Below are 144,179 nucleotides of genomic sequence, written 5' to 3' on the forward strand. Positions count from 1 at the left end.
CAGGGCTGGGAACATCTCCTGCCTTGAAACCAGAGACAGCAGCTCCCAGTCAGTGTAGACTGACTTTGATAGACCAGTATTCTGGCATGGTACATAAGGCAGCTGTCTATGTGAAAATGCAGGTGTTTGTGCACAGTTCTTCCTCATCGACAGAGAGGACAACATGGGCGTAGCCAGGGGATGCACCAAATCAAGTAAATAAATAAAAAATACTTAACTAAAAGCAGAAATTGTAGAAAGGTTTTGACAGGTTTTTCTGAACACTTGGTGTCAAAAGAAAGTAATTTAAAGCAACTGTTGTTGAGACATTTCATTCTGAATCTGCTAGACAGAGGACGTTGACAGGTGGGTGTCCAGCCCTCCTAACACAAATCCTGGCTATGCCCATGGAGGACAAAATCTAGCATCATAAGGATGCCAAGGGGTCCCTTTGGTCCCCCCCCCATATTTTTTTGGAGGGGGCCAGTCTCCCCAAAGTTAGTGGGTATTGCCATTCAAATAGTGTGCATGCACAGCATCAAGTGATCATTTATGTGAGGAATGGGGAAAATTAACTGTAAACAGTTTAAATCGTTAAAAGGATTGGAATAGCACTTGTCGTTTAAGGTTGATTATGGACATAATGGAAGAAGTAAAGGGTTTGGATTATCGTAAAAGATGCGGGAGGAGCTGATTGATAATAGGACCTACATAGGGGAGGATGGAAGTCCCGGAGATTCCTTAGAATCTTGTTTTTATGATTTATGTTTGCTATATTTATGTTCAGCTACTTGAAGCTGAAAAATCAAATAAATAAATTTAATTAAGTTGTTAATTATGCGGGGCGGGGCTTACCTGCCCCTCCCTCCATATTTTATTCAATTTTTTTTATTAATTTTCACAAAATTATAAACAAACAAAACACACACACAAACATAAATCATAACCTTCTTAAAATTACACTTATTAACATCGTTAAGTGACTTCCTCGCTTCCCCTTGGTTGAATTTCCATGCAGATCCTTATAACGGCTTTCCAAGTCCATCTTTTATTCAAGTTAGCGCCCCTGCTCAGCGTGCATTTTGCGTTTGCGCAACCAGCAGACCACCTCCGAGGCGCCCCTTTCCCTCGCCCGCGTTTCTTTTACGCGCAGCCCAGAGTTCCTTTAAGGACTGCCGCTCTGCTTGCTCTGCCCTGGAGCCAACGCTCCGCACGATCGGGTAAATCTTCGCTGCCAGCTTTGCAAATCCGACGGAAGGAAGAGGGAGAGCGAGGAATGACTAAGCGACCTCCCGGCGCCTCCGCTCCGCTCGCTCGTACCGTATAAAGGGCATCTCCACCAGCAAGGGGGTCGCAATGGACCGCCGCCGCCGCCCGCGTCCAAGTCGGCAGGAGCAGCAGCATGTGGCCCGCGCAAGACGCCGCCAAGGAAGGTAAGAGGCGGGCACTGGGCGGGCGGGCCGAGCTGCGATTGGTGCGTCTCCGGCGGCGGCGCTGCGCGATTGGCCCGCCCACGCTCTCCGCTCTGCTCCCTCCAGGTGTCGCTTGGCCGGTGCTGCTTTTGCTGTGGGCGCTCGAAAAGCCGCTGGGGGGAGGCTGCTCCGTGGCCGAGTGTGCCGGGGAAGACGCCGACTGCCGCTTCTTAGCTGTGGCTGATCTCTTCGACCGGGTCATCCTGCACTCCAGCAGGATCTACAGGCTCTCCACAGCCCTCCACTTAGATCTGGTGGTGAGTTTCTGGGCTTGTCCCAACTTCCCCCTTACTTCCATTCTCGAGCTGCGGTGGGTTGATTTTAAAATATGTGGCGGAAGGAGGGGAAAAATTATGGCGTTGTTCTTGTTTTTATTTTTTTTTCGTTATGTCTTATGTGTTTTTATATTGTAATTTTATGGTGTGAAACACCCTGAGACCTGCAGCTATAGGGTTGCCATATTTCAAGAAGTAAAAAAATCCAGACACCCCCAAAGTTGTTGAGGTGCTTTTTTTCAGGAAAACTCCAAAATTCCGCCTTCCAGGAATTCCTCCCCGGACGTCGCTTCTGCCTTTGAAATCCCGGTAACGTCCAGAAAATCCCGGACTTATGGCAGCACTGGGTATAAAAATACAATAGTCAAACACAGAAGACTAACTGCCCAATTGTGTGCATATTTATGGTATTCAAATGTTCTTTCCCACCCCATATATTGTTGTTGTTGTTGTTGTTGTTGTTGTGTGTGTGTGTACACACACACATATACACAAATAGACACCTACTCATATCTTCCTTTCAGAAGTTTAAAAGCCATTGTGATGTAGTGGTTAGAGACCTGGGGAAGAACCAGCTTCAAATTGCCACTCTTACTTGAAGCGCATTGCTGTGGTTTAGGGGGGAGGTCATTTTTCCCCAGCCTAACCCACCTTGCAGGGCTGTTGTGAGAGTTAAAGTGAGGGCAGGGGAGAACTATGTAGACTGCCTTGAGCTCCTTAGAGGACAGGTGGGATTAAAATGTAAAGATGGATGGGTGGATAATGCTAGGATAGCAGTCTTTATTTCATAACCCCATCTTCCTGAACATGAAGCCTACGTGTGCATCGCTTGCAAACCTGTGAGTTCAATAGCTATTTCCTCATATGTATTTTGGGAGCCGTAGCTGTTAGGTGCAATACGGTACCTTTGGATGCACATGGTACCAGACAACATCTGGTTTTGTTGCGCCATCAGGGAAGTATTAGGTGCTGTCCTATCCATGCAGCCTCCTCAAGTTGTTGACTGTGGAAAAGATCTATGCTCTGACAAATTAACTCCTGAGATCTTCTTCTTTCATTTGCAGGGAAAATATTTTCTACCTGGTGGGAACGAGCTGACCAAATCTGTTGGCAAATGCCACACCTCCTGGTTGTTGACTCCCAATGCCAAAGAATATGTTCAGAAAATGCCAGTAAGTACAACATGGCATGATCTACATTGCTGATGTAGCCAGTTACCCAGTTTGGGGGCAAGGGACTTGGCCACTAGACAACCAGTGGATCCTTCCAGCATAATCTCTCTGACAAACATCACTTCCATACAACTTTTTCGTGATTATTCAACTTGATTTGTTTGCCCAATTTTGGGGGGAGGTTCTATGATGCCCACGTTTTATTGGCGACCCATTTGGATTTGCTTACAGAAAGCTTTTGTGGAGGTGACACTATGTCTAACATTTGGTGGGGAGGTTCTACAACATTGTGTCAATCAAATGCCCCACTCTATCCAGTGCACTTTCATTATCGCAAAATGTGGTTGTTGGTTGTTTTTTAAGTAAGTGAATTCATTGCACTAGAATGCCAAAAACCGCTCATGTTCTGGAGGAAGAGTTGGCTGCCTGCATCCACATTAAATTTATGCTCCCTCTTCCTTCTCCTCTGCCATTAACTTGGTCAAGTTGTATTACAACATGCACCTCTCTGATCTTCACCAACCTTTGGGAATCCTCAGTGGCTCTCCTCCACCTTTGCTGCTCTGCTGATACCTGGCCCACCACCTCTCTCCTCTTTGCACTCTGCCCATGTCTTTGCTTCTTTCCGCAGAGCCATATGGTCTAATCTCATATTCTTCCTCTCCCTACTTCCCCTTCTCTACCACTTGTCTCTCCTCCTGCAGCTCTCTGTAATTTTTCATCATTTCTCACCTGTCTAGCTTGAAGAGTTCAAGGCTGTGCTAGTCCCCTTCTAACCTCCCTTCCTCTTCATCTCATCCCTTCCTCTTTCCTGTTTACCATCTCCCTTGCCCTCTTCCTCCTTTCAGTCACAAAAACGGTCTCTTTTTCTCTCCCACTAGAGTCAGTCAGCATGGTGCCCTCCAGATATTGCCGGACTGCAACTCCCATCATCTCTGACCATTGGTAATGCTGGCTATGGCTGATGGGAATTGCAGTCCAACATCTGGAAGCCACCATGTTGGCCATGCTTGCACCAGAGGAAGAAGGAAGCAGTTTTCACTGACCACCATCCCTGTGCCCTCACCCCCAAAAAAGCTGCCATGAAAGATCAGTGCACCCTTTGGAACAGCATGGGAGGTGGCGTTGGGTGATGCAAGGTGAAGGAGGAATTGGGGCGTGGAGGGAGACTCACCTCCTCTGCTTCCTTCAGCAGAGCATCCCATGAGCAGAATTTTCACTCATGGGGAGTCTTGACCCAACTCACAATGCTGAATATTCTGGAAGGGAACAGGGATGGAAAGGACAGCCAAGGCAAATTGATATTTGTCTTCTTTTATCTGTTTCTCTTGTACACTCAGAGAGAAGAGCTAACGCAATTGATCCTAAGGCTTTTGCAAGCCTGGAAAGAGCCTCTGTCCCACTTTGACCAGAGCAGAGTCCATCGTCCTAAATTGTCGGATGGGAACCTGCACAAAGCCAAGGAAATCAGCAACATGGTGCAGGAGCTGGAGACGGGAGTGGAAAAAATCACGGAGAAGGCTAGTTTGGTTAAATTCAGGCAGAACCGAACTTTGCTTGTGACTTGTATGTTGTGCCCTGTGGGAAACAAGCCTTACAACAGGGCTTAGGGATCTTTTTCAGCCTTTTCCCAGCCCTCATTCCCTTCTAAGCAGCCTTTTAAGAACCACATGCCCTTACCAGAGTTCAAGGACAAATTCCAGGCAGGCAAACAGCAGTCAAGGAGAGTATGAAGCAGGCTGGAGAGGGGTGTGGCCTGGGAAGAGGAGGTGTGGCTAAGGAGGGGGTGAAGCCTCAGGAGACTCTCAAGAGCTCAACAGACAAGCAAAGGGTGCTTAGTGAAGAGATCCCATTGGTATAAGTTTTCTAAAGTATCCCTGTGAGATAGAATGCTCTTTGTCCATAGCTGTAAGCCTGACATCACTTACCTAGGAACAAGCCCCATTGAGTTCAATAGCCCTTACTGCTGAGGCTTTCAGCCCAAGTTAGCATCCTATAAACCTGGCTTTCTCCACCTTGAAATTTCCAGTGAACGCCCCAAGTGGCAGAAGTATAGTATCAAAAAGTCAGCTATGAATGGATTTTTACATGGGATTCAAGGAATATTTATTCTTCTTCCGTGATCACTAGAAGAGGCAAAGAACTATGCTGCAATCCTGGCTTCCTAACTATTGGAAATCCTTCTCAGTTCTCCCTGCCCAATCCACCATTTCTATAATCTGTAAGGACTAGAAACTTGTGCTGTTTTAAATGAATGCTGAGATTACCACGGTATTTCTTTTAATAAAAAATAAAATTCTGTGCTTCTGCAGTTAAGTCACAGCCTATGTAAATCTCTGGTACTACTTCCACATTTCTAGTTTAATGCTAAAATGCTAGTCTTGGAAGTTTAGAATAATGCCATGTCAGTTATTTCTGAGCACATTGGTTAAAACTATTCATTACTGAATATTTCACAAACTCTGATTTTGATATTTTTAACTCTAGTCCTATCATTTTTTTCAGGAATGTAGGTTTGGTTTTGTGTACATCCTGTCTTCATTTCATGTCATTTTTCTTTATTCAGATGCAATCAATGGGGATTTTCAGCAATTCGCTCAGCGGCGTGGGATCATCCGAAGCAGCTGGTTTATCCATTAATAATGAAGGCAATTTAATGAGTGACTATGAGTTTATCCATTGCTTCAGGAGAGACTCCAACAAAGTACAAAACTACTTAAAAGTTCTCAAATGTAGAATTGTGCCAGCAAATAGTTGCTGAATTTTTAAAATCTGCAATGGCAAGGCAGTTTCCAGGACTAGCATTGTCTATTGTCTGTGGACGGTGAGCAAAATAATTTATAAAGGTCTTTATCATGCCTGCGGTCTCATTGAATTATTAACTGAAAAGCTGGATTCAGATAGCTTTGCCCCCGATTTCTTTTCCATTGTAATCGGCTGAAAAATTAAAGAGGACAAATTATGACTATGTGGCTTAACACAGCAGACAAAATGCACTTTGGTGATAGCTCACAAATCAAATGCTGGCTGAAATTGCATTTTAAATAGTTCATTTTTTAATGTGAGCATGGAACTAGTAAAACGATCACTAGCCGGAAAAGCACACCTGGTTCTTCGATAATGATTATTATAAGTTTGTGGGGACAAGGATCCCTTAAACTCGTGGGTGCTAGATCTTCCCCTTATAGTAAATGTTAGAATTAATCAAGGTTTGAGTAAGCTGTGCCAAACACTTGTGCCAGCCTTGAAAGACCAGCAATAACATAACAAAATATGAGCCATCAAGACATTCAGTACCAGACACCAAGGGCAGAGACAAAAAGGTTTGAAAAAGGTTTAGGATTTTCGTTGGGCCTGATGTAAGCTAGCAGGAAGGTCAGTTTGCAAGCTGGATCAGAACTCCTTATAGGCTGACTATGACAGGCTGTAACAGCGAAAGAGAGCGCATGGCTGATATCTGTGTTTTGCAGCCAAATGCTGTTGCAACTATGGGAGAAGCAGGACAATCTCTTGGAAGTGTGATGCTGGGAATTCCCTCCAGCTAGACGCAGGTTGTATATATGTGTAAATAAACTATAGATCATAAAGTCACCACATTTCTCCATGGTACCTCATTGCCCAGAATGGAAAAGAAAATAATAAACCCTGGCAAGCACACCTAGTACCCCCGGAATCTCACACCGCACATAGATTGGGATGGTGTGTAATAGTATTATTTCTCTCTCTCTCGTATTTCTTTCCCATAACATCAGGTGGACTAGCTCCTTACTTTGATTTCAAGGTTTTAAAATGGTTTTGCTTCAGTACACTCCTGGCCTAGAGTGGAACACACACAGAGATGTGGTGGAGCGAAGGCTGCTCATTCACTTCAATGGAAGAGGCAGCTCTCCTTGGTTTTTCTTGGCTTCTGCCTCATTTCTTGTTTGGGCACAATTCCACCACAGATATGCCACCATCCGATGTTCATTTACTTGCAAGTAAGCTCTGTGTCACTCAATGGAACATGCTGCCGGGTGAGCTTACTTGGGGCTGGAGCCTAAAATTGGCTTAAAAGTGACATTTCTTCATCCCAAAAAGCTGGTTTTATAAAAGGTTAGGTAAACCTCCAAAATGTACTTCGTATAGTTATGTTTTTACCTCTATCTTCAGTACATTTTATTTTATTGCTATGTCTAGTGGCTGATGCAAATAAAGATTCTTCTGATCAAAAGGGTTAGGAATCTCTTTATAGAGGATTCTCTGTGTATCCACCAAACCACAGTTTCCAGGGTTCTTTGGGGAAGACAGGACAGGAAATTGGTACAAAACTGATATAAAATTGTAGCATAAATAGGCTCTCAGGTTCTTTTTTTGTTGTTGTTTTGTCTCATCTACCATTGCTTGGCTCTCTGGTATCTTCTTAGCCATGACTGAGTTTACTGCCAGAACTTAGATTCTACCACCATATCTCACCTTAGCCCCACAACATCTACCACATTATCTATGACAAGTAAAGACGATAAGCTGATATCATCATGCATTATAGGTTTTATCGCTTCCCTAATGACCTTTAGACGAGGTATGGGGTATGGAACACTTCGTCACATGGCAGCTTCTACTTCTAAGATGGTCATATTGCACTTATAAAATTGACCTCCTCATACGGCAGTGCAGTAAGGCATTCTTAAAACAGGCAGCCACAACATGGCTGACTTTTTCAACATGCAGAGAATGCCAGGGCCATACCTCCTGCCACTCTGTGGTCTAAACCTCTTGGGCTTGCTGATTGGGTCGGCAGTTTGAATCCCCACGACGGGGTAAGCTCCTGTTGCTCTGTCCCAGCTCCTGCCAACCTAGCAGTTCGAAAGCATGCCAGTGCAAGTCGATAACTAGGTACTATTGCGTCAGGAAGGTAAACTGTGTTTTTGTGTGCTCTGGTTTCCGTCACAGTGTCTGTTGCGCCAGATACTGTTTAGTCATGCTGGCTACATGACCCAAAAAGCTGTCTGTGGACAAATGCCGGCTCCCATGGCCTGAAAAGTGAGATGAGCGCTGCAACCCCATAGTCGCCTTTGACTGGACTTAACCGTCCAGGGGTCCTTTACCTTTACTTTTCACCTGCTTTATAAATGATTTGATCCTCTGTCACAGGAATGGGGAACCTGTGGCTGTCCTGATGATGTTGGGACTACAGATCCCCTCATCCCTAACCATTGGCCATGCTGACAGGCGCTGATGGGAGTTTGAGTCCAACAACACATGGAAGGAAGGCCTCAGATCCCAGCATCCCAGCTTTAGAGAAGACATTAGCGTTGTGAAATGTTGAATTAATTGGTCTGGAGAGAATGACCACAAACACTCCAGTTGCATGTTGTGTGTACCACCATGTATTCTGAACTTCACATTCAACTTTTAAAGTTCACTTACCATCAGTTCCTTCCTACTTCACTTACAAGTACTGTTCAAGGCCAGAAGGCACATATGAGGGAAGACAACTGACTAGGGAATCTTTCTTATAGCATTAGTTTTTGTCAGCATGTTACATTTTTGTTTTAGCAAATGGCGGAGTATAGAAACTAATTCAGTGTCCATATAAAATACAGTTAGTCTTGTGGGAGGAATCATCCTCAATCAATGGTCAGTTATCATTTTGCTCCATCAGTTTCCCCCACCCCATATGATACAACGTCCTTCTCTGTGCTGTCTTGTTCTCGATACAAATGTAATGTATCAGGAGAGGAGTTTGCTCTTGTAGGTATCTGCAAGCTGCTTCTGCCATTCTGTCTCTCTGAATGTTCCGGGAGGCTCTGCCATCTTGTACCTGACTGCTGTTGAGCTATTTCCCAAACAGGACATGGCGAGGAGGTAAAATTCAAAGATTTGGAAAGGTAGGTCTCTTGAAGACCTTCCTCTGGCAGGCACCTGTTTGACAGCACTTCTTTTTCTTTGGAGTTTCGCCATTTCATCCTTCGATTTTGAAACCAGATCTTGACCTGTTGGTGGGGTAATTCGACACTATTATTGTTGGTTTCTTAAGATAATTCCACCTACCATATGCACCTTAATAATATAATAACAACTCTGGGCAGCTTCCAACAAAATATTAAAATACCGTAATACATCAAACATTAAAAGCTTCCCTAAAAAGGGCTGTCTTCAGATGTCTTCTAAAAGTCTGGTAGTTGTTGTTCTCTTTGACATCTGGTGGGAAGGAGTTCCACAGGGCGGCTGCCACTACCAAGAAGGCCCTCTGCCTAGTTCCCTGTAACTTGGCTTCTCGCAGTGAGGGAACCGCCAGAAGGCCCTCGGCGCTGGACCTCAGTGTCCAGGCAGAATGATGGGGTGGAGACACGCCTTGAGATATACTGGACCGAGGCCTTAAGTTTTTCATTCCCCTCTCTGAGCCTAACCAAAAGCCACCCTTACGTACCAAGATGAACTCCACTTTAGGAGGTTAACAAAACCCTGTTATACTTCTGCTCAAACAAGGAACAGAGCAGAGGCACTGGCGGAGGAACAGGAGTGCAGAGGGAGCAGACTGCCCCCCAGCACCACTATTCCAGTAGGCCATTGTGGTGCCCCCCCCCAGACACACACTGTGCACCTCCCCGTGCGCGCACCAGGTGCCATGCCCCTCGGGCACGCTACGCCCTTGCAGACGGATGCCACGCCCCCGGGGACGCCAGCCACGCCCCCACCTGCTCTCCACCCCTGGTAGCAGAGCAATGCAGCTTCGCCACTGAGCAGAGGTTCAGAACACAGCTGACGAGGTACCAAACCTCTCTGTTACCTGTGACTCTTTGAGACCCAGATTGAGGGCCAGTTTCTTCCTGTCTGTTTTGCTGATGTATTTCTGCTTCTGGAACATTTTCTCCAAAGCTTTTCTTTGATCTTCAGAAAAAACAGCTCTTCTTAAAATGCCTCTCCGGGATCGGGAATCCTGGGTTAGAAGAGGCAGAACACTTTCCTGTCCTGCAGCAAGAAAAACGGAGCAGCGCACATTAGTGTCATTAATCCAATTAGCCAGATTTTGGGGGTGGGGGGGAATCCTGCATATAACTTGGCAGGCTAATTTCAAAGAGTTCCCATACTGCTATGTTTCAGAGATGCTGTTGCAGCACAATAAACTGCTGCAGATAAAGCCCATGCGACATATCTGTCCTTAAATATTACACCTCATTCTACAGCAATTGAACCCAGATGTTCTATGTGAAAAGGACATGCTCTGCCATTCAGTTACATCCCTTTCCTAAGTGTGCGTGATCAGAATGCTGGCCAAGTAAAGTTATTTGAATTAGGCCACAGTCTTCTAGAAAACTCTGGATAACTCACAAGATTCCTATAATCTCTGATTGGTTCAGATTAGTTCAGACAAACAGAACATCTAACCTGTTTTAACAGGAGTTATAGAGCTAACCACTACAAAAAATAAAATAAAACCACAAGTTTAAATCAGATCTTACATTCTGAGCAATGTTCTCATTGTGATAAAGAACTTTACGGATTCCCACCCCTCATCCCCGATCTACTGTAGGCAGAAGAATAAGCTCACCTATAGATCACAATGGTTTTGTCAGGACAAATCAGCTGCAACAAGCCTGCAGGCCTGTGCAGCTGAACTCCACCCTTGAAGGATGTAATACCATGTTGACACAAACGCTAATATGGTACCAAATACTTTTTTGGGGGGAAAGCCTCTCCTTTGCATTCTAGTATATGGTGATAAATGTCTCCTTAATCTGTGGAACAATCTTCATTTGCCTTTGTGGCAGAGACCACCTTGAAGGAGCGAGTAAAGGCTTTCGTCATGGTTTCCATTTTTTCCATTGCAATTCAATACGCTCTAGTTAAATGGACAATTAATAGGTCACTTCCAAAATAGTAGTGTATCAGTCCTGGTTAATAAACAATTGCCGCAGTTGATAATGGGCCCAGTGTATTCAGTGGGTGCCTGTATGCGCTCGGCTCAGCTCACTAAATCCCTTTTCAGGTAGACAGGGTTATATGGGAAGATGAGCTAGAATGAGTCTATAAAAGTCAGTTTCATTCACTGCTTTATTTTTCAGTCAAGTGCTTTAAATGGTGTCCAGAAATCCTCGCGGAATGTGAGACAGGAGAAAAGATCTGCGCACAGAACCCCGCTTTATGGCCACACAAAAGGGCAAGTGACCCCTGGCCCGGCCCTTTCAGCCCAAAATGGTTCCTAAAGTTCATCGGCACAGTGAAAAATGGTGGTGAGGTCGCGTGTGGATGAGTAAAGTGAAAGTGGCAATTGGTCACGGCGCTGTTGCCCATTGTGAGGTAGCTGGGCCCATGTAAAACGCTCTGTGGGAAAGTGTCAGCTCCCTAAAGAGCGGCTCTGAAACTTGCAGCTCATTAAACTGGCAGCATTTACTGCCTCACTTGTCAAGAATCATTCGACTTAGCAACTGGCCTCCTGAAACATTCATAAAGAAGCCTCTTCTACCATCGCCCCCCCCCCAACCACCTAGGCAGCCGCCTCCTAGAAATCTGTCACTAGCACAAGGAGATCCTTCCAGCAGCCATATCTTCCAGCGTGGATTTAGATTATTGCTTGGGGTCTTCCCGTAGGCATCGGGATGTTGAACTGGATTTATCTGGCTTATTTGATTTATTTTCAATATTCAAGGGCAGCTTTGCACCATAGGTGGTGACAAAGCAGTTTACAGAGCGATCAGTAAAACAATCCATCAATCAAAACAGAGAAGTGTTCAAAACAAACAGAAAGCTCGTACCTAAATCTACTGTACTAGCCTACCTAAATCTACTGGACTAGCGTAGGTGGCACTGTCATCTAAACCACTGAGCCTCTTGGGCTTGCCGATCAGAAGGTTGGTGGTTCGAATCCCCGCGATGGGGTTAGCTCCCATTGCTCTGTCCCAGCTTCTGCCAACATAGCAGTTCAAAACTGCACCAGTGCAAGCAGATAACTGACAAACTGGAACGTGTCCAGAGGAGGGCAACCAAAATGGTCAAAGGCCTGGAAACGATGCCTTATGAGGAACGGCTAAGGGAGCTGGGCATGTTTAGCCTGGAGAAGAGGAGGTAAAGAGGTGATATGATAGCCATGTTCAAATATATAAAAGGATGTCACATAGAGGAGGGAGAAAGGTTGTTTTCTGCTGCTCCAGAGAAGCGGACACGGAGCAATGGATCCAAACTACAAGAAAGAAGATTCCACCTAAACATTAGGAAGAACTTCCTGACAGTAAGAGCTGTTCGACAGTGGAATTTGCTGCCAAGGAGTGTAGTGGAGTCTCCTTCTTTGGAGGTCTTTAAGCAGAGGCTTGACAACCATATGTCAGGAGTGCTCTGATGGTGTTTCCTGCTTGGCAGGGGGTTGGACTCGATGGCCCTTGTGGTCTCTTCCAACTCTATGATTCTATGATTCTATGAAATAGGTACTGCTGCAGCGGGAAAGTAAACAATGTTTCTGTGTGCTCTGGTTTCCGTCACAGGGTTCCATTGCACCAGAAGCGGTTTAGTCATGCTGGCCACATGACCTGGAAAGCTGCCTGTGGATAAACGGCAGCTCCCTCGGCCTGAAAGCGAGATGAGCACCACAACCCCATAGTCGCCTTTGACTGAACTTAACCATCCAGGGGTCCTTTACCTTTTTATCTTGTTGGATCTAAATCTACTGGACTAGCCTGAAAATTATGTCATCAAAGTGGTATAAAATGAATTAAACTCATAGAAAGTTCCTCTTCAGATAAAAGACTTGGGCGGGACGGAATAGTACAATCAAGTTAGTTTGCAGTTACTATGTGGGAATAATTTCAGAAAAACCATGGGCTGTGTTCACACCATACATTTGAAGCGCTATGATACCACTTCAAATAGTCATGGTGTTCCTCAAATAATTTTGGGAGTTGTAGTTTTCTAAAGGTGCTTGGAGTTTTAGGAGACCCCCCTCCTCCGCCCACCTATTCCCAAGGTGGTTTAATGATTAACCCCTTTCACAGGGAACTCTAGAAACACTAAGAGCCAGTGTGGTGTAGTGGTTAAGAGCAGTAGACTCGTAATCTGGTGAACCGGGTTCAATTCCCCGCTCCTCCACATGCAGCTGCTGGGTGACCTTGGGCTAGTCACACTTCTCTGAAGTCTCTCAGCCCCACTCACCTCACAGAGTGTTTGTTGTGGGGGAGGAAGGGAAAGGAGAATGTTAGCCGCTTTGAGACTCCTTAGGGTAGTGATAAAGTGGGATATCAAATCCAAACTCTTCTTCTTCTTCTTCTACCTACCTAGAAGCACATATCTAAAGCACTGGAAATGCTTAACAAAAACAGCAAAATCTGAATAGCTTTGAAATAGGGATGGGATTCAATCAAATGAGTGAAACAAACTCTTATACTGAGCAAATGACCATTTACTCCACCTCCACCCTATTATCTGCTGATACATGCTGTTTCAGGAATCCTAACAGTACAAGCAGTCGTGGTAATGATGACAACTTTAATTTGGTGTGAAATTTCTTCTAAATTTCTCTGCTGCCTTTGTGAGCTGTAATTTGTAATTTTGTATACACACCTATTTGTGTGTTTTCATATTTGACCAAACAGAAAGAAAACTTTTTAAAAAGGTATTATGCATACATTTTCAACTCCTACCGACTTTAATAAGGAGATTTTTCCATATGTAGAACTCTTCCACTGATAACTGGGACTTAAAAATCTTTGGCGCTATAATACCCCAAGTTTAAAATGTGGAAAAGATGTCTCTTTTCAAAAACAGAATCCTTATGTTTCCTAAGAGTTAGGTTTTGGCTTGTTTGTTTGTTTTTTTAATAAAAAAAAAAGACTGGCATTTTGTTTTTGCATTTCCCATTTACGAACGACCATTGATTCAGGCCTTGGAAGCAAATTGTGGATCTTTTCCCAATTCTCTGAAAGCCAGATGCCTCCCTTGCTTGGCACTTTCTCTCAATGGGGTTTAAAATCTCTCACAATTACTCAGTGTACTGAAGTCTGATAAATCTTTGGAACCCTTCTGAATGGAATTGCTGTGATTTTTACAGAGGCATGAGCTCTTTGCCATTGCATCACCAATTAGGTTTTTTTTCTCCCCTCTTCCCAGCGCACATTAAATCCTGCTGCTTTGGTTTACAGAATAACTCAAGCATTACTGATGAAGCATAAAAACTTACTTGGAAAAGCAGTGGGAGATGCAGGGTGTTGACAGGACCCACCGCAGCACGTCGAATAAACTGGCGGGGCTCTCAAGAAAAAGGGCTTCAGAAGAGCTGCAAACACAGGGTTGAGTCCAATGAATGTTGCTGGCATTCACAACACTTTTAAGTATAGATAATGCTACAATAGAAATCTATTAAAGCCAATTAGCGTTTCGCCATTGCTTTCTCGGTAAAAAGTGGATTCTGTCAGGCATCCACTGTGACGGGAGCCGCGTTTTTTTCTGCCTAAATGCAAACACTGAGAAATGATAAGCCATCTCCTTGTGCAAGAAACTTTATCAAAATCTGTTTCATCTCATTAATTGCTTAAAAATATAACCAGTTGAACCCTCCATGCACATTTATTTGCTGGCAGTTATTTGGTCAATCGTACACTTGCTTAGGTTAAGTTCCATGATTCATTAATGCTTCTAAGAAGCATTGGCTGACGTTATCTCCAGTTTGATAACTAATTTTACAGAATAGCCAAGCAGTGGCTGTTTTAAGCCACCGTGCTATTTACTCTGTATAATTTTAGTGGCTCTAAAATGCCATCGTTGTGGGTTAGCAAATGTGTTGCTCCAACCACACACAGGTTGTTTGAATACCCACCGATCGCATTTTAAATCTCAGCCCTAATATAGAATGCCTAGAAACAATGGTTCGCTCCAATGAAAGGGGCTATTTGCATGCCAGTCGTTTGTGCAGTGTGACTTGCCACGTGGATCAGGAAATGTTCTCCATGGCACTGCGAAGTGCAACCCTTTCTTGGACGATTGCCCTACCTGCACGGCAAGCCGTTGCATGCTAATGGCTCGCTGCAGACAGATTGAAGGGTCTCCGCTCAGCTGCTTCACAGGCACCAGCCCAGAAATCTCACTGTGCTTCCCTTCATCCGACTCCCAAAATAAGGATGCTTTAGGATGAGGCACCAAATTGTTGGAACTGATTGCAGGAGCACAAGTGGTGCTTCCTTGCCTCTTCCAAATACCCTCCCCCACTGTATTCACCACATTTCAAAAGCAGTTTGAGCTCCAGTGTGGGAAGGCAGCTGACAAGATATTTGCCAAGAGTGACTTCTCTGAGTTGTGCTGATTTGAGTTTCCATTTTGGTCCTCTTCCCTTTGCCACGCATGTAGAAGCCACTCAGGAAGATGCCTGTTACCAACGTGATGATCAGCATAATGGAATTATGGCTGACTGTGTCTGCAGTACAGTGGTACCTCGGGTTAAGTACTTAATTCGTTCCAGAGGTCTGTTCTTAACCTGAAACTGTTCTTAACCTGAATCACCACTGTAGCTAATGGGGCCTCCTGCTGCTGCCGTACCGCCAGAGCACGATTTTTGCTCTCATCCTGAAGCAAAGTTCTTAACCCGAGGTACTATTTCTGGGTTAGCCAAGTCTGTAATCTGAAGCGTATGTAACCCGAGGTACCACTGTAAATAAATACTCCAGCAGTTGTTTAAAGCTAAATTTCCATAGAAGAAATAACATTGGCGCGTGCACCTGGAATAAAAAGTTAGGGCACATAGTGAAGGTAAACCAGGGCAGATAACTTTATTAGCCATTATCAGCGAAAGATCTTCAGTGTGAATTATCAGCAAGCAGGAACCATCTTGTGATATCCTTTGGGAATCCTTAAGACAAACTTGGCCCTGCCTGCTTCTGCCACACCTTTCAGATGTTGAAGGAGGAAATCCCGAATCAATACTTGTCCCATCCACCCCAAGTGTTAAGACTCAGGACATTGAGGGCTCGTGGACACTTGAATTCGTCCCATGATTTCTACGTATGGGAATGAGTTGATTTTATTTAATCCCACTGCTGCCCCTAGGACAAGTGTCAATCCGCAGAAAACCCGACTGATGTCTGTTCCAGTTCAACACTAAATGGCAGGTTTTCCCAGGGAAAGAAAAACCTCTCAGACCTGTTTCTAGAAATCGTGAGACAAATGGAAATGCAGATTGTGAGAATGTTCAGGGTGGCAGGAGAGGATATATTGTTTATTAATATCCTTCCTAACTTGTGCTAGCAAGTTCCTTCATGTAGCAGAGTTACACTCCCCCTTCTTACATGCACAGCAGATAGCTGGTTGCAGGCTTGTGTAAGCCTCTCTCTATTATACAATTCAGTCTGTCTATGATTGAATTGTGCGTTTCTGGTAAGTTCCCTTTAATCCCTCTTAAAAGAATAAAGATACAACAATCTTATTTAAAGTCAATAAAATAAGTTTACTCACATCAGTTCACAGTTGGATTCCTGAAGGCAGACTTAGTTACAAAGATATACATGTGGATCTACCCTATATGGGGAATAGTCCCAGTGCTTCTGCTAGCTGAGAGCTAGCAGAGCACTCCTAGCTAAAAAGCTGGTCCAACGAAGAAGGACGTGAAAAAGAGAGAGTGCGCTGCGTGACTCGTCCTTTTATTACCTGGACAGGTAAGGTCACACCCACTTCTAGTCACATGCAAGGAAGGATGTTCCAGCCCAGGAGGAACAGGAAGTTTCAAATGGCTGGACCAACATCCCCTTGCATGTCCACTCTAGGAAAACAAGAAATGTTGTATTGACTGCTCCCAGTGGATTACATCCCACATAGATGAGCCTTGAGCATAGGATAGCAAAGCTATTCACCACATGGTTCCTGGAACCTAGCCTGTGGCAGAAAAAAGGAAGAGGACTTGTTGCCCTTTTGCCCTTTTTGCAAGGGTGACTCATGCTGTGCCAGGGGAAGTGGCGAAAAGACTTCTCAAAGTGCTCACATTCTGACAATCCCCAGTCACAAACTACGCCTGGCACCTGGCTAATTTTGAAAGCTGGCCCTTAGTGCATACTTCCAGCAATCCGCAGAGTGGTTCCTTTCCCTGACCCAGGCCCTAAGATCTGATTGGCAAGCCTAAGGACCCCTCCCCCTTTCATAATGATACTTCTGAGCATGATCTACATGCACTGCTGTGATGCTGTGACCAATCTACTTCACTATGTGATGCCACCTTGTCTCAAACTCCCCTTCCGATAGGATCAGTGTAGAGCTAAAAGAAGAAGAAGAGCAAGTCACTCTCCATCAATTTGTTCTGCAGGCAAAACCTTCCTCCTTGCAGATGAAACATCCCTTAAGCAATTGGTTGCTCCTGTACCACAGCCCTGTATTGGGCAAGTGCCTGTCAAGCCAATCCAGGGAGGGCTGGCAAAATGGCAGTGCAGACTTCCATGTAGCCCTTTCTGGCCTTGCCCCCTGCCAGTGTGCGCATGGATGCAACACACCTCTGTGTGCTCAGCCTGATGTCCTGACTTCTTTTGGTGCAGATGAAATGCCATCCCTGACTTCATGCGTCTCACATTAGCTTTAAGATGGTGGGAAGCCTGTAGCCTCAGAGGCATTCTTGGACTCTTATAATCAAATGGCCACATGTTTCCAAACAGATTCCAAAAGAGTAGACCTGGCATTTTTGACCTAGATCCTAATCTCTTCGGCGGGGAGAGTTGTGGAAATCCTTTATGGAGTGAAGCTCCTTCATGGGGTGAAGAGTTAGAATGGATGGATTTAAACCCATTGGAGATGCTTGAGAGTCCCATGGACTGCAAGAAGATCAAACCTATCCATTCTGAAGGAAATCAGCCCTGAATGCTCACTGGAAGGACAGATCCTGAAGCTGAGGCTCCAATACTTTGGCCACCTCATGAGAAGAGAAGACTCCCTGGAAAAGACCCTGATGCTGGGAAAGATGGAGGGCACAAGGAGAAGGGGATGACAGAGGACGAGATGGTTGGACAGTGTTCTTGAAGCTACCAGCATGAGTTTGACCAAACTGCGGGAGGCAGTGGAAGACAGAAGTGCCTGGCGTGCTCTGGTCCATGGGGTCACAAAGAGTCAGACACGACTAAACGACTAAAGAACAACAAGCAGGAGTTGGAGAACCTGTGGCCCTCCATATGTTGGAGCTGGTCCACTGGAGCAAGTGGGACACTATCTGAACCAACCACAGTCTGCCCTCCTCCAGCCCCTGCCTGCCTGCCTTCTTACGGTACTTACAATGAGTCTAGGCCCTGGCAATCTGTGTCCTCCTCAGTCTCAGCTCTTACCTGGTAAAACTCAAAGGGGGGGGGGAGCATTAACAAAACTAGAAGTAGTTGGCTCCACCCGTCGTTGACTCTGGCGCCATCTACTGTTGGCCTCCCTGCTTTCTTTGCTACTTGCCTCCAGATATTGCTGAACTAGTCCCATGATTCCTGACCACTGCCCATGCTGGCTGGTGTTGATGGGGATTCAACAGCCTGGAGGGCACTGTGTTCCCTACTCCTGATGCACTGAGTAAAGAAGTCCACGGCCATTGAAAAGTACTGTATGCTATGCCCAGTAGAAAACCCAGGGTAAGACTTGGCAATGTTTAAAATAACGTTCCCCCAAACTGCACCCACAAAGAGCCCATTCTGCTCTCATCTAATTGGCAGTCGGGCTCTCATGGAAGCCAATTGCTTGCAGGCTTGAGAACAGAAATAGATGAGAATCAACAACTAAGACAGGCTGCAAGTCCCATGACATTTATTATACAGCAGATCTGCCAAAAGCCATTTCACAGTTCCAAGTGACTAAACCTGAAGTAGAGCATGCATTTCCACAGATGCTTCTGACAGGGCCTTTCGGCTTTCGCAAGCTTGAGAGTCTGTTCTTATTTAAACACACACACCAGTTCTCCAAGCGCCTCTACCAAAGGATTCTAAGGATTCAGTTGTTATCTATCACCACAACAGCCTCCAAGTCTTTCTGGTGGGCACTTCTGAAAAGTTAAGCTCAGGAACAGGCAGAAGAAATTACGTTGGAACTGTCCCAGATAGACAGGTTTGTACTCGGACAGCTGCTTCCTGACATATCAGCTCTCAAAGTGGGCCTCTGAATACGTTTATGAAATGTGGCCTGCCATGGAATGAGCTACCTCTGGATTCCTTTCAGTGGAGGATAACTTCCACAGCAGAGTTCCAGAGTCTCAGGTCTAAGTGAAGCCCTTCAGGCCCTCTATGTTGCCATTATAACGGTGGCAGAGGGTCCCGCCGTACCTCCCAGCGGCGGTGGAGGGTGTGCTGCCTTTCCCTGCAGCAGCGGATGGTATGGTGATTTATTGCACAGCCCTGCAACCCCCTCATCTCCATGGCTAGGGTGAGCTAGGTGGCAAAACATCATGCCTGGTCTGGTCCCAAGAAACACAAACCAGCTGACTAGGGTGACATGCCTGGTGCAAGCACTTCCATAGAGATACATTCATCCTGAATGAATAACCAGAGTCCTGGATACAGTGGTACCTCAGGTTAAGAACTTAATTCATTCTGGAGGTCCATTCTTAACCTGAAACTGTTCTTAACCTGAAGCACCACTTTAGCTAATGGGGCCTCCTGCTGCTACTGCGCCGCCGCCGTGTGATTTATGTTCTCATCCTGAAGCAAAGTTCTTAACCTGAGGTACTATTTCTGGATTAACGGAGTCTGTAACCTGAAGCGTCTGTAACCTGAGGTACCACTGTAGTAGCTAGAGCAAGAGGAAACTGGAAGGGTTCATAAACTGGTAGATCCGCAGGGGAAATTGCTGCTTACTGGTGGAAAGCAGGTGGCTCACACAGGCCTGCTGCTCCCAAGTTGCATGGCATCCCAAAGAGATCACCCCACAAATACTACGCATAATACACATTTAAACCCCAGTGCTCACCACCAACGCATATGGAACAGCTACCACCCCGTATTACTTACTCACGTTCGCTAATATTACTGAGTTTTTAAATATATTTGGGGGAGGGGGTATGGGTACTGGCATAGTTATTTTATTGAAGCTACCTGAAATCGTTGGATTAAATAGCCCAAGGAAATACACTGCTTTTTTAAAAAAATACTTTTATTCTATCAAGCGGTGTATAAATTTTATGAAACCAATAAAACAGAAATCGATCGATAGAGATCCATCTTCTAAGACGGAAGGGGGGGGAGAGACGATAAAGGCGGTGCGTTTCCGCGTTGTTTCAGAGCGCAGACTTAACAAGTGCGAAGTCGAGAACCGGATCCGGTTCGGATCCAGGGAGCGGCTTTTCGCTCTTGCGCAGCTGACACCGAGCGGGCGGCGGGGTTCGAGAGCGGGAAAGCCTTTTGCACTTCGCGGAGAGCGAGCAAGCGGGACTCCGGGTTCTGCGCCAGCAAGACGCGAAAGTTCGAGTCCCGGGTTTGCGCTCCCGCGCGCCGCTTCCAGCCGCAGAACCCGAAATGATCGAGGGAGGAGGAAGCGCGTGGATCTGCCGCTAGCCCAAGATCGAGCAAGGGGATCCTGAGCAGCCGGGATCGCTTTAGGCGGAGAGCGGGTTGGGGACCGGGGAAGCCTGCCTGACTGCCTGCTGGCTTGGCTCACCTGTGGCTGAGGACGCAAAGCTGCTTTCTCTGTCCGCCGTCGAGGCGCCCGGAGCGGGGAAGGGCCAGGGGCTGCTGATCTGGGCGGCGGCTGCCGGGCACAGCTTGAGCGGGACGGGCGCGGCGGGCAGGTCGGCAGGACCCTGCTGCGGAGCCGCCCCGCCGCCGGCACGCAGCAAGTTCTCGATCAGGAAACTTTTGCCGAAGTTGCCGAAGCCCGGCGGGGCGGGCAGGCTGAGCAGGCCAGCCGAGCTGCCGCAGGGCCAAGCCAGGGCGCCGGGAAGCATCGCCGGGGACGGGAGGCGGCAGGAGGGGGAGCCTGACCCGGATCCGACGCCTTGGCACACACACACACACACCCCCGACGATCAGCCTCCTGCCGGCACCTCAGACGGGATCCGTAGAGGGAACCGCGCGTGTCCCCATTCCACGCACCCACTTTCTAGTCCTTGGAGAGGGGTGGGGTCCGAGAGGGGGGTGCTCCTTCCGTGCGCGATCGACGTGTCCCTCTCGCGCTCTGCGGAAATCCGACGCGGCGGACGAGAAGGTGTGTCCGGCCTCATTAATTACGTCCAGGAGACTTAAGGAGTGATGGACAAGGGCGACAAAGCAAGCGCGGATGGGGGCGAAGAGCTGGGCGGGGGCGCCCTCCGCCATTGGATGGGCATGGAGCCTCCTCGAAACCATTGGATCGCCGGGTCCCCCTTCTTGGCCGGCGCTGAAGGGGCTTCCCGGTTCCTTATGCGTGCCCCTCCAATGCTCACCCCTGGCAGAGAGGCTGTGTCCCCTTCCAGATATTGCCCAGATTGAGCCGGTGAGGGAAAGGGAGCTGTGACTACTCCCTGATTGCTCTCACCCACTCTGCGCCCATCCACACCTTGGCTTAATGTGGATTGTGAACCCCATAGGCATGGGCGTAGCCAGGATTTATCATGTAAGGGGGGCGAGAGCCAGGACACCCACCTGTCATCATTCTCAGATTCAGCATGAAATAACTCAACAACAGTTGTTTTAAATTACGCTCAGAAAAACCTGTCCAAATCTTTCTACAATTTCTACTTTTAGTTAAGTGTTTTTATTTACTTGTTTAATTTAGGGGGTGCAGCTGCTTCCCCCTTGGCTGAACCCATGCCTTTAGGGCTCCTTTAATGCCCCCTTCCGTTTGCCACTGCCCCCCACTTTCTCTTCCCTGTACAGTGGTACCTCTGGTTACATACTTAATTCGTTCCGGAGGTCCGTTCTTAACCTGAAACTGTTCTTAACCTGAAGCACCACTTTAGCTAATGGGGCCTCCTGCTGCTACCGCGCCGCCGCCGCGTGATTTCTGTTCTCATCCTGAAGCAAAGTTCTTAACCCGAGGTACTATTTCTGGGTTAGTGGAGTCTGTAACCTGAAGCGTCTGTAACCCGAGGTACCACTGTATTCGGATTGTCTATGCAATCAGTGTAGCTCTCCCGGACAGATTGTCAAAGGGATCTCCGGATTTAGGGAGGGGAAAGTGGGGGACAGCCGGGGATGGGGGGCAAATGCCCTGTGGCTGAGCTGGGGTGTCTCGCAGAAGTGTAAGTGTATGCTCCAAGCTTATTGTGGGATGCACAATGGAGTCATCACATGTAAAAAGGTGTTGCGAAAAAACAATACCTTTTATTGGGGAGAATTCTAGCAAATCTCTAAAGGGACAGTTCCATGGTCATTAAAACAAAAAACAAAAAACCCCATCTGTTTATTAGTTCCTTCAGTTCCTTATTGAGTCTGTTTGTGGGGAAGCGATAACCAAATTCTGACTGTCTTCCAGGTTCCTCAGACCACTTTCAAGCCCTTTATCCAACATGGGCCATCACTGGCTCCCATTTTTGAAGCTGATTAGAATTGCCGTTGGCATCTGTGCCAACTATTGCGCATTCTGCGCTATTTGCCAACACCAATGCATTAAAAAAATCAAACCTGATCTATTGGGAAGGATAACATTAACCATGGTTGTGTTACAACAAAAGTTGTTAAATTGCTCTGAAAATATCAGACATAATTATCATTATGCTGCACTAGGTAAAACTTTTTGAAAGCGCTTCTGTTGAGAAAACTATTTAGGAGATGTTGCAGTTATTTTTTTAAAGCTATATGTGTGGTATATATTTTTTCATCTCACTGCTCCTTAAAAGTGCAAGTATTTTATGGTTTGGGCTCTGGTACCAAAGTAAGATACCGTATAATCTCCTAATCATGCTTTTGTAAGAGAACTAGGTGGTGTTTTGTTTTGTTTTTAATACATTTGCTTGTTATTAAACAGTGGCGTAGCGTGGGTTGTCAGCACCCGGGGCAAGGCAAGTAATTTGCGCCCCCTAACCCGTGGATTTGCGCCCCCTAACCCTACAGATCTATGCCTATGAATGATGGTGTCTCTCTCTCTCTCTTTCTCATATTCCAATTGATTCCCATTTCCGCCGATCGATCCCCGAAGCTCTCACCCAGCGAAATTCGTGCGTAATTACGCTTCGCCATCCCTAATCCTGCCGCTTCCACCGGGAAATGACGGTGCATTTCTCCTCTCCAAACTTTCCCCGGCTCTTTGCCGGCCGGCGCAGCCCTTTTGGCTACGAGCTCCCCTCCTTCTCTGCCCGCTTCCGACCCCACCTCCCCATCCAGCCTCCCTACCTCCTGAAAAAAGGCGCCGGCGCCAAGCAGGACACCCCCCGTGGCCATCAGAGAGAGGCGGGGCCGAGGGATGCGAGCCAATGGGCGAGGCGGGGCGGGGTAGGTGGCCACGGGGGCGGGCGCTGCCGCAGTCCTCAGGTGGGCAAGGTAGGAGCAGGCGGAGGCTGGCCGGCCGCTCTGACAATAGGGGTGGGCCGAGGGCACGACGCGGCTGGGCCCTCTGGACTCGCGCCCCCCCGATGTTGCGCCCGGTGCGGCCGGCACCCCTGGCACCCCCCACTCTATGCCACTGTTATTAAATAACATGTTAGAAAATATGATTTTAAAAAAGAAGCTAGTCACAGCCAAAGCCTGTATCTGTGGAATATTTGTGGAGGGGTTGAGGGAAAGGAATAACTTTTTTTATTTTATTGCATTGCATTTATTGCTTTTATATCCTCCCTTTTCTCCAAGGAGTTCAATGTGGTGTACATGGTTTGCCCCCTCCTCATCGATTCCCTACAACAACCCTGTGAGGTAGATTAGGCTGAGAGGCAGCAGCTGAAGCAAAGTCACTCAGTGAGTGTCATGACTGAGAGGGGATTTGAACCCGTGTCTTTCAGGTCCGAGTCTGACACTCTAACCACCACATGACTCTCGTTTCATCTATTTTTTCAGCTCTTTACTGAAGGTAGTTTTCGGCGTTAAGTCCAGATTGAAATTCTGATTGCATCATAACACACAGCAATTCCACTTTTTTATAGCTCAGTTCCCTCAGTCAAATTCTGTGGCATTTTGCTAATGCGGCACGTCATCCAAATCTGCAAAGCCCGTCAAGAGGAATTTGCCAGAGAAGGTCTTTTTTTGATATTTTGTTTTTCACAAAGAGCTTGTTGAGTTATATCAAACTGAGAAGGGAGCTAGGGCATGACCATGCCATCTATTCAATCTTTTTTAATTGTTGTTTAAATAAAAGTTCAGCCTTTACACACAGAGCCAACTAAATCAGGGTTCCCCTGCATGCCTAAGATTGGACAGCACCCTTTATAACAGGATCCCAATTGGAATAAAGCAATGTAGCTGTGAATGTGCATTCACAAAGCACCACAGGATGCTGTTAGAACAAGCTAACAAGCCACTCAGTGGGCCATTGCAGCATCACCCACTCACAGACAGACAGACACAAGAGTAAGAGACTGATCAGGCATTTCCTTTCCAAGTAATCATAAAGGTAAAGGTAAAGGGACCCCTGACCATTAGGTCCAGCCGTGGCCAACTCTGGGGTTGTGGTGCTCATCTCGCTTTATTGGCCAAGGGAGCCGGCGTACAGCTTCCGAGTCATGTGGCCAGCATGACTAAGCCGCTTCTGGCGAACCAGAGCAGCGCACAGAAATGGCGTTTACCTTCCCGCCGGAGCGGTACCTATTTATATTCTTGCACTTTGACGTGCTTTCGAACTGCTAGGTTGGCAGGAGCAGGGACCGAGCAACAGGAGCTCACCCAGTCGCGTGGATTCGAACCGCTGACCTTCTGATCGGCAAGTCCTAGGCTCTGTGGTTTAACCCACAGCGCCACCCCGTCCCACAGCACCACCCGCATCCCCCAAGTAATCATACCACATGCTAAACCCATACACCTTCTCCTCTTTCCTGTTCAGCATTAAAGTTTAAGGGACACTAATTTGAAACAGTGTACTCTGCATTACAATTCCTTCCAATTTGTCACAGTTTCTGTCCCCTTCAGAAACCCCATCCCACTGTTTTTGCAAAGTCTGCTACCAAACAGCCCTTTCCTACTGTTTATTTCTTCTCTAATCCTTCATTTTGACTGCAGTGCTAAACATGCTTGCCTTGGTGTAAGCCCCATTCAACACAATGGGACTGGCCTGCATCACTGAGACCTGGGTGGGTGAGCAGGTTGGTCTCAACCCAGCCATGCCCACCTGGGTACTCGGGGCAGCATCAGGGCAGACCTGAAGGTCGGGGAGAGTGAGTTTCTGTGGTCTATAGAAATTCCCTTTCTCCTGGATCTCTGTCTATAATTCCATGATTCTGTGATGAAGATTACCTCAACTTTCTAAGCATCTGAGTAGCCTTGTCTAAACAAGAATGTTTTTTGCAGGCACCGAAAAGTATACAATGAAGGCACCAGCTTGATCGCAATAGGTAGGGAGTTCCAAAATTGTGGTTGCTGCCACACTAAACAACTTGAATTCTTACAAATGTGGAACGGGTATTATGTGACACTTGTTAGCAGTCGGCTGAAGCATATATTTTTATTCTGGCTTTCAAATTTAAATATTTCTGCTTTCAAATACAGACCTGAGAACTGTGTGCCATTAAATTTACTATTCGCTTCTGGAATGGTCCTGTGAATCACTTTGCATCACTCACTTGTCCTTGGCTTCCTCTCACTCTTTACTTAATGCTCCACCGATATACCTGTAGCTGCTTGTCTACAGAGACAGCCTTGCAAACACTCGCCAGGCAGGAACTAGGTCATCTCTTTCAGCCCGTTGAAGAGACTCGAAGTTCCAGGAGTTAATGGTAGGTTCCAGTGCCGGATTTATGTATAGGCTAAGTAGGATGAAGCCTAGGGCCTCTAAATCTAAGGGGGCTCACCAGCCCTCCTGCAGTCTCCCCTCTCCCAAAATTGTAAACCCAAACTTCATGCAAGGGCAGGGCATCTCAGACCCAGCAACTATGAGACTCAGGGCTAGCCAGTGGGGCCCAATTTGAAGCATTGGGGCACAACTTGAATTAATTTTACTTGTAGGGCCCCAGTTCACAGCCAAAGTCTGCAAAATCTTATAGATATAAATAAAATCCATCTAGCTTGCCCTGGTGTGGGGGCCCCCTTAGGAGCAGCACGCGGGGCCCAATTTGGCCAAATTGCTCCAATTGCCTTAAGGTCAGCCCTGATGAGACTGTGCAGGGGTTGGACTGACAAGCCCTGCACCTTCTAGGTCCCTGGTGTCACTATTCAGAGTACAGACTCAAGGACTTGTTGTGGAAATAAGGGGGGCACTTATTGGAAATCTGTTTTGTCACCTCCCCCCCAAAAAAAACCCCGAGACAATGAGCCCAGCTACCTTTTATTCACAGTTGCATAAGCATTACACTACAGCATGGCCATAAAATTCTATGTTCAACTGCTGAAATATACACCCAATATGTAGCAATGGAGATTTATGTTACTGCTTTATGAATGAATACTGTGTTTTATGAATAGACTCTGTATTTTATGAATTACCTAAGAGCCACCAATAGGGAGCTCTAGAATCTGACAGCTAACTAATTGGGTACTACAAAACAGTGACCCTTATTGCTGAAAGCAGGTAACCAGCAGGGAATGCTTCAGCTCAGCCTTTGCACTGTTGACTGAATACTCCCTGCTGTGCAGATAATGGAGAAAGCTCGTAAATTGTATCCCTTCTGGCATCCTGGCCAACTCTATTACACTGGTGTAAACCCTGGTGCACCAGAAGCCCAGAATAGCAGCAAATAAAATCTGCTCATATGTCAGTGACTGATAAGACATGTCAACCAGTTCATCCAAAGTCTTCCTAAATTATAAAACTCCAAAATACAGGCCAAAAGAGAGCAGGTCTGGGAAGAGTGAGCCATACAATGGGCATCACCAGTGAAAAGGCCCTGCTCCATATAACTCCTGCCCTGTCATTTGATAGAGTGCCCACTTGCCCTCCTTCTTGACATGGAATGCTCTCTGCTGGAGTCTTCAGGTCCAGTACAAAGACCATAAGAAGGGAGAGCAGGGACCTTGAAGTTCCCAACAGCTGTTAAGCAAGCACACAGGTCACCTTTGTCACAGTCAGGACACCTATGTCCTGGCCAGGCCTGCACCCAACCTTGTTTTTATATGATCTTGTTTGTCCTCAGTAACCAAAATTATATTATCAACATATACAAGCAGAAAAGTTGTTTTCCTTCATTTGCAAGGAATTATACAAAACAAAGTGGCACTAGTAAAGAAAAGTTCCAGGGTGGCAACAGAAAGCAAACTAAAAATGCTTTTGCAGTTCATCAAAACTACCCAGCAATATCAAGTTATAGGAAAACTGGTGCTATTAACAGTAATCCTTCTAGTTGGTTAATTGGTCCGGCAACTTCCATGCACATGACGTGTGATGCTAATTATTTCCCCCAAGAGTTACAGTAAATGATAACTAATCAGAGGCAGCTACAGGAGAGCTATGAGATTCAGGTGAGGGTCAGATACCTTGTTAATCCCAGCAGGTATATAAGAGGACGACCCAGCATTCTCCTAAAGAGGAGAAGCCTAGCATAGAAGACTTGTGTATAGTATGCAGATCTGAAAGGGCCACAAAGGGTAAACCACCCTAAAGGTATGCTGAAGAGTTTGCTAAAACAGTCAAAGCAGATACAGCTGTTGTTAGTAACTCAGAGAAGGTTTGGGAACCTTAAGGTGTCCAAGAGTTCCAAAGTTTAACCTCAGAGGATGCTGAGCCATGGTAAAATGCTAGGCCACAAAAGGTTTACAAAGTTCAGTTATTGCAAAAGTTTTCAGTGTTAATTTTATGCATTTTTTAAAAATCACCATGGTATTTAACAATAATATCTTATGTCCTTTAGAGGAGAAATTGTGAATTGTAAAATTTTAAATACCTGTCATCATCCTTGGCTTCACTCAATTTTGTTCATAACACTCTTCCATTTTCTTCTAGTTGTGAGGGTGGGGAGTGGGGAGGGGCCTCACAAGTGGAGTAGCCTAGGGCCTCTCTTCATCTAAATCTAGCCCTGGTAGGTTCCCATTGTGAAATCATCCTTGCAAGGACTGAATTTAAAGTCCGATCCCTGCAGCTTAAGAAAAAGCCACTGGAAGAAAATGTGGGAGGGGATGGCATTAAAAAGCCATGCACCTAATGATCATTTCATTGACTCCATCAACCTTTGATTTTTATTTTCATATCCACCAAGCCCCAAAAGCACTAAACACTGGGAATGCAAGAAAGGAGCTGGGGAGGGTGAAAGCAAGAAACTGAGCACAACAGTTCTTGCTTTGGAACATCCACTTGGAAGTGATTTATTAAGCCTTGCTGAATAAGCCTGATTAAAATGCATAAACAGTTCTGAACAGTAAACAACCATGTCTAAGGATGAAAAAATGGGACCCGCATGCTGTGCATGGAAATTGCCCTTAACACCAGGGCCTATTGTTCAACAGATAGGAAGCCAAAGGTTGCTTGTAATCAAATTTGAAGTTTCCCATCACTTCCAAAAGAGCTGCTTCCTTGTGTAAATGTTTCAATTTGTTGTTGCTCAAAAGTGTTTCCTGACTTCTCCTCGCAGAAGCCCAGATTCCTTTTGATTGTCAGGTGGAAAGACAATTACGGACTAGCAGAGAGTTCGCTGGGCTTTTCTCTCTCTTCCCTAAAAGGTGAAGCAAATGTGCTGAAGACAAAGGTTCCCACAGGAATAAAAGACAAATAGCTGTGAAAGAAGAAGAAAGCAGACACTTGGAAAAGTTTAGCCTTTTCTTACTGTTTAAAAACCTAAAATGTAGGGAGAATACAATCTGCTTCTATATTATAAAGCCTCACGATTAAATTCTTACACTTAGATGCGTGGAGCAAAGAAAGACTTTGGAGGGGGAGGTAATAAACCTAAGCCAGAAACCATGTAGACAGGAATGCCTTTGTAGATAACCGGCTGGTAGAATATTTAAGGCTGGATAATTAAATAGCAATATGTATGTAAAAATATCTGTTTATGGCCCCTTGGAAATTATTTTAACATTTGTGTGGAATTTGGAGAGTAAGCCAAAAATTGAGACTCGTTAACACTGTGATCCTAAGCATGTTTACTCAGAAGTAAGTCCCACTGCATTTAGTGGATCTTACTCCAAAGTAACTGCGCATAGGAAATGGAGCATGTGCTGGAACCCTAGCCGTTCTCACTTTTGCATTCCAAGTTCTGTGTTACCTTTGGCAAAACAGGAACCACAGGCCTCCCTTGCCAGGATTATAATTTCCGCCTGTTCCCCATTTAAGATTACTACATTTTGATACTCAACAAGCAAGCGTTCCTTGAAATAGGGAACAGGTTGCAAGCCTAAGCAGGGCCCAACCCACTGAACTTCACAGGGCACAAGACCATATGCTCTCATCTTCAGGTTGGTCCAAGCAATGTCAACACTTGCTAGGCTAACAGGCCTTTGGTGGGAAAGCATGTAGACATGGACCCTTTCATCAGGTCTCTGGTCTGAGCAGGCAAAAGTCAAGTCCTTGGTACTATTGGGTCAGGATTTGGGTCAGAATTCCAGTTTCCCATGTAGCAGAAGGAACAAGAGAGAAATGCAGCAGATCTGATTTAGCACATTCTGAGTTAGTACACATTCCCATCTAATGCACATTCCCACCCCACAATAATACCATTACGTCTAGAATGTCAAATTACCAAAGTGGCAGCTGGGTGTAAACCAGCTCCCTTTATCCGTTTTATGTACCATATAAATTTTGGCTTAAATCAGTGACTTAAATATATCAAGTTACTGCTTTTGCCCCTTTGAAGGTCCTATTTCTGTGTCTTGCACAGCAGCAGCAATTAATTAGCACCAAGGCACTCTGATTAGTACAAACAAAATTGCAGGGAGAAATGAAGAGTACCTACGAGAAACCAAAGTTCTCATAAGCCCAGTCTACTTTTGAGGTAAAGAGCTTACTTTCAGATTAGATTATTCTTTCTGTTTTTTAATGTTATCTAGTTTATTTGGCTGAAGTTTACAAGTACAGAATGCAAGCTTTCTAAGGCATGTATTATATTAAATATGTATTGATAAGCATATTGCTGACAGGGATGCGGGTGGAGCTGTGGGTTAAACCACAGAGCCTAGGGCTTGCCGATCAGAAGGTCGGCGGTTCGAATCCCCACGATGGTGTGAGCTCCTGTTGCTCAGTCCCTGCTCCTGCCAACCTAGCAGTTCGAAAGCACGTCAAAGTGCAAGTAGATAAATAGGTACCGCTCCGGCGGGAAGGTAAACGGTGTTTCTGTGCGCTGCTCTGGTTTGCCAGAAGTGGCTTAGTCCTGCTGGCCACATGACCCGGAAACTGTATGCCAGCTCCCTCGGCTAGCAAAGCGAGATGAGCGCTGCAATCCCAGAGCCGGTCACGACTGGACCTAATGGTCAGGGGTCCCTTTACCTTTTTACAATGTGACTCTAGATGGCAATGGGAAGCCTTATGAAAAATTCAATGTATTTTTAAAAACGCTTTTTAAAAAAAGTATTTTCAGAACGGTTTTTATATCTGTGTAGATTCCACCCTGTAAAAAGGAAGAGAAGCAAAGGTGGCTAGTGGGGGAAAGAATGATTCTCACGAGGGGTTGAGCCTCAGAACTGCTCCCTTTAGAAATAAGCCAATGACTTGTTACATTATCTTGAGAAACTAAGGAGACCTGGTGGGTGGAACTGTGAATGAGTGCCTCTTTCTTTCCTCTTTACTAAAGCTGGAGTGAATGGTTTGGTAGTATTTAATAACCACATTGCTTTCATCTACAGTTACTACTTTATCCTAATTTAGTCAACTACAACTCGGCTGAAATGAGAGGAAGAAGAAGCATATTTTTGGCCCTAAATCTACCGTATTTTTCGCACCATAGGACGCACTTTTTCCCTCCTAAAAAGCAAGGGAAAATGTGTGTGCGTCCTATGGAGCGAATGCAGGCTTTCGCTGAAGCCTGGAAAGTGAGAGTGGTCGGTGCGCACCGACCCCTCTCGCTCTCCAGGCTTCAGGAAGCTATCCGCTAGCCGTGGGAGACCCAGCTCTCCCACGGCTAGCGGAGCGCTGCATTAATCCCGAAGCTTGGGGCGTGCGGAGCTCAGCACGCCCCAAGCTTCTGGGTGCCGGCAAGGTCTTCGCTAGCCGTCTAGACCTTGCCGGCACCCAGAAGCTTGGGGCGCGCTGAGCTCCGCACGCCCCAAGCTTTGGGATTAGCGCTCCGCTAGCCGTGTCTAGGCTGCGGATAGCAGCCTGCTTCCCGGAGCGTCGGGCGCCCTGAAAGCAGAGAGCCCGGCGCTTCGGGAACACACCCGCAGCCTAGGCAACCCTGCAGGAGGTACCGCAGGGATGTCTAGGCTGCGGATAGCAGCCTGCTTCCCGGAGCGTCGGGCACCCTGAAAGCAGAGCGCCCGGCGCTTCGGGAACACATCCGCAGCCTAGGCAACCCTGCGGGAGGTCCCGCAGGGATGTCTAGGCTGCGGATAGCAGCCTGCTTCCCGGAGCGTCGGGCGCCCTGAAAGCAGAGCGCCCGGTGCTTCGGGAACACATCCGCAGCCTAGGCAACCCTGCGGGAGATCCCGCAGGGATGTCTAGGCTGCGGATAGCAGCCTGCTTCCCGGAGCGTCGGGCGCCCTGAAAGCAGAGCGCCCGGCGCTTCAGGAACACATCCGCAGGGTGGGGAGCCCTGCAGGAGTTCCCCGCAAGGCTCCCCACGCTGCGGATAGCAGCCTGCCGAGGGCGCCCTGAAGCAAAGCGCCCCTCACGCCGGGCATACATCCGCAGCGTGGGGAGCCCTGCAGGAGTTCCCCGCAAGGCTCCCCAAGCTGCGGATAGCAGCCTGCCGCCCGGCGGGCGGGGCGCCCTGAATCAGAGCGCCCTTCGCGCCGGGCAGACATCCGCAGTGTGGGGAGCCCTGCAGGAGTTCCCCGCAAGGCTCCCCAAGCTGCGGATAGCAGCCTGCCGCCCGGCGGGCGGGGCTCCCTGAAGCAGAGCGCTCCGCGCGCCAGGCAAACATCAGCCAGCCCCACAAGCTCGGGGGACAGCAGGGAGGCGCAGCGCCACTATCCCGCTGTTCCTCGACCTGGTTCGGTTTCCCTGACCTGCTTTTGGGGGGAAAATAAAGGGAAATTTTTTCCCTTTATTTCCCCCCAAAAAAACTAGGTGCGCCCTATGGTGCGGTGCGTCCAATCGTGCGAAAAATACGGTAATTCTGTATTTGGTATATTTGCATCATTCAATAAAAGCACAAAGTGCTAAGATAAAATGATTTCAAATATGCAGTGTTTAGAAGTGTGTGTTTATAACATCTCCATTTGAAAAGTAAAATTACAGATGGTTCCATGATTACTTTCAATTAATGAATCAAAATAAAGTCTAATGTGCACAGAGAAGAGGAAGAAATATCTTATTCTGTCAGGGGACAGAACACGCTTAGGGCACAATCCGCTGGGAAGTTCCCCTACCCAAGAACAACTGAAATGTATTTTGTTTGGGTTTGCACAGATGGTCACAACTTAGCTCTCAGTCTGTAAACAAACTTTCAGAGCCTACCCAAATGCAGTGTTGTAGGAAAGAAAGAAAGAAAGAAAGAAAGAAAGAAAGAAAGAAAGAAAAAGATTCCAAACACCATCATTGGAAAAGGCCAGGTGTGATTCCCTCTTAAGCCCGTTTGATTCCTGAATGAAGCGGGAATTTCAGGAAGCTGAACTTCAGGACCAATGGAGATGCTGGTAAATGAATCTGGGTGACAAAGGATGAAATGGTGGATTACAAATGAGCACTCCCTTTAGTTAGCTTGCTAAATTGGTGTGCAGCGCTGGAAAAAGGAGAACAATGGCTGCCTCCTGACACCAGGCTGTTTGTCTGGTGAGTGCTCCTCATTGCAAATGTTGGTACTATGCGAGTATTTTTTTTTTATTTTTTTTGTCTTTCTATAAAGTCCTAATGAGCTCCTTGGGTGAGACTGAAACCCGTTGCCTTTTCACACTGTGCTCAAGACCCCTAAACTTCACGGGGTCAGGCCTAAAGAAAGGTTAATGGACCATGAGGTGCTGCTTAATAGACCCGATATTAACACAGCAGCAAGAATGTCACCAAATGCAAAGTTTAGGGCATCCTATGAATGAGGTATTTGTTACACTCGATAATATACACAGATGATAACAGAGTAGCAGCACTACATCAATGTCATCGCAGCAGGACTTTTGAAATCTCCCAGGTATGAAATAACGTTGGCAAATTTGCCCTCCCCACAAAGAACAAGGGCCTTCGTTTGCTTCCAAGCACGGCATCATAAGCGATATCCATCTCTGTACGTATCAGGCCAATAATAAGTAATGTTGTTGTGTCCCCCCCTTTCAAATTGGTTGTGTGTGTGTATGTGGAATTTCTTTGTTAAAAACAAAACAAAACAAAAAACCTCCACTGGGGTGGACTCAAACAATAGAATATTTGCATATGAGAGGAATGAGAGCATGGCTGGGCCTGCTATGCTAGGAAGCTTAAATAAAAAAATCAAAAGAATCAGAGCTAACTGTTTAGACCTATTCCACAGAACACTAGGCCTGTGTCAAAACGCACACTCTGGAAAGGATCTTTCTTTATAGGATTTTGCCCTGGGTCTTTTCTTTGCATTATTCCAGAGAAAAATATAGTTTGCACACTAATCTCATTCAGCCATAACATAAACAGCCGTGTTGTGGGTGTGTTATAAGGACCCTCATTGAGTTCTTTTTTTAAAAAAAGTAATTGTCTTTGTTATTAAACGTCTTCTCCCAACCCTCCAATTGTGCATATTTAACAGGTGCAGTGCCTTTTTTAAAGAAAGAACCTCCCCCCAAAAAATCTAGGGCTGCACAGTGCATCTCACTTAACCTTTCAGATCCCTTGCAGTGATCATGTTCCATATAACTGGCTCCCTCCTGTGCTTTGACATTTAATGTGCTCCCCCACCATGCTTCCGTATTTATTTATTACTTGTAAGGTGTTTATAGAATTTCTTTTTATTTAAATATTTATAGGCCGCGAGGCGGCATACAAGATACAAAATTGCAATAAGACGATAAAAGTGAGGGCTGCGTACACACCATACGTTTGAAGTACATTTTTTTGCCTGCCCACAAAGAATCCTGGGAACTTTAGTTTAAGGGTGTTGGGAATTGTAGCTCTGTGTGTTCACAGCCAAAGATTATGGCCGACAGTCCCCATGCACAGACAAAAGGCTGCTTATCTTTCACCTTATCAGTTTCAGATGATAAGAGGAGAGGAAACTTCAAAGGTGTACAGGAATCAAGGGTTATACATACTAAAGTCCTCTGAAATTCAGTGGGGCTTATTATCAAATAGATCATAGAACTGTAAAGTTGGAAGGGACCTCGGGGGTCATTTAGTCCAACCCCCTGCAAATGCTGGAATCTTTTGCCTAATGTGGGGCAAAAGACCCTGAGATTAAGAGTCTCATGCTCTACCAACTGGTGTGTAGGATTGCACCATTAATAAACTGATTTCTGCACACTGTTGATGTGTGTGTGTGTGTGTGTGTGTGTGTGTACAGTCATACCTCATGTTACGTCCGCTTCATGTTACGTTCTTTCAAGTTACGTCCCCGGCAACCCAGAAGTACTGGAAAGGGTTACTTCCAGGTTTCGCCACTCGCGCATGCGCAGAAGCGCAAAATGACGTCACGCACATGCGCAGAAGCGGCAAATCAAAACCCGCGCATGCGCAGACACACCGCTGCGGGTTGCGCTCTTTTCATGTTGTGATCGGGCGTCCGGAACAGATCCCATTCGCAACCAGAGGTACCACTGTATATTCATGTTGTTGTTTATGAAACAAGATCATACAATTAGCACAGTGACTCTTTGCAGTGACATTTCCCAGCAAGCACTTAATGAGCAATAGGTTTCACCCAAGGTGCACCATGGCAAACAAAGATTAATCACTGCCATCTGGCTTTTTTCGCCTAGTGGCTGTAAAACTATGTTATGTAACTGTTTCATCCAAGTGAATGAAAGGAAGGCATATGTGAGTTCTGCATTTGTCTGACTTTCTGCGCATTTACATCTCACCCCTTTTGACACTGATAGCTAGCTCATGTGCCAGACTAATATCAAAAGGAAACAAGCGCTTGCTGTCGATTGACCTTTCCCTCGTCTTTTAAAAACATGTTAAATCCAATTACTGCTGAAGACTTTTAATGTGGAAACAGTGCAAGTGTGAAAAATGTTGGGCGAGACATCCTGGAGTGGATAAGAGTCAGAAAATTCTTGCCCAAGAGCGCATGGTTTCTTGCCTTTGAATTGTTACTAGATAAATTTTCCAAATAAAAATATGTATGCATTTGTTTTTTGAAAATATTTCTAACTTTCTAACCAACTGACATAAGAAAGTTAAAAGAATAAAAGATACAAATAACTCAAACTGTATCGAAACTTATTCCTGTGTGCAACTACAGCGGCAAGAATGTTACTTGCCGAAAAATAGAGAGAAGTCGTCCCAACAAAGGAAGAATGGATACAAAAACTTATGGAACATGCAGATATGGCAAAACTTACCGGAAGAATAAGAAATCAAGATAACAAACTTTTAAAAAAAGAATGGAATTGGTTTATTCGATATTTACAGATAAAAGCCTGCAGTTTCATAAGAGTATATATTTAAAGAAGATGAACAAATGAGCAAATTAAGTTAATTAGGATATGCAGATGATATTAAAAACAAATTTAAAGAACCACAGAAAGAGGGGGAAGGAAGTCAAGTTTTGAAATGTCCAAAAAATGTATAAACCTGAAAAGTATAAATAAAATTTTTAAAAAGGGGGGGGGGGGAGATACAAACAACTCAAAGGTAAAAAAAGAAAGCACAATTTCAACAATAGCAGTAAAATGATCATATTTCATCCTCTTCCTTCTCCAAATTCTTATCTAAATCATATAGATCAAGTGTGGGGAAACTTTGGCACTCCAGATGTTGAACTAAGGCTTTCCATCAATCCTGGTCATTGGCCATCCTTGCTGGGCCTGATGGGAGTTATTTCGCTTTGCTGTTATTTTGAAGCCAATTAATCCTGAGAACTGTGGTTTGTTAAAGGAGCTAAGAGTTGTTAGGAGACACCCCTGTTTCCTCCACAGAACTACAATTCTCAGAGTAGTTTCACAGTCAATGTCTCTTCCCAGGAAACTTTGGGAATTATAGCTTTGTGAAGAAAATAGGGGTTTCCTAACAATTCTCAGCACCTTCAGTTACCAAGATTTACTGGGGAAGCCATAATTGTATGTTCCTATGTTAAATGTATTGTGCAAATGAGCCACACATACACACACACAAACCCTATTGGATAGTCTGGCATGGAGGCCTTCCATACCTGGACTACTTGGATTTTCTGAAGTCTGGATCATAGCCATTGATTTCTGTTTAATTGAATGTCTCTTCATTGAATTTGTGTGTCCTGATGCTGAACTGTCTGTCTTTTTTAATATCTGCTATAAAATCAGGGCAAAAGCTTTTAAAAAGAAAGTAAGAATTTATATAAGCATAAAGGTAAAGGTAAAGGGACCCCTGACCATTATGTCCAGTCGTGGCTGACTCTGTGGTTGTGGCGCTCATCTCGCTTTATTGGCCGAGGGAGCCGGCGTACAGCTTCCGGGTCATGTGGCCAGCATGACTAAGCCGCTTCTGGCGAACCAGAGCAGCACACAAAAACGCTGTTTACCTTCCCGCCGGAGCGGTACCTATTTATCTACTTGCACTTTGGCGTGCTTTCAAACTGCTAGGTTGGCAGGAACAGGGACTGAGCAATGGGAGCTCACCCTGTCATGGGGATTCGAACCACCAACCTTCTGATCGGCAAGTCCTAGGCTCTGTGGTTTAACCCACAGCGCCACCCACATCCCTTATATAAGCCTAGACAGTTGCATAAGATTTGGCCCACATAAGGCCTCTTCCAACACCTGAAACATAAATTCAGGTAGGAGTGGACAATCCGATTGCAATTTAAAGCTTTAGTGCTGAAATATTTGACTGTACAGAATCACAGAATTGTATAGTTGGAAGGGACCACAAGAGTTGTCTAGTCCATCTTCCTGCAATATAGGAATAAATAGGCTTTGGTTGCCATCTTGCTTTGTGAAGAAAACAGCTGTATACATACAGCTGTACAAATATTCCAGTTTCTGATCTCATCACCATCCGCAAAGCTTGGTAGATAATCAAATACCTGGGATTTTCTACATCTGTTTGTTTGGTGTTACTGTGTATATGTCAGTTCTAGTAAGAGCGAAATGAAACCTTCCAAGCTAGGAGTTGTACAAATTTGCATTAGGATCACAGCATTGCTTCTTAAATCAAACCAAGCTTGTTCCTAGAACATAGGGTTTTTAGTCCTTTGCAGATGCAGCTTAGGTGGTAGCAGCTGCTGTTTCAGGCCACAAACCAAAACATGACTGCCTCCAGGAGGCCGTGGTGAACAACGTGACCTGAAGTTTGTAGCTGAGCTACAAAAATTGTTGGGCCATTTGACAAAGCCCCAGGAGGAAATATAACAATGGAGGGTAGTTAGCTAGCCTGCATAGTTGTTGTTGTTTAGTCGTTTAGTCATGTCCGACTCTTCGTGACCCCATGGACCAGAGAACGCCAGGCACTCCTGTCTTCCACTGCTTCCCGCAGTTTGGTCAAACTCATGCTGGTAGCTTCGAGAACACTGTCCAACCATCTCATCCTCTGTCGTCCCCTTCTCCTTGTGCCCTCCATCTTTCCCAACATCGGGGTCTTTTCCAAGGAGTCTTCTCTTCTCATGAGGTGGCCAAAGTATTGGAGCCTCAGCTTCACGATCTGTCCTTCCAGTGAGCACTCAGGGCTGATTTCCTTCAGAATGGATAGGTTTGATCTTCTTGCAGTCCATGGGACTCTCAAGAGTCTCCTCCAGCACCTTAATTCAAAAGCATCCATTCTTTGGCAATCAGCCTTCTTTATGGTCCAGCTTTCATTTCCATACATCACTACTGGGAAAACCATAGCTTTAACTATACGGACCTTTGTTGGCAAGGTGATGTCTAGGCATCATCACCTAGCCTGTATAGTACTGATAGCCAAAAAGTTTGCATTGGTCAAGTGATTGTTAGCATGTACCTTGGGCATGGATGGCAGAAGATCTTTTTAATTGGGGTGACATGGTTTCCACATAGCTGCCAAGGAAGAGGTGGTGCTGTTTGGTTGCTAAGAAACTGCTGCTCCCTGGAAGTCCCTGGTTCAAATCTTTCCTCTGACACAAAATCGCTAGCTGCCTTAGGCAAAGCACAGTCTCTCAGCCTCATTCCCTGGGGAAATAATCCCAAATCTGCCTTGTAGAGCTGTTGTAAGAATCACACCTAGATAATGCATGCGAAGTGCTTGAAAGTGCTATACAAAAGCCGAGCGTTAAACCAAATGAGGGTTCACTGGGAATCAACCCTGGAATCTGCAGTAAATGGTGGAACTCTGTTCTATAATATGTGAATTAACGAAAGGGCAGAAAATGGCTTGCTTTCATCACTGAATAGTAACTAAGTGCAATCCTATTCCAAAATGTCAGGTTTTAAAGGCAGGGATTTTAGACTAGAAGTCGTTATTTCCACCAATGTTTGACCTGGCACCCTGCTCCCATCAGATGGATAATTGGTGCAATTTTTCTAGCTTCTATAGGGAATGATTTTCTGTCTGGTGAAGTATTCTATTTAGTGGGGGCTTTTGTTGTCAGGGCCAACACTCTGGGGAAAATGTAAATTGAAACTTTAAGACACACTTCAAATAATATATTGACATTTCTACAGAAAATGCATCAAGCATTTTATAAATGTGTTTTATGATTGTAGTACTCTTAGAGAAATGGTTTTTGAGGGGTTGTTTTCTGTTTATGTAGTGTTTCCCCCCATTTTTTACTTGGGAAAAAGTCATAAAAGAAACACAAAGGCTGGGTTTTACTCATCTCGTCTCCTCATGTGAGGAATTTTGATTTCTTTCATTTGGAGGAATTAGACATTGATGAAACATGCTGGCAAACCAATGGAGCATGTCTGGAAAAAAAAATCCAGCCTGGGAAAATGTTCCTTAATATGACCTCAATATTTTGTAAGGCCCATTTCTGAAAAGCAAAGGTTAAGGTTTTTTATTTATGGTGAGAAAAATGTTTCCTTAGTTAAAGGTTGTATAAATATGCCCTCCTGTGGCCAAATGATGGATTGCAAGTACTGAAAAATGCTCAGATGTTGCAGTTAAGGGGGAAACACACTGGTCAGATGGAACAACAGGGTTTACATGCTCTCAGCACTAAGAACGGGAAGAAATGGCACTGCCTAAAAACAGAAGTTAAAATTTGCCTCCAAACACATGCATCACCTTGCCCTATTTCTTATAACCTTCAGCAGGATCAAAATACAGCTTCACAGTACAGAAAGGCAGACTTGCTTACATAGGCCTTGTCTGTACTACTAGCTGTGTAATCATCAGTATGTAGAAAGGAACAGGATTTCACAGTTTTTCTCTCGTTGGCTCACTGTTAGCGGTTTGTACTGAACTATGGGCAGCGCCTCATCTAGTTATGTAAGGTCAAAACATTCCTAGAACTCCGTTGTCGCAGCACAAGAAGTTCTATGGCGTACGTGTTTGTTGTGTGACGCTGACGCTGCCAGTTTTGCAGAAAGTTGAGTGAGCTAAATGAGGACAAGACCTATCCTTTCAGTACCACGATCCTTTGGAAAAACCCTCCTTCCCCTCCTGTGCTGATGTGCTGTGCAAGGAAGGGAACAGATGCTTAGCAGAGTGCCCATGGCAACCAGTCCTTGGGTTTCCTAGGTGATTCACTGGCTGATAGCCAAAGGGAAGAATGGTGACAAAAGTTAAACGCAAGGCAGAGGAAACACATTTGCACTCAGGTGAAGCAGGGCTGCAGCAAACACCCAAAAGTTGAAATGTTCAGGTCAACGTCCTGGCAGGATGGTTTTATTGATTCACAATATTTATATCCCAGCTTTTCACATTTCTGTCTACTACAGGTTGATGACAAAGTTGCTGGGGGCACAGTTTCTTTAAGTGACCCTCCATTTTTTACATTTAATACTACTAATAATAATTGTATTATTTATATCCTACTCATCTGACTGGGTTGCATTTAGACATGGACATACTGTATTACTTTCCCCGTTATGCTGCTAGTACTGCTGCCCCATTTTCTAATAGGTACATGGGTGGTGCTGTGGTTTAAATCACTGAGCCTCTTGGGCTTGCCAATCAGAAGGTCAGTAGTTCGAATCCCCATGACGGAGTGAGCTCCTGTTGCTCTGTCTCAGCTCCTGCCAACCTAGTAGTTCGAAAGCAGGCCAGTGCAAGTACTGTAGATAAATAGGTACTGCTGTGGCAGGAAGGTAAACGGTGTTTCCATGCGCTCTGGTTTCCGTCACAGTGTTCCATTGCACCAGAAGTGGTTTAGTCATGCTAGCCGCATGACCCGGAAAGCTGTCTGTGGACAAACACTGGCTCCCTCAACCTGAAAGCGAGATGAGCGTCACCACCCCATAGTCACCTTTGACTGGACTTAACTGTTCAGGGGTCCTTTACCTTTACCTTTTAAAAGGGTAAAGGGACCCCTGACAGTTAAGTCCAGTCGTGAACGATTCTGGGGTTACGGCGCTCATCTCACTTTACAGGCCGAGGGAGCTGGCATTTGTTGTTCGCTTCTGCAGAGAGTTTCTGGGTCATGTGGCCAGCATGACTAAACCGCTTCTGGTGAAGCCAGAGCAGTGCATGGAAACGCCATTTACCTTCCTGCCAGAGCGGTACCTATTTATCTACTTGCACTGCATGCTTTCAAACTGCTAGGTTGGCAGAAGCTGGGACCGAACAACGGTAGCTCACCCCGTCGCAGGGCCTTGAACCGCCAACCTTCCGACTGGCAAGTCCAAGCGGCACAGTGGTTTAAACCACAGAGCCACCCACGTCCCTCACCTTTACCTTTACCTTACCCATTTTCTAATGTTCCTTTCACATTGTGCAGTACCTGTTGTGTCAGGGGGCCTGCGTGGCTTTGACTGGCATACCGGCATGTCAAGCTACATGAAGATACTTGTGAAGGAACACACACTTTGGCCCTCGGGATTCAGTTCTGCAGGGTGCTGCTTCCCAAGCACCTTTCCTTGCTAAGCAGCACCCCACAGGATTGAAACTCTGCTGGTGGTGATCATCTGCCCACATCACCTCCTCCTTCTCCTGCCTGAATATATGTTTAATTAGTTAAAAAACAACAACCAACCCCTAAATAAACATTATTTCTGACCCTAGTTTATTTCAGGGCCGGGTCTGGGTTAGGTGCTCCCTGGGTTAAATGGGTGTGACTCTGCAAGGCCTATTATCTATAAAAATGATTGCATTTATTTAGAAGGTCAGTGTTTTAAGTGGATGTCGGGTGCTTGTTGGGTTTGAGGACATTGCTCCCGTGCAGTGTCAGAAAAGGTTCTTAGTTGGCTGCACAGGGCCGGCTCTGCTGCTAGGCACGGTGAGACAGCTGCTTCAGGCTGAAGATGCTGGGAGGCAGGCAGAGGCAGGAAGGTGGTAGAGGGCAGAGCTGTGTGTGCCTTGCAACCCCTTGCTAACTTTAGGTGCAGTAAGGTTGCTGTCCTGCCACCAGTGCTGAACTAAGATTCAGCTGCCAGTTTAGTCTGTTTCTGTTGATGGGCTTGCAGGGTGTGGTCTTGTCCTTCACCTCAGGCAACAAAATACGTTGGGTTGGCCCTGTGGCTGTGTTAGCATACAATTGGAAGTATAGGATGTACACACACACACACCATGATGAAAGCATGAATCCTGCAATGCACCTTTACAGTACACGTTGGTTCAGCATTCTCCCTATATGATCAGCAGCAAATTTTATTGTCAGTTGTTATTACCAGTTCAGTTCAGTAGAGGGCAAAAGAGACTGTCATCATTTCATACTGGAACTTGCACAGAGGCATGAAAATTAACAAGTCCTTGGAGGGTTATACACAACTGGAAACAATGCTAAATTGGGTTATGGCTGCTTCGCACCGTTTTTCTATACACAGTCATTTTAATTTCCTCTAATACGTTGATGCAGTGCCAATGAAAATACTGGGAATCAGTTTCTGACACTGGGCAATGTGGCCCAGTCACAGGAATGTTTTTTTTCCCATCAGTCTCTTGGAAATCATGCTTTATCCACTGGAAAACGATTAACAAAAATGCTCTTTTGATTTTCCATGAACTCAGCAGAATTCACAATCAGTCCTTATGTCCCTTTGTTGCTTAATTTTTGCTATCTTGACTTGCTGAAGTCGCCATTCCCCGGGGTTCAGCTGTTCTGCTCTAGAGACTCTCTAGAATCTAATGTTACATTTTCAGGGTGGAGACTGGACACATTTTGCCTCCAGCAATGTCTACCCCCTGCCAAAGCAGCCACCATGTAACACACAGCATGGTATTCATATGTTTATTAGATACATAGTTTTTATACCCTCCAGGACAGATTGCGATATCAAATATGTAATAGAAATAAGACACAAACACAGAGGGACAGTAAAAGCAACCTAACACCCAAAGCTTCAAAAATCAGCAGCGGTAAAGAATCAGCACCAACCGCTCCAGAGTCAGCATCAACTTCTGTGTACATACCATACATTTTAAAACATTGCAGGGGGTTGGACTAGATGACCCTTGGGAACTGTAGTTTGTGGAGGGTGCTGGGAACTGCAGCTTTGTTAGGTGCAAACCTCAGCTACTAGGATTCTTGGGAAAATAATAACGTGCATTAAAGGCATGTGTGCAGCTATCATGTGCCTGTTTTTTGTAGACAACTCTGTGCACTTCTAGTTTCCCCCGCACAGAGAATTTCTTCAGAAATGGCTCTTCTTTAGAAGGCAGCTGGTTGGGAGCAAAGCAGAACAGCGCGTTTTGTGTAACAGTAGGGCGGAAGTTCAAATAGTGATCCTGAGATATACTTATATTTGGGGGGGCTGCCTTTTCCTGCATTGTAGTGAGTTGGACGAGAATCCAGGGGTTTCCCGACCTTGGGTCTCCATCTGCTGTTGGACTACAACTCCCATCATCCCTAGCTAGCGGGGACCCACTGTCAGGGTGATGGGAATTGTAGTCCCCAAAAAACAGCTGGTGACCCAAGCTTGGGGAACCCTGACTCTGATCCTCAGGGTCCCTTCCAAGCCGACAGTTCTGCGAAAGGTCCTATTGGACTATAAAGGATATAGAGAATTTGATGGATTATGGAAGATTCTAAGGGATCTAAGGGACGCGGGTGGCGCTGTGGGTAAAACCTCAGCGCCTAGGACTTGCCGATCGCATGGTCGGCAGTTCGAATCCCCGCGGCGGGGTGAGCTCCCGTCGTTCGGTCCCAGCTCCTGCCCACCTCGCAGTTCGAAAGCACCCCTAAGTGCAAGTAGATAAATAGGTACCGCTTTATAGCGGGAAGGTAAATGGCGTTTCCGTGTGCTGCGCTGGTGCTGGCTCGCCAGAGCAGCTTCGTCACGCTGGCCACATGACCCGGAAGTGTCTGCGGACAGCGCTGGCTCCCGGCCTCTTAAGTGAGATGAGCGCGCAACCCTAGAGTCGGACACGACTGGCCCGTACGGGCAGGGGTACCTTTACCTTTACCTTTAAGGGATCTAAAGGGATGGAAGTGAAGAACAGAGGTATAGGAGAATTAAATAACAAAAGAAGTGTGGTTTAGGCGGTGGAAGTCTTTTGAGATATTTTAATTAAGATTTGTATTTTACAATGTGTGCAAGTGTAATTTTGGAATTACTGTTTATGGAAAACAGCATTTTCTTTCTTTTCCTTTTCTTTCCTTTTTTTCTTTTTTCGTTTCTTCTTACTCTCTATCTTCTTTCACAGTTTATGTGTGGCAAATATGTAAACAATTGTGTTTTTGCAGATATGTCTGGAAATTTGATTGTATTATTTAATAAAGTTATATTTTAATTTTTTTTTTTTAAAAAAAAGGTCCTATTGGGAAGAGCGCGAGAGCCACCCCTTTGGAGCGGGCTGCTGGCTGCTGCTTCGGGCTCGACCAGCCCCCTGGCTGAGGTAACTTGAGGGGAACCACGCGCACCTGAAGGAAAAAGAGGGACGTGGGGGGAAGCCCCGTCACCCCAGCCCCGTCTCTATGGCAACGGGAGGAAACTCCCCTCTCGCTTTCCCGCCTCTTTCTCTCAGTCCGGGCGGGCTGCCAAGAGGGCGGCGCCTTCAGCCCAGCCCGCTGCTCTGGCTCAGGCCGCCCCGCCTTTCTCCTTTCCCCGCGGCGCTCAGAGAGGGGAAGGCGGGCTCTCTGGTCGCGGGAGCCCCGGGGCTGCTTGCCTCCTCCTGGAGATTATTCCATATTATCTGCAGGAAAGGAGGAATGCAGCAGCAGCAGCAGCGACGGACTTCTGGGGAGATGAATGCGGAGAAGGAGGGTGTGTTGCTGGAGCTGGAGGAAGATGACGAGGAAGAAGAGGGGGAGGAAGAAGAAGATGGGGAGATGGGTGAGTAAGGAGGATTTTGTGTGTGTGTGTGTACACGTGTACATTCCGTGCATTTAAAGCGCCCCCCTCGGGGGAAAAGAATGTTGGGAACTGTAGTTTCCCCCCACGCCCAGCTACAATTCCCAGCAAGCTACAGATCCCAGGGGAGAGGCGTGCTTTAAATATGCTGGAAATGAGGTGGTGGAGGAAGCGCGTCTCAACTACAGCACTTTCGAGCTAAGGCGACAGAGCTTGCTTTGCAACAGGGAGAGTTGAATCAGGTCTTAAAAGTCTCTCCCCAAAGAGAGAGAGAGGAAAGGGTGGGTTCCCGTTTCATTGGCTGCCCTTTGATTCACCCTTTTTTTTGGTTTTTAAAGCGGCGTGTCAACAGCTTGGACAGTGGCGCAGGCATCACAAAGTTAACTCGGAAAGTTTGGCTTCGGTATTCTTTCCAGCTCCTTTGCAGGCCGTTCCGCGGAGTTATTTGGCTTGCACCATTCAGCTGGGTCTGATAGTGTCCCGTGCCTGGGGGGGGAAAGTCTTCTTTCTAATCCTGAATTGAAAGACCTCGCCGTTATTCTCTCCCCAAAGCTAGTCTCGCTCCCCTCTCTGCTTCCAAAATGCTGATCTGAGATTTGAACGGAACATCCGCAAAGAAAACTGACGGCCATGGGCGTTTTGATGGGCTTGGGAAAGAATGCAGGGTTGTTCCGGAATCATTGGTTGTTGCTTTTATTATTTTTGTCTGGGAGTTGAAAGTTCAGTGATCATTTGTCACTTTTCCAGATAAATGTGAGTCAGAAAAGACGGAAGAATAAGCTGGGAGGATAAATGAGACCTAAAGGCATGGTTGTGTTTGTTTGTTTTTTGCAACAGATGATCTGGAAATACTCAATAGCGCCACCTTTCTCCCCGTGAGAAAGCCAATTCTTTAAAATACTGCTACGATATATAAATTGAGGGTAACAATCCAGCAAAAGTCTCGACCAAGGCTGTAGTTCTCCTAACCCCACCTCCCTGGGAGTAAGCCCTACTGAATCCAACGGGACTTACTTCTGAGTAGATGGGCTGCAGACCTGACTATGGCTCCATTTAAAGCACACCTCCCATCCCCTAGAATTGAGGAAACTGTAGTTTACCCCTCACGGAACTATAATTCCCAGCACCCTTGGCTACAATTTCCAGGATTCTTGGAGGAAAACGTGCTCTAAATGTATGGTGTATGCACAGGCTGCAAGTCCCACTGAAATAAAGAAGAGTTAGGTTAGTCACAAACCCTCTTCTGCTCTTTTAAATAACTGTATCAGTAAATAAAGCAATAAAATGTGTACTTTATTAAATCTAAGCTGTCCTGTTTGGAAAAGGACATGGAAGTAAGTTTAACAAAGAAGTAACATACAGGAACTGACAGTAGGAGAAAGATGCAGTTTGCTGTAGTGAGGAAGCGGTTCTGCTTTCCCAGTTTTGCCATGCCTTAATTTGACTGCCAAAGCATGAGAGAAAAGGCATGATGAGTAAGAAAAAAAATGTATTCTCTGTCTGTAAGGGGGAAAGTAGTTAACTGTCTCTCACAGATAAAACATAAGAGAGCTGTTTGCTTATTTATTAAGTTACATTTTTTTAAATCAACTGTTTTTTCAAACAACCTGGGAGTTGGATTGCAGCCTAAGTCATGCTTAAGAGTGAACCCATTGAAACCAAAGGGACTAATTTAGGCTCCACTGATTTCAAAGGGACTGGTTTAAGGATTACCAAGTGTGAAGTCCATTTCAATGGGCTTGTTCTAAGCATGACTTAGGCTGCAGTCCAAACCCTTATATGCCAAGCTAATGCCATTTGGCATTGGGTCTGATCTGGGCCCGGTCACTGTGCCAGCCTGGCACTGCCTCCCCTCCCCACATTCCCTGCATTCCCTTCCCACTTTCCTTTGCTGTCAACCATGAGGGACAAGACTGCTGGAGCTAGGATTGCTCTGCCGGTGTGGATTCAACCCTTGCTGCTGCAGGTGACATATGATTAATGAAGAGCAAATGAACAGAACAATGACAAAACAGTCTAGTAAAGCTGCGTCAAAACTATGACTCACCAAAGAGACAAAACAGTACCAACTGAAGGTCGCATCGATCAACCGTAACCAATTATACTCCATGTTAAAATGCCACTTGCTGCCATCAAAAGTGATACAAAGAGGGACTCATCCAGCTGCCACAAAAGAGAAACTAGCAGAGTACCACTCCAAAACAACCTCTGAGGCACATTCAGCATACCCTCATAAATAGGCAGAGGCCGCATTCAGATGGACGGCTAAATCCTTGTTTAACATTACGTAAATGAGCCTAGCCTCTTCCTGTGCTTCCAAGCTGTTCCTTCTCCTCTTTGGCTTCCCACATGCCTAAGAAAAGGAATTTGGAAGCTTTTGCTTTCCCTTAACTGTGGTTTATAACTTTCCAGCCTTAGTTACAAATGTTTCTTTCCCCATAAAATTTTCACAAAAATTGCTTTTTGTAATTTAGCACACACAAAAATGTTACTCCAATCTTCTCCTTCTACTTTGTAAAATGAACCTGGCATTTAACTCTTCTAAATTATAGTGCAGGTCTGTCTACGTAATTGACATGAGTCTTCCTTGCAATCATGAAACCGTTTACTTCTGCCTAAGTTGTCAACGGAAATAAAACGAAGCAAAGACAACAAACAACTGATGTGTGTGATATTTGCTAGTGATGCATGGAATTAGAAGAGACTGGGTATTAGGAGCTGTTCAGATTTATCAAAGGGATAGTGTGTGAATTATTTATCATCTTTGTTTCAAATTCTAACAACGCAAAAGTCAATAGACATGTGATTGTATCTATTGCCATTTGTATTATGCTTAGGTCAAGTACCGTTATTTGTTGAAATGTAGCAAAATTATATAGGCAACTATCATTGGTGTTCAGGAAGTCTTGTAGTTTATCTGTGTCAAACCTAAGTCTTGGTAAATGTCAACACAATTTTTTTAAGTGAGGTTGAATGTGCAAGCAATCAACCTGGTTTTAAAAAGACTTCAGGTACTTGGAAGTTCACATGAGCAAGTTCATTTTCCATAGCCTCTGAAATAAATTTATTGCCTTTGTATGTTCATTACATTTCTGCTCATTCTGATCATTGACCCTAATCAAACTGAAGTTGATTAATAGGGTGGGAGTTAGGTTTTAGTATGTGTTCAGTTCAGGCTCTACAGAGCATGGGTAGGCAAACTAAGGCCCGGGGGCCGAATCTGGCCCAATCGCTTTCTAAATCCGGCCCGCGGACGGTTCAGGAATCAGCGTGGTTTTACATGAGTAGAATGTGTCCTTTTATTTAAAATGCATCTCTGGGTTATTTGTGGGACCTGCCTGGTGTTTTTACATGAGTAGAATGTGTGTTTTTATTTAAAATGCATCTCTGGGTTATTTGTGGGGCACAGGAATCCGTTCACTATTTTTAAAAAAAATATAGTCCAGCCCCCCACAAGGTCTGAGGCCCCCTGCTGAAAAAGTTTGCTGACCCCTGCTATAGAGAGAAATGTAAAAATGAAACAGAGCTACAGTATGTTTCAGGAACTAAGTTGGCATGGCATCACTTCCTTCTTTGTGGGTTGAGTCAGTCTTCTGGTTTTATAATCGAATCAAGCTGTCTTCTTAAAAACTGTCCATAGAGAGAAAGTGAACTCATGGACATTTTGTTACTTGTTTATTTCTAAAATGTCTATGCTACCCTTCTGCATTGCTGCATTGCTTTCTCAATTGCTGTTGTTGTTGAATCTATAACATCAACCTGTGCTGGAGGTTGTACTCCAGGATGTAATCCAGAAAGAAAGTGTCCCATTAAAATCAGTGTCTTTGAATGCATGGTTTGCAACCAGGCAAACTGATACTTTCTTTCCCTCAAATTGTCATGGGCTGGTTGGACACAAAGGAATGGTGGGAGGAACCAGCTGTGGAACCACCAAGGCAAGAAAGCTCAGAGCCCAGGGAGTGATGGTGGGACAGTGATGAGAGGTCAGAGGGAGAAGACTGGAAAGAGGATATGTCAGAAGCAGAAGCAGAAGCAGGGCTTAGTGAGCAGGGAGAGTCTGTGGCAGAGAGGTCAAGAATTGGAAGCTGAAGTTAGTGAGGTCAAATTGAAATTAGAGGCAGAGATAAGTCAGGCTGGTGAAAAGTCATGGTTGTTTCCTCCTGCTGCTGTGACAAGCTCCCTCCCAGAACCAGGAGAGGCATGAAAAGGTCAAGGAGAGTTTGGCTGTACACAGACATACAGTCTCCAATTGCTTGGGCAAAGCCCTGAGAGGAGGAGACATAGACAGCTGTGGGAAGGTGGGGACCTTTAGTCTTGGCAACTGATTTCCTGGAAGAAGACCCACTGGGAATATTAGGCCTGACACTCAGAAAAGTATGTGGAGATTGTGTTTTTGCTCATCAAGTGTTAACTCCAACTTTGGACCGTGTGATTACTGACCACCACACCCTGTGACATAACTGTAGCTGTTGTTGCTCAAGAAAAGTTTTGTGCCTTGTCATGGAAGGTTAATGCACATACCAGAAAGAAGAAAAACTAGGCAAGTTTTGTCTCCCTCCAAAAAGAACGGCAACAGAAAACTTCTGGCTGTCGTGTGTGTGTGTGTGTGTGTGTGTGTGTGTGTGTGTGTGTACAGTTGCCACCTGGTGGCTAAATCATATAATGACACTATCCACCTGTACTGCAGTAACAATGGAATACCATGCAAAGCGAGTAGGGCCTAGATTAAGCTAGATCTCTAGCTTTCATCTCCTGCCAACCTAGCAGTTCGAAAGCACGTCAGAGTGCAAGTAGATAAATAGGTACCGCTCTAGCAGGAAGGAAAAGGGCGTTTCCGTGCGCTGCTCTGGTTCGCCAGAAGCAGCTTAGTCATGCTGGCCACATGACTGGCTGTACGCCGGCTCCCTTGGCCAATAAAGCGAGATGAGCGCCGCAACCCCAGAGTCATTTGCGCCTGACCTTTTTCTAGCTTTCATGTAGTTTACTGTAAGGGGAACCCCCCTCACTACTGTTCTTGGCACAAGGCTGCCTGGCATTAAAAACTCAGAGCCACAAAACTGCATGACAGGTACTTCATTAGATGGAACCTTGCCCCATTCTCCACGCCTCCTATTCCCTAATATAGCCATTGAGCCATGTCTCTATGATGCTATTGTGCAATGCTGATCGGTATTCCTGCTTGCCAAAGGCACAGGGACTGCTGAAATGAGTGGAATGGTAGAATTATTCCTTTATTCCCAAGGAAGAATGTCAAATATTTGTGGCTCATGTGGAAAGGAACATGGAAAAGTTATGGAACAACAGCAAAAAAATCAATAATGAATTCTGTTGTGATGTCTATCGTTCTGAAATTTGTGTAAAAATGTATATAAGACTTACCCCTTACCATCTTAGGGCCCAACCAGATGAGATGATGGAGATCAGTGGTACTGATGCTTTCTTCAAAGCTTCAAAGCAGCCATTGGTTGGGGAAGCGATTGAATCAGGCCTGTGGTGCTAGTTAATTGAAGTTGCTGTTAGTTCTGCAGGGCAGGAGTAGGAGATAGAGATACCTCTAATAGGGGATGTTATGAGCATTTGAGCAGGACTAAAGTGAGTACAAGTGACTTTCTCTCTCCCTGCCCCAAGGCTCAAAATTTATCTTGCTGATCATATTTTTAAAATTCTTACTATAGTTTAACAAGTACCTGGTTGTACAGTATTTTTTTCCTAGACAAGTTCCAGTGAAATAGATAGTTCCTAGATAGTTCTAGTGAAATAAAAATCTTCACTTGCTGACCTGAGTTGAGGTTCTGGTTGAATGAGGAATGCCACATTTTTAACAAGTAGGAAAAGATTTATGTCTGAACACTTATTTTAATTTCCCAAGCTTCTAGGCCCCAGAATTCTGGGTTACTTGGCAAAATACATTCTAGCTTCTCTGGGATAGAAATCTAATAATTTGCCACCCTCCTAAATTATTTATTCAGCAACTGTACAGGTGCAATAAAAAAATGATCCATTATCTGTAACATAAATTTATTTTACAAGCAATTGCTAACTTCTTTAGTATACTCCTAGGAGTTTTTGTGTGTGAAATATGACACCCATAACATTAGGATGCAGCAGAGCATCTTCTTCAGTTACCTAGGATAGTTTAAGTCATGTTGTTTTCCTGGTTTTGCTCTATCTCTTAGATATTTTTATGTACATGGCCTTCTTCAAGAAAACACCCATTTAGAATTCCTTTCTCCGTGACTTTTCTGAAACTACTCAGTGTGTTGTTGTACATGCTAAAACTAAACCAGTCCAAACTGTATTCCCTTCCAGTTATTTGTTTTCTTCATGTTCATACTAAAGAAAGTTACCGTATTTTTCGCTCTATAACACGCACCCGACCATAACACGCATGTAGTTTTTAGAGAAGAAAAATCCGTAGGCATGCCACCCGTAGGCATTTCCTCCATAACACGCACAGACATTTCCCCTTACTTTCTAGGAGGAAAAAAGTGAGTGTTATGGTGCAAAAAATACGGTATTTCTTCTACTATCTAACTGTCAAGGAGGTGGATATGCAACTAGTCAGCTAGAGAGTAAAGATAAGATATTTCTAGAATTGTTGCCTTCCTTACAAGCAGAAAGTGGGACATCAAACTTTCCACACACAAAAAGGCAAAAAGTGCCACATTTTGAAGAACTGCACATGTTATCCTATAGGATTGCACTTCCTACCTTTCTTCCAAAGAGTTCAGGGTAATGTACATGGTTCTTACCCTTTACAACCCTGTGAGGTAAGTTAGGATGAGACAGAAATAGCCAACATATGCCCTCCAGATATTGTCAGATTAAATTCCCATCAGCCCCAACCATTGGTTATCCTGGCTGGAGCTTGATAACATCTGGAGGAACAATACTAGCTACCTTTGGACTGAGACATAGTGACTGGCCCAAGTTCTCCCAGCAAGCAGCAGCCTCAGGACCAATTCATGTCTGGAACTGCTTTTCTGCATGGTTTGGTCCATTCTAATACTTGAATCCAAGAAGTAGTGCTATGCCAAAACTTATGCCACCCCCAGCATGCTTTAGAATTGCTTTAGTATATAGGTGAGTGCAAAATCGAGCTTACTATATCATTGCAAGGTGGCCAAGGGTGTTGCGTGTGTCTCCCACCATCCCATTAAATATTTCTCCAGCACTCTGCAACTTTCCTGCCTCTCCAAACTCCCTGGTATGAAAAAAAGCCTCATGGTAGGCTTTATCTAGTGATGGGCTTTAACTAAAGTGCAGAAAACTTGGTAGGCTGTCAGGGTACATTCCAGACAGGAAGCCAAGGATTTGGGAAGGCTGCAGATTGAAGACCATCAAAGAGATGATTTATGGAATGAGAGAGAGGATACTCACAACCTCGAAATCTGTGTCGAAAGTAAAGTAAATGTGGATGACAAATCCACAAGTTTTCCCTCCCCTTTGATAATTTTCAAATGTAATTTCTTTTCTCAATAATTGATGGAGAATAGTCACAAAAAATATTGGAAGAAATATTTGGCACACTACTATTGGGCTGCACCCCAACAACAGCTGGAAGGCCACAGGTTAGCCTTTTCTGGTCTACACCTAAACTTCCTATTCTTACTAGTGTTCAGATAATTGAGGTCCAGGCTATATTTGAGTTGATGTAATCTAAATCAAGAGAGAAGTTATCTAGGGCTAGTCAGCTTCTGTGGCCAATTCTCCATTCTTCATCTGCATTTGCTCTCTGCCTTAATTCTTTTGTTTAATCAAATCCAACATTTCTCCAGAAGCAGCACAGGGATATTTTGAAGATAAATACATTAAAGGCTCTGGTTACTATAGCAATTGTGGGGGGCAAGAAGAAATAAATTGTACTAATGATCCAAATTGTCTTTATTACCCATCTCCCTCCATAAGACCAGACCTTCCTTATATGCCCCACTGGCAAAATCTAATATGTATTTTGGCAAGCAGCCTTGTCTGCTTTAGTTCTCCAGCAACTTATCTCATACTAATTAAGATTCTGATTAGAAGATTCATCTTTTTCCTCTAGCCTATAGTTTTATGATAATATATTTATATCCTGCACATAGGCCTGCATGATAGCTTACAGTAATGCTAAATACTAATAAAATAATTAATAATACAATAAAATAAAATATTAGTGTCACAATAAAACAGGGAAGCAGTATAGAGAAAGCAAAATGGGAAAGAAAAACAGAACCATAACTAATATTAAACTTCCTGTTCTCACCCAAGGCATAGTGGACCAGGAAAGTTTTAATTTGTTTTCCAAAGACAGATAAAGAGTCCTGCGGCCTTTCTGATAAAAGAAACTCTGAAGTGAAAGTGCCACTAGAAAGAATATTTCACACCTAATTGCTGACAAACTAATTTCTGATAAAGATGGCATTGGGAGTAGGCTCTAACCAAATAACTTAATGTTCAGGAAAAAAAATCATGGGGAAATCAGCCCCTGGTATATCCTAGCCAGGCTGGATGGGAAGGTCTATGGCAGCAGTTTGAAGATTGTATCTAAACTCACCGTTAATCAGTGGAACTCCTTCAGCACTGGTGTAATGTGTTCTAAGGGGCCAACACTCGTTAACAGCAGTCCTGCTACATTATGCATTTTCCAAAGGGTGTTTGGAGAAGTCATTTTGTAAAAAAATGTACTTACCCAAGCAGGATTTGATTTAGTTAAAATGTATGTGTATGTAGGGTCATTTAATGTAGGGTCATCCGATGCCCTGTTAAAAGTGTTGTGGGAGGCGGGAATTATTGGCTTCTTGTTTGTTTTTAATATGTATTTTGTGGTTTTATATTATGGTTTTATTTTGTGAACCATCCTGAGATCTGTGGATGAAGGGCATTATACAAATTCAATAAATAATACTAAAAATAATAATAATGCAATGGTTGATTTTGAAAATACTAAGTACATGTTAATGGCTGGTCATTGGCTGTTATGTCAGTACCTGAGACTGGTCTGAAAGCAAAGAGTAAGGTTACCATAACTTCCATCACAGAGCTTCAGTATGCTGATGACAATGTAGTGTGTGCACACTCAGAGGATGACTTCCAAGTCATCCTAAATATCTTCGCAATAGCTTATGAAAAGCTTGGCCTATCGCTCAATATCCAAAAAACCAAAGTGCTGCACCAACAAGGACAAAACAATCCCTCTGCAGTGCCACAAATCCAATTCAATGGTGTAATGTTGGAAAGTGTTGCTCACTTCTCCTGCCTAGGCTGTTATCTTTCCACAAGAGCTGACATTGATGCCGAAATCCAGCATCACCTGAGCTCTGCAAGTGCAGCTTTCTCCTGATTGAAGTGCAGAGTGTTTGAGGACTGAGACATTTGCAGGGAAACCAAAATGCTTGTTTACAAAGCTATTGTACTACCAAACTTACTGTATGTTTGTGTAACAGGAACCACTTATAAACACCATCTCCAACTCCTTGAAAGATTCCATCAGTGGTGTCTCCAAAATTTTTTACATGTCACTTAGGAAGACAGGCGAACTAATGTCAAAGCAACGATTCTTCAACATCAACTTTGTTGGACTGGTTATGTTGCTCGGATACCTGATTATCGTATTCCAAAGCAACTACTCTATTCAGAACTTAAAAATGGAAAGCATAATGCCGGTGGTCAACGAAAGAGGTTCAAAGACTCTCTCAAGGCAAATCTTTAAAAATGTAGTATAAACACCGACAATTGGGAAACACTGGCCTGCAAGCGCTCCAATTGGAGAACAGCCTTTACCAAAGGTGTCATGGGCTTTGAAGATGCTCAAACTCAGGACAAAAAGGAGAAACGTGCTAAGAGGAAGGCACATTTGGCAAACCATCACCATGATTAACTCCCACTCAGAAACCTATGTCCCCACTATGGAAGGATGTGTGGATGCAGAATTCTTAAGACCATGTTCATGGAAGACTATCTTACTCGGCTACAAGTGATAGTAGTAGTAGTAGTAGTAGTAGTAGTAGTAGTAGAAGAAGAAGAAGAAGAAGAAGAAGAAGAAGAAGAAGGGCTACTATGTAAGTACCTGAAACTCGTCTGTTGGAAAGTGGTTGGTTGGTTGGTTTTGCAATATTGAGAGTACAGTGGTACCTCTAGTTATGAACTTAATTCGTTAATTCTTAACGGAGGTCCATTTTTAACCTGAAACTGTTCTTAACTAGAGGCGTGCTTTCACTAATGGGGCCTCTTGCTGCCGCTGCACCACCGGCACACAATTTCTGTTCTCATCCTGGGGCAAAGTTCTCAACTCGAGGTAACTCTTCCAGGTTAGCAGAGTTTGTAACCTGAAGTGTTTGCAACCTGAGGCGTTTGTAACTCGATTTACCACTGTATTGTAAATTACACTTCTGATTGGCTTATTGGGCAGAAATTATTAATTATGCATTGGACAGGAAAAGTGGCCTGATTGGTGGGGAGGACTCTATGCCTCTCAAATCTGATTAGCTGGTGGACAGACAGGCTGGGACATAAATAGGACTAATCTACTCATACTGATAGAGACTGCTGACCAGATATGAAGAAGACAGAGGGTGAGACTGGCTGAGAAGAAGCAGCTGGAGGCTAAAGGTGAAGCAGAAGCAGATGGGAAAGAGACTATTCAGGCTGAAAATAATAGTCTGCCTTAAAAGAGCAAAATCATTAACCTTAAGCTGAAGATGGGCAGTGAGGTCGTATAAGACAGTAAGAAGAATTCTGCAAGGAGCTGACCAGAACTGCCTGTAAGCCTGGCTCAAGGGAATCCACCTGTGGTCCACAGTAGCTAGTGGCAAGACTGACTGGGGAAGAGGGTAATGGCTATTATGTTAAAAAGTGTTAGGAACTAAAGTGTATCAGCCAGGTTCATGGAAACATCTGTAACCCAGTCAGTTTTTAGATACAGCAGCTTTATTACCGCATACGTAAGTAACCCTTAAAGAAGCAGCAACAAATTGAAGCATGGCATTCACCTTATCATATCAGAACTTCTATTACGCCGTACTTCTATCAGAAAGGGTTAATAGAAAAGTAAGCTATATGCAGCTCAAGAAAGATATCTTAAATGCAATTTCTTGCCCTTAGGAAATATATTGCCCCCCTCCCAAAGACATAACTGAGGAAACATAGTCTTATCTGTGCTAAGTTTAGATCTTGGACATGATGAGTTAATACTGCATCTGGCCTTTAAACTATGTTGGCATCTTCTTCTGTTTTATTTCCATGCTGAGATATTTTCCATCTGTGTTTTATGGACACGTGCAGGACTCAGGTTCCCCAAAACTGCCAGTTTTATCTCAGTAATGTCACTGTTTTTCTTCATTTCTGTCTGTATGTTTAGTAACCAGCTACGTATTAATTAAGGAACATTTCAGTCAACCCTTGTCTTCAGCAGTGAATGCAAAATGAATGTCTGTTGAAGAGTAATTGCAGATGGGCAAGAGCGCGATTCAATTGCAGTTCAAGCAAAACATATTAAGCTACAGCATATGCACAGGAGAAGGGTTAATATGCAACTTCCTCTGCCACACTATTAAAGTACCGGGCTCATGCTAGAATACTAATTGAAGTGACTTGCTGGCACAAAAAGCAAAGGCAAGAGCCAAAAAAGCAAACAAAAGGAAATCCTTCTGTACTACACTTGTTCCTTTTTTATTATTCAGTGCAGCTCTGATTTATATTGAACATTATCTGGGCCATTTCACACCCGCAAATGCCACTAATATTCTGCATGTGATATGAAAGACCATAGGAAGGAGTGCTTGTGTGAATCAGCAAGAGCACAGAATAACTTCTGGCGGCACCATTTCCGTCTGGTTTTGATCATAAAAATAGCTATGCACTGCTCTTTGTGATCTAGCTCTTAATACCCAGCATTTATAATTCAGCTTTTGAGAGTGTAACAATTGCCTTGCATGGTCAGACTAAAGGTCCATTCATTCAGTCTCCTGTAGTATGAGATGCCCATAGCAAGCCTCCATGCCATAATGGTGGTAGCCTTCCTTTGTTGTTTGTTCTCAGCATCTTATGCTACTTCAATTATTGTAATTGACACTTATTCCTCCATAAGGGACGTGGGTGGCACTGTGATCTAAACCACTGAGCCTATTGGGCTTGCCGATCAGAAGGTCAGCGATTTGAACCCTTGTGATGGAGTGAGCTCCCATTGCTCTGTCCCAGCTCCTGCCAACCTAGCAGTTTGAAAGCACGTCCGTGCAAGTAGATAAATAGGTACTGCTGCGGCGGGAAGGTAAACGGCATTTCCGTGTGCTCTGGTTTCTGTCACGGTGTTCCATTGTGCCAAAAGTGGTTTAGTCATGCTGGCTGCATGACCCGGAAATCTGTCTGTGGACAAACACCAGCTCCCCCAGCCTGAAAGCGAGATGAGCACCACAACCCCATAGTCACTTTTGGCTGGACTTAACCTTCCAGGGGTCCTTTACCTTTATCCCTTTAAAGCCACCTGAGTCCCATTTCAGATGTGGCTATTTCCAGTGTGGCTAAAATTGCCACCTTCAGGTGATAATTTTTAAGGGGCCATCTGGATGTCATTCCACAGCACTCCCACAGAAGGGCATCTTCATGCAGTGCTGGCTTCAGGATTTGTGGGGTCCAACATTGACAGTAAGGAGTACTTAGGGGTGCTGTAAGGAAACCTGAGTTACTTCTTAGGATAGCAAATGCTCATCAGGTTTCTATAGCATTCTAGCGAAACACTTTCAAAAGAGTGATAACATATACCAAGGAAGGGCAAGAGAAGGAGATCTGTACACATAGCCTTTCCCTTAACATACAATAACTGTGAGATAATTTTTAGAAACCTTAATTCCAGCATCATTATGTTTGGTCCGGGAACTTGCCCTTTCATGAGAACTGATGGTATGGGATTGTTTAGCCAACCTGCCTTGCGAACAGAGATTTTGCAAGAAAAAACATGAGAAAGGAATAAGATGAAATGAAGTTTCCACTGCCATAGAATCATAGATTGTATGTAGAGTTGGAAGGGACCCTGATGATCATCTACTTCAACCCCCTGCAATGCAAGAATATTTGCTATCTCATATGGGGATCAAACCTGCAACCTTGGTGTTATTGGCACCACACTTTAACCAACTGGGCTATGCACATCATGAGCATGTTTAAAACACAGAAAGTGGAAGCTCAGCTGTTTGTAGCCACCAACATTAAACTTGTCTCATACAAAAATTGGACGCAATCCACCGTTCATAATTTTACTAGCTTCCCTCACCACTTTTTAAAACAAAAATCAAAATCAGGACCTTCAGGTGAATGTCTGAGACATTCTCCCATAAAGGCCAAGCGTGCCCTTTGCCAGTGCTGCTGGATTCAAACCAAGTGGTGTTTCAGTGGCCAGCAGTGCTTTCCACCATCTTTAGCTGGTACACAAACTGCAGCCCTATCTGGAGAGAACTGACCTTGCCACAGTGTGATGCACAACACAAGGGCCTGTCTTTAAAAACATTTCAGAAACTCAGAATTTGCCAGAATCCTTGGAAGCTAGGCAGTCAACGCCTGAAGCACCCTTGTCATATTAGTGTGCTATGTACTGGTGTGTTTCTGGGCTCAATTTAAAGTGCTGCTTTTTACTTTGAAAGCCCTCAGTTTGACACTGAGTTCCTTTTTGGACTACCTGCACTATCCTGCCCACACTTTAGGATCTGATTCAGAGGCTCCCTGACATATTCACCTTTTAGGTTGCGTAGGTGGAAGTCGACAGGAAAGAGAGGTTCTTCTCTACGGTGCCTGCATGACTTTGGAATTCCATTCCATCAGATCTGTGCAAGGTTACTATGCTGCAGGGTTTTTGGAAGACATTGAAGCATCTCTTTTTCATTTGTTGTTCTAGGAGTGATGTTTTACTGGCTGGGTGATGGCTTTGGGTGTATTTTTTAAGAAGAGTTTTCCCTAAGAACCTTAAGCTTTTTAAAGCTTAAACTTTTTGTATTATTGTTTGCTTTTCATGCTGTTTTGTGTTTGTAAACCACTCTGGCTGGAAATTGCCTCCAAAAGTGGCCTAAAGTGTTGTTGTTTTCAAATAAACAACACAGCGCAACAGGGTATATCCCATTTTATTGTGAGAAAATGTCATTAAGTATAAACAATGTACTTGGATGCTGTAAGGTTGCCATGGGTTTGCAGAATAGATTTAGTAACATGTGAATCCCAAGCAGAATGTGTAAAGGGTTTGTATTGGGGGTTTTGATTATTGATTCTGTTGTATCTTATATCAGGCATACACAGGACTTGAGCAGAGGGAAGCTGTCCGTCAAGATCAGCTGCTAATCCCAAGCTCTGTAGCACAGCAGAAAGAAAAGCTGTTTCATCTTATTTGTGCTGCAGTGGTTTCCTCTGTGTATATATCTGTTGGCAGGTTAGCATCTAAGTGTAGATCTGTTTTACAGATACATTATTCAACAGTTTCCTGACCCATAACCATTTAAATGGATCTAAAATGTGAGATAGTTCCCATAGCAATGCCCCTGAGTTTGCTTGCAGCTGTAATCATTATTTTTGGCAGGTTTACTTTTCCAAATACAATGCTACCTATAAAAAATGATGCATGTAGCATATGAGAAATATGATGAATTGTTCCATCTAAGCAGCCTGTCTAGTGGGACACGGAGGTGTCATTCATCAAAATATTCTCCTCAAATCATGGCAATTCCCCCCAGGTCAACTGTACAAACTCACAGTCAGCTTCAAATAGCCCCAAATGCCCCCATTCAGAGTGCAGAGCCTGTTATGTAGCTTATCTCAGAGTGTTTCATTATTTCTGGTTGCAACTGAGGAAGAAGAACATCACTATTTCTAGAACTCAGGATGTGTTTATACATTAGCCATGCAACTGTCTGACCTGTGCTCGTCTATATAGTCAAATGTATATTAGAACAAGGACCATGGTTAAAAATTAACAGCATTGAAAGTGCACTAACAAGAACAATGTGGAGTTGTCACCATTAAATAATTCTTGCCACCATATGTAATTTTACAATCTCCATAGTTGGTTTGGAAGAGAGAAGAAGGGAAAGAGAATGGAGCCCCCACAAACCTAGCAGAGTTTTTTGAGTGGGGGGAAAAACTGAATCTGTAATCCATATACTAAAAAACAACTTATTCTCTAATTCTTCACAAATATGAGAAATTTAGGTAAGATTCCCATGTTACAGGTAAGAAATTGTGGTTGAGACACAATGGCTTATACATAATAGGTCAGTGGATAAAGTGGGATTTGAATCCTGGTCTCCTGTAGGGGAAATAACAGCCTATCAAAATATTTCTGCCCGGAAATAAAAACACTACAGGACATAACCACAATGTAAGCCTCAAAAAGACATCTTCAATGTTACATTGTCAGAAGAAGAAAGTAGCTTACTTGTTTGGCTATATGGTATAACTGTGTTACTAATATTTGCAAGTCATGTTTGTAAAGTGGTACCAACCCAGCCATGTTTGTTACAGTTTTTTTGTGCAGAAAAATTTTGCAAGTCTTAAATTGTTTGGAGAGAGGGCCTCTTCTTCATGCTACAAATATAATCTGTTGATTGTTTTATGTCCAAATTGGCGGGGGGGGGGGACAATCCCAACATGCATAAAACCTTAAATCAAAAGAGAATAAGTGTTCTTTTACACATGCTAGCAAAAAACCACACAAAAAAACCACTGGTCTTTGAGTATGCTGTGTCCACTGTTAATCGATTTCATGTGGATTAGATGGTGCAAATTAGAGCACTGTCATTTAGAGTTTACATTGTATACTTTCCCATCTTATGTCTTGTCATCATAATTCTGAGCTCTGTAACTGAAAAGGAAGAATTTGGGAACACTTCTCCCCGCCCCCAGTTTCTTGTAGAGCGGTATATTCCCATGTTAATCCAGTCAGTCAGGTTTTTCAAGATGTTGGGACACCTTGCTCACTAAGAAAGAATTTGTACAAAGCTTCTTGAGACAGAATAAACACCTTGCTATTTCCATTTAGGAAATTTGCTTCATTCTCCCCTCCTGCATTCCCACCGTTGATAGGGCAAACGAACACCAGTTGTTTTCAAGGTGAAATTGTTGTCCTTGTACAAGTGTAGGAAAAAGCAGCCGTAGCTTGTGTAGGACTCTGCTTCTTAATTGGCAAAAGTGAATCACATCACCAGCCACCCAGTGCTGCCAAAAGAGCTTAATTCTGGAGCCACATGGAAGAACAGCAGCCAGGTAAGAAAAACAGCTAATGGAACTGTAAGGAACGGAAGGCTCAAGAAGAAAGTGCATGCTTGATTGAGAGGCAGCAAACCTTTTTATGTTATATGCAGGAGTTTCAAAGGGGATGGAGTGGTGGGATTTTTCCAGAGAACAATATGGAAGGAAGCGGTTTTTGAAGGGACTCAATCCAGAATCCACAAAACTTGCTGCACAGATGCAGAATTAACAGTAGTAAGTTAAGCAGCAGAAAGGTCATAATGTGAGCTGTAATTGACAAATTGCTCATGTGTGTTTGTTAATCACACATTTAAGCATGCAATATTTAAACTGCTTACCACTGGGGCCGAACTGAGGAAAACAGCCTGGGAAAGAAAGATGCAGAAGGGAAGGACTAGTCATGTAGAGAAATGCAGAGTTCTTAATTCATATCACATAGCATCTGAATAATAAATAAATAGAAACATTCAATTAAATATCAGATTGCATTTGGAAGATTTTTCTGTAACGCAAGAAGAGATATTTCCCTTCCAACATGGTTTAGAGCAGACCTTCTTCCTCAATGACATGTTCAATGTTTCATGAAAAAGAAGGGATGCCTGAAAGAGAAGCAATTTTTGTCTTTTCTACATGTTTTTTTTCCCTTGAAGTATGCCTTAATGCTAATCTAGGGAGGTTTTTACGTAGCTTTTCATTGTTTTCAATCTTTGTTGAACTTCAAGGGTGGAGCTTAATAGTACATACATCCTTTCCAAGCATGTTCTTGGCACGTTTGATATAATTAAAGTAGCAGTTTCTGTGATCTAATAGCGGTAGGAACTCTCAGAGTCATGTTCAGAGAGTAGCTTCTGGTATGAGGCAGGCTCAGGCATGTATGTTTAACATTCTTGTCAAGTGCAAACTTACAGCCGAACCAAACGTTATGCCATAACATAAATAACAAAATCCCAAGGGCCACTTTAATGTGGTGGGGATGGTGGAGATGACATATTTCTGTTTTGCCCTGACTCACCTTGAATGGTCTGCTATTTTAATCTGCCACCCCCCCATCTTCTCCCACCTTTTTCCCAGGGTACCTTGGTGTTACTTTAAGATACATATCTCTGCACTACTTAAGCTTTCCCTCCTGCTATTTGGCACATGGTATGATTAAATGCATGAGATCCAGTAGGTGGGCTCCCACAAGGCAAGACACAGTAATAACAGCAAGAACCTTTATTGAACTACATAACTGGGAAACAGAGGCAAAGCAACTGCTTATATACACTTCTGAAAGCCTGGGCCACTCCCACTCCCAGCAGGGCCATAGCTAGGGGGTGGTGAGGTGGGCCCCTGCCAGGGGCGCAGGCGAGGGCCCCCTCAAAATCGGCTTTAAAATATGTCCACAAATATGTCTGTAAATAAAAATATTCATTATTGCCTCATAAGAAAAGGGTTTAAATAGAGGGTGAATTGAATAAATGGAATAAATTTTGAATAAATTTTGAAATTTAATGTTGGCGGAAAATTGCTTGAAATATTTTCTTGTTTCCCTCCCTGGAGCAAATACGACACCACTCCCACAACAGCGGGCGGGAAATGGAATTATCCACTTCTGGAAGAAACGTTAAGAAGCTTAAACAATATGAAGAGTAGGTTGCCACAACCTGCTTCTGTAATCCTAGATATGTTTTGTAAGTTATACTAGGCTATAGTTTCTGCCCAGTTCACATGGCAAGTTTTTATTATACAAATCCCTTTGTGCAAAGTAAGGTTAAGGTAAAGGGACCCCTGACCATTAGGTCCAGTCTTGACCGACTCTGGGGTTGCGGCGCTCATCTCGCTTTATTGGCCGAGGGAGCTGGCGTACAGCTTCCGGGTCATGTGGCCAGCATGACTAAGCCGCTTCTGGCGAACCAGAGCAGAACACGGAAACACCGTTTACCTTCCCTCCGGAGCGGTACCTATTTATCTACTTGCACTTTTTTGGGGTGCTTTTGAACTGCTAGGTTGGCAGAAGCAGGGACCGAGCAATGGGAGCTCACCCCGTCACGGGGATTGAAACCGCCGACCTTCTGATCGGCAAGTCCTAGGTTCTGTGGTTTAACCCGCAGCGCCACCCGCGTCCCTTGTGCAAAGTAGTTTCTACACAATTTCAAGCAATTTTATCTAGGCCAGGAAAAAGCCATATCAATTAAAACATGATTTGAAATGTCTGCAAACTTTGGCGGAATCTTCCCCTCTCCACAGCTCATTTTGGTACACAGGGTGTCCACTGGGATGTTTTTAGGTTGTTATCTAGAGGACCTGAACCCTGAATCTTCTGCCCTTTCCTCCTCCTCCTTTTTAATTACAATAAAAAAAAAACATACAGGGAGGCTGGGCAGGCTGCAAAGGGCAAGGCAATCACAACCATAATTTCTTCAAAAATCTAAATTTACACAAATATATTAGCATATGCAAATTTATGTCTTAAGTCAATGCTTTGAGCCTTTTAAGTACCTGGCGCCCCTATGTGGGATACTAAAAGTGATATCAAACCAGCTGCACTATTTCATAGAATCATAGAGTTGGAAGGGACCATAAGGCTCACCTAGTTCAACCTACTGAAATTCAGGAATATGCAGCTGTCGCATACAGGGATCAAACCTGAAACCTTGGTGTTATCAGAACCTTGTCTAACCAACTGAACTATTCATATCTCCACAACAGAGGTATTCCCTTTGGGCATTTGAAACTCTCCCAGCAAGTGCATAACAACTCCCATGTATTGCATGTGAAGTCCCTCCGTCTGAATTTTTTGTGGACAATTACATTTCTTTCCTTTAAAACAAAGTGTGACTTATGGCTCAGTCTTTCAAATGCTGTGACAGCAATTGCATAGTGTTATCAAGAACTATGACTGTGAAAAATTACATAATGTTACACCAGTGCTGCAGGTAAATATACACAAACACAAGTGTTTAACAATGCACACCTGTGCACCAGCAGTAGGAAACTGGAAACAGAAGACTGTTTTGAAGTTTAGTGGTGGTGGTATATTTTCAGGAGAAGATCACAGCTGTGTATGGACTTTCATTCCCTGCCACAGTTTGAGCATCTTCCCCTACCAAAAATGGTGCTGCAAATGGATTTGAAAACAGACGTCTACGGGTGCCAGTGGTAGGCTGTTTTTTTTGAAGCCTGATTGTTTCACAGATGTGATCTTCCTTCCCTACCTGCAGTCTCTGTGAAGATCACACACACACACACACACTTCCCTCTGGCAAGTAGGGTTGAAAAACGCTGAAATGCTTTTGTCCACCCCTAATTGCTGGGGTGGGGAAAAGTGAGACTCTTACATGCCTGGTATGTGTGTCCATGTGGGGGAGGGTATGTGTTGTGTGTGCGCACACTTTGTGTATGTGTGAGAGAAAGTATGGGGTGTGCCTCATGTTCTGATTACATGTACCACAGAGATGTGACCTCTGGAGGGTTGGCCAAGAGGGAATGCAAAATTGCTGCTTATCCTTGCTACACATGTTTTCTCAGATGCCCTAATATGTGCAGTGGGGCTTACTCCATCATAAGGGTGTTTATAACTGCAGCCTAAGACTAACACACTGATCTGTTGCAAAGGGCATGTATTTTTGAAAGCAAGTTCAATTGCTCATGCTTGATATGAACCTTGAGTTGAATCAGAGTGGATTGTAGTGTTTGGGGGGTTTACCCAAGATGAGATAGGATCTCTGCAAGTTCCCTATCCCACAAAATCCCCTAAGCCTTGTGGCACTTTGTCTCCTTGCTTGCAAAAAACCCAAAACACCACAGACCTTTTCTTTCTTTCTTTTGCAAAAAAGCAAAACCATTTTAATAGGAAATGTCCTTGGTCAAGCTGGGGCCGGGGGAGAGGGGTGAGGAGAAGGATAGCCCACTGTGAAGGACACAGGGCATTTAATCAGAGGGAACTATTCCACTGTGGCTGTCTAATCACAGTGGTTTGTGGGAAGGATGTTGATGGGAATAAGCACATTGGACTCACATGCTTGTTGCTCTTTTCTCAGTTTTGTCTCTCTTGAGTAGGATACATAGAATAGTTTTGTGGTGGATTAGGAGGCACCCCTCCCCTTACCAAATATGGACCCAAACCAAATCTTGATGCCAGTGCATACTCCTAATAATTGCCTGTTTAAACCCTTACCTTGCCATCTTCTGTGGGTGTTTTGTTCAATAATGATCTGCATATTTTCTTGTTTATCCTTCGTTTGTCTCCATGGGATATGAAGATATAAATAAATAAGTGGAAGTTTAAGAGTAAATTGAAATTTTCTCCAGTGCAATGCAGAGCTAATAGTAATTAACCAAAACTCTGATGAGTCATATTGCCCTGTGATTTACTCACGAAGGAAGGAGGAATTCACAAAAGAGAGAGCAGGGAAGGGAAAGAAGGAAGTGAACTGTGATCCATGAAAGCTTATGGCGCAATAAGTATTTAAAGTACTGCTGGACTCTCAGTTGTTTTTGCTGGAAAAGACTAGCCGTCTGGAAATAATTACAGCTCAGAAAAAACAGCAGCATTACTTTTACTCTTGCCCAGAGTTATGAGAATCTGTTTCTCAAGCAAGATACCAAGTGACAATTAAACTGAACACATGCTTAAATTCAGTGCTTTTCCATATATATATATATATATATATATATATATATATATATACTCTCATTTTCCTACTCATATTGAAATACTGCCCCTCAATGAGGCCAAACTTAGATTCAAAAAATGTTTAGGGGTATGCGTACCCCCAGAAAAAAAGCACTGCTTAAAATATAGCCTTTATTTTACCACAAACTTTCACCATGAAGCACTAGCGTGCTCACTGAATTCTGCAGCCAAACTAAAAATTCATCCTGTTAGAAACAACTATATTACTGGTTTCACATCAATCTTATTGTAAGATAAATATGCTTTATCTACCTTTACATCACTTTTTATGGTACAATAATGTTTCCAGAAGGTACACCTATGTTCAAAAACATCTCCTGGGGATGACTGCCCATCTGTGTTCTTAAAACTACATTTACTGGATAACCAACATTGTCCTGTCCGTGTGTTTTGAACTACAGCTCCCTTATCATTGGCCATGCAGGCTTAAAGCAAAATTGGGCTTTATATATTTATAGGGAACTGAGACTGATGTGGGAACATAAGCTGGGTTCATGAACATAATGTAGCATATTATGTTCTTAACTTCAATGGTAGGTATGAAAGGGCAAAGCTGAGAATTTCACCCCAAAATGAAGAAGATGTCACAAAATTGAAGGCTGTAACTAAACCGTCTCTTCTGTATTGTTTTAGTCTTGGAAGAAGTGGAACAAGATGTCTTTCAGAGCTATGGAACAATGCCCGGCCAGCAACCACTGCATAAGCCAGAATGGGTAGGTGCTACTTCAACAAATGTTGTTATCTTTGCTTTCTTCTCCAAAGCTTTTTCTGTGGTGGCCCCATCACCACCACTATTTGTGGAATATTGTCCCCTTTCATGGGAGGAATGTTGGAGGGTATGGAGTTATATGAACCCCGAGCTAAGACGATTAGTAACTATGCAACCTTCAGAAGACATCTGAAGGCAGCCCTGTGTAAAGAAGGGTTTTTTTAAAAAAATGTTTAATGTTTTATTACATTTTTATATATGTTGGAATCCATCTAGGGTGACTGGGGCAACCCAGTCAGATGGGTGGGGTAATAATAATAATAATAATAATAATAGGACATCTCTATATTCATCAGAGAAATAGTGTGCTTGTGTTCTGGCAAGGGGAACAATAATTAGTATTATTATTGTGGCAGCAATTTTGGCAGTGGTGGCAGAAGAAAGGAAAACATAGTCACACAGGGGTTTGCAAGGACACTGGAGACGCTGTGCCAAGACCCCTCAGAAGCCTGAAGAGAAGGAGAATTTGCAGAAGCCTGAAGAGAAGGAGATTTTGCAGGGCCATTCTCACATGACACTTTGCTTTGTTCTATGATCTCCCTTTACTGAAGAATATAGTGAGACTTCAGAATCTTCATTTCTGAAGGATGTGCTAGCAGGCTTAGGGAATTAGATGTGGAAGCAATGGACTGAAGATGAACCCAATTGTATTTGACCCTTTACCTCTGAGTCTTAGTTAACATCCCAGAAATACTGATAACCGTGGCACTAAGAGGAATATAAATGAGAATAGAGACACTCACAAGCAAGAATTACGTAAAGAAAAATAAATTAATTGTACTGTATGATCAATTACTGCCTTGCTTTCACAGGGTTCAGCTATGTTGATGTATCGCATTAAAACCAACTGCCTCATTGCCCAATAAAGCTTATGCCACAATAAACCACTTAGTCTTTAAAGTGCCACAACAGGCTTTGTTGTTTTATCTTATTTTGCTTATGCCGCACAATATCAACCCTATAAGGCCCCCATGGGCTACATAGGAAAGTACACAATAACATTTGTGCTAATTCTACGTTCTTAGGATAATTAATAGCTGGTTAATTATTCAGGAATAACTATGTCAATAACATGCAGTGCTTTAGTTTTAGGACAGATTATGTGGTCTCTTTTCATTCAGTAACATTACCAATTAACTGTTGTAAGACTGTATTCATATAATACATGAGTAATTAGCAAGTGCTGCACATTATAAGCCCAAATTGGAAATGGAAGTGAAAGGTGGAAGGAGGCCTTAGGGTTTTGGTTGAGTTTAAAGTAACTTGATATTATTATTATTATTATTATTATTATTATTATTATTATTATTATTCCTATACCACCCAAGGATCACAGGGCAGTTTACAATATAAAACCACAAAAATGCATACCATAGTAACAAGTGAAAACAATAACACACACACCCAATTGTTTAAAAGGCCATAGATAGTTTCATTAGCCAAAGGCCTGAGAGAAGAGGAATGTTTTTGCCTGTCACCTAAAGAAATGTAACAAAGGCACCAGGTGAGCCTCCCTAGGGAGAGCCTTCCACAAATGGAGAGCCACCACAGAAGAGGCCCGCTCTCGTGTTGCCACCCTCCAGACCTTTCATAGGGGAAGCACAGGAACAAGGGCCTCAGATGATGATTGCAGGGTCAAGGTCAGTTCCTATAAGGTGTCAGTAACATGGCTTACCCAAGTGAAGGAAGAGGCAGACTCAGAAACTGAGCTAAGAGAGAGAGAGAGAGAGACTCTGCAGATGAGAACTGGCTGACAGAGCCAAGAAGGGGTAGTTCGACCCCCCCCCTTCCTGAAGAAGATACTGTCAACTCTTAAAAAGTGGGAGAGTTAGGAGGCAGCCAGAGCATTGCTAGGCAATCAGCAGATAAGCAGACGACTGAGAGTGTGTCAAGTGGAAGTGTGGAGGGGGAAGGCCAGCTTCTCAATCCCCGTTCTAGGAGACTGGATAAGGTCAGAGGACAACGGAAGGGCAAGAGGGGAAGGGCGTGAATTTGGTGTCCTTCCTGCTGTGAAAGGGATGGAGATTCAGACTGACCAACTATCATCAATGCAAGCAGGCAAGAAGCCATGCTCTGGATGTGTTTTTTGTAAATAACCGTAACACAAAACTGCCAGAGAGTCATTACTTCTTATTGGGGCTTGCTTGCCTGCCTGAGATCATTACATAAGAGAGAGATGGTCCTTAAGGTATAGCGGTCCTGAGTATGTAAGAGAGTTTGGACATCTTAAATCACTATACAGCATCCTTCACTAAATGCATTTTATGGATTTAGTCCATCCTTTCGCACATCTGACTGGATTTCTAACAGTACAAAATTATTTCAGTTCTTGGTATCTTCTTAGTATCTTTTTAACCAGAAACAAGAAGTATGGATCTCTGCCTACAAAGAAGTCCCACTTAATGCAATTACACAGATGGAATTGTTTTATTTTTAGTGCTACATAGATACTTTGAACATTGAACATTTACTCTGTCTAGTAAATAATATTGTACTGACTCAAGTGTTTATCGGTATCAGGTTTTGAAGCTGCTTAGAAAGCATGAGATGTGCAACCATTTCTCTTTATAGGGCAATAATAGGAAGGGTAAATCCTGTAAGATTCTAAGAAGAGCTCTGTTGGATCCTACCAAAGACCTACCCCATTCAGAGGGTTCATATTGCTTGTTAGTCACTGCACACCCATAATACCTCTTCTGTGGGAGCTAAGGACCCACATTACTGAACAACTCACTAGACCAATTCCCAGCTTCAGACCATGAGGTTAGAATCATAGAATCACAGAATCTTAGAGTTGGAAGGTACTCAAGGTTCATCTGCAATGCAGGAATCTCAACTAAAGCATCTATGACAGATGGCCAGCCAACCTCTGCTTAAAAGAAGGAGAGTCCCCAGCCTCCCAAGGGAGACTGTTCCACTGTCAAACAGCTCTTGCTGTCAGAGTGTTTCTCCATATGTCTAGGCAGAATCTCCTTTCCTGCAACTTGAAGTCCTACCTTCCAGAGCAGGAGAAAACAAGCTTGATCCATCCTCCATGTGACAGCCCTTCAGATATTTGAAGATGGCTATCATATCTCTCCTCAGCCTCCTCTTTTCCAGGTTCCTCATTTAAGCCGTGGATGGATTCCTTGGCTCCAGCTGCAGATTTACTCACTTTTTCAAGCCACGACTTCCAGTCTCATTTCCCCACCTGTAAGGGTAAAACAACAGCACATAATAAATCAGAGCCAGCCCTACCCTTAGGAATGGGTAAAGTAGCCTCTTCAGTTGGTGGATTTCTGGGATAAAATAGCAATGATGGCATCAAGAAGCCACCATTCAAAGCAGTGTTGTTTTGAACATTGGATCCACATTTCTACGAGGACAAAAGGATAAGACAACTATTGCTATTTCAAAACTGAATTATGACATGCTTTTAGAAGTACACGCTGTAAAAGATGTGGTACTTAACATTAAGTGGTAAAACCATTGTGCAGGTGAGAACCACTAGTGCACACCTCTCTGTAAAGAGTTGCTTGCCCACTTGTCTAGGATGTGTAGCAATTCTTTCCCGCGAAATAGCGTGACCCTTTTGCTCAAGCCATCCAATGGCACATTAGCAAACAGAGACACACACAAGCTGGTATGCATATTCGAGACAGCTAGGCGAAGCTTTAGTGCACGTTTGAGATAAATATTCAGATCAATGTTTGCTTCCAAGATCTGCAGCGACAAGCTTATGCATTCCATTGGCTTTTGCTTTGGTAGACTATTCATTCCATTATAAAAAAAACACAATTTCTTCAGCATGTATTGGATTAAAATTCAATCTTTACACCTTGTGGGGCAGCACATAGGTTTTGTGTATGTTGCGATGTTATCCAAACGTTTTCCTACAGAGCTCTGCTGAGCCAATTGACCATGCACGTGCACTTTCTTGAACTTAGAATCATAGAATTGTAGAGTTGAAAGGGACCCCCGCCCCAGGGTCATCTAGTCCAACCCCCTGCAATGCAGGAATCTCAGCTAAAGCATCCATGCCAGATGGCCATCCAACCTCTGCTTAAAACCCTCCAAGGAAGGAGAGTCCACAGTCTCTTATCAAAGCTGTGCTGGGTATGTTCTGTATGATAGTATGTTGGAATTTTCACTCTAGTATGTAAAGATGGCTGGAGTATTCACTGTAATGTTAAAGGTATGATATGTTGCTTACAGGCAGAGTTTAATCTGAAACCTGACTCCCTCTACTTTAATGATGGCCAAAGAAGAATCGACTTTCTCTTAGTATATGAAGATGAGAGCAAAAAGCAACATAAGAGGAGCTTTCAGAAGAAGCAAATGGTATGGCTTGCCTTCTTGCTTTATGCTGCTGTTTTTGGGGGCTCCACTTTTATGGGCAATTTGAAGCATCTGTTTTTAGTGATTGCAGCTTCCAAAGGTGTACCTTCCCTTCTTTGCTTTTGTCTTTTCCCACAAAGCTGATTCATAGAATCTCAAACAAAGAGAGGATTTGCTGTTCTTCCCCTTGGCCTTTTTTTTTTTTTTGTCTTGATCTTTCCAGTTGGGTTTTATTTCTCGTAGTTGAAAGCTATATTATCCCTTGAATTCAAATGTACTTAGTGCTGGCATGCTCGGTTACTTTTCTGAGCGCTTGCCACAAAGAGAGGACTGAGGCCAAGAATGAGAAAAGGAAGCTTTTAAAAGTTATGCATTCCGTACAGTTCTGTACAGGGACGCGGGTGGCGCTGTGGGTTAAACCACAAAGCCTAGGACTTGCCTATCAGAAGGTCGGCAGTTTGAATCCCTGCGACCGGGTGAACTCCCGTTGCTCAGTCCCTGCTCCTGCCAACCTAGCAATTCGAAAGCACATCAAAGTGCAAGTAGATAAATAGGTACTGCTCTGGCGGGAAGGTAAACGGTGTTTCCATGCGCTGCTCTGGTTCACCAGAAGCGGCTTAGTCATGCTGGCCACATGACCCAGAAGCTGTACACCGACTCCCTCGGCCAATAAAGCGAGATGAGCACCGCAACCCCAGAGTCTGTCACGACTGGACCTAATGGTCAGGGGTCCCTGTACCTTTACAGTTCAATTTTTAGCTTGGTATTGCGCTTTTGGGATAGTACCCCTTCAGAATGAATCTTTGAATGCAACCCAGATTAAAACAAAAACAAAAACACCCTCCCCTGCACTTGCGTGTCGAGGTCCCCAAGCCACCCCCCAAATAACTCACAACGCACACTTAATTTTTGTTTAAGGTTTTTGGCATAATTTTGGCCACAACTTTATTTAAATACAAAACCGTGAGTGGTTGTTTAGGCATTGGTTAAGACTATCTGTCCCCCCACTTGGGGACAGAACTGACTTCCGGGCACCACCGAAAGACAGTGCGGGGGAAAGCAAGTCGGGGAGAAATGGAGCTGAGTCACAGACCCTCAATTCTCATCCGCATGCTGCCCGAAGGCTTGCCGGCCCTAGTCCCATTCCAGGGATTGGACGAAAAGATGGCAAGCCCCAGGATTCCTTTAACGGAATTCCCTTTCTGCAGCAACCATGGAGGGGCAGGCCCAGCCTATCCTAACCCCTCCTCCACCAATTTATAACCAATGCCTAACCGCAACCTTACAAGTTGTGACGATTTGCTACGCAGTAGGCAAAAACCAAATGGCCCAGCCAATCAGCCAGATGGACAAAATTCCTACCAAGCCCCTGCCCCAACGGCAGACGACCCCATGACAGGCATAGCAAGGTCAATGCAACAACCCCTTACTCAAGGGCGGGTGGGCGGGTGATCCGTTGCACACAGCAAAGAGAAAGCTCCAGGCTGCGTGCACAGTATTTAAACATTTTACCCCTCCCACCAAAATTGCAACATAACTTTTACCCCAGCAACCCAGTGAACCAATCACTGCCCCAGGCCATCTTTAGAGACCCTGCCTGGTAACAGAAGGGTGGCTCAGCAGACCCCATCGCAACACGTGCTCTCCATGAAGGAGAACACGCTTTAGAAAACCAGCTCATCAGAGAGACAGGAAAGCTATCTTCTGTACTTGCTAGCTTTCTATAGGAAGGCGTCTTTAGAATGGGTGGAAGGGTTGTTCAACCATCCAATTTCCTTATCCAAATTTAGGTAGTAGCAGGAAGGCTATACTATATAATATAATAAGGTATAATCCTTATTAAACCAAAAAAGAGGAAATAATGAACAAACGGAGACATAAATAGCATAAATGTGCCTTGGGGACCAACAAATGGCGCCAGCTGCATCAACATCCTATTTTTCATAGGTCTCTTGTGGTCAATCTAGTGAACCCTGGTTGCCTCATTGTTTCCTAATAGGTGCCACTGCATGATAAGCAGGAATTCAATAGCGGCAGTTTACTCCAAGTCTACACTGGAAGGAATTTCCCCTGCTAGATGTGAATATGTCACATAGCTGTTAAAGGCACAAGAGCAGTTAAGGACCTACTGACCTCAAAATACTACCTAAAATGTGTAACTATGCTATTTACCTTTGAGTGACCTATAATTTATATTTTCCTCCTAGGTGACAGGAATGCAAATTCTTTCTTTCCTTCTTTTTGAATTGCACTGACTCTTAACAACCATGTTTAACTATTCCTCAATTAAACTAAAATTACACTGTGAAGTTCCCATGTTCTTGCTAGCTTTCCATGCATGCCGGCTTGTGGTTTTGTTTTGTTTTAGTACTTATCTGTTTGGTTCCCAGCATAATCTGCTGACATGTCTTAGTCTTACCATATTGTATTTTTTTTGTGTTCAGTCAGTCCATCAATCAATCAATCATTTTATTTGTATGCCACCTTTCCAAAGTTAAAACTATGCTCAAGGCTGTTTTCAACATATAAAATACTACATAAGTACAATTATAACAGTAGTCCTAAACAATTTTTAAAAATCAAAAAATACATAACCAAATAGAACAATTAAAAGAATATGCCTGAGTTTTCTATCTAAAAGTTCCCAGTAAGTTTTAAAAAACAGAAGTTGGTTCACTTTTTGCCTGCATTACAAAACCATTATATCCTGTCACATGCTTTGTATTCCATGACTAGTTCTGGGTTTTGAACTTGCAAAATATATGCAGCCACATGGAAATGAAGCCATTGGCCACCCATATGCAAGCAAGTAGGGTGATGTATAACCCACATGACTACGCAATCTCACACTGCCCTCCTAAGCCAGGCCAGCTATGGTGTTAGCAGCCCCAAAGTGCAATGAAAATAAAAATGGCAATGACACCAATTTTCTTTAGATTGAGTAAACATGATCCTGACCTGACCTTTCTAACCTCAATCGAGCCATTTTCACATTTCCAGTTTGTAGCGCAGGGCTTAGCTACATCATATTTGTAGCTATGTTAATAAGAGTTTTAGATTAATGAACGAGTAACCCTTCATAACTTCAAAGGCTCCATTCAAAAGTAACACTGAAACACAGTTTGGGACTAGAGGAATAAGTCCTGTACTCATGTGCATCTCCTCTTCCTCTCTCTCTCCTTCCCTTAAATACCTGGTTTTGATTAAGTACTTTCTCTTTAGACAAACTGTTATGTTTCCAAGGGGTTGCTCGTGAGCAAGCAGTCAAATATCTCCCTGGCTGGCTGCGAATACCTGGCTTGGCTGCCAAAGTAAACTTTATCTGTCCGGAGCGCCACTCCCCCGTGGCTGACTCAATCGCTGGCAGAATCCGTGAGTGGGTGTTTCTTAAACTTCCCCCAGCAAAGAAGCTCCTTTACGCCCAGTCTGCGCCTCCCCTCTCTGCGCGAATGCCTTCTGCGCAAAGAGGGCGTGGGCAGCGGAGGACCCCTTCCCTCCTCGCTTCTCCCAGGCAAGGAGTCCTGGGACCGCATCGCCACTTCCAGCTCCTGCACCTCCTCTCCGCTGGAGCTGCGTTTATTCTCTTCCCCAGAAGATGAGCTACTAATCCCGATCCCTGGAGGCTCTCTATAATCCATCTGGCTTTTGCTCTCTCCCTCCGGCACTGATGGCAGTTCCCTGACACAAACCATAGTTTTCTCTTACGTTTAAACCAGCAAACTATGATCTGCATTTGTCCTCCAAAATATGCAACCCCAGTTCTTGTACAAATCCTTTAATTACTACCGTTACTCACTTTTGATAGTCCGGGATAGGGAGTTAAGGCACCACTTATCTGGAGCATGTGTATGTATCGGACAGAGAAAACTTTCTTTTGTTCTGCTGATGACTGCAGGGAGATTTACACCTCCATCTTCTGCCTGGAGAGGTCCGCCTTTGATGGCTGTAGGGAATTTGTCTCAGCACTAAAAGCAGCAGAAAGGCTACAATGATCAGCGTAAAATAATCTCCTCCTCACTGCTCTGTGTAAACATTGCTGCTAAATCTTAAAATTTTCTATTGGCTATTGTTTCAGTCTCTGCCCCTAGACTGCAACAACTGTAGTCATTGCCCCATTAACACTGGATTCTCTTAAGATGCTATAATTCTGATTCTGATTCTAATTCTGGGAGCTAAATTAGATTTAATAGCAATTGCCAACAGGGAAGTAAGAACACATATAATGCTAGTGGAGCCATCCCAATAAAATGAAAAGATAAAACCAAAGGGTTGGATCCCATGTAACACCAAGCTAAACCATGGTTTGGCATTACATGACCAAGCCTCAGGCTTGTGCTTCCTCTCTCACTCCTATCTCTCTTTCCTCTTACATGGCAAGCCTAATTAGCTACAGTATTTTCTTCTTGGCATATACCATTGGCATATACCATCATTATCTCTGAACTGGCAACCTATGGTTTACACTTGTCCTCGCTCCAAAGCAGGATGGTTGGTTGGATATATCACTTGCCAGATTTGGATGACACTGCAAACCATGGCTTGCCTCAAACCAAAATGCAGCTAATGAAACTGCATGAAGGACAGAAGAACTGCATGAGCCAAACCACTCTACAAAGTGGCTCAGTATATTGTAGATTTATCATGAGATACAGATCAGAGAACATCCAGTTAACCAGGATCTGAAGAGCCTGATTTCATAAGTAAATAGTCTTTTACTGACTCACTTGTACCATTCAAATACAGTAATTCAAATTTAGTTTGGCTGCTTGACAAATTGAGAAGTTGTTTGAACAGTTTTCTTTAACGCAAAGAGAAAAATTTCTTTTCCGGTCCTATAAAACAATAGCATGAATCGGTATGACTAATTTGACCCAACAACCCCCACCCTCTTGCACACATGAAAAAACCTCACTGCAGTCAACCAAATGCAACCAGCCATGCTCTGGGCACTCCAGTGTCTCACACTGCCAATGAAAACAAACAAATAAATAAAGAACCTTCCCATGTGAGACTGATGCAAAAACTCCACACATACACTATGCAAAAGAATGAAAGATCATGACCCTCTTTCTTTCTCCCACCTCTCTCGCGCCACCTCTTTCTCCCCCAAACTCAAAATTCCTATGATAGCAGTGTCTCACACTGAATGTAACAGACCTGTAGAACAAACTCTATGAGTTGAAAACGTGGTCTGTGTTATTTATGGAATTATCTCTTAAAATTCAGTATTGTTATATATTTACTTTTGTTCTGTTTTATGAACAATGTCTGTTTGTAAGAAAAACGCCTGCTTTGCACTCAGTGGCAAACCCATACTTGCCACCTTGCACATTCACAGAACCATGGCCAACGCCAGCTCCCTGACTTGTGTGCTTGTAGAATGCACACATGTTCAAACTTATACATGTGTTTGCTGTATGGATTCATTGCATCGTGTGTGCAGCTTAATATTTTGATGTGCGAAACAGATGCAAAGAAAGCCAGATTCTAAAGCTCCTTGATGATAAGTTAAACGCAGTGATTTGTTCTTTTTGCACAAAGACCTTGTTGCATTTCTGTTGGGAATATGAATTGTTATGCTCTTCGTGGGAAAAAATAAAATCTTGAACTATTTTTCAATCGATTTCAACAGAGGAAGAGGCTAGCATATGAATCTAACTTGATAAACTGCGGTTTGCAGCTAGAAGCAACAAGTTCGGTGAGTGCAGCTTCCTTTGTACTTTTGGCAAAGTGTGAATTTTTACATCAAAAGGGGGGGGGGATGAATTTGTATGGAAGTGGCATTGAAATCTATCCAGGTGCTTGCATTTTTTCACACCATTCTCTCTTTAATCTGGCAATAGTGGGAGGGGGGACTCAACTCCCTCTTTGTTATATATATTCTATTTCTCAGGTGTGTGTGACAAATCAATACATTCAGAACACTTGGTTTGAAGTGGGTTTAGTTGCACAAAAGAATGTCTCAAATGTTACAGCAAACAGAGGTGCCTGCACTTTCACCATGGGAGAACCATGCATTTTCTGTTATGTTTTAATGGTACTGTCCCTTCCACCGAAATGAAAAGGAAAAGCAGCTTACACAAGAGCTCTGTCTGCACACTGCAACACATTCAGTGCTCTGGTTCATAGTGTACCGTCTCCACTGCAAGTTAATCTGCTTTTATCTGAAATAGTGTAGATTTGTAATGCTTGCAGAGTATTTCTGTCTCGTCAACTGCTCCTTCTAGTGTTTCTGCATAACTATTAGAAGTTCATTCTGTTTCTGCACTTGCTGGGCTATTATGGGATGACTCTACGATTGCTAGAAATGAAGTGATATGGTTCAGCTTCTCTAACGCCCTATGTTATTCCACCTTTTAAAAAAAGATCAGAAAAAAATTGCAAAATTTCTCACTTATGCACAACAATCATGCCTTCTTTCAGATTTCCATCCACCCATATTGCTGAAATATAGTAAGCTGAAGAGAGAGAAATTGCCCCTCTTCAAACCGGCACAATTTACAGTGCCTCTACCAATTCACAGATATTTTATATTGTGGACAATGAAGGTCAGCTGCATATATTACATGTGGCAAGTGATAAAAATCAAGAGCAAATCAAGCTTTAGAGCCAACTTGGTCATATTTATGACCGTATGTCATTTTTATGCTAGTGTCATCAACTGGCATTGTTCATCAATCAAAACATTTAGAAACAGCAACCTTGCTCTCAGAGGTAAATTTTGTAATCACAACTAGTAATAGAATTTCTTTATACAACTTTGTTTATAACATGCTCGATGGATTTATTGACTTAAAACAAGACAGTTATTTGGCCCTTTAATAGACACTTTTCTCCAGTGAAAACCTATATCTCCTTTTCCATGGAGCTTAGTTTGTGCCAGGGCTTAAACTCACAAATCTACTTTCAATGCCAGGTCTCAGCCTCAAAACAATGAAACAACGATAAAGCCAAAAAGTGCCTCTGGGTATCTTTACCATACCTTCTGATCATCTTTGAATCATCAGAAGGAGTGATGGGTAAAGTCCTCATGACTTACCTTACACTTAATACATGCATACCTGCAAACTCCTAGACCTCTTTGCATCTTCTTCCTTTCCCTCCACTCAGGCCTACTTGGAGGGATGAGGGATGCAGAAGGAGAAGCAATATTGGAGGCTGCATGGTCTCTTTCTCTTTCCCTCTCCATCCATCTCTCTGTGTGTGCATGGATGCCTAGCAGACAGCAACCCAAGCTCAAGGATAGAAGTATTATAAGAAAGACCAGCAGCCATGTTGAAATTGAAATTTCCTGGCTCTCCCTTAGGAAATAGCTACTTCTTCATTGAACACCAATCTTTCCTATTCACACTTTAATTCCTGAAGAACCAATAGTGTGCCAGGTTAGAGGAGGACGATGACTTCCAGCAGGCCTTGCACTCTTAAAAAATAAGCACCACCTTTCCAGTTGTAATCTTATGATGCTCCTACTGTTATTGGTGTGTCAAGTGCAGGAGAACTTCTCAGCTGAGTTTGTCCAGAAATGTCCCTGGGTAGTCCTTTGCTGGTAATGGCTTAAAAGAGTGATGAAATTTATATATGAATCTCCATTCACTGCAGGTCGTGGATGAAAAGCTTATATTTGTAAAAGTGCACGCACCTTGGGAACTGCTGTGCAGCTTCGCTGAAATTATGCACATCAAATTGCCCCTGCAACCCAATGACCTGAAAACCCGTGACTCACCATTTAAGTGGATTAGCAGATTCTTCAGTGTGGATGAAAATATCATCAAACCAGAGCAGGAGTTTTTCACTGCGCCATTTGAAATCGACCGTTTGTCAGACTTTTACATACAGGACAAGGAAACTTTCTTCAATCCAGCAACCAGGAGCCGGATAGTAGGTTCCCAACATTTACATAAGGATGAATTTACTTTCTGTTGGTGTAGATATCTAGACCGATTTTTTTTCTAGCTGTTTTGAGCATCAGACCAGCCAAACAATGCACGAACAATGTTTTGCACCATACAATCAATCTCTGGGGATGGGTTGTAGCTTGGAGAAGGTTCATTACTTGGAGAATGGCATAGGGAAACTTGGCCTTCCAGATGTTTTGGGACTACAGCTACCATCATTCCTGACCACTGGTCCTGTTAACTAGGGATGATAGGAGTTGTAGTCCCAAAACATCTGGAGGACGCTCCCTTGCAGCCACAACCACCGTCTTGTGGGACAAGCACCACCTCATCTTCCTCCCCAAGCTCAGCAGCGGTAGAACTGGTGGGGAAAATAGGGATATTCCAAGATAAAACCAGAATCCAGGATGGCTTTCGTAATTCCAGGATTGTCCCTGGAAAATCGGGACCCTTGTGGTGGGTAGCTCAGTTCTGCAAGTGACAACAGGAGTTTGGCTGCAGAATGTGAGAGTTAGAAGGAGCAGGGGTGCCCCATCACCCTTACTTCACTAACTGCAACCTGAAATAGGACTGAGTCAGGGGGAAAGTTCCTTGCTGGGCAAGTTCCAAATGCCTAAACTCATCCTGCTTCCATTTCCTTTCTCCCTGATTCACAGCGTAAACCTACCTCCCATTTCAGAATATCTGTTCAGGCTACCTGACCACTTCAGTGGTTTTCATTTAGTAGTAATACTTAAGGAACACTATGTATATTGCTCCATGAACTGCCATTTTAGGATTAATAATGTGCCTGATTAGCACTATTAAGTATAGATCAGAAGCGAATTTGTAAAAGTCAGTCCCCTTTTGCAGGTTGGGAGTCGGTGGTGGGTCTTTGGTCTGGACCAGTTGGAGACCACTGATCAAGACAATACATAATTTTAGACACTCCTACCACATGATAGATGTCCCCCGAGCTTATTCTGGTCTTAATTCTTCATTAATAAAGAACTTTGGGGGTTTTCAGGTTCATTTTATTCTTTGCCGTGGGGAATATGCTATAAGAGACAACGTGAGAAAGTTTGGAATCAATAAGCTACTGGACTCTGGGATATACAAAGCAGCTTTTCCACTCCATGATGTAAGTCCAATATTTTTTAAAAGTACCTTTCTGAAAAGCCAAAGAAACAACTCTGCAATCCTATAAATAATCCTAGAAACAATGATACAAAAGGTTCTATAGAAGCCAATAAGAAAATACTAGCTGGCCTTTTAGCTGTTTGTTGAACATTCATCCTGATTTGCTTGCGCAAAAATTGCAGGGAGGCTAAAAAAAACATTAACTACGTATTGAGAATTCATTCTGATTTGTTTGTGGGCAGGTAATATTGGTGTTTCATCAAGGAATTATTATCATACACTTTCCAGTGCATTTCGCTTATCACAAAAAGCCTGATTTGGGGGCTGGGGAGTGAATTTGTTGCACAACATCACCAAAGCAATTATAATTGCTCCACCTGAATATGTCAGTATGTGGTTGACACCCAAAATCACACCCAAAAATCATAGCAATCTGGAAGCACCCTGTATGCCAAATTGTGGCCTGTCTCTTTTGCAGCTTCTTCAGTGGACAAACAGTACAATTTCTGGAATATTGCAAAATGGACAAACACTAAGTGACATATACCATATTTTTCCATGTATAAGATGCCCCCATGTATAAGACGGCCCCTATTTTTGAGCCCAAAATTAAGAATATTTAATTGCAACATTCCGTGTATAAGACGACCCCCATTTTTAAACTTAAAAAAATGTGGGCAAAACACAGTCTTATACATGGAAAAATACAGTATATATTTTATACACCGTTTTAACAAAGTCACTATCTGGCTTTTGCCCTCAGTGTCTTTACAAGAATTATGTATATTTAGAGCAGTCGGTGCAAAATACCATCTCTTATTGGGGGATATATTGGCCCATGGACCAAATAACAAAACTAATTATGCTTAGCGTCATATGAAGGAAGATTCTGAACCTTTTAAAAGTACTCAGATAGAGTAAAATGGTTATTTTAAACCTCAGTGAATGAGACAAAGAAACAATAGGATTATTTCTTTAAACGTTTTCTTATTTTCAAGCTGCAACAAAAGATGAAAACCCAGGCTTTATTTTCAGCATTTTTTTTAATATCTTCCATGTTGGTTTTGAAATAGAATTCCTGAGCTCTGAGTTGGTTTTATTCTTTAGCCGTGTGCATTTCCCCTCCTTTCTTTTAACTCAGAGATACCAATTTGACCCATGCTTGTGGCAGGTAGCTTTTGCCCCTTAGACTCACAGCAGAGCTTTCTCCCTTGACTAGTGCAATCACCTTTCCCAAGGCTGTCAACTATTCTTTGAGCTGAAATAAAACTGGTGTTATGAAACCTTTATTTTCAGTAATGATGGCTCACTCAAAGGTGAAGAAAACTCTTAATTTTATATATCTTTATTATTTGTAAACAGAATCTTTTTGTGAGGTAATGCTTTATCATCCGTCTTTGTGCTTTTGCCCTTCTAGACTGTGGCGTTTTGTGATTCACATGTTTTGTTCTTCGCTTTCCTTCTTTTTTTGGTTACGTTTGCACTTTTTGAAAATAAATAAATATAATATAAAAAATAAAATGCAACTAGTGTAATCACCATCATCATATATATTTTTTATGCCCCGCCCTCCCCGGCCAGAGTCAGGCTCAGGGTGGCTAACACCAATAAAATTACAATAAAACATAATGGGGGGAGAGACAAAAAAGATCCCCAGTTTATTAAAATACGGGTTAAAATATAATTTAAAATGCAGCCTCATTTTAATGTTGTTGTTTAGTCGTTTAGTCGTGTCCGACTCTTTGTGACCCCATGGACCAGAGCACGCCAGGCACCTCTGTCCTCCACTACCTCCCGCAGTTTGGTCAGACTCATGTTTGTGGCTTCGAGAACACTATCCAACCATCTCATCCTCTGTCGCCCCTTTCTCCTTGTGCCCTCCATCTTTCCCAGCATCAGTGTCTTCTCCAGGGAGTCTTCTCTTCTCATGAGGTGGCCAAAGTACTGGAGCCTCAGCTTCACGATCTGTCCTTCCAGTGAGCACTCAGGGCTGATTTCATTAAGAATGGATGCGTTTGATCTTCTTGCAGTCCATGGGACTCTCAAGAGTCTTCTCCAGCACCATAATTCAAAAGCATCAATTCTTCGGCGATCAGCCTTCTTGATGGTCCAGCTCTCACTTCCATACATCACTACTGGGAAAACCATGGCTTTAACTATACGGACCTTTGTTGGCAAGGTGACATCTCTACTTCTCAAGATGCTGTCTAGGCCTGTCATTGCCCTTCTCCCAAGAAGCAGGCGTCTTTTAATTTCGTGGCTGCTGTCACCATCTGCAGTGATCATGGAGCCCAAGAAAGTAAAATCTCTCACTGCCTCCATTTCTTCCCCTTCTATTTGCCAGGAGGTGATAGGACCAGTGGCCATGATCTTCGTTTTTTTGATAGTAATTTATCAAATTACTCATTTTAATAGTAACCCATAACCCCATAACCCATAACCTCATTTTAATAGTAACCCATAAATCAAAACCACAAGGAGAGGGAAACATAAGGGTCAGACTGAGTCCAAACCAAAGGCCAGGCGGAACAGCTCTGTCTTGCAGGCCCTGCAGAAAGATGTCAAGTCCCTCAGGGCCCTAGTCTCCTTTGACAGAGCATTCCACTAAGTCGGGGCCAGTACTGAAAAGGCCCTGGCCCTAGTTGAGGCCAATCTAACCACCTTGCGGCTTGGAACCTCCAAAGTGTTGTTATTTGTGGACCTTAAGGTCCTCCGCGGGGCATATCAGGAGAGGCGGTCCCGTAGGTACGACAGCATCTTCTCCTCAAGAGAGGAGGCTGGCAGTAGCAGCCAGGGAAAGACTATGGAGAGGCAACGAGATGCTCCCTTGCCACCACTGCTTGAGTGCAGGCTCAATCTCCTCCCTGAGCTCAGCAGCAACAGCACTGGAGGGGGAAATAGGGACATTCCAGCATCAAATCAGAAGCCAGGATGGCTTTCGTAATTCCTGGGCTGTCCATGGAAAATCAGGCCACTTGGAGGGTATGCCATCATCCCTGAAAGTTTGCCATGCTGAGTGGGACTGATGGGAGCTCAAGAGTCCAACAGCTCCTGGGGGGCACCAGGTTGAAGAAGATTATTTTACTTAATATCTCTTATCATTCGAAGGAAGCTAGAAATAGCCTCAGACATTCACATGTCAAAACGGGCAGCATTAACCGTCTCTGTGGTTTTTTTCTGCATAGTGTGGGAAGCTTCTGTGTCAATTGCAGCAGCTACCAGGAAATCATTTATGACTGCTGCGGCACATTACAGCAGCAGCATTACAAAAATAATGATGATGATAAAACATCAGATTGTAGTTTCCTCTAAATGAAAAATGGTGTAATTTGACCCTCAGGCATTTCCTGGTAGGCACCGCAAACGCTACAAGAGAAGCCATTCCTTTTTTGAGCAGGGGTCTGAGCAACAGTTGACGTTAAAAAAGCATGACATGAACTGTGCCTTCAAGGAGGTGGGAATTCTTTAATTATCCACACAATACTCTGTTTCACAGTCAAGATTCAACTACCAGTCAGAGGATCCCAACTGTCCAAATGAACGGTATCTGCTGTACAGAGAATGGGCTCACCCTCGAAATATTTTCAAGTTACAGCCCTTAGATCTTGTCAGGTAGGTATGGACAAGCATGAGAGAGGCTGAAAGTCCTCTTCTAATGTGATCCCTCCCTGCTCCATATATTATTTATAGAGAAAACATGCAGAGTGCAGGTAGCTTAGTCAAGTCACCTTAATTTGTTTCTCTTGATGTTCCTTGGAGACAGTTTGATTTTGTATAATCAGCTACTTGTTACATATTTGTGAGAATGTTCAAGATGCCTAAATATATTTGTGTAATGAATAAGAAAACCAAGGTCCCACATGGAAGTTATCTCAAAGCCATGTAATTTGCAGCACAATTCTATGCATGTCTATCCAATTTATACCCCTTCTCATTCAGTGGGACTTACTCCCAAGTCATTGTCTAAGTCTGCATAGGACTGCAGTTTTCATGCAACTAAATTATTTGTTTCTTGATATTTATAATTGTCCTTATCCCTAACACTGTAGCATAAATGGAAATCTTTGAAACTTGGTTTCTAAAAAATGAAATAAATATGTTAACCCCCCCCAAAAAAAATGTTAAGCAAAAGCTATAAAAACTTAGCCCTAAACCAAAAATTACCAGGCTTACACTTCAGCAAAATTACAAAATAAGGAGGTTTCACATTAGTAGAGAATCCAACTGTGGATATTATACAAATTTTAACACAAGTGAAATTGTTATTGTGGTGCTTTGATAGAGTTCCTTTGGGACAAGGTTCCCAAGGTTTCTTAACATCTGTGTGACAAGCAGAAATTTAAAAGACAAAAAGTATTTTATATTTCTGTACCTCTGTGCCAGGAAGTGTGTTGTTAAACTTGCTAGGGCAAAAGAAAAGAAAAGATAGCATCGCTGCTTCTGAATGCTCTTGGAGATCATTCATAAACACAGAAAATGAGGCCTCAAGGTTCAATTCCTTTAAGGCAGGCTTCCTCAACCTCATCCCTCCAGATGTTTTTGGCCTACAACTCCCATGATCCCTAGCTAGCAGGACCAGTGGTTGGGGATGCTGGGAATTGTAGTCTCAAAACATCTGGAGGGCCGAGGTTGAGGAAGCCTGCTTTAAGGAATCTGGAAGCACAAAACTGATGGCACTACACAATGATCCATGCATGTCAGCATTAAGTATAAGGAGTTTCTCGCTCCCCCAAATTATTGGATTGAGAGGAAATGTATATTTGTCCATAGTTTCTAAATATGTGTTTTTATCTGCAGGAAATATTATGGGGAGAAAATTGGAATCTATTTTGCCTGGCTAGGATTCTATACTCAGATGTTACTCCTGGCAGCAGTTGTTGGACTCGGGTGCTTTTTATATGGCTATTTTATGAAGGACAACTGCACTTGGAGGTAACCTGCACCAGTTCATGTCATTCTCGTTGGATATGATCCAGCATGCATATGATCCAGCATAAAGATCCAAATGTCATTAAGTGGACCATTCCCAAATAATAATTTGTTGTTCCAGAGTTCAGCAGAACTCAATAGATTTTCAGTGCAATCTCAAACATATCGACACAGAATTCAATGAGGATTATTTTTGAGCCAGTGGGGTTGAGGCCGCAGCCTATATTATGTGCATGCATGTATAGGATTGCACTGTTTGTTGTTTTATAATAACATATGAATGGTCAAGTTATTGTTTAAGTGTTCAAACATATTTTGCCACCCCTTTTGCTACTGAGTAACCACATTCACAGACTTTCCAAGTGTCCCTATTTTCCAGGGACATCCCTGATTTAGAGAAGCCGTCCTGGTTTCTGATTTGATCTCAGAATGTCCTGTTTTCCCTTAGGATGTCCCTATTTTCATTGGTTAAATGTTGGAGGGCATGGCGTTATCTGAACCCCTGAGCTGTCTGAAGGCAATCCTGTATAGGAAAGTTTTTTTTAAAAAAAAAGTTTAATGTTTTATTTTGTTTTTATATATGCTGAAAGCTGCTCAGTGTGGCTGGGGCAATCCAGTAAGTTGTGTGGGGTATAAGTAGTAAAATTATCATTATGGAATGGGACATCTGTCATCAGAGAAATGTTGAAGGGTATGCATTCAATGTGAAAAGGTTAAAGTATGCTAAGGCCAGTACTGTATTGCCCCACAAATCTGCTGTCATCTATGACCAATTTCCCAAACTTCTTTTTTGCCTCTGCTCTTATTCCTTTGTTTCATCGTTCTCTAGAGTAATATATTTTGCAAATCTTTAACGATCCTCTCTTCTGGACATGCCATAGGCATAGAGGGAAATCTCAGCAGTTATTTTTATAGAACTCTCAGCTGAAATCAGTTGAAAAAAATCTGCTGTTGAAACTCACAAACCCGTATAAATATTAGTTTGATTTATGAATTTTAAAAATCGTGATGCTAACGATAATAAAATAAAACACAAAATAGCGATGGGGACAATAAAGGCGGAAATCAACAGGGCTATGCTATACAAGGGGTATTAGGATTGTAGCCGAAGAACAATGAAAGATAAGTTACTGCAGTCTACATACAGAAGATGTGTTTGGAACTCAGTTGCAAGAAGTCACATGGAGGGGTGGCATTTTGGAAAGAGAAACAGAAGATGGGAGAAGATTAAGCAGTTCCTCCACTCAATCGTTTTCCTGGAGAATGGAGTTATGGAGAAGTTATCACTTCTCCATAACTTGTTTTTTTCTGTACAAATGGGTCACTATGGTAAAAAGCACTATTGTATGTAAAGTCTACTTTGGCCTTATTGAAGTAACTGCAAAGTGGAAACTTAAGGGAATATAGCATGCAGGGAGAACTATGAAAGCAGTGAATTAAGCAATTTGTTCACTGAATTACTCAACATCTCAGATGGATCCTTTCAATTTTAGCCAAGAAGTCTGTGACCCGAACATAGGAGGTAAAATCATCATGTGCCCCCAATGTGATCAAGAATGTACATACTGGAACCTCACAATCACCTGTGAATCGTCCAAGGTAACAACAACATTTACTCTTGCGGAATATGGAAAGACTTTGTTTTCTGGGGCATGAAATTTTATTTTGAAGCGAAGTTAGAAATACATGCAAAAGAAAAAAGAAAAGAAAAGAGGATGGATACTACATAATAATACGAGACCACTAATGAAAAGGGGAGAATGCAACTTACTGATTACAATCATTGAACTTGTGTGAAGGTTAAGTTAAAAGACAACCTCAGGAAAAAGCTCCTTAGATAAATGTGTCTATTTTTATTTGACTGGGATGTGAAACTTGAAGGCAAATTCCTATATTGTCTTTCAGTATCCCATCTGTTTGCTCAGGTAAATGAGTTTTGGCTTTATGAAGTATCCTTAGGAAAATGGATAGTCCAGAAAAAATTTAAGGACTATTTACAGAAATATTGCAAAATTAAGGAAAGCTGAATGGTGTTGGATTGAAATTGAGTGGTTTCTAGCTGTAATGATATAAAGGATCATAGATGGGGGGGGGGAAAGGGTTTGGAAAATAAGGTGATATTATAAGCTGTAATGCTTTAAGTGAAGGATTTGCTGAACAAATAATTTTAAATGGAATACAAGAAGGGGAGGTATGAGGAGGTCTGAGAAATTTGTTATTGAAAAGTATGTTTTATTAACTATATGGTTTTTTTCTTAAATTTTTTTGTTTGTTCTTTTTTGTTTGTTTAAAAAATTGGAAAATTTAATAAATATCTTATTTTTTTAAAAAAAGGAAAATGGATAGTCCATTAACTTGAATTGCTCCTGTCTACATGTGGTTTGTCCTGCACATCTGTGTTTGAATGAGGAAGAGTGATAGTCTGGTGCTTCTAATCGCAAGGCTGACCTGGCCACAAACTGGCTCCTTCATAAATAGAGTGACCCAAGCCTCACTTCAGAAGAGTAATATAAGGGATATGATAGAGATGAAAGTGAAATAAATTGAATATACAGAGCAAAGATATGAAATCATTGTGTGTGTGTGTGTGTGTGTGTGTGTGTGTGTTTTAATAGACCTAGACTTAGCATGCTTTTCATGTGATAAGCTTATCACATTATAGTTTGCCTTCCACTGGTAGATCTTTTGTTTATATGATGATAAGAATGCAACAGCTGGAGCTGCTAATCTGTGATATTAGTTTTACACAACCATATTATCATCTGATGGTTGCTGCCATCACATTGGGAATATATAATTTTTGACATTTCATTTGTTTTCAGTTTGCTCAGGTTTTTATGTATGTGTTTAATATTCCCAACACTGAAACATATTTTGCCTCTCTTTTCAGGATAAGTAGATGTTATAAAATGATTTGCCTTTAAAAACAAAAGGAAAAAAACCTTATGTATCACATATTTTGCCATTTTCCATAATGTGGGACTAGATTGGCATTACAGTTCTGTTTTCTAAAACTTGGCAGAACACTAAAAAAAGGAAACTTTATTTAACTATAAAATGCAGGCTGTTATCAAGGCGACTTCTCAAACAGTAGCAAGCTGTGTGCCATGGCCATTGCTTCCAGTTGGCAAACGCTTCCTCCCCTCTAGCAAGCAGATGGTCAATGTCTTCAGCTGATTAGCTGTGGGGCAAGAAAGCAGCAAGGAGGTGTCTGAGTTCAGCCCTTCCCCATAAATGATAAGGAATGCTTTTCTTGAGGCATTGTATGCATACTGCAGGAATGCCAAATGTCTATGTAGGGCTTTCATTTCCATGGCAGAAGAGATGGTCTGCCATGTGAAAATCTGTTTCCATGCATAGGTAGCCCCTCTTATGAAATTAGGTGTTGTGTAACAGCCTATGTTCTTCAGCTGTGCCAAAAAACAATGCAAAATTGTATGCTAACCCCTATTTTTCTGAATGCTTTCCAGAAGCTGTGTATCTTCGATAGCTTCGGAACACTTGTGTTTGCAGTATTTATGGGAGTATGGGGTAAGCTAATTTCAAATACATTATTTGAGGCAGTAGGTTGGGGGGCTGGGGGGGTTAAATCCAAACCAAAGCCAAAATACAGTGGTACCTCGGGTTAAGAACTTAATTTGTTCCAGAGGGCCATTCTTAACCTGAAACTTTTCTTAAACTGAGGTACCACTTTAGCTAATGGGGCCTCCCACGATTTCTGTTTTCATCCTGAAGCAAAGTTCTTAGCCCAAGGTACTATTTCTGGGTTAGCGGAGTCTGTAACCTGAAGTGTCTGTAACCCGAGGTACCACTGTATGGCTTTGTTGCTGTGGGTAGACTTCTGGCGGGTCCCATTTCAGACTGCAGGTAAGGGTTTCATATTTTTGTGTGCTCCCCCTTTAAAAAGAACCCTGCATGTGATAAACTATTACATCAGGAAAGAGGCACTTGTGTGGGTGAGAATACGTTTGCTTCTTTCCTCATTTTATTAGTTCATGTACTACCGTACACCTGGATAGCTCAGTCGGTAGAGCATGAGACTCTTAATCTCAGGGTCATGCGTTTGTGCCCCATGTTGGGTAAAAGAGTCCCGCAGTGTAGGGGGTTGGACTAGATGACCCTCGTGGTCCCTTACAACTATTCTATTCTATTCTATTCTATTATGACTATATACACACAACAGTTGTTAGCAACTAAGGTATTAAATGGTCATGGTAAAGTTTTGGGTTGTTGTTTTTTACCCAGAAAGCATCTTGTTTCACTGAATAGATGCTTTTTACAAGGTCACAATAACTAGCATTAATCCACCCTGTTTAATCACCATGCTTGCTTGCTGGTGATTAAAATTAGTGCTATATTGAAATCTAATTGCACAGTATGTCAAGTAACATTTAGGCCACCATTAGCACTCTGTAAAGGTGAATATACAGAAAGGTGCCGCTGTAACATTTTAGGCAAATATTACAAATTGACAACAACAGGCTTTCAGTGTTAAGTATGTTGCAACTTAGTCCTCTGACACTTAACATTAAAATAGACCAAAACTACCTATTTTCTACAATATTTAAATTGAATATAAAAGAGTTGCCAGTAATGCACAATTCTTAAATATTTATTAACAATAGTAATTACAGTAATGGAAGAACAACTTACTGAAGTACCCATGGGTCATGTCACCCAACAGCCAACTTCTTCACCATGCGAAGTGGCTTTCTGGTGCTATTATAATTTAATACAGGGATTTCCAATGATGCAACACATTATTTTAGTGCATTATATTAACATGCACACTTCCCACAGCGGTGTCATAACAGCATAGCTTCTGCAAGATTCAAATCCTTGTTAACTGAAAACTCTACTTAGGGTAGGCACCAATCATGGTTAAGGTGAGCAGGGGCAATGTATACCAAAGACAGGTGGGGGTAAGTCCCAGGCCCTTGTTCTTGTCTTAACCATGGCTGAGTTAAAACCCCACACATACACTAAGTAGAAGAATAGGAGCATTACCACCTACCACCTCCCCCTCTTTTCTTCCCAACCTAATACTGCATGCAACACTAATGTCTCACCACAAATGAAACTGATCTGTAGAAAACACAACTTAGAAAAAGAGACAATGCACGTATTTTTGTAAACTAAGAAATCTTTAATAAAAAACACCATGGTTGAGTTAGCATTGCATCAGGAGAGGGAGGGAGAGAGAGAGAGAGAGAGAGAGAGAGAGAGAGAGAGAGAGAGCGAGCACATTACCTACAGCTTTCCTAACAAGTTTCTAAAAAGAGCTGTGGGTTACAAAAAAGTATATTGAGGCAACATGTAGCTAGAAGAAAGCACATTATCCAGCACAGTTATTGAGTTGTTTGTTGTATGTGACATATGCTGCTGTTGCAGTCATGTCCTGCTTTGTGGCTTTCTATAGGCATCCAATTGGCCACTGTGAGGATATAGGGCTAGACTGGCTGGGCCTTTGGTCCAGTCCAGAGAAGCTCAGCTCTCCTTAAGTCCTTCAGCTTCCATATGTGCTCAAAAGGCACAGTTTTTGCAACATTAGTGAAGCATTCCTCTTTTCTCCATTGTAATCAATGTAGGCCCAATTCCTACATTGTGCAGAAAGGACCTCCTGGCTTCTGGCAAAGGCCCTCATCTGCACAGTACTTTGATCATTTGGGTATATAAGGTTTGAGACAATCTTTAGGATATCCTGGTCCCAAACTGTATAGGGCTTTATACACCAAAGCCAGCACCTTGAAATTTACCAGGGGACGCGGGAGGTGCTGTGGGTTAAACCACAGAGCCTAGGGCTTGCCGATCAGAAGGTTGGTGGTTCGAATCCCCGCGATGAGGTGACCTCCCGTTGTTCTGTCCTAGCTCCTGCCAACCTAGCAGTTCAAAAGCACGTCAAAGTGCAAGTAGATAAATAGGTACCACTCCGGCAGGAAGGTAAATGGCATTTCCGTGTGCTGCTCTGGTTCGCCAGAAGCGGCTTAGTCATGCTGGCCACATGACCCGGAAGCTGTATGCCGGCTCCCTCGGCCAATAAAGCATGATGAGCACCGCAACCCCAGAGTCAGTCATCCACGACTGGAGCTAATGATCAGAGGTCCCTTTACCTTTACCTTTTCTCAATGAAAAGAACAGTAACAGCAGAGAAGGGTCCCTGAAAAACAGTGTAACTTTCCCCTGCAATCTGTATCTATAAACGAGAGTTGAGTATGTTTTAGATCAGGATTGGGGAACCTGTGGCCTTCCAGATGTTACTGAAGTACAGTGGTACCTCTGGTTGCGAATGGGATCCATTCCGGATGCCCGTTTGCCACCTGAAAAGCCCGCAACCTGAAGCTCCGTATCTGTGCAGGTGTGCGGCGCGATTTGGCGCTTGTGCGCATGTGCAAGTGGTGAAACCCAGAAGTAACCCTTTCTGGTACTTCCGGGTCGCCGCAGGACGCAACCTGAAAAAACGTAACATGAAGCAAATGTAACATGAGGTATGACAGTACAGCTCCCATAATTTCTGACCATTGGCCACAAAAAGAAGACGATCTAAGTAAAAACAACAACAAAAAATAGTTCCCACTGTTTTCCTTATAAACACCTGGTTGCCATTCCATGAACCAGCAAGATTTGACTCCATTTCTTCACAGATTGGCAAAGAAATCTAATAAACCTTGGATTTGTAATCCTCAACAGCTAAAATTATCCTTGCTTAATCCTTCTTTCATCAGTTACTTTGTTTCTGGAGTTTTGGAAAAGACGGCAGGCTGAGCTGGAATACGAATGGGACACTGTTGAGTTCTTGGAGCAAGAAGAACAAGTACGTCCCGAATATGAAGCAAGATGCCATCGCGTCGTAGTGAATGAAATAACACAGGTCTGGATAGGTTTGTTTTTTAAAAAATGTGCTTGGAAATATGATAAGAAAAGTTCTTTGGACTCTATCAAGTCCAGTATTTTTGTCAGGAGCCAGATCTATTTGTAGAAGTGTATATCAGCTAAGCTGAATATAATGTAATATGGACAAAAAAATCACTTTTCATTACTATCCCATTGTTTGCTGGTTTTTTTAAGAATGTTGTTGTTGATTACTGGTAGCTTTAACTTGCATTTTTTATGTTGTACCCTGCCTTGGTATTAATACCTTAAGCAAATCATATATAAAATAAAATATTACACAGATAAAACTCCAACCTCAGGAATTTTGGGTGGAAAGGCTTGGAAAAGCATCTTCAGGAAACCTGGGGTTGTTTTCACTGTTAGTAATTCTTGGCATAAATGAACAAACATGACTAACATAGACTGGTTAATTTCAGTGGTTCTTCTCTGAGTATAACTTAGTTAGAACCGAGTTGACAGACCCTCCAAGTGTCGCTATTTTCCAGGGACAGTCCCGGATTTACAGAAGTTGTCCTGGTTTCTGACTTGATCCTGGAAGGTCCCACTTTTCCTTAGGACATCCCTATTTCCATTGGAGAAATGTTGGAGGGTATGGAATAGGATGTCCCTATTTTCATCAGAGAAATGTTGGAAGGATGAATTTGAAGTCCACATCACTGTTGGCAGTACTAGGAGAGAGCAGACACTAGTTTTGAGATATAGCGGCTTTTTACAGTCTTATTCCAGTTCCTGTTATTCAGTCTTGATTTTCAGCACTATTAATGCTTAAAGATGCTCAGAATATAAAGATATTTTTTTAAAACCTAGAAATTCTGACAGGGTTGTTTTAAAAGTCAGACCAGACATTTAGGTGAAGTGAATTAGTGTGATGATCTTTGTCTTTGCTAACAGTTACATCGATTCTCACCACTTCAGAGGCTGTCAGCTTTTCGTAACGAAAATTGGCAAATGTGTTGCCAATTGAAATCCTACAAGAATTACTCAAAATTAAGAGGACAAAATAATCTTTGATTAACCAAGAGATTTTGCTAACAGAGCAGGCTTCCTCATCCTCAGCCCTCCAGCTGTTTTTGGCCTGCAACTCCCATGATCCCTAGCTAGCAGGGCCAGTGGTCAGGGATGATGGGAATTGTAGTCTCAAAACATCTGGAGGGCCGAGGTTGAGGAAGCCTGGAATAGAGTGACAGTAAAGAAGCTTCACATAGGAGCATAGGAGGTTCCATATACTTGTGGGGTCGTCCACACTTCTACTTGTCCAACTGCTTCCCCAAGGAAAGCCACTCTTTACCACGGAATCAGAGCAAAGATTAGTTGGGTTTCCCAAGGATTGATGGTTGCTCCAATTCAGCAGTGAAGAGAAGGATTCCCCAGGGAAAGTGGTGGGGCATACCAGTGGCGTAGTAGAGGTGGGCACGGGACAGTTACCCTGGGTGCAAAATTGTTAGGAGCACAAAATTTCAGTACCCAATGCTGCCTTAATACAACTGCACGTTTCTTTTGCTGAGCTCCATTGGAAACAGCTTCTCCATGTGAACCAGGAAGTGACCTCTCCAGACCAGGCATAGGCAAACTCTGACCCTCCAGATGTTTGGGGCTACAATTCCCATCGTCCCTGACCACTGGTCCTGTTAGCTTATGGCTACCAGATTTTCTTCAATGAATCCAGGGACACTTTTTTTTTGAAGCTGAGTAGCAACAGGGAGTCAGTAGTGGGGATGGTGAGGCAAAAGACCCTGGGCCCAAGCACACATGCATATTGTACAAAGGTACAAAGCCCTTCTTTCGCACCCTGTGAAACATAAATGCACATAATTTTTTTTTTAAACTGGGCAATGGTGCGCCACGCGCCCGTGACTCCTGAGCCTTCCCCAATCTCCTTCCCCCTTCCCCCTTTGTTTTGACAGATCAGGGGAGGCTCGGGAGTCACAGGCGGGCGGCCATCATTGCCCAGGAGGGACCAGCCTGGTAGTGCAGTTAGCTCTGGCTGGCTTCAGGAGCTGCTTGCTGCTGTGGTGCAGGAAAAATGATGGGCGCCACAGCAGTGAGCAGCTCCTGAAGCCAGCCAGAGCCAACTGCACTAACAGGCTGGCTCCAGGCTGCTAAGGCTGCCGCTGCCACATTTCCCGGGGACAGATTTGCAAATCTGGGGACTGTCCCCGGGACATCTGGTAACCCTATGTTAGCTAGGGATGATGGGAATTGTAGTCCCAAACATCTGGAGGGCTGGAGTTTGCCTGTGCCTGCTCCAGAAAATAGAATGGCTCTTCTTTTCTTATCTCAGTGGCTGAGATCTCCTGGGTGATGTGGACATCATTAGGCAGTTGAATGCAGAAGTGTGCTCTGTTCATTTCCTTCCTTCCTTCCCTCCCACACCTCCGCATGGCCCCGGGCTCTGGCAACCTAAGCTACACCCCGGGGGCAAATGGAAAGCTGTTCAGACCCGTGCCTAAGAAAGCATGGATCAAGCAGAAAACCATTCAGACCCATGCATTCTAGTGTGGAAGGGTGGACGAGCTTTAAAGCAGACCGCTAACCCATCTGTTCACACAGACTGGCAGCTGCTCTCCTGGGTTTCAGGCAGGAGTTTTCCTAGCCTGGGAATTCATCCCAAGAGCCTCACACATTTAAAGGATATGCTCCACTATTGAGCTCTGGCCCTCATTCTGTTATATTTCAATTACGTATTCAATTATATAAGAAGTTTGTCACTGCCTGAGTACTGCACATTTTAAATTCATAGTTCGGCTCTGGGGGGAAAGACCCAAACTTATTCTAATGACTTAGTAAAGTTCTCATATTAGAACTTTATTTCATCCTGGAAAGGAGGCTGTTCTGAGGGCAAGTCTCGCCGTCAATAAATAAGGCTCATGTCATCAGCCATAACTAGGACTCAAAGGATATATATCATAGCAGATTGTAATTTACATGGAGGATTATGGAGTAAAGGGGGATAGTTTACAATGCCTTCCCATAACCTCCATCTGAAATGAGTTGATTTATATTTTCTAAAGCAGGGGAACTATTTAATATGATGTTGGGTATGAGGCAGGTGCTTGCATAATATACTACAACACACATCTAAAGCTATATGATGAAAAAGAAAATCACTCTATGACTGCAATGGGTGCCATGTGAACAGAAGTTTATTTATTTATTGTAATATTGATGCACCAACTTTTTCCCCTTTTTTTAGTGTTCACAGGTGGTTTCCAAAAAAACCAAACATACACATGAAAATAAATCCATTTTTTTACAGTATAAAGCAATTTAAAGCTAGCCCCCCCCCTCTCTCTATATATATATAAAGTAAGAAACCTCCAACTAATTTTGAATAAGAATGCTTTCACCAGCAATATTCAACATTCACATGGCTTTTCTGCTCAGAGATACCTGAGAGGGACCTCTTTGCTTTGAGCTATACTTTTGGATAAGGACTGGCTGAGTGGTTCAGAGATGTGGTTGGCTAGAGAATGGTAGATTGACAGAAATGTCTGCAGAGCCTCTCTTGAATTCAAATGGAAGGATTAAATGTGTGTGCAACAGTATGTGGTTTTGATTTCATTTTATTTTTTTGTAATCACTTGCCATTGTCCTTGGTAGGGCTGTGCCCCATTAGCTCTAGTGGAAAAACCTCCCACTGCAGAAGTCTCTGAGCAGAGACTACTGCTGGAACTTCCCAGGGGACAGAATTCCTGATGCCTGGAATCCTTATCTTCTCAAGGATAAACTCTAGAGCAGAACTTATTGGCAGTACTTGAAACACTATGCAAGTTGTATGGGAGAAAGAAGCTCCCTGAGATACTCAGGGCTTTACTGGTTAAACAAAAACAATAGCTGCAGTACTTTGAGTTGTCTGAAAGAGTCTGGAATTTGTTGCAAACAGTCGCAAATAGTTTCATTACCAAGAAATGGTGTGATGACTTTGTCCTTACTCTGAAAGAATGGTCAACAACAAATTGGAAGGTGGCTAAAATGTCAAGCTTAACGATATATATATTTGGCTGAGGAATGGCAAGAAACTATTTTAATTTTCATTTTATGAAGACCGAATATAGTTTACGTATTAAGAGTTTTTGTGACACATGGCTGGTATTGATGTTTATACACCTATGCATTAAATTCAATTTGCTAAATTGACCTAAATAAATATCTCACCTGAGCTTTATCTCTTTCATTCTGTAGTCCAATACAGCAAGAATATTGATACTCATGAAGGCATGCCAGCTAATTTGCACCTAATATCATCTTCCCAAACATGGAGAATTCCAGATTAGCATTTATGAATATGTGGCATTTTTCCTACAATATTTTTATTCTAACATTATTATCCTCCAGTATTGAAATCTATCTTCAGCCCTTTGAAGAAAAATCTTTTGTTCTCTATTTTTGGTGCTGAAAAGCAATGAAATTGTTTTTCTCACTGTTTTGTGCTTTGTTGCCAATTCTTTAATGTTTTGTAATAGCATCACCTACCACTCTCACTTAGGGGGAAACTGCTTTCAGGTTATGCTATGGTGATCAGATACCTATTTGTTATTGCACAGCGAGTATAATTTACTTTTACTTTTAAGCCAGTTGATTATTGACCTGAATGGGTCTAAACTGCATGCATCTTGTGTTAAACAATAGCTAATATTAGTAGTGAGATTTTTGAAACTGCATTATTTTGAGCATTATTTCAAGGAAATCTCAGTGCTGTCTCTCTGCTTTCAGCAAAGGGAATTTTCTATAATCCTTTCAAATTGTAAGCTTTTCCTTTGACAGAAACTTAAAAGCACATTTTGCTTTTTACTTTTACTTAAAATCAAAAAGGTAGCAGAGCAACTTTTAAACTGATGCCAGGGAAGGAGAAGAGGCATGTCTGCCTTGGAACAAATCATTGTCCATGGATAAAGCAGAAAATATTTGTGATCATTCAAGTGCAGGAGAGGTAGAACCAGACTCTGAGAGGGCAGTGTCACATGACAGCAATTCAAAGAACTCAATATATTTTTCACAATATGTTTTTCATACATTTGGAAATGATCCACAGAATTACTTTAGGCATGGCCAAGGGCTTTGGAACCTTTTCTCCTTTGAAGAGAATATCCCCAACGTATATCTCAGGCTAGCCCAAGACATTTTTGCCGCCTGAGGCAAAACAGCAAATGGACCCACCACTGCCATCACCCACACACTGACACAAATGTCATGGTGCCAAGTACCCAGTGCTGGTTGGTTTATTTTCACCTTCAAAGTGAAGATAGAGTGATCATAAATTAGATAAGTTAACCATTTGCTGCCCTTCCATGACACCCAAAACCTGTCACCTGAGGTAACAACCTCACTCTATCTAACAGCAGGGCCAGTGTTGGGGGATATTGTGCACTGCTTTTGAAATTCCTTGCAATTCCAAAAGCCTTTTCCTAAATAATATTGGGAGAGCTGTTGTTCTGAGAAACCCAAAGCTCCTTTAGATGCATGGAACTAGTTGCATAGTGTTTGGGGGGGGGAGCCCATGTTTTTTGGGGAGTATGTAATTTTAGCATGATAACCTTCTAAAGCCTCTCAAAACTAGATTCAGCCATGCTCTGACAGGTTGAGGATGATATGTGAAGCAAAGTATTTTAATCTGGAAACATAAAAAACACAAACGAACTGTTTTCCTGAAACACTGGGCTACGTGAAAAAGAAATATGCATATTAACAAAGGGAATTCTTTCTCGATCCCCTTTCTTCACAGCAAGAAGAGCATATCCCCTACACAGCTTGTGGAAAGTGCGTGAGGATGACCTTCTGCACCAGCGCTGTCTTATTCTGGGTAAATTTTCCACAACTGCCGCTTGTCATTTATTTAGCTTCGTCAGCATGATAGATTCTGTAAAGCTTAAATGGTTATGGCCCCTTCCTGAAGGACGGCTGTTCATGTGGTGGACTCATTTCTCATGGCTGTACTGCTTCAGAATTGCACAGGACTTTTCTTAAAAACAGGGGGGGGGGGGACAACTTGCTACATTAATACATTTCTGTACATGGAACTCTAATATCGGAGAAAGTTCCGGCCTGACATTTTAAAGCTTTTCATGGGTTATTTTTGTCTTAAGAACACTTTGAAAAACAGCTCTCCTTTCAAAGGAGACAGTGCAAGGCACTGTGAGAATTGAGCCATGCGAGCAACTGTGCCTTTAAACTGGATCTCAGAATGGCAAGGATTCCTCACTTTGTTCTCCCTCACCTCCAAGAAAGCATCTTTCTTCCTTATGCCAGGCTTGATCCCTTACCTTGTCCCATTTCCCCTCTTTTTATGCTATCCTGCATTGAATTTCAGGTGTTTTTGCCTAGCTGGACTTCTCCCCTGATGGCTCCATTTCGGGATTTCTGTCTCCTTACTCCCATCTCGATCCCCCATCTCTTCTGAAACCCCTTCTTACCTCTTGTGCATCAGCTTGAGTTCTTGGATACTTTGGCTCATTTCCTTCACAGGTTATAGTTCAAAGGTACGTTTTAAAACATCTACAAATGATACGTATGTGCACAGCAGAACATGATACCAGCACCTTCTATAATAGGACTCATGTTCTAGGGAACTGAGATAGACAACGGCTGGCCTGGCACTTGGGAGAAAACATTACGGTTTTTTTGCCATGAAGTGATGGTCAGTCCAAACCTTGTTACCTTTCCTGCCACTTTTTTCAGACGTGTTGTTCCAGGTATCTGGTTCAATAGTGTGTTACAGATTACAGTGGTGCCTCGGGTTGCATACGCTTCAAGTTACATACACTTCAGGTTACAGACTCCGCTAACCCAGAAATATTACCTTGGGTTAAGAACTTTGCTTCAGGGTGAGAACAGAAATCGCGTGGCTGCGGCGCAGCGGCAGCATGAGACCCCATTAGCTAACATGGTGCTTCAGGTTAAGAACAGTTTCAGGTTAAGAACGGACCTCCAGAATGAATTAAGTACATAACCAGAGATACCACTGTAATGGGTCTTTTCCTACCCGTTTCATCTGATTAAGAGAGCAAAGCTGGGTGTCCTTTGCTTCCCCCCCCATCCCAATTCCAGCTTACCGTATTTTTCACTCTATAAGACGCACCAGACCACAAGACGCACCTAGTTTTTGGAGGAGGAAAACAAGGGAAAAAATATTCTGAATCTCAGAAGCCAGAACAGCAAGAGGGATCGCTGCGCAGTGAAAGCAGCAATCCCTCTTGCTGTTCTGGCTTCTGTGATAGCTGCACAGCCTGCATTCGCTCCATAAGACGCACACACATTTCCCCTTACTTTTTAGGAGGGAAAAAGTGAGTCTTATAGAGCAAAAAATACGGTAATTCAAAGGAGAAACTAAAAGAAGTCTATACAGCCATGGGGGGAAATGTGTGGCATCGTGGAAGAGTTTCAGAAATAGTTCCAATGTGCACTAGCCAATGCCAGTGGTAGGATTGTCATTAGCACGGCTGTAGATACTACCATGGAAGTGCTACTGTAATCTTCCTCTTAAGGAACATACCACAGGGCTACGAGAAGGAAGGACATTGCAACGAGCAGAGGCAACTGGCAAAAGGAGGAAGCTAAAATTATATTCAGGGCTGGAGGGGTGAAATTTATTACAGAGTGCTGCACTGCATGCTATTCTTGTGTTCCTGTCTATCTCCCTTTCTCCACTTTTCCTTTCACCCTCCATTTCCAGTTCCCAGTGCTTACCTATGTGTTTTCTCCCGCACAAATAGATATTGTGGATGCTGTTGTAGGAAATGTTTTCTGTACCAGAAATGAAGTAGAAAATTCATAGGTTGCCAGCTTTCAAGAAGTAAAATCCAGGACAACAAGTTGTTGAGCTTTTTTTTAAGGAAGACCCAAGCTTTTTTCTGAGATAAGCCCCCAAAATACAATTTTTCAATTGACTTGCGTAAGATCCAGGACAATTTCCACCCAGAAATTCCCCCCAGACATCAATGCCAGCTTGGAAATCCCGGTACTGTCCAGGAAAATCTTATTATATGGCAGCCCTAAGATTCAGCGAACCCATATTTACTGTTGGGGGAAATTTAATGTCTTAAAAAATGAGTTACGATTTGGGAGTTTAATTATGTTCAGGAAGTTTTATTATGAGAGGAACGAAATGCATTGTAGGTATAGGCATCAGAATAATAGTATATTGATTGCTATATACAATCAATCAGTGGCATAAAGGAAAGTCGGTGTTAATGATTGCATAGACACTTACTGATACATTTAATCACACTTTTGAATAATGTATAAATCTAATATATTTGTATTTATAGTTTCATTTACTTTTTCTGTAATTATATATGTTACTGTGTTTATATAATAAATTCATCAATTAAATATCTGTGTGTGCACTCTATATATGTGTATATATGTGACACATAAAATATATCATGCATATTACATAGCAGTTATGTTGTTATTTGATTTCAGATCCTGCTCATTATCGCCTCAGTTATTGGCATAATTGTTTACAGGCTGTCTGTTTTCCTGGTGTTTTCCGCAACGCTCCCAAGGCATATCAATGGCACTGAAGCCATCCAGAAGTACTTGACTCCGCAAGCAGCAACTTCAGTTTCTGCTTCCATCATAAGCTTCATCATCATTATGATTCTGAACATGATCTATGAGAAAGTAGCAATCATGATTACGGACTTTGGTAAGATGATCTCTTGCCCCAGCTACAAAGCCTTTCGGAGTAAATGGAGAAAAACGTTGTGTTCTTAAGGGGTAACTCAGCAAAACAGGATGCCTCAGCCATGTATTTGAGAACTTTCCCCACCATTGCTTGCAATGACTTCTAAAGATTTTAAAGTTCAGGCTTTCTCAGTTAACAAAGAAATGACATTCAGCTCCTTGCCTAAGGAATCCTTCTATAGCCAGCATGAAAGATCAATTGTTTACAGCTGTATATTTATGAAACTGACAAAGCACGGAAGATTACTGTAATAATTCCAGCCTTATGAAAATGGATCAGCACTGCATAATGCATTCAATTACATTCGGTATTGTTTATAGATAGCGTAGTCATTTTCTTGTAAATAAAAAGGGAAAGAATCACTGTTTGAAACCCTTCATGCCTTAGTAAATAGCGAAAACAGAGCAAACACTGCTGGTTTCCTTCCCATCCAGGTCATTTACATTAAAGGAGCTGTCCTATTTTGGCGCATCTAAAGTAGCTTCATTTTAATATTCTTTCATTTGCATCACATCAAAATGTTATGTTCATTATGCATTGAATCTGCTGGAGGCTTTTTGCATTGAGAATTGCTGCTTGTTCTTGTGTGGAAGAGCACATATTTCCCCCCTTTTTATAACACGTTGTCATGAAATTAACATAATGGCTACAGTATATTAGAGAACTCCAAATAATCTAAATTATAAAGATGTAAATTGTATTCAAGTCTACAACATACATATCTCGAAAGCTCTTCTCGAGTTAACCATTTCTCTCTCCCTCACCCCTTAAACTACAGAACTACCAAGGACGCAGACCGATTATGAAAACAGCCTCACCATGAAGATGTTCTTGTTCCAATTTGTCAACTATTATTCTTCCTGTTTCTACATTGCATTCTTTAAGGGTAAATTTGTAGGTTACCCTGGCGACCCTGTTTATTGGCTGGGGAAATACAGAAATGAAGAGGTATGAATGAACTACCTGCAGTGGGTTTTCCTCTCTTCATTTTTAAATTTTTTTCAGCTAGAAGTGTTAGGGTCAAACCAGATGTTACACATAGTTGGAAGTAACATTAGCCAAATATCATTTTTAAAGAATTTTTGTGCAGAAGGGAAAGCAGATGCTTAACCCTTTCCTGACTGTTTTTCATGAACTTCAAGGTAGGAAAACAGACAGAAGATGAACACTGCTGCTGCTGCGCTTTTCCCAGTTCCCCCTTCAAAAGCTTAATTTGACTTTTGAAAAGCCCATAGTGGTAATATTATACATGTATGCATGTAACATCTAGTTTGGACCTGAATCTTGGCCACTTCATCAGTTTCAAGAGATACATGGGAAGCAGCAATGGTGTTAAAGTTTGGTGGGATTGGGCTATCGCAATGGTAAACTGAAGATCTCAGCTTCACAGCTACCGCCATTTTGAGCTGAGTCTGAAGTCCTCCAAGCTCATATTCCACCAAACCTCAGGTGCCATAGCTTCTTGCAGCCACAGCTGATTCCCCCCTCCAAAAAAAATAAATTATCTTAACTGCAATGATTTATGGAAGCTTTTAATGTTTGAAGTTTTATTCTGTTTTTAATGTTCTGTTGAAAGCCTCCCAGAGTGGCTGGAGAAACCCAGCCAGATGAGCGGGGTAGAAATAATAACTGATGGTGGTGATGATATGGTGATGGAGAGGCCTCACAAAATGGTCAACGTTGCTTGAAATAGCAGATGATTTGCTTACTTCCCTTAATGGTTGTGAACACTGCAAATGGCAATACCACTGTAGACAACATGGCGCTGTTACTATTCCACACCTGTAAAAAGAATCTTTGGGGCTGCTTCATCCCCTCCACTCTCCTCACCGCAACCCCACATAACTAAATTGTGAGAAATGTAAGTGCCCTGAATCAGATCAGGCCACTGACAGAAGCAGATAGGGCCAGCCCAAGACATCTTGCTGCCCAGGACAAAGGCAATATGGCGCCTTTCACTCTGTGATTCTTCTTTCAACACTGACAATAGGACACAAACCTGCACCATATCCGAGGACAGCAAGCTAACTTTTAGACCCAAGGCAGGCAACTGCAAGGCACTCAGAGCCCTCCAACTTCTTGCTTCACTGCCTAAAAGCAGTAGGCTTCTGAGCGAGTGTCCTTGACTATGCTATCCCCACACTGGTAATCAATTATTTTGGAGGGCACAGATTATGGTTAAAGGTAAATGTAGTTCTGCTGCAGACATTACACAAGTTTAACCTCTAAACTCTGTGGGCTGAAGACTACAGGAGCCATATGTAAGCTATTATTTGCTTTTCGGAGAAAAAGTCTGGTATAAATGAAGCAAATTTATTAAAAATGAACGTGTTACATTTTTTAGTAATAATCACCAATGTTAGATGGTTTGTGCATTTTTCTGGATAGTTATCTGAATAGAATGATGCTAAACAAAACATTATGCTAGTCTTTTTGAAGCAACAGAATATATTTTAATATGTTTTCATTAATTGAAAGTTCGTTCCCTGCAGCTAATGAGCTGGAAAAATTCATGTCCACCCTCCCCCTTCTTCTTCCAATCCTAGTGTGATCCAGGTGGATGTCTCCTTGAACTTACAACACAACTGACAATAATAATGGGAGGCAAAGCAATCTGGAATAATATACAAGAAGTGCTTCTTCCGTAAGTAAATAGTGTTGATAGCTAGGAGTCAAAACCAAGCCTGAATTTGAATACAGGGTGGTTGTTTTTAGTGAACCTGAATTTAAACCTCTTGGTTGCTCTGAGCTCATAGCAGAAGGCAGCCCCTAAAACACAAAAAGCTGCAACTGATGTTTCTTTTAAAAAGTGGTTTAATGATCAGAAATTCATGAGGACTCCATAGGAGGTGAGAAACGGCCTCATCCAGTCCTACAGATTTGGGAAATAATAATGAACAATGAGATAGTTGTGCCTTATTTTACTTTCTGAAATGTAGGACTGGTTCAAACTATGACACTGAGTTACTTCTCGGAATGTTGGAAATTTTAAGAAACAAGTGGCAGTGGATTAAAGCAAGGTCCAGAAACATTAGTCTCCATCAATGGAAAACACAGCAACATATGCTTTTGACCATGAAGAGTTCATGAATGGAATCCCTATTCTCAATTGTTTTGTCTCCATTTTTTTAAAAAAGGTAGAAAAATGAGGATCCAAACAGGCCAAATCCATCAGAGCCTATACAGATGAAATAATGAATGGATCTCCCAGTGAACATGTAGCTTGACCTTGCCTGTATCTGCCAGAAAAGGCAAAACTGAGCCCATTATTATCAAAGCAAAGAGGCAGACTTAGCTATTCCATATTGGACAAAAAAGTGCATGATTTCTACCATAAAGAATAAATCTAGCTGGTGATCTCCATTCATAGGTGGCTTAAGAACCTGATTGGAAGATTTTGTTCAGCTTCACGGTCTGAGAAAGTTGTCCCTCGCTGGGAACAGGACTACCACCTGCAACCCATTGGCAAACTTGGATTGTTTTATGAGTATCTTGAAATGGGTAAGCTGGCTGCTATAATTCTCTTTAATAATTAACCTTCTATTAAATAATTACAAACCCGTAAAAGCGGGGTAGGTGGATTTTGCTAGATTGGATGGATGTGCTATTCCTTTCTAATAAAAAATAAAAAAATCTGAACACAGATTATTTAATCTGTGGTTGTACACAAGACATTAGGGTTACAGTTCTATATATACCTGCCTGAGAGTAAACACCTCTGAATACAGTGGGGCTTTACTACAGAGTGAACAACCACATTATTGTTCTCTAACTGTACTATTTAATGTTGCTCTCTTGCAAATATATATATTTTTTTAATCAAAAAGATTTCCACACACCCCATGTCCTGATTGGCATTATAAATTCCTTTTTTACAATGCCGTTGGTTTCTTGCTGGCTACAGAGTGCAGATAATGAATGAAATGAACTAAGTATTACTCAAAGTAATTTACTCAGAGTGAATTAATGAAGGTGACTAAGATGGGTCCATTAGTTTCAATGGATCTAGTCTGAGTAAATCTTAGCTGAATATCACCCATAGACTTTGGGTAACTTTCCCATACTTTTCTGATCCAAGAACCCAGCTCTTTCAAGTGATCTAGAGTAGCTCTGTTTAGCCACTGGGTTTGGCATGCCTGACTTTTGAAAGCGCACACAATGCTAATTAATATTTCACCAGTGTTTGTCACATTTCTCATTGGCAGTTATACAGTTTGGATTTGTCACTTTGTTTGTGGCCTCGTTCCCACTGGCTCCCCTTCTGGCACTTATGAACAATTTACTGGAAATACGTATAGACGCCTGGAAGATTACCACACAGTTCAGGCGCATAGTTCCTCAGAAAGCTCAGGACATAGGAGCATGGCAGCCCATCATGCAAGGAATAGCTCTTCTTGCTGTGGTGACCAATGTAAGTACAGTCTTTAAGTAGTGACAATTTGGGATCTGAAATGCCAAACAGTTATTTCCCATGGGGAAGTGTTCTTCAATCAGTTGTAATGTCCGTTCTCCACATTCTCACCTTCGAACAGTATGAAATTGTTGACATGTTAGATGTTCTCCATCTCCTTGAGGAATGAAAAGTCCAGCAACAGTGGTACCAATGGTTGGTTGCTTGGTTTGTTTGTTTTTTATAAGATACCAATTAGGACTCATGATGCCTTTGTGATATCTGTTTGTATACAAGCTGACCATCTTGGGTTGTACTTTATTGCACATTCTATTTTGTTCTTATTTTGTATTGTGCTTTAAATTGTTATGACCCATTGCAAGACAATGTGTGATGACAGCTGGTATATAAATATTATAAATTAAATAAGCATATTCCCTTTGCTTTCTCTTTCTCCCTTTGAGGACAGGGTCAACAAACCCCACTGCAATGAATTTTGCTAAGGCTCTGCAGTAGGAGTTTCCACTCAATTAAACTGGCTGGTGCCAGGTTTAGCATCCAAAATTTACTGCTAGCTGTCACCATGCTAGAGGCATTCCCCTTTCTCGTTCACACAGGAAGAGGGAATGCATCTTCTGAGATGCCTCTGGCAACACTAACTAGTAAGTCACTTAAAAAGAAATCTTGTGTGGTTTTTCCCCTGAGTCGATGTTTTCTTCATCTAAAAAGTTCAATTGTTTTCAAATGGACTCAGGTGGTTTGATCATAGAACAGCCAAATAATTATTGCCTCCTAAGTTTTACTGAGAGCTGACTTATTGAAATTAATGGATCAAAGTTTGCCATGGCTATTAATTTCAAGTGGGTCTACTCTTGAGTAGAACTAGCATGGATTGCAACCCTTAGTAACAATAGCCACTGAAAATGCACAGTGGCCCAGGAAGCCTGACTGTCATAACCGCAGCAGAGGCTTTCTAAAATAAAAAAAATTAAAACCCCCAAAATAGTTGATGCCATGCTTCTTTTACAGCAAGTTCCATTTCTTTCCACTTTATGGATTACTCTGCAACACTGGCAGAACTTTAAATGGATATTGTACAAAGCTACCTTGGCACTTAAGAGTTCATGCAGCAGAGCTGACATTGCTATATTCAGTTGCCAAGCATAAGCTCAGTTGGGGTAATAGGAAAAGTGATCACGTCTTGGAACATTGAAATCAGATTTTTTTTTTTAGTGTGATCCTCTTTTAAAAAAAACAGCCTACAAATGGTGGGGGGAGTTTATTTTTACAGAGTATCCAGAAGAATATATTCTCCTGTGTATGTCATCACGGCTATTGCACATCTGGAAATCATTTGAAAGAGGTGAAAGTTTATGTGGGAAGAATACTGGAGAGAGGGAGAGAGAAAGGCAGCGTAAAGAGCAAATAAGTTACACTGAATTGCAAATAGTGTTTCGCAATAACTCAGTGTTCTTATACATAGGAAAAGTGGGAAGCAGGGGCAGTATTAGAAAGGTATAATATTGTGATCACTCAGAGGGTGTTCCCTACTAGCATGCATAAACCTGATTCTTATAATCATTTCTGCAAAGCCACCAGGGTATTACATCGACAGTTTATTGCATGCATTGTGTGGTCGTCTGTCAGGGAAAAGCTGCTTATGTTTTATCCCACCCTCTCACCAGGGACACAGACCATTGCACATAGCCTGTTGTGGGTACAATCATAATGGAAACAGGAAGGGAGTTGAGATTTTTTGCCAGCTAGAAACTGGAGAGATCTGGATGTGTTGCACTTCTGTTTTGTACAATAATATATTTCCCATTTCCAGACAGATACAGGCACACACACACTCTCTCTCTCTTTGTATAAAATTCTACCTAGATGCAGTTAAATCTTGCCTATTTCCCTCTCTTTTCAACTGCAGGCAATGATAATTGCTTTTACGTCCGATATGATTCCACGCCTGGTGTATTACTGGTCATTTTCCGTTCCTCCCTATGGAAGTCAGAGCACTTACTCCATGAAGGGGTACATAAACAACACACTTTCCGTCTTTGCTGTGTCAGACTTCAGAAACGAAAGCAAGCCAGCCGCTCTTCCCATGTTTGCTAACCAGACAACATGCAGGCAAGTCTATTTCACCATTTAAAATAGCATAAATATATATGGATAAATACAGTTGTACCTTGGTTCTGTAATGCCTTGCGAGTTGAACGTTTTGGCTCCCAAACGCCGCAAACCTGGAAGTGAGTGTTCCAGTTTGCAAACGTTCTTTGGCAATCGGAAGTGGCACCTTGGAAGTCGAACAGACTTCTGGAACGGATTCCGTTCGACTTCCAAGGTCTGACTGTATACACTCTCACTCACTCTCTCTCTCTCTCTCTCTCTCTCTCTCTCTCTCTCTCTCTCTCTCTCACACACACACACACACACACACACACATGTCTTCACTTATACTTTACCTCTCAGCATTGTAAAGTAATAGTAAACAATGGCCAAAAGAGAAGATAAAAAAAATAAGATTGTTTAGTGTCGACAAAATAATGCATTTCAGTAGATGTGATTTATCTGCATTTAGTTCTCATTATGGGACAGCTGCATATTCCTGCATTGCAGGGGGTTAGACTAGATGATCCTCAGGGTCCCTTCCGGGTCTATAATTCTACAATTACATTCTGCTTAACTTGTGTGTTGCCTTATCAGGAGAATGGGATGGATTTTGCTCCCCCTTCTGGCCTGAGTGCCATATTGCAGAGTCTCCTGAAATGATTGCTTCATTGTCTTTGACTGTTAGGTACCGGGATTTCCGATATCCCCCTGGGCACGAACATCAATATGAACACAATATCTATTACTGGCATGTTATTGCAGCCAAGCTCTCATTCATCATTGTCATGGAGGTCAGTATATTTCCTCCTAAAAGGAGTTTCTTCATCATTTTGTATTAAAAACCATGTCAGCATGCGTCTTCCATTCCTTCACCCTAAAGTTGCAGTAGCGCCCTTTGTATACCTTGAGTAAGCCCATCCCAGCCATGCAATGGGGTGAAAATTTCTCAGGCATGTTTTTCAGAAATTTCCTGGTGCAATCCTCATGAAAATCAATAAATTTGGGTGGGGGAGTTGAGGGGGGTGAGGAATCAGCAAACAGACTTTTCTGATCTCAATGGAAACAAAATTTGCCATGCAGTTTTGGTGCAGCCTGCCTCAATGGCATACATTTCGGAAGAAAAACATACGAAAATTGTGCAAAATGAAATCCTCATGAATGTCCTCCATCTGAAGCAAGTCTAAACAAAAGCTACCAGTTCTTCCCTTTCTCCTCTATGGTGGAGGGTAGAGATATACTGAGCAAATCTTGAATACTGTTTTTGGGGTGGGTTGTTGTTTTTTTCTTGTTGTTTTTTGAACTGCCTTTCTGGAGACTGAGATGGGGGGAAAACAAAAAGGCAAAATGTTTGTGAATGCATTTTAAAAATTATGTTATTAGTAGCTGTTTTTTAACTCTGTCTGTAAGGATATTAAACTCCACTAAGATCTCTGCCTGCCACCCTAGTTGGGAGTTAAAAGTAAAGCCTGCCAAAAAAGAAAAAAAGAGCCATTGCACAAAAACCCTGATTTTCGCCTTCACTTGGTTAACTATTTATTTTTTTAAAGACGTTTGTGTCTTGCTTAATTACTCACACTTCTAAGCAGTGTCCTTTTACATCAAAACAATCTACAAAAAATAGGACAATGAAGCAATAAATGTTTATCACATAACTGGACTACCTCAAAGTGCCGGCTGGAACAAGAAAGTCTGATTCAGGCACCTGAAGTTCCGCAATAATAATTTTATAATAGTAATGGTTTTACTATTTATACCTCGCCCATCTGTCTGCAAGGAAGGGGCCTGTCTAATCTCGGTTGGGATGGAATCCCACAGCCCACAACACTGAATGCGCAGGATGGCAGCGATGGTGCAAAACATAAAATACATTTGAACTTTCAGCTCGGGGAAACACTGTTTCTTCACAAAGGGGGTAAATAGGCAGCTAGGAAGCTGCTGTCCCCCCAGAGTCTGTCCCCAGGTCGGACTTCAATGAGGGTCCTTCTCTGTCCATATTGCACAAACAGTGCATAGCTCTGTGGTCTCCGTGGTAGGTAGCACATTGGGATGGCACAGATAAACAGCTGCATGGCTGGTGCTTTCCTAGCAGGGAGCGGAGAGAGAAATAAATTGCCACCTGGGCATGCTCTCAGAAACTCTCTTAGCAACCAGCAGGAAACCTTAAAGAAACATTTCCCTTTGCCGTGCATTAGAGGTTGTTTCTTTGCATCTCCAGATTAGATCGATCCTTTGAAATGAACGTGAATGTGCAGGTCCTCATGCGTCTGTTATCTGAGTGCACGTAGGTCATATCTGCACTATGAATTTAAAGTGCTATTGTATCATTTTAAACAGTAATGGCTTCCTCTCCCCCCCCCCAAAGAATCCTGGGAACTGCAGTTTGTTAAGGGTGCTGTGAAATGTTGGGAGACCTCTATTGCCCTGCCACAGTTGCCAGAGTGGTATAACAATCAGTCTCCTTTCCCGGGGAATTCTGGGAATTGCGGTTCTGTGAAGGGAATAGGACAATTCTCTAACCTGACAATTCTCAGCACCCTTAAGAAACTGCAATACCCAGAATTCTTTGGGGGGAAGCCGTGACAGTTAAGGTGGTGTAGCAGCGCTTTAAATGTGTTTTGCAGATGTGGCCTACAGAATTCCAGATTGCGGCAAAAGTCAATAACTGGGCAATATTACTCTTTTTTATAATGGTTGTATATTCTGAGTAGCTGACTCTGTTTGTGTTCCTTCCCCCATCCAGCATATCATCTACTTGGTGACATTTGCTATTTCACACATAATTCCCGATGTGTCAAAGAAAACCAAAAGCAAAATCAAACGGGAGAAGTATCTAATACAGACACTCCTGCATGAGAATCCTGTGAAAGCTATGAAGAAAAATATGGGGAGCATCGCCGACAAAATATTAAAAGGCGCAGACGGCACTTTCCGGCCTAAAACTGAATAGAGACATGACAGCCTGACAGTGCCTAACCAGTGCTGTGTGAATCTTTCTTCCAAAACAAACAAAGGGATCGGACCAAAGACTTGGACCAAAGAACGTAATTGCAAAGGAAGAAGTGAATGCTCGTAAACAGAATGGGCAAGCATTTCACCATGGTTTTTGTTGGCTGTTATAAAGGGGCTGTCCTAATCTAGACTTTTGTGGTGTGCCTTCCAGCTGTATGCCGTTTGAAACCAAACCTCAGAAACCAAACCACTTGTCTTAAGAGTGACATGGCTTATTTGGACCAGTTTTGAATACTTTGATTGCCTTTATCAAACTGGGTAGAAATGGACACTGTGGCAAGGAGGGGAAACAGGGCTGCCTACGCTGGCCTCAGCCTCAAGCCCCCTCCGCTCAAATGTACAGTCTGCACAAAATGCATTTAAGCAAAATGACAATCCAAAGGTAAGGGGGGAAACCACTCTTGTGTTCCATAAAGCCTTAAGAGATATGTATACCGAAGGGAACGCAGTAATGTTCAACCAGGAATGGCCAGTGCAGTGGGGCAGCGACATGCCCCAGCTCCCCTGACAGCAGTGTTGCTGCTGCTCAATGGGGCAGGGCTGGGGCTGGGTGGCAGTGACGTGAAGGCAGCAGTAGAGCAAATCCAGTGTCTCCTTCCTGCATAGGCCCAACCTGACTGCCATGCTGCCCCATCCCATTAAGGAGCAGCTGAACCACTGCTGTACAATCAGCCGCCTGGCTTTGCTGCCCTGCGCTGGCTGCTCCTGCGTTCAGCATATTATGAAGGGATTTGCATCCCAGTCAGAGCCGTACTGCCACTGGCACCTCTGCTGATTAGAAGAGCCACAGAAGAGTGGACACTTCAGACCTGCCTCCGTTTTTGCTCTGTGCTCTCTAATTTTCCACCTCTCATTTCCACCTGAATGTCCCTAGAAGTCTCTGGCAAGTAGTTCACAGTGCTAGCAGACATTACTGTTTTGATTCATGGATCTATAGCCATTCTTCTGTTTCACTGGAATCCCAAGCTCATGTTGATTTCTGGAGAATGTTTGAGTGTTCAGCTGCCATCTTAAACTATTGAGCTTCAAAATGCAGAGTGGAAGATCTTGCACTGGTTTGTAGTTCAGACTATGGACATGTCAGGCCTGATCAATGTAAAGGCACCACCAAGAAATATTAAATGGGATGGAGAAAGCCTTTTCAGTCATTCAGAATGCTGAACAAATATTCAAGTCCCAACTTCCAGACCAGGGGTCAGCAAACTTTTCAGCAGGGGGCTGGTCCACTGTCCCTCAGACCTTGTGGGGTGCCGGACTATATTTTGGAGAAAAAGTAATGAACGAATTCCTATGCCCCACAAATAACCCAGAGATGCATTTTAAATAAAAGCACACATTCTACTAATGTAAAAACACCAGGCAGGCCCCACAAATAACCCAGAGATGCATTTTTTTAAAAAGGGCACATTCTACTCATGTAAAAATGCACTGATTCCTGGACCGTCCGCAGGCCGAATTTAGAAGGTGATTGGGCCGGATTCAGCCCCCGGGCCTTAGTTTGCCTACCCATGTTCCGGACCATGGGAGCATTGTGCCTGTTGATCCAATACACAAACACTAACCCCTCACTTCACTTAAGTGAACATAAACATGGATATGCAACCACATAGAAGAAGAGATATCTCCATGTGGCTGTGTATATAATAATTTGATTCAGGTAGGTGTGGGGTGAGTGTGTGTATCTACAAAAGCATGTGTGAATTCTGAGTTGGCCTAATACATTTTGCTGCTTGAGGTGAAGGATGAAATGGTACACCCATGTATTCTGTGTGCTGAAGGTGACCAGACTGGCAGTAAAAGTACATGACACACACAAATCTATCCTCCAACATCTCACCATTGAGCCTCACCCTCATAATCTGCCACCTGAGGCAGCTGCCTCCTTGGGCCTAATGGTAGAGCTAGCCCTGATTCTAAAGAGGTCAATGAAGACAATAGTCTGATGTGTAACTTGTGTCACCAGCAAAGGAATATTTAGAATGGGGTGCAGCTTATAGTGCTTTATCACCAGGGGTGCTAACTTGAATAAAATGTTTGGGGGGGGTGGAGATAATCCCTGCCCCACAAAATTGGTCACAAGATGTGGTGCATGCACTCCATTTGAATGGCAATGCCCATCAATGGGAGGAGCTCAAATATTTTATGAGGGGGATGGGACAAAGGGACCTCAGCCCCTAGGAGTTGGCTCCTATGTTTATCACTGTTTCAGGAACAACTGGCTGGTATTGTAGGGAGTACATTGGCTCACAGAGCATTGAAAGTCTTTGTACCAATTGATTTTGCAAAGCTTTTGATTGATCTAATAAAGATTACAAATAGAGGTACAATCGGTTTAGAATATTTGACAGTAATGACTGCTTTATTAAGTGGTTTTTCCAAGAATAGACGGATGTGTTGATGATGATGAAGTGTGCTGTGAAACTCTGACCACTGACAACTTGTTCTGACATTCGAATTAAGAGACTTACTCAAAAGATCTATTGTTTCACTGTGTTAATTGTGTATCAGCTATGAGGCAATGTGGCTAACTTTACATTTAATATGTATTAGGGGAGCCATAAGTGTTACTTATATATGATTATATATTATGAAATGGAGTTGCAGTTTTGAGTAATTGATTTTGTTTTAATCATGGTAACAGAAAAGAATATTGATGTAATGCTTGCATGTAGATAATCTTCTGTATTGCTGCTTCATTTTATCTCCCATCAATGCAACTTGACATATTTGTTATGTTGTATAATATGCGCACACACCATAATGAATATGTTCTACAGATACCTCCAATGAGGCCTGATGCAATCTTATGCTCAAAAGTACATTGCACTGTGTTCAGTGGGTCTTTTTCCTCAGAGAGCAACTGGGGCTGCAATCACATGCACATTTGCTGGGAATAAGATTCACTGAATACAACACAACCTATTTCTAGTATGCATGGGTAGAACGGTGATGAGAATATATAGCTTTTTTCAGATAGGGTATCAACAAAGAAAAATTAGATATCCATCCCAGGTTCAAATCCTGAAGTGAAATGACAGTTTCTAGTATCCCATTTCATGCCTTATCTGTCTCTTATTTTTTCCTATTTGCAGACTACTTTAGCTCCCCAAAATTCTGGATCATACCAAGTGTTATGCAGAGACTTACCATGAGGCATGATAATTAAAATTTCTACACTGTAATGCATATATTTTGGTTGATGTCCAGTGCTAATTATACTCATGTTACTCTTGTCCATTAATTTCAATGGGTCTACTCTGGGTATGTCTTGGATCCCACCCTTTATATGTATACCCCCTTTACATAGATTTTAAACTTTCTGTTTCATCTATTCTGAAAACTGAAGTCATCATTTGAGTTCATAGATTTCAGGCTAAAATTTTACATTCAGCATCAAATAACTAGAGGTTCGAGTTTCAAGACTTGGTTGCTCAAATTAGTGTTTGTTTGAATTGATATGAAAGACTTCCTGTGCTGTTGGCTCTGTGATAGGTATTTACTGCATGCAAGGCATCACGTGATAATATTATCGTCATCAGGTGATGAGCACACATATGGAGATTCACCCTTTCTTTGGGCATATTGCCTGACATGGAAATCACCCTTCCCTGAGCAGCATTTTTCCCATCCAGTAATATTTTATCCATAAGTTTCCCATAATACATACAGGTTCTTCTCCCCTTCCTAGGATTAACTCAATTAGTCTTTATCTACAATATTATATCTAGTGCATGAACCGTTGGGCAGGATTCCCAAAAGATGCATGAACAAAAGGGGTGTGAACTTTTACCAGCAATCTACAGTCCTGCTTTTTGAATCTAGATTTATTGATCTGAACCATCCTGCTCTATATCTTGAACTTTTTCTGCAAGCCCCTGCACACTTACCTGGGAATGAATCCCATTTAACTCAATGGATCCTTACTTAAACCCATATAAGATTGCTCTTTCGGACAATTAAAAAAAAAAACTTAGGTAGGCCCAATAATGATGTAAATGGGAAAAAATGTTTTTCTAATTACATCACCGCTGCACAATAATTTTTAAATTGGAGGTTAAAAAGAAGAGCGACCAGTAAGTGGTATTATACACTTTACAGAGCTTCTATGCACCAGATTAAAAAGCCAACAAGATTTTTGGTACATGACCTAAAGAAATTAGAAAGAGTTTATGCAGGAATAAAGTTTGGAAGATTGTTTTGCGAATTATTACTTTCATTAGTTATATATTGGCTTTGGCTGTAACCGTAACACAAGCTGTTTTGTCAACAACAGACAGTAACTGTGATAGCGATAAGTCCCAGGCGTCTCACAGCAAGAAGTGCTGGACCAGCATTTGGGGGGGATCAAGCTGTGAATGAATATTTCAGAGGATTCCCCTGGCTTAATAGTATTTACTAAGAACATGTTCTCCGTACTTTTTCTGGTAATATTGACTATTATGTTCTGAACTGATTTTTTTCCCTCTTCTTTTTATTTATTATCATTGTAATAAAGTTGATTTTATAATGTAACATTCTTAATACTGGCCTTTTTTAAAAAAAAAACAACCCGACTGCAATACTGAATAATCTACCAATAAGTGTTATTGAGAGGGTGTTTATTTATGACTTTTGCCAGACTGTAAGTTTTCAATTATCCGAAACATTGAACACATAGTTCTACATACAAATGAATGCAATTTTCTTGAAAGAAACATAAAGTCTATAAATGATCTAAAGCCAGTGGAAGTTGTGGTGGTGGGAAAAGGCCATGGAGGCGTCTTCCTGGCACTGTAAGCCGCAGGACTTATGTGAGAAGTGCTAGGAGGGAGCAAGGTGGTGGTGAGCGTGATCCTATTTTGACACACTGGAAGAGGCAACGCAGCACGCTGGCCAATGTCCACAAAGCCCTGACAACTCCTCTGCCCTGCCCAGGTATCCTAGGCCGGCTGAAGAGGAAGTTGCGCCTAAGCCATGATTCACTGCTATTAGTAAATTGTCATTTAATTGTAGCAATGAATCTACCACATTAAATTCATCCAAGCAGCAACTGTTCTTCCAGGGCTGAGGTGATCGGGTGGTGCATTCCATTTTTTTATTGTTTAAATTGAACAAAATGTAAAATAGACCCTGTTGAGATATATTGAGAGACGGGGGAGGGAGGGGTTGGGACAGCACTGTCCGTTCCCCGCCCCCCCCCCGGCACAGGGACTTAATAGCACAGGAAGTGGCTTTAAGCTGTTTTTAAACAAGCTGAGCCCATTAAGAACCAACTTCTTCCTCTTCTCCCTTGAGCATAGAGTGGCTGAGTGAATAAGCAGGCATGCTCATTTCCACAAATGTACAACTGGTGGTTGCTCTGCCCCCACTTTACGCAATCCAGTTTTTATACCCAAGTGGTCACCGGCTCCTGTTACTGCGACCCGCTACAAACATCTGGTGCAAGGATTCTCAATTAATAAGGGGTTGTTACGCCAGAAATATTTCATGTAAATGAATGCAACTTAACTTGCAGTTTAGCAGCAGAGCTTCTTTTGACAAACTTCACACCAGGAATTCTTTAATCAACCAGTTATTTTCTAAAATATTCTGCCTGCTTAACACTGCCCTAGCTTGAATGACTCATATTTCATCAGCTGCAAACATGCAATATCCTCCCCACCCCCTGTTTCTCTTCCACATTTTACACTTCCTGCCTGCCTGAGAACTTGGGGGACAACTAGGATTTAGAGGCTGGCACTTAATCACCCGCATCCGTACTAATCTCACATGGGAATTGACAAATCACACAAGAACCGTCATCTTCTTTTTTATTTCTTGTACTGGGAAAGCTGGAAAACAGGCAAGGGAGTTTTTAGCTCAGTGGTGCCTGAAGCCATATTGTGCCAAACACCTGTTGGAAGAATTATGGATTAATAGCAACTAGTTATTACAGTAGAAAAACGCAGCGTAAAGGAAGATAAATGTTCCTTTAACAGCAGAGCTTTTTTGGGAAAATTAAGCCATATTAAATGTTAAAAATAAGTCTCTCTCTCTTTTTTTTAGTATTCCCCTCTTCAAATGTAACTTTAAAATGTGGGCACTGGCAGAGGAAGGGGGTGGGGGGTGGTCCACCCCGGGTCACCCTGGGGGGTGACATCGCTGCATGCCCCCCATTCGCTGCGCCCCAGACGCTTGCCGCATGGGCGGATGGTGGCACCCCACCCTGACACTCGCTGTGCAGCTAGTGGCACCCCCCACACTCGCCGCGTGGGCAGCAAGATGCTAGTGGCGGTGCTCACAACGCTCGCTGTGCGGATGGCGGGAGGCTAGTGGTGCCCCCCGACGCTCACCCCGATGTTCACCCCCAGGCCAGCTAGCCCCACCCCTGCACCGCTCTGGGTGCCAGAGCAGGAAGCTCTGCCTCTGAATGTGGGTGTGGTCCTGGCCAATGACTTGTTCATAAGCTAAATAAGGTGGGATCTACACACATATAGAGGGACGCGGGTGGCACTGTGGGTTAAACCACAGAGCCTAGGACTTGCCAATCAGAAGGTCGGTGGTTCGAATCCCTGCGACGGGGTGAGCTCCTGTTGCTCGGTCCCTGCTCCTGCCAACCTAGCAGTTTGAAAGCACGTCAAAGTGCAAGTAGATAAATAGGTACCACTCCGGCGGGAAGGTAAATGCCATTTCCGTGCGCTGCTCTGGTTCACCAGAAGCAGCTTAGTCATGCTGGCCACATGACCCGGAAGCTGTACGCCGGCTCCCTCGGCAGTAAAGCGAGATGAGCGCCGCAACCCCAGAGTCGGTCACGACTGGACCTAATGGTCAGGGGTCCCTTTACCTTTACACACATATAAAAACCATTCTGAAATTTTCCATAAGGCTCACCATCACTATCCAGTGTCACATTGTATACTGCACTTAAAACACACTTAACACATTTTATTTGCAGTCATGGGATTCATTTTAGCTGAGGCTAGTGAAAGTATTTCTCAGTCTGCCTGAACATTTTGTAAATATATTTAAGGACTCCTATCATAGTAATTGTTTTATGCGAATGAGTCTTCTAGACAATCCACATTATGAATAGACACTGAGCAAGGTGGAGAAAGAAACACTTAATGAGGAAAATAAAGAATCTGTGCTATGCTCTCCTGCCATGACCTAAACACATGGCTTCACTTGACTAGAACGTGTTTGATAAATTTATCTTTCCCACCCTATCCCAAGTGCACAGGCTATGCCAGAATATAGCTATATCTAAGCATATCTTCATAATAACCCTGTGATTCAAAACTGAACAGGCATAGCAGACATTAAAAGATGCCACCTTCAGCGGCTTGAGTCCCACAAAACCCTGGAATCTTCTTGGTGATGGGTGGGTTAGAAAGCATATAAACAAGCATGCAAGCAATTACCAGAGATGCTCAGGACCTCAAAAGTAGCCATGCCAAATGTGCATATGTGCATCTCCATTCATGTTGTCATGAACTGGCAGGACAACGGGGAGGAGGAAGAAGAGCCCAGCAAGGGGTGTAGCCAGGACTGGGAAACACCGGGACAAGCTGGGGGTGGGAAAGGGGAGGTTGGTGTAGGAAATACTCATAGGGTGATGGAGGATGGTGAGGGGATGAGGGTCAGGGCACAGGAACCAGAGCAGCAGGACCTATCACCAGAGCCAGAGGGGCCCCAGTCTCCACAAATATGGCGGGCTCTGAGGCATAGGGAGCAGCAGGTGAGGTGCTCCAGGAGGCCGAGGCACGCAAAGGCCCACAGCCCAGCTCCCTAGTTGGCCAGGTGGGTCTCACTAGCTCTGGGAGGAGCTGGGTGATTCCTCAGCTGGAGTAGGCTGGGAGCAGATGAGAATCACCTGCCTCATCAAGCCCAGATGAGGCAATCAGCAGGAATAGTATAAAAGGGAAACAGAGGTGAGGTGGAGTGGCTTCTCAACTGCCCATGTTGAGGGACCGTGACTTGGATGTTCCTGGACCGCCATGGGACTGTGCTTTGGGTTTGACTCTGGACTGTATCCTGGCTGTTGGACTTCAGACTTGGCTACTTGCATTGACCCTGTGCCTCATTTCCTGACCTTTGGACTTTGCTTGTGTGAATCGACCCTCAGACTTTGGACTTCGGACTTGGCCTACAGACTTGCTGCCGGGTAGGCCAGGGGTTTGGAACACATGTGATGCTACAATTGTACAGTGTAGTAGTTATGGCTGTGCACACACAAATACTGATCTGGGACCAGAACTTTGGATTGGCACAAATATGATATGGGACAATCCAGGGCCGGCTTGACCCAGACAGAGGTCCTGAATTGATTTGGGAGCCAGCCCTAATGTTTTATTAGGATTTTAAATCCTAATTGAATGTGGTTGGAAAGGGGCAAAATGAGACACACACACCCTCGCAACCACATGCTTAATCAGGGTTTTAAAACCTGCCTGCCTGTCCCTACCTGATCTAACCAAAGCCCAATTCAGTTTGGGATGGGGGCCTTGGTTAACTCATGAGCATAGTCCTAGTAGTGGTAACCACATGCCACAAAGGTGTTGTCCTAGCATTCACCACATCTTGTGGCAGTGAATAGACTAAGATACAATCCATTGTGGTTATTACTTGCTTTTAACTGTATTTGCAGTGGCTGTAAAGAAATTGGGGTGGAACAGCAACTGCTTTGGAGGCCATTTTGCACACTTTTCTTACACACTTGGGATTATTTACATACTGGCGAAAGCATGGAGCCTATGTGTTGCATGTGGCTATCGGCGCTGTGGGTAAAACCTCAGCGCCTAGAACTTGCCGATCGCATGGCCGGTGGTTCGAATCCCCGCGGCGGGGTGAGCTCCCATCGTTCGGTCCCAGCGCCTGCCAACCTAGCAGTTCGAAAGCACCCCCAAGTGCAAGTAGATAAATAGGGACCGCTTTATAGCGGGAAGGTAAACGGCGTTTCCGTGTGCTGCACTGGTGCTGGCTCGCCAGAGCAGCTTCGTCACGCTGGCCACGTGACCCGGAAGTGTCTCCGGACAGCGCTGGCCCCCGGCCTCTTAAGTGAGATGGGCGCACAACCCTAGAGTCGGACACGACTGGTCCGTACGCGCAGGGGTACCTTTACCTTTATCATGCATGTGTGTATCTAAAATTGAGTATTGCAAAGCCCATAGTGTAAGCTGTCATTCATAGCAGTTTACCAAACTACACACATGGCAAAACACTTGCATAGGTTTTTGCCATGTGCAATGATTGCTATACACAAATGTTGCGCTTTTTTCTTTTTTACACAGAAGTCCTTTCCTGGGAGAAAAATGCACAATCATTTCCTGGAAGAGCTGCATTTTTTATTTTTTGCCCTATAGAATTCTCAGCACTCTTTTTTCCAATCATGTTATTTGTCAGTTCATTTAACCAGTTGTAAACAAAGTACAAACCCTTTTTTTCCAGTTCACAGGCAGAAATTCATTTCTTGGTATATAATGCATGCATACTGATGCTGGCACCATACTAACAGTATGATCCTTACCATGTCTGCCCAGACTTTTTATATTGGATCAGATTGTTACTATTAATGTTTGATGTTTTTTATTATTTTATGTGTTGGAAGCCACCCAGAGTGGGTGGGGTATAAATAAATTATTATTATTATTATTATTATTATTATTATTATTATTATTATTAATGTCTGATGGAGTTCAATGGGGCTAACTCCCACGTAAGTGAGTTAAGGATTGCAACTGAAGAGAATTACCGTATTTTTTGCTCTATAAGACGCACCAGACCACAGGACGCACCTAGTTTTTGGAGGAGGAAAACAAGAAAATAAATATTCTGAATCTCAGAAGCCAGAAAAGCAAGAGGAATCGCTACTCGGTGAAAGCAGCAATCCCTCTTGCTGTTCTGGCTTCTGGGATAGCTGTGCAGCCTGCATTCGCTCCATAAGACACACACACATATTTCCCCTTACTTTTTAGGAGGGAAAAAGTAAGTCTTATAGAGCAAAAAATACGGTAATTCTATGGTGAACTGCTCTCCTCCAGATGTAAATGGCATGATCTGAAAGCCCTGGGCAGTCCCTCAACCTGAGCAGAGAGAGGGATGAGGATGACTATAAATCTCATAGCAAAGTCAGCAGGATAATCGCAGATATTTTGTACAGCATTGTCCTCAGCAGAGGTTGGTCTCACCTAGATCCTTAATGGAGTAGATAACAGCTGAGAGAAGATATTTGCAGCCAGTTATTTCCCTTTACTTGGCAAGTCTCTTTGCAGCCTAAGGGCAAAAAGCGGGAGACTGCAGAGGGGATTAGCAGACTTTCTTTTCAGCATTACTGATGTGCCAGACTGATGACTCTATTAGCATTGTGTCTGGTGAAAGGTTTATTTCATGCCGGGTCTTCAGAAGCCCATCACAAATGCAACAGCCCCGTGAGTTTCCAGGGTCCATTTTGTTCACTCTTCCCCCCACCAACTGTGGCCAGATAATGGATTATAGTAGCAACTTGGTCAGCTGATGCCCATGGAAGAAGATCTCAGCATTTTCTAGGCACCATGACAACATGGTATTCTATAAGTCTTAATTGTTGTTGTATATTTTTACATGCCACTTCCCAGCCTGAAGGGGTGTGTTTGCAAGGAAGTAAACAACCTAATCAACTACAACCAAGAAATAAATGATTCAAATCTCCCAGTTGCAAAATAAAAGCAACAAAACGCTAGAATCAGGGAATAAAAATGGTCACTTAACAGAAAAAGTGTGCGAAAGAAACACACCTCCTAAGGAAGGGAATTCAAGGATCTGAGTGTCATTCTGGAGAAGGTTGTGTCCCATAGACTTAGAAATCTGACCTCAGAGACAAGTAAAACTCAGAGGAGAGGGCTCTGTCAGATACCCTGGACTATAGATGCAAAAGGAATGTGATTCTTGTGGATTCCAATATGAGCTGAGCTGATCCACAACTCCCAGACTAACCTGCAGGTCAAAACATCACTCTCCTCATTTGCCCCTTCTCCAAATATTGCAAATCAGTTGTATTCCTGGTTTTCAATATCGGGAATAGACTTTATTAAATCTGTTGGCAGTACTAAGTGCAACCCTTTCAACTGCAGAAACAATTGCTAAAACTGGAAACAGGGCAAGCTTCAACAAACAAATTAATTTCCATCTTAGCCTCAGGCAGAACATCCCCCCCCTCTAAGATTATGTGTGAATGGTGAACTATTCATACAATTCAATGTATAGGCACTGCCATGAGTAATTGAATATATTAATAAAGCCCATTATTCCTGCCATAAGCTATTATTTCAGGATAAGTCTTTTATATCTACAGTGTAATTTGAGGCAAGCAATTCTTCCAGCTTTCCTTTGTTTGATTTCACATAGTTTGTCTGGAATTGAACTAGATTGAAACTCATGCCCTTTCATATTGGGTACAGCCAGTTCATTTAAACAGACTCTGGGGATATTAGTGCTGAAGTATTCATGAGACAAACCAAGCCGTAACGTGTGTCTGAAATACGTGTAAGAACACTTAAGCCGCCTTGTTTTGCAGATTTAGTTTTATTTTAATTGGGCTTTGTGTGTGTCCACTGAGTATGTGGTTTTTTTAATGAAAAAATTAAGGCCAGTCTGGTGAATTATTTTATTATTGACAATGGTGCACAAATTGAGGAAGGGATGGAACTGCAAAAGCGTCTTGAGTTTTGAATCCCAAATGAAGGCTAATTCAAAGATCCAGACTTTTGACTTGACAGTGTTTGCTGAGTAGTTCCCTGAAGAGTCTGATACTTTGCCGCTTTGCCTTGTACATGATTGCTTTAGGATCTATTTGGACTGGGTTCATAACTCAATGGTAGACTTCATGTTTCATATATAAAGTCCGGGATGCCTCCAGATATGAGTGATTTAGCAGCAATGCACCAGTTGTGATTTTTCTGCTTCAGGATGTGTGTGTGGAATATCAAGTCTCCATCCAGACCTGTTGATTGTGAATAGGTTGGAGGGTGATTTATTAATTTTTTTGTCAGGTCTGTAGCATTGTGGTCCCAATCCTGGCTCCCACTGAAACCGTAATTTAAGAAAAGAAAGGGAAAGGAAAGACTGCTGTGGAAATTATTTTACTTTTTTAAAAAACAAAACAAAACAAACTGAGCTGAAAAGGCTTTATCTGCTGTTACAGTGGTACCTCAGGTTACGAACTTAATTTGTTCTGGAGGTCCGTTCTTAACCTGAGGTACCACTTTAGCTTATGGGGCCTCCCGCTGCTGCCACACAATTTCTGTTCTCATCCTGAGGTAAAGTTCTTAACCTGAGGTACTACTTCCAGGTTAGTGGAGTCTGTAACCCGAGGTGTTTGTAACCCGAGGTACCACTGTCGTATTTTAAACAATTGCTTTTACTTATTTTTACAGTTGCTTTTACTTGTATCATACATATTGGAAACTGCATTTTGATATTACGTGCTGGTACCCTTAAAAAAAATGAAAATCTTGATGTCTGCCTGTAAAAAAATAATGAAATGGATCTAACAAATTAAAGGAGAGTAAAGGGGGGAGAAAAAAAATTTCACTCAAGAAAAGAGAACAGCGTCGAGTTCCTAGAGTTTGATCTAAGTTAGAGACATAAGAGAGATCACAAATGTTGGCATATGTGGGAGGAAAATATCCACAATGTATGCCTAATCCAGACAATGTATCACGAGTCTTTTTTCCCCTGAGACCAAAGATGGTCTTCCAGTTGTTAAGACTCCAACTCCCATTAGACCCAGTTAGCATGACCAGTGCTCAGGGAGCTGCAGTCCAGATACATCTTAAAGAGGTACACATTCCCCACCTCTGCCCTAGACCAGCTTCATTTGGTGGGGGTCGGTTGTTCTAATATTTGCTCCTAGTTGCACCTAAAGTTTCCAGCCTTCCAGTCCAACTGTATCCTCTGAAGCACACAAATACAGCATGTACTTTTAAGCTAATAAGCACAGCACCAAAAGCATATGGGAAGGGATCCAAGGTCAAAGCTCTAAATCCAAACTTGGGGAGTGGCAGAGCAAACATTAAATCTTTGTCTTAAGAAGAAGAAGAAGCAAGAGACAGGTGTGAAATCTTGATAGATGAATCTCTCCAGGTTAATAAAGAGCTATAGCTCTCTCCTGTCGTTTAGGTTCAGCAGACTTTCTGTTTACACTTTAGTCTGTTATGCCAGCTTTTTCTTTTTCTTTTTCTACTGCTAGAATACAATGCCTGTGAAACTGAACGAAGGCTCTGTCAGGAGTTGGTTTTCACTCTTTATAGGCTTTATAGGTGTTTGTTTACATACAGCTGCTCAATACATTTGGTTCCCCCATGTGGACAATAAAATGAGGAATGAAAAAGGCCTAGTCCCATTGATCCTTGTTGAGTTACACATATAGTTACTCCTTCCCATTGAAATCGGTGGGATGGGCAAGTCTATCACTTGTTCATTTTTTCTTCTCTCCCCCCCCGCCCCGTCTTAAAAACAGCTCTCCACATTTCCATGTCATTTTGTGATTTTTCTGAAAATTCTCATAAAAATTCATAAGCATGTTAATGGAAATTTCTCCTATTATATCCATGTTTATATGCAATTTTGCCTAATATGTGTGTATTTCCAAGCACAATTTACCCTAAGATATACATTTCTGTATGCATTACACAGCTTGAGTACTGCAAAATTTAGGGAAATGTGAATTTTGAAGGATGGATGGATTTCAGTTGTGCTGTTTCAGAAATTGTGAATTAGGTAGGTACGCCTTTAAATGTGAACTGAATGTAATAGTTTATTTACACATTAGACAATATATTTTCTACCCAGTTCTGGAGGAAATGGGATAGAATTGATTACTTCAATATGCTTTGTACAGGCTTTAATGTACTCTGAATCCAGAGTTGTTCAGTCTGGTTTGGAGACTGGCTTCCAACTCATCCTATCTTCTAAGGATTGAAAGATTAAGATGACTCGGGACCTCCACTTCGCCCATTTCTCACTACATAGTTGAAGATGGTAAGCTAAATGGCAATTCAGTTATCTGAAGCATTCTGCCAAATAGAGGGGGGGGGAATCTTGACCACCTTTTTGCATATGATCAGAAGAAGGGGTAAGAAAATTATCCTCACTCATTTGGCAGTACATCACAGGTAGTGGTAAATAGTCCTCTTTATTGAACTTTCATCAAGTGGGGTATAAATTTTATGAAATAAGGAAATAAAAATATAAATAAATAAAAGTAAATTGCTACAACACTTATTTCCTATTTCCACTTCATCCCTAAAATAAGTTGATTATTACTCTCAGCAGTGTCCTGTAGAGGGAGCAACTCTTTCATTTAGCAGCGAAAGGCAAGCAGAAAAAACAGAAGAGGAAACCATTACCTTGAGAAAAGTGAAGTGTGTGTGTGTGTGTCCGTGTCCATATCATTTCAGATATAAACATATACCACTTTTATGCAAAATAAATGTCTTTTTAAAATGTGTTGTTGGGGGTGATTGTTGAGTTGTACTTGCTTTCATTTTTATTAAGTATTTCCTGTTTTTATTTTGTGATTTTTATGTTGTGAACCACACTGAGATTTGCAGGTTATAGGGTGGTGTACAAATTAAATTAATTAATAAGAATAAGAAAATTATATGTATGAATGTACTTTTTATTACTACATTTATATCCCATCTTTAACCCAAGGGGCTCAGCATGGTGTAAATGGTTACACACACACACCCCACAAACACAAACATATTTTATCCTCACAGCAACCCTGTGCGATAGGCTAGGTTGAGAGGCAGTGACTGGCCCATAGTAACCCAGTGAGTGTCATAGATTGAGTGTGGATTTGAACATGGGACTAGAAATCCATTTTACCATTGTGGGGACGACTGCGGTCAGGTGACCTGCTTCCCAGCTCAGTCAACTTTCCAGGTGCCAACTGTTGATGGAAAACTTTCCTTTGGCTCATTACATTTAACCCAGATTTGAACCAGACAACACTTCAGGCAGAAGACGCCTTCAACCACAGGACTGTTCTCTGTGGCCACCATGTGTGTCAATACACAGCACTTTCAGGCAGCTGCCCTGGGCCCTGCTTTAAAACAGCAAGAGGGATCACTGCCATTTTGATTTCCTATGGCAACCCTATCGTACTGTTGCCAGGAGCATTGTGGGAAATTTAAATGGCGGTTTTCAGCCACCTAAAAGCAACGGAAGCCCCTCAAGCCACAAAGTGGCCTCGATTTTACCTTTTCAGGATGCAGGTGGGCTGGTGACTACCAGCAAACTAGCCTATCAAAGAAAAGTTTCTCCCTTCTGAGTTTGTTTTTCTACATGCTCCACAGGTGAGCTTTCAAAAACATGACTCAACTCCAGAGCCGGCATCTGAGGTGATGCTGCCAGCTGTACTTCCTCAGCATTCAGTCACCTCATTCTATGGCAGGCAGTGGCGTAGCGTGGGTTGTCAGCACCCGGGGCAAGGCAAGTAATTTGTGCCCCCTAACCCGTGGATTTTAGCACTCGAGTGCGAGCGCGCCCCCCCCCCATGTTGCGGCCGGTGCGGCCGGCCCCCCTGCACCCCCACGCTACGCCACTGGGGCTGGGGGCGAGCGAAGGAGCCAAGGACCCCCCCCCCAAAGGCTCGGCAGGAATTTATTAAATTTATTATTTGCGGAGCCCCCGCAGGCCGAGGCAGCCGAAGCCCCCTCCCCTCGGACGCCTCCCCGCCCCCTCCTCTCCTTGGGCTGTAGGTGGAGTCCGCGCTCCGAGGCGCTCCAGATCCGGGCTTGGCGAGCGCCTCTCCGGGGGCTTCCAGCCGCGCTCCGTCCTCGCCCCCCCCCCGGCTGAGACTTGCGCTGAGAGCCGGAGCCAGCGGCGCCCCCTTCCGCCGGGAGACCCTTGCCAGCCTGCCGGCTTCCTCTCGGAGGGTTTTGGGGAGGGCAGGGCGCGTCGAGGCCCCTCGGAGCTCTCCTCCCTCCCAGTCGGCAGAAGCAGTCGCCACCTGTGGCTGGGCCGAGGGGATGGCGCCGGCGTCGGCATCGGGGTGCGGAGGCTGCCGGTGCCCGGCCAGGCGTCGGTGGCGGCGTCGGCGCTGCTGCAGCGGCTGCTCCTCCTGCGAGCAGTGAGTGGAGCGCAGCCGCAGCGGCGGCGGCGGGGGGTGGGGTGGGCGCGCGCTAGGGCGCAAGGCTGGCGGTGGCAGCGGGGAGCCCGGCGGAGGAAGGAACTTGTCCCTTCCCTCTGGACTCGCGCCCCCCCAGATGTTGCGCCCGGTGCGGCCGGCACCCCTGGCACCCCCCACGCTACACCACTGATGGCAGGCATCCCCAACCGTCGGCCCTCCAGATGTTCTGGACTACAATTCCCATCAACTCTGACCACTGGTCCTGTTAGCTAGGGATCATGGGAGTTGTAGGCCAAAACATCTGGAGGGCCGCAGGTTGGGGATGCCTGTTCTATGACATGTGAAGAGTTCACAACCAGCTGTTCCTAAGATTGAGAAGCAGAAAAGCCCCACTCCCATGGCTTACCATATTTTTTGCTCTATAAGACTCACTTTTTCCCTCCTAAAAAGTAAGGGGAAATGTGTGTGCGTCTTATGGAGCGAATGCAGGCTGTGCAGCTATCCCAGAAGCCAGAACAGCAAGAGGGATCGCTGCTTTCGCTGTGCAGCAATCCCTCTTGTTGTTCTGGCTTCTGAGATTCAGAATATTTATTTTCTTGTTTCCCTCCTCCAAAAACTAGGTGTGTCTTATGGTCTGGTGTGTCTTATAGAGCGAAAAATACGGTATTTATCTAAATATTCAACTTTTCCCTGTTTGGGTTTCTGAATATTGAGCTCTGGAAGGCCATCATGTTGCAGTTTATTAGAATTCTAATCTGGACTGTTAATGGACGTTCCGTATCTGAGAGTTTGGGACCAAAATCGGACACTTCAGCTAGTCAAAGAAGTCTCTAGCCAGGCAGGGCATCGATTTGTTTTGTGCTTTCTGTGAATGCTCAAAGAAGAGAGCTGCTTTCAAAGAGGAAGAGAACATTCTCACTTCTAACACCCAGGAGACTTAAGCACAAAATTCCCATTAGCAGCTGGTAACGGGAGTTCTCTCTGCCGATACCTTGTGTACCGAGAGAATAAGGCATCCAAAATAACAGATTTCAGAAATGTGTGAAGATGGAAAAAGTCAAGTTCGGAACACAATGAGATTAAATTGCAGAAAAGAATAAAGCTATGTGTTCAAAGAACAGTGCAACCAAATGCATGTCCACTCAGAGATAAGTTCAATGAAACCTGCTCTCAGGTAAGTGAATATAGGAGCATAGCCTAAAATTGAAGGATAACAGGGTTCAGAGATATTGTATCAGTGGTAGGAAAGCCAACACTGTGTGAGCAGATACTTGCATACAACTGGTGAATTGATTTTATAGTTTAAACATTATGGGCAGCGGAAAAAAACCCGTTTGACACCCTCAGTTGCCACCAGGATGTATCTTCCAACACAATTCAGGACAAAGTGATGGATTGGGCGGGGCTGTTCTCTTCTGTGTCCTTGTCATCTATATGGCTTATGTCCTAGCTATCTGATGGCTGTGTTATCTCATATTAACCTGCCTGTGTTTTGAGATATTTGGGGGAGACTCTTTTATTGGTCCTGCTACCCTTACCAGCACCCTTGCTAGGGACATGGGAGAGGCCCTTCTCAGTGGCTCCGCCCATACTTTGAAACTCCCTCTCTTGAGAAGCTAGACTTGCTCCCTGCTTGCTGTTCTTCCACTGGCAGGTGGAGAATTTCTTGTTCCAACAGGCTTTTGGGAACTGACTGCTTTTAATGAAAGGGCTGGTGCAGTGCTGTTTTTATTGTAATTATCTGTATCTCTCTCTCGCTCGCTCTGTGTGTGTGTGTGTGTGTGTGTGTGTGTGTGTGACTCACACAAACATATACACACATTTTAATTCTATCAATGTTTAATTGTTTTTAATGATTGCTTTTTATTGACATTATTAGTGATTCTTACTTGTAAGCCTGTCAGGGAAAGAGGCGGATTATAAATAAATATGATGATGATGTCAGTAAGCTTGAAGTCCCAGGGATGCCAGGATTGCCTCGCTTAGACATGAACAATACGAAGATCAAAATTGTCAGAAGGATAATTTCACAGACTGAATCCTTGGAATTATCTTGAGAAACTTTTAGTAGGAATCAAGATGGGAAATTTCAGAAGCAACAAATTTATAAGAGCAGGGTGGGAAAATCAGTGAGATAAGTAGGCCAATTGCAGGATGTGTAGTTTCTATTTTTAAAATGTAGGTTGTGTTACATACAGTGCAATTGAACCCTGATGTTACTCAACCTGTACCTGTGATTAAGGAAGTCCTCAGGCGAGTGATACACGCCCATTAAATGCAGCTGAAGCAGACATGCTGATCTCCTGACTCAGATCCAAAGCCTCCTTCTTCTGTGAAGCTATATTTTGTAGGACAAGCAAAGGAGTAGTGCAGGATCTGAAAGGAATGAATACTACTAATAGCAAGAAATGGACATGTTTTGGCTTAAAAAGAAAGAAAGATCTGCACTTCTAGGAACTTGCTAAAAGTACTGGACAACTTTGGTTCACTGATCAGCCAAGGAGCTGTAGATTAAGAAATTTGTGTGCATGCTGTTCTGCACATCAGGAGTTGGGGGGAGGCTGTGGTCCTCCAGATGTTGGATTCCAAGGCACATCCATCCCAATGGTCAGGGATTGTGGGAACTGTAGCTGGGAGAGGACTACAGGTTTGCCATCCTTGGTTTAAATTTTCAAGTCCTGTTGTTGGTCTGTGTCCTGGAATCTTGAGATGCTGTGCTTTTTTAATTGTAAGAAGTTAGCAAGTTCTAATGAGAAAATAAAGATGAGACGAGAAAAACAATTTTTGGAAACTAGAGGGGCTTAGTACTAACAGTAATAGAGAAAGTATAGGATCACCAAACGCTATGTGGTAAAGCACTTTTTTTTTAGATGTGCTAGCCCCTCTTTTAAGGGGGGTGGGGAGTAACTACTTGGGGTCCATCGTCTGCCTTTGGACTGTGGGCTTCTCAGTGGAGGGTCTTGTTCATTCTTCTCCATTTTGTTTTCCCCCTGAAAATTGCCCCCTATGTGCTATCCCCCCCCCCCCGCTCCCAAAGTGCTGTTTGCTCCTTTAGTTGAAATTCTTTCCATGTCCTCAGGCTTCTGTCCACATAAAACCTTTCCCACACACAATACAAGCAATATAAATTTACTTGGCTCCATTCCACTGCTACCGAAAATTAAATTCTAGTACTCCTCAATGGTCTTCCTTTCTTGTATTAGTATTAGTAGCATAAAGTACTTGTAATGTAAGAGGAATGTATTCAGGGTGAGGGTGTCTTTTCTGCAAGACTGACACAGCAACCATTTTTAAAGTAACACACACACACCCTGCCCCAAACCAGACAATAAACATGAATTTATGCTATTAATGTAATGTGTAGTTTCACCCTGAGACATGATCTGAGGTGGCAGGCAGTCCTATATCAGCTGGATTTTACTAAAGAAATAATACTAATGGATTGTTAATTTATTTTTATTATCCCTGTGTGTGTGAAATATAAGTCTCCAGTCCTTTGTGGCATGCGAGAAGGCTGTCTGCCTATTGGTCAAAGGGCCTGTACTCTCATCTAAATCCTCCCTCTTACTCGCTGAGCCAGAATAAATTTTGCCAAGTGGATATACATCTTTGCAGACTTACTTACTTATCTTCACATAATGGATTTGATCCAGGTCAAGATGGAGCCTTAGATTAATCTAGCATCTGATCATAAATTTATTTTTATTTTATGTAAGATATTTTTTAAATTGAGTAGTATATAAATCTTAAGTAGTTTAGGTTAAATACAATGAAATGTTTAAAAATTGGCAATAGCAACATGCATTAAAAAGGTAGGCATAATTATCCAAATACATAAAGTATGGCTATCAGAACGATGCAGTAAATGAAGCTCACTCTTTTGGCTATGGATAACTTTGCTCTTCTCCAATTAAGCTCTTCAGCCAGAATAAAGTTTCTCTTGAATTGTTGACACCATTAAAATTACCTGTTGCTGACAAGCAGGTGTCAGCAACAGGTGCAGCTATGTTGAAGCTGAACACAGTTGGACAACAAGAGGAGAGGTTGGCAAACGACTTTATGTATGGTTTCTGAAAACCACATTTTAACTCGTGCATGTCAGAAAGATTAAACTGCATCACAGAAGTTCGATATCAAAATAGTTCTGGGGTTAGTGAGGCAGGGAATGAGGTCACAGGAAACTTCCAACTTCATTTTCAGCTTTTATTTTAAGAAATAATCTGGTGATGGTGATCATCTCTGTAAGAAGAACCAAAAGTAAGACAAAGCAGCAATGCATAGGAGTCGGAAGGAGCCTAAAACAGTTGTAAAGTAAAAGGGATGAGAAAATAAACACACACACACACACACACACACACACCAAAAATTGCTTCAGTTATCTGGAGTCTCATATCTCATGAGTTTCCAGAGAGCTGAGAAGACTTAGTAAACATTGTCTGTCCATGAATTTATTAACTGAAGCAAATTATGCATGGGGCAGCTAAACAGAGCAACAGTAATATTTCAGATTGGTGCAGATATATAGTAACATCTCAAGAATTTTGTTATGAGTAAAGATGGTGAACTTTGTTTGCATTTCAAGGCAACTCTACCTGATATGCTCTTTCTGAAGTGATGTGCAAACCAAAATACAAGCCACCCATTGAAATTTGCATATTTCTGAATTTTGCTATGCCATTTTCCAGCCAAGTGATGGGAACAAAAATAAATATATATGGGGTAGTGTGTGCATAAAAACATGTTACATATGTTGTTTTGAGGGAAATTGGTTTGCAAAAATGTGCATCTTAACGAGAAATATGCCCTAAAATTGTGGTATAATTTCATAATGATTAAAAAAAATGCAGACTGCAGACAGAATTTGATTGGAAAAATGAGAAACAGAGGGGAAATGAAATTGCCAGATTCACTCCTACCTAATTATGAGAGTGATGAAAATGACCTTTACTAGTTTGTGTTTCTCTGGCAATGGTCAATACATTTGGTGACCATCCATCCTTGCCAGTCTTCTGTCCTCACTTCTTATGTGTCACCAATCAGCTTGATAATAACAGATCTGCCTTGCAGCAATCTAGCCAACTGGTATCTCAACTTTGCTCAAGGAAGAATTGCACCCCTTTCCACTGAACGCCAGATTCAGTTCAGGTAGAGTTGGATCATTAATCAGATGGTTTTGAACCAATTAGGACTGTTTACGTAGTATTCAAGCAGAAAGAGTCCAAACTTAATGAACTGAATTGATATCAACTGGCTTTGAAGGGAGGCAAACCACATAAATAGAATTCACACATTTTCTCATAGAAGTGATCAACCCTGATGAACTTCTGAGACAATTGCACTGAGTTTCACTTATATGCCTATTTCCATAAATGCAGAGCTGTGTTAAAGAACTTGTGACCACCCCGCTGCTGTTGGGTTGCAATTCCCGCTATTCCTAACCATTGGTTATGCTTGCAGGGGATGACAGAAGTTGGAGTCCAGCATTATCTGAAAGGCTACAGCAGGCTTCCTCAAACTCAGCCCTCCAGATGTTTTTTTGGCCTACAACTCCCATGATCCCTAGCTACCAGGACCAATGGTCAGGGATGATGGGAATTGTAGTCTCAAAACATCTGGAGAGCCAAGTGTGAGGAAGCCTGGGCTACAGCATCCCCACTCTGAGGAGTATACCATTGTTCGTAACTTAATCAAGGGATTCATGGATTCCTGCCAACTTTTGAGGGCACTTAAAGGGTTGGGGTAGCTTCCCATCCAGCCGACAGCCTACAGTGCAATAGTGACTTTTTGGGCAACCCCCCCCAAAAAAAAACCTCCTAAAAACAACCATTGTGTGGAGAGCCAACTGAAGGAAAACATACTTTCCACATTTGTTTGGTGTTAAGGGTAATGTTCAAACATAGAATGAGGGGAAAGCATTCTAGAAATGAAATATGATGCGCTTTCAGGTGAATTTCATGTGTGGAGAAAACCCGCTCATTACTTAAGGTAATTTATATGGATATCGCTGAGAAGGCAAGCACTGATACAAGAAGAGCATTGCATGAAACAACCTTTAAAAAGTGTATTTAAGGAGGCTTTAAGGGGAGAGGGAAGAGTCTCGGGATAATGGAGTATTCTGAAAGCCATGAATGTATAGAACAAAAGGAGCTGAAAAGGACACAAATATCCAAAGTGAAAGAAAAGAAAGGGAAAAGAATACATGAGCATATACAAGTCACCAGGGTCATCAATGTATAGACGAAAAATTGAAAAATCCACACAAGTATTTTTTTAGAAAAAAAATTGTGAATGTGGATCATTTTTCCAACTGTAGAATACTTAAAATAGGCTCATGGTAACAGGGAGCATCTTCACAGGAATTTTTCACATGGAGAAAATTATTTAAAACGGAAAACGTTTTGGCATTCAAAAATGTGAGAATAAACAGGCCATGGGTTAATGAGCATGTTTGCTGATTCACTCTCATTCCAGTCAATGGCCCATCAGTTGGCAGAACTTGTTTGATGCTGACAGTTGAGCAATCAATTATCTCTTGGAATATATAGAGATATACATGCATAGCACAAATGACCACAGAACACATTCTCTGGGCAGAATAATCACTGATGCTTGAGATCAAAGCGAAGATTGCAATACTATATGCATTTACCTAGGAGTAAGTGTCACTGGCCTCAGGCCACTTCCATTTATTGGATATACAGCCCTTTATACCTGAAGGAGCCCCCGTCGTTCAGCCCAGACATCAAGAACCAATGTTGGGGGCCTTCTGGCGGTTTACTCATTGCGAGAAGTGAAGCTACAGGGAATCAGGCAGAGGGCCTTCTTGGTATTGGTGCCCATCCTGTAGAATGCCCTCCCATCAGATGTGAAAACATTCCTAACATTTAGGAAACATCTGAAGGCAGCCCTGTATAGGGAAGCTTTTTAAGGTTTAGGGTTTTATTATGTTTTTATATGTGCTGGAAGCAGTTATCCCAGAGTGGCTGGAGTACAAATAATAATTTATTAATAATTCTAATCTGTTGGCAGGATGTTGGCTATTTATTGAGCATTCATTATGATTTGTTCTCCCATACCTGCCCTGTCACTTTCCATACTGCAAAAAGTCCAGTGGGGAAAGCAAGTCTGTTCAGATAGATTCCATACCTGCTCTTTACCATACGTTTATTAGGGTGTTTTGCAATAATAAAATAAACAGTTATAAAAGCAAATCAAACAGTTACAACACCATAAAGCAAGAAAAATGCAAAAACTGAACCAGTTCCATATATAAAACAACTAAAAGTAATTCCATATACAAAAATAATTATAAACAGTTCTTGAACAGATGGAGACTGGGATAACTTTGCCAGGATGCTTAGTTAAACCTAAAGACCAGGCACTTAAGCATTTGATGCATAGTTAACTGACAGCACTATGGTATACAAGTCTACTACCTGAAGGAGCATCTCCACCCCCATCGTTCAGCCCGGACACTGAGGTCCAGCTCCGAGGGCCTTCTGGCGGTTCCTTCACTGTGGAACACACTCCCTACAGATGTCAAGGAAATGAACAACTATCTGACTTTTAGAAGGCAGCCCTGTTTAGGGAAGTTTTTAAGGTTTGATGTTTTATTCTGTTTTTAATATTCTGTTGGGAGCTGCCCAGAGTGGCTAGGGAAACCCAGCCAGATGGGCGGGGTATAAATAATAAATTACAGTGGTACCTCAGGTTAAGAACTTAATTCGTTCCGGAGGTCCGTTCTTAACCTGAAACTGTTCTTAACCTGAAGCACCACTTTAGCTAATGGGGCCTCTAGCTGCCGTCAGAGCACGATTTCTGTTCTCATCCTGAAGCAAAGTTCTTAACCCAAGGTACTATTTCTGGGTTAGAGGAGTCTGTAACCTGAAGCGTATATAACCCGAGGTACCACTGTATTATTATTAATTATATTACTCAGAAATAAGTCTGTTTTTAATGGAGCTTACTCCCATTACAGGATTGAAGTCTAAGTATTGCATTAGAGCTGGCAATGGAGGGTCCTTGGTACCTTTAACAGATAGCTGTACAACAGTTTAAGCCTTTTCTCATTCGCAAACGCCAGCTATGGGACAAACGTCATCTCTTCACATTCTGCCTGCGCAGCCATTTTATCCCGAGTCCATGGATTTATTTTGGGGTCCTCCACTCCACTAGGAGGGACGTGGGTGGCGCTGTGGGTTAAACCACTGAGCCTAGGACTTGCCGATCAGAAGGTCAGCAGTTTGAATCCCCACGACGGGATGAGCTCCCGTTGCTCGGTCCCTGCTCCTGCCAACCTAGCAGTTTGAAAGCACTTCAAAGTGAAAGTAGATACATAGGTACCACTCTGGCGGGAAGGTAAACGGCATTTCCGTGCGCTGCTCTGGTTCGCCAGAAGCGGCTTAGTCATGCTGGTCACATGACCCAGAAGCTGTATGCTGGCTCCCTCGGCCAATAAAGCGAGATGAGCGCCGCAACCCCAGAGTCGTCCATGACTGGACCTAATGGTCAGGGGTCCCTTTACCTTACTCCACTAGGAAAAGAGGACACAAATTCACAATAGAAACAAAAAATACACAAATTTTATGCAAATTGTGTCCTCTTTTCCTAGTGGGTTTGAGGGCCCATTTCACAGTGTACTGGGCCAGAAAATCCTTAGGATGGGTGTCTCTTTAGCTAATGTGGAAACAGGAGACACTGAAAATGACAGTGTTTTTTCTCCTACAGTTGCTTGGGCTTGTGCATTAATTGGGGTATATTCATATTTAATTCCACATGTGTGGCTGTATCCTCATTTCAAGCCTATTCTAGAAAACAACTTGCCGTGTGTGTTAGGCAGCAGCGGGCAAGGTGTACCCAAGGGGGATAATTATCACTTATTATATTTAAAAGAAAAGGGGAATGTAGCGCTACACAAATGTTCTGTGACAAACAAGGGTGCCAGAAAAAACAGTCACTCTTAATACCTCTTGCAGGAAATAATCATTAAATAAGGAAAATTAAGAATACTCTATTCTGAGAGTTTATTAAGAGGCACATGAGGAAAGTTGCCATTTGTACAGTCCTTAGTCCTGAGGACACCTATCGCCACCAAAGGAAATAATAATAATATATAATTCTTATTATTTATCTTCACCAACTACTGCCAGTATCAGTGGAAAGGAATGCATGTGTGCTTGGTATTCTGCAGCTCAGAGATAGTCCCTCTTTTATTGGCCTTACCTTTTTGAATCCCTTTCCTGCTGAGAGCGTTGCTTGCCTACACTACAAAAATAGCATAGATAAGCCAGAATGCCCCAGGGGACCAAACAGACCTATTGCCTTAGAGATTGCTCTCAAAGGTCTGCTTTAGCAGATACTGGTTTTCCTCCAAGATACAAGATTCTAACACTTTTCAGACCAACATAAAAATTGTGCCAGGCTGACAGAGACAGCATGCACTCAAATACTTCATTCTCAGCCACCAGTCATCGTTCCAGACATCTCTCTTGTTTTTCAGTTGTCTGTGTTGTCAGAGTGAACTCGATTCCTCTCCTTTGAAAAATCTTTGACATAAGCCAAGCCCATCTTTGACTTATGCTTTTGAAGGTCTTTGTACAAGGAAGTCAGGACCTGTCTGCCCTTCTGTGTTGCAAATAGTGAGCAGAGCTTCATGCCATACAGTCCCTCTCATCACATCTCAATTTGTAAAGAGCCAAAGTAGCTGAACAGACTTTCATCATCCATTTCTGAAGGATAGCAAAAGCTTTTAACTTGCAACTTCCATGCTTTTTGAAACGATGGTGCATTCATAAAAGCCTCAATTCTTCCTGTCTTTTTGATTCTCCGCTACATCTGTGATTCAGTGCCGTTAGTCACGTATGTCCTTCCAGAGTGCCTTTGTGGCACACAAATATGGGATACCACCTTGTCCTGGTTGCATAAAGGGGCACGGGTGGCGCTGTGGTCTAAACCACTGAGCCTCTTGGGCTTGCCGATCGGAAGGTCAATGGTTCGAATCCCCGTGACAGAGTGAGCTCCCATTGCTCTGTTCCAGCTCCTGTCAACCTAGCATTTCTAAAGCATGCAAGTAGATAGTTACCGCTGTGGCGGGAAGGTAAACGGCGTTCTCATGCGCTCTGGTTTCTGTCACGGTGTCCCGTTGCACCAGAAGTGGCTTAGTCATGCTGGCCACATGACCTGGAAAGCTGTCTGTGGACAAACACTGGCTCCCTCGGCCTGAAAGTGAGATGAGCGCCGCAACCCCAGAGTCGCCTTTGACTAGACTTAACCGTCCAGGTGTCCTTTACCTTTTTTTACCTGGTTCCATTCCTCCTTCCAGGGAAATTTCTGAAGGCGGTAGGGGGGGTTTGTTCTGTGGGGTTCCCTTCTGATACTCTGCAAACAGGCAAAGCACTTTCGGCCTTTGTTGCTTAGGCTTGCAATGCTGTCCCTACTTACTTGGGAGCAAGCCCCAGTGAATTCAATGAGACTTAGTAGAGATGATGAGGATTACCAAGCTTTTCAGCACAAAAAGTAATACCAAAGCAGTTCACACGGTAATATTGTCTCACAGTACTTTAACTCTGTTTTGTGCCATGCTGTTCTTAAGCCCTTTGAAACCATCAGTGAAAAGTGTTATAAATAATAAATACACTCCTCACTTAAACAGAACTGTTGCGTTTTTAAATCCTAGAATTCATGTTAACTGGAGAGTATGCCTAACCTAAACCATGCTTTCTAGCAGGTAAAGCCCACTGAATTCTCTCTCTCTCTCTGTATGAGATATATAGGGATGAGTAGGAATCAATTGCCATTTTTGTCATGTGAGCAACACAAATAAAAACTGATAAAAACTGATATTTTTAATCTAGTGAATCCCCCCTCCTGATGTTAAGACTTTATGGCCAATGTTTATCCTTTTCTATGCAGGCACACACATACATCCAGGAAACTAATGTGAGATATTAATAGTAGATGAGCTGCTATCAGTGGAAGTGATTATATTTTCTCAATACTTGGTAGATGCCTCGGCAGTTCTTAAAAAGCAGCCAGAGTTTCTCTGGCCAACTTTTTTGTAGGCGAGCCATTATATACAATGTAGTGTGGAAGGAAGAAAAAGAGAAGTTAATTCTTTTTGGTAGTGAAATAGTGCCTGCATAATTCTCCCAGACACTGCTCCTTGTGCCTTTGAAAATATTCCTTTACTTGCAAAGGAAAATGAGGATGTCTCTGCAAACATTGTGTCTGTAATTTGCTGCTGTGGTGGCAAATTACTTATTCTTTATGCTTCTAGGGAAAAAAGGGAATTAAAAAAAGAAGTCCTAGATGCATTGTCTGAATGGCATGTCCAATTCAAAAGAGGTGAGTGGATGGGAATGTGAACATTTTGTAGATGCTACAGAAATTCAGACAGGAAGGTACCTCGTGCATAATGTTTCCAAAGCTGAATATACAGCAGGAATGGCCAGTGAGGACCAGCAATCTAAATTAAATGCAGTACCCTTTAAAGACTCTGGGTGACACCCAACTAAATCATATGCAGAATAGACCCACTGGACTGGACTTCTAGTAAGGAATAAAGTGGAATCTGATCCCCTGGCCTGGACGCAAACAGGACAACATGTAGGGGGTGCCCGTTGATGGCAAGAGCGAGGTTGGTGAGGCAGCGCCCTAATGAACAAGCCTGGGCTGCATTTAGGGCTGCTTCAGCCTTTGTGTGTTTTTCTCCCCCCACCCCCTTCAGCTTTATGACTTACCTCCCATTTTCAATCCTTTCGCTTTCCATTTTTGTGGTACAGTGGTACCTCTGGTTACGTACTTAATTCGTTTCAGAGGTCCGTTCTTAACCTGAAAGTGTTCTCAACCTGAGGTACCACTTTAGCTAATGGGGCCTCCCACTGCTGCCGCACTGCCAGAGCACGATTTCTGTTCTTATCCTGAAGCAAAGTTCTTAACCCGAGGTAATATTTCTGGGTTTGCGGAGTCTGTAACCTGAAGCATATGTAACCTGAAGCGTATGTAACCCAAGGTACCACTGTATGTCTCTTAGATCACAGGGATGTTACATTCATTGCTCTTTGTATAGTACCTGCCGATTGTGGCTGTTCAAAAACATTAGCTTTTACTCCCGCTACAAAGTAAGTTTTAACTCTCACACCGGTGGCTACCAAACTTTTCAGGCCACTGGGCTTATATGGCATTTTGAGAAAGGGTCATCATTGCGTACCGCAAAATGGCTGCCATGGGGGTGTGGCTTAACACCAAATGACCACCATATCTAAGAGCCGAAAAAGGGAGGAGTGTAAAATGGTGCACCCTGTAAGCCCTCCCCCACAAATGGAAAACAAAGGCACCTACACCAGGCACTGCTATACTAACTCACAAAGAATACTTGCTCTTTGCACCTCTCCTCTGTTCAGATCAGAAGTGTGTGTGAGTGTGTCTGGCCCTGGTTTCCACTAAAATATGGGCATGCTTAAGCTGTTCAGTGTAGGCAAGGTTAAACTGGTACAAATAGGTCCTGGGCAGGAAGAGAAAGTAGGAGATACTGGGGGACAAACCGTACTCTACATACTTGCTTCTCCAGAATGTTGCTCTGGAACGCATTAGTGGACTGGTACATTATGGTACAGGTCATCCCTTTTGTTTGCTATGGAACAGAAGCACTGCGCACACACCATTAATTTAGCAAGCAACAATTTTGACAGTTCCAATTATGGTATTTGTGTCAAGCCAAAACCTGTTTCTACCTGTGTCTGCTGGCCACTTCAAGAAAATTATCGCTGCCTGGCACATCTTTTGCTTTCTGATTGTTTGCTAGGCTCCACTGAGCAATTGCTTCATGTAATTCCACAATGAATTTGTGTGGTGTTCTCTAGCTCGGTTCAGTTGTGACATCTTCACAAACAGCAAGGGAGTTTCCTGGCCCAGACACTCTGACAGGCAAAGTTATATTATAATAAACGCAGAGCTCAACTTCTGCCTCCCTCTTCCACATGCCTGTGGCAACAAGCATGATTTAGCCCATGAGTCACTCCATTAGTTGCATCAGGAGCGGAATACTACACAAACATGGCACAGGTCAAATGATCTCACAGGTACAGATGGACTTGGCCAAGTACAATGCACTCATTTTAAAGTAAGGACAGCACAATGAGATTTTAAATGAAAATAAAATCATTTGTTGTCTTTTAAATGAAAATAAAATATTTGTTGTCTTGTGGACAAAAATCTGCACTCCTAGTATCACACATGTACACGCACACAAACAAGTTTTGTAATGCAAGCAGAACTAGAACACTTTCAGATTGAATTCTGAAAATATTTTTTAAATGTTTGTGTTGGGAAGTTTGGTGTGTGTGTGTGTGTGTGATGGTGGATAATTAAATATGGTGGCAATAAAGACAGAGGCCCTTTGGGTGAGTGCATCCCAGATCAGGGAATCAGGGATATTGTCTGTTCTGGACAGGGCTGAACTTTCCCCTTAGAAACGTTAAGTAGTTGCCCTTGGAGCCATCATCGTCACTTGCGTCCCAGAGAGTTGCATCAGCCCTTAAGCATGGTTTGGAAGTCGCAGTTGGTACAGAATGCTGATCTAGGTCTACCTACTAGTGCATTCTAGACCATTCATGTTAACCACTCCTTGCTCTGCTTTCCAATTTGCTGCAGAGCTAAGTTTAAGGTTCTGTTATCATCCAATAAAGCCTTTAACAACTAGAACTCAATTACCTGAGAAAATGCTTCCTCCTACATGAACCTGCCTGTGCACCAAGGTCTGTGGAGGAGCTGCTCTAGGTGGCACCATGGCAGCTCTGATCCACCTTGCATTAACAGGAAAATGGCTCCTTCTGCAGTGACAGTCTCCCCTCACAGAGCAGGTGAGCAACCTCCATAATGTGCTTTTGTCAGCAGTTAAATGTGTTTCTTCATTGTTGATCACTGGTTCATTAATTCCTTTTTATCATGCTTATTCTGTGACTCTCTCTGTATACTTTGCTTGGTGCTTAATGTTTTAATCATGTTGCACAACACTTTGGTATGCCACATGAAAAGCCATATAGAAATCCCTTTTGTAAACAGGTATGTTCAATTCCAGGTATAACTGCAGTATAACTTTTGTACAGTGCAGGGAGACCACAGTGGCAGTAATATGGTCAAAACTATTAGAATGGATGGCCATTTTGGCTTGTAGAACAAGCAATGAACATTCTCAGTATTAATTGCTTCTCACCCACTCCTTTCAAGACTCTGGGCTAGCCAATTCCGCTTTACTCATATAGTGTATTTTCTATTTAAAAGCAGTGCTTCATATTTTTAAAATCTCTAAGTGGTGTGCACTATGTACAATATAAAACATCACCTATTAAAAAGGCAACCTGAAACCAATAAAACATTATAAAAACAAGGAAAGACAGAAATTCAGGTAACTTGTACATTGGGGTCCTATCTGAAGAATCAGGGAAATCTTGGGCAAAATAAATATTTACAAGGCATCTGAATCAACTGGGGACTGCTGATTCAGGTATGACAGATGGAAAGGCATTCCACATCACAGAAGACCATATCTACGAGACCATATTGATCTATACAGGGGCAGACAGCTGTGCAGGCATATGGGTATGTATTTATTTAAAGCATTTATACACTACCCTTCATCAAAAACTATTTCTAGATGTTTCACATATAACAGCCCCATAACCCTGTGAAACAAAGAGATAAAAGTTTACAGCTGCACCATACTTAAAAACATTCTTCAAAGAATACAAAAGATTTCCACCTGCTACCTGGAAGATAATACTACTAGCATGGGACCAGGTGAGTGAGTCTCCCAGGGAAAAGCATTCTATCACTGGAGTAATACAAGCCTCACCAAGTTCTTTCTGTAGATCACATCTACTTCATCTCTGAAGGTTAAGGCATCCATAAAAGAGGACCAGCAGAATATCTTCCAAGTGTGGAAGAAACTGATATGTGAGGAGAAACTTTTTCAGATGGATCCCATGTGGTACTGGTGCTTCAAATTGGGCTTGGCAATAAATAGGCAGCCAACACTATTCTTTCAGAACCTGAGATGTGATCCAAATGAGGTGCACCATCAAAAGCCTAGCTACTGTCATCTGCACTCGGCTGAAACTTCCAAACATCTTCAACAGCAGTCAATGCATCACAGTAATTGGGAAGCTTCAATATAGTGTTTTTAAACAAATGGAAGCTTCAAATTAAAAGAGCAATTCTATGCATGCCTACATAGAATTCCCACTGAACTCAATGGGGTTTACTCCCAGCTAACTGAATTTAGGACTGTAGTCCAAATTTGATTATACCAAGCTTTTGCTGGCATAACATTTCACTGTTGTAGTGTGACTCTGTGACAAATGTGTTGGCAAACATATGCATCATGCAAGCATACTTATTAGGAAATTCTGGTTGGCAAGTACCGGTAGCTTCTTTTTTCAAAGCAAACCTGAGTAATAGGTGGAATGACCCTCAGAGGTGACAGAAGAGGATGCTTGGCACCAGCAATTATCTTGTCACCATATATTGCCTACATAAATTGGTGCCAGTAAAGTTATTAGCAGGCGGCTATAGAATTTTAAACAGAAATAATTTGAAAGTGGATGGAGTGAACTGAAACGCAGATCAGATAGATATTTGTTAATTTAATTTACTTATTTATTTACAGTTAAGCGTCTTATAAGATATCATATTCACCAATTCATATTCATCAGTTGGTCACTGATGACCCAACTACATACAACATAATGTGAATTTTTCCTTTCTGTCTTCTTCTTCAAAAAAAAAAAACAACCAACAAAAAACAGGCAGAGGGTGGTCTGCTTAGGACCTCAGCAAACAGGGAGGGGAATTAAACTTTACTGTGTTGCAGATTTTGGGAATTCCAGCTTGCAAAAGCAGCAAAACTAAAAGTGCCAGGCAACTACGGACCCCCATTTCTGTATTTGTCACTTGGGGACCACAATCATTCACCTAGAGGAGGAACAAGGTCACCTGCTATGGGCCAAGGTGTCACAGGGGTAAGATTGTCCCACCTTCACTTCTGTTCCCTAAGTGTGATTGTTGTATCTATCAGGGTGGCATGGTTGGAAGTCACTGCTGTCATAAACAGTGGTATTGACAAAGTGTGGTGATATTCTTGGGACACAACACAGTGAGGAAAGTGGAAAGCCTCTGGAAAGAGGCACATTCCATTAAACAACACATGCTCCTTCTGAAAAGGATAAACTCTCTGCTGTTTGTCAAAGCACACCATTTCCTTGGCCATCAGCCTAAGCCGTCACCATTACAAGGCCTCAAGTTCATGAGAGAATCGCCAAAGAATTAAATGAAAAGCTGGACTGTATGGAGGCTGGTTTGAAGTTACCCATCTGGAGGCTGGGTTTAAGAAATAAAAACAAAGGTGGAAGTGCTTCTTAGCTGCAGAAGTGCCTCCTAACTCTCCCGGGTTTGAAGTTCTCATCAGAGAGAAGTTCTGATGCTAAGAAAAGCCCAAAAACCACAACCACGTTCTGCATGTACAATACCACATAGGTCTTCTCAGGAGACGCAACTTCTACTGAGTTCTGTGAAGCTTCTACCTTGGCAAATTGGTTAGAACCCAATACATTTGGCCATTTCTCTGTTGTTCAAGTAAAATTTGAGCAGTCTTTTCAGAGATCCCTGGTATAGGATAAAAATATGAATGGCCCCAGTGTCCTCTACTTCGGCTACAAATCGTACTGGAGAGTAAACCTGCTACCAGGGCCCACTTCGTCATCAACTTTCAAACTGCTCCCCACATTATTTTAGATTCCATTCAGGCACACTTTTACCACAGTGATTTGCATTACGGTTGTTCTTTGTGGAGTGCTGTACTGTGAAAGATGACACCTGCCCTGAGGAGATGCCAAATACATGTCTAATTCTTCCAATAAAAAAGTCAGAAGTAATACTAGCTTAGAAGAAAGCGAAGCTCTTTTGTAAAAGAAAATGTCCTCCCCCACCAAAAATGCGGAGCATTGTTCCCTCAAGGATGCGTAGTCATGATCATATATGGTTATTATAGATCTCTTGCCCATTTCAGGTTCGTTTGCAAGCTGTTAGTTAGAATTAACTTTGAGCAATTATGTCTTTATTAACTAACATGATCAGTGAAAATCATCTAGGTCCATAACGAAGATAAAACATGTGGATTCTAACATTGTTCTCTGGATTCTACATTTACTATTAAAAAGGAATAGCATATTCTTAGCTCTTGCTGGCAAAACCCTCGCTGATGACTTTAGTTCATAGCCTTCTCTACCTTTTCACATACAAATTTTTCAAGCGCTTCTTCTCAGGTAGAATGTTGCTCCTCCCTCTTCACATCTGAAGAGCACCAGCAGGCTTCCTTTTTATTTTCAAGGTAACCTTTACCAACCTTGTCTAGCGACAGAAGGAAAGGGCAAGATTGCACAGGGCGAAAGACTGTTAAGTGAGTGGAAGCTTCAGAGTTTCTTTAAGCTGATGTTTTTACATTTATGACAGCTTGGTACCACTCTTAACCCTATAAGTTTTCTAACAATGGAAATTTTCAAACACAATATTAAAAAACAACTGTTTATGCCCTTTGTACCACTTGCAAATGTTCTTAATGCAGTAAAGAATATACAGTGGTACCTCGGGTTAAGTACTTAATTCGTTCCGGAGGTCCGTTCTGAACCTAAACCTGTTCTTAACCTGAAGCACTTAAGCTAATGGGGCCTCCTGCTGCTGCCGCGCCGCCGGAGCACGATTTCTGTTCTCATCCTGAATCAAAGTTCTTAACCCGAGGTAATATTTCTGGGATAGCGGAGTCTGTAACCTGAAGTGTATGTAACCCGAGGCACCACTGTAAATAGGAACCAACTGGGTGCAGTTTGAAGGCACAAGAGGCCACTGCTTTGCTGAAGCTAAGCAAGTCTGGGTCTAGTCAACATCTGGATAGCCACATGTGTACCACCTTGAATTCCATGATGGACAGATGTAAGAAAACAAAGCATGTACATTCTGGTCTGTGCAGCTTTTTGTCATGGTACAAACCAATTAAAACACACTGTTAGAACAAGGGAACTTCCAGCTAGAAGGAAGAAGGAAGAGGCAGCTGCATGAGGCAGGCTGCAGCTTAAGGACTAAATTTGATGTGAGAGAAAAGCACCTGCACTTTTGGGATGGTTGCCAGTTGAATGTATTATCCATATAAGGTATCTAGCTGGTACCAAATCTATGTGGAACAAATGCTAAACCTGACCTCTGATGCAACCATATGTAGTACTCTATTTGCTACAATTACAACATTGCTAGATACTTGTTTTCCTGTGACTTTTCTAGGCTAGTGGAACTCATTCCACTTTAGAAAAACACCAGCTCCAAATTATAGGAGCAGGGAGCACAGCGGCTAATCCTCCCTGCCCACTAGCCTATTTCAGCAGATTCACTCCACACATTCTGATTGAAGCAGCATCTCACCCTTCAGTCTTACTGCTTTCCATCTGCCCCTTAATTATAGGATGTCAATGCAACATAGTTACACAATACTTCTCTGGAACTTTATTAAACTGTTTGGTGCACAAGAGATAACAGCATTTTTTTCATCTGGATAATTAAAACACCATTCTGATAATGTCCCTTTGATTGGGCATGGTTGCACAAATACATACACCCTCTACTTCTATTATTGCAGGAGTAATGAGAGACAAGTGTTCTTCTTCCATACCCTGCTGGTTTAAAACAAC

General features: G+C 43.0%; 3 protein-coding genes across 4 annotated transcripts; 2 read left to right on the forward strand and 1 right to left on the reverse strand.

The window, feature by feature from the left end:
- Positions 1-1,381: 1,381 nt before the first annotated feature.
- On the forward strand, positions 1,382-5,756 carry LOC128422484 (prolactin-like). The gene is made up of 4 exons (XM_053406566.1): positions 1,382-1,708; positions 2,791-2,898; positions 4,239-4,418; positions 5,465-5,756. Exons 1-4 carry the CDS (start codon positions 1,382-1,384, stop codon positions 5,657-5,659), a joined length of 810 nt encoding a protein of 269 aa, XP_053262541.1. The 3' UTR covers positions 5,660-5,756.
- Positions 5,757-8,241: 2,485 nt separating this feature from the next.
- DBX2 (developing brain homeobox 2) lies at positions 8,242-21,318 on the reverse strand. Its single transcript, XM_053404755.1, has 4 exons — positions 20,455-21,318; positions 14,045-14,140; positions 9,668-9,849; positions 8,242-8,870 (listed from the first exon to the last, which is right to left on the reverse strand). The coding sequence occupies exons 1-4, from the start codon at positions 20,738-20,740 to the stop codon at positions 8,523-8,525; spliced, it is 912 nt and encodes a 303-aa protein (XP_053260730.1). The 5' UTR covers positions 20,741-21,318; the 3' UTR covers positions 8,242-8,522.
- A 22,721-nt stretch (positions 21,319-44,039) lies between these two features.
- On the forward strand, positions 44,040-113,888 carry ANO6 (anoctamin 6). Of its 2 annotated transcripts, none has more exons than XM_053404753.1 (20): positions 44,040-44,360; positions 65,893-65,972; positions 70,223-70,348; positions 75,978-76,043; positions 77,945-78,223; positions 79,247-79,360; positions 82,856-82,971; positions 84,157-84,291; positions 85,782-85,887; positions 87,759-87,819; positions 91,011-91,156; positions 96,902-96,979; positions 99,601-99,826; positions 100,644-100,813; positions 102,412-102,509; positions 103,236-103,366; positions 104,071-104,276; positions 106,183-106,385; positions 107,053-107,158; positions 109,108-113,888. In XM_053404753.1, the coding sequence occupies exons 1-20, from the start codon at positions 44,237-44,239 to the stop codon at positions 109,312-109,314; spliced, it is 2,778 nt and encodes a 925-aa protein (XP_053260728.1). In that variant the 5' UTR covers positions 44,040-44,236; the 3' UTR covers positions 109,315-113,888. The 2 variants fall into 2 exon arrangements, with proteins under 2 accessions (XP_053260728.1, XP_053260729.1); XM_053404754.1 differs by lacking the exon at positions 44,040-44,360 and adding an exon at positions 60,367-60,596.
- Positions 113,889-144,179: the final 30,291 nt, after the last annotated feature.

The sequence above is a fragment of the Podarcis raffonei genome, chromosome 10 (assembly GCF_027172205.1).
Source record: "Podarcis raffonei isolate rPodRaf1 chromosome 10, rPodRaf1.pri, whole genome shotgun sequence".
In the NCBI taxonomy this organism is placed as follows: Eukaryota; Metazoa; Chordata; class Lepidosauria; order Squamata; family Lacertidae; genus Podarcis; species Podarcis raffonei.

Excerpts from the sequence above, each read along its gene's own strand:
- LOC128422484 (XM_053406566.1), top strand. The coding sequence starts at position 1,382 with ATGTGGCCCGCGCAAGACGCCGCCAAGGAAGGTAAGAGGCGGGCACTG. Across the intron at positions 1,709-2,790 it reads CCCTCCACTTAGATCTGGTG|GGAAAATATTTTCTACCTGG; the intron begins GTGAGTTTCTGG and ends TTTCATTTGCAG. Across the intron at positions 4,419-5,464 it reads TGGAAAAAATCACGGAGAAG|ATGCAATCAATGGGGATTTT; the intron begins GCTAGTTTGGTT and ends TTCTTTATTCAG.
- ANO6 (XM_053404753.1), top strand. The coding sequence starts at position 44,237 with ATGCAGCAGCAGCAGCAGCGACGGACTTCTGGGGAGATGAATGCGGAG. Across the intron at positions 84,292-85,781 it reads AAGGACAACTGCACTTGGAG|CCAAGAAGTCTGTGACCCGA; the intron begins GTAACCTGCACC and ends TTTCAATTTTAG. Across the intron at positions 104,277-106,182 it reads TTCTTGCTGTGGTGACCAAT|GCAATGATAATTGCTTTTAC; the intron begins GTAAGTACAGTC and ends TTTCAACTGCAG.
- DBX2 (XM_053404755.1), bottom strand. The coding sequence starts at position 20,740 with ATGCTTCCCGGCGCCCTGGCTTGGCCCTGCGGCAGCTCGGCTGGCCTG. Across the intron at positions 9,850-14,044 it reads ATCTCCCACTGCTTTTCCAA|GACAGGAAAGTGTTCTGCCT; the intron begins GTAAGTTTTTAT and ends TTCTTGCTGCAG. Across the intron at positions 8,871-9,667 it reads TGGGTCTCAAAGAGTCACAG|GTCAAGATCTGGTTTCAAAA; the intron begins GTAACAGAGAGG and ends CCCCACCAACAG.